We start from the raw sequence: 144,179 nt of genomic DNA, 5'->3' as shown, positions 1-144,179 counted from the left end.
AATTATATTCTTAAATGAAAAATGTACATTATACTGAAATATAAATATGGTTCATATTATAGTAGATATTGAGTAATATTGCATACTAGCGATTTTTAACACTTATTCTTGATGAAAGTTAATGCAGTGGCTGCACCTATTTTAAGGTAACCGATTTCTATATGCTGGGATTGATGCTTGTTTTTAATTTCAAATATAAATCATACTTGAGCTGTAACCGTAGCTAAAATTTATTTTTGATAAATATGATGCCTGATAATCCAATTTTTCCAACCAGGAAGAAAACGCATTTTTGAATTAAAAAAATGATTATAAGAATCATATTTATTATCCGATGATGAGTTTTCTAATAAATTTGTAGAGTGAAAAGACAGCTATCTTTTCATTCTATAAATTTTGCACCACCCCAACACGAGGCTACTGATTTGGAAGAGATTTATTTTCTCCAAATTCAAATACACAACATGTTTTCAATTGTATGAAGTCTCTATCACAACCATATTGCAAAGTAAAAGAAAAAACAATTGTTCAAGAATAGAGGAGAAAACGTGATGAAGGTTTGGACGGAGCACCTGGACTCTATGGTCCTACATCTCTAAGACCTGATAGTTATTTTTTTATTTAGACCTAGCTAAGGATATCTTTAAGCCTGGATATTATTGATGCCTTTGTTTTCTTTTTATCTGTAAGGGAATTATTATTTAGTGACATTGCATTCCTCATTTCGCTGAACATTCACACACGCATTCATATTTAATTCAAGAAAAAAATGGAAATTTTATAAAACTGAAATAGACAATGAATCATAGTAAATAATAATACTTTTAAAACAGTATTGATGAAGTTGCGAATGCAGTTTTTAAAACAAATGCTTCTTATTTCTTCCGCCATTAGGTGTTTTAAACTAGCAATTGCTGGTAATAAATGCTTTTTTCAGATTAATTTTGTAAGAAGCATGCCATTACGGGATTTATAACACACAAAATGCTTGCGATAGATAACCTAATCGCAACACAAAGAGGTTCTTTGTTTCCTCGAGTAATTAAACAGTTTACTTCCACGTTTTAAAGTGTGAACTTCCAGTTCATCTCACGGTGGGTGAAAATGCCACATTCGTCTTTGTTTTTTTTAATGTTTCATTTGAGTTGCATCAAGTGATCGGTGAATTTGATGTGACCTACAAATACGAGGCTAGAGTGCCGTAGTTGATGGAGGTTTTACAGTTCATTTACGAAGAAACCCTTAGGAAAGTATCAATGACTTGTAACACGATCTGAGGTAATCTATTTAATGAGGAAATTATCAAATCCGCTATCAAAGCTCAGAGGAAGATATTGACCTTAGCTGGATAGATTTCATTTCAAAATCGTTTTGAAATAGTTTGTACTGTATGTACTGTTGCACTTATAACGAGCTTCCACCCATAAATCAAAGGGCACTGTAAAAAAATGTTTATGATCTGCTAGGTCAACAATTCCCAACCTTTTTTTCCTCTTCCATACCCTTTGATTATAAATGTTCTAAATTTTTTTATCTCACTCTCTCTCTCTATATATATATAATTCCAAAGTTTTATCTTAATTTAACACATATTAAATTCATTCTAAAATGTTCTCATATTTCCTGATCCAAATCCACCTTTTTTATTTAAATAATTCAGCGTGAGCTCTAAAATTGCTGAATTCGACAAGTTCCCACACTCTGAGTGAAGGGATAGAAAAACTGTCAAGCCAAGCGAATTCTTTTTAAAAGATACCTAGATTTCCCTTTCCTAAATCGACACGTGTAAAAAAATCTCTGTCAGAATCTCATAGTATATAAACACTGGGAAAAATATTTTCTGACTTTACACTCTTTAGCTATAGCTCTTCTGGTATTATATCGCTGATGTATGGAAGCCAGTTCGTTCGCGTTTCTTGTACATAAATTAGGCCTCCCGGGATGGAATAAAGCGAAGTTTTAAAATTCAAAGTGTCTTCTCTCTCTTCGGCCACTGCTTAAAAAATTGTGTTTATATATGTGTGTGGGGGGAATGTGGGTGTGTAATGATATTTTTAAATCTAATTTAAATCCTAACTAATTTCCAAATTTTTATCTTAATTTAACCCATATTAGCGTCATTCTAAAATTTTCTCTTGTTTCCTGATTCAATTCCCATTTTTTTTTTTTTAAATTTAATTAATCCTGTCCGCTCTAGAAAACTGTATATTCAACAAGTTCTCGCGCCCTGAGTGAAGAAGGAATAAAAATCCTTAAACCTTAACGTATTCTTTTAAAGATATCTAAATGTCCCTATCCTAAATATACACGTGTCAAAGAAACTCCCATTATAAAATCGCCGAGGGAAAAATTTCTGTCTCTTTCGCTCTTGTATTGCGATGTTAACGGACGTCAGTTTCATTATCGATTATTTTACATAATATGCCTCCCGGATGATATTAATCGATGTTCACACACACACACACACACATACACACACAAACACATACATACATATATATAATAATTCAGTCGACGTATCCAAAGTTTAAATAAATTTATCTTTGATTGTTGGTGAAGCCAGTGTACCCCTTAACCCCGGTTCCGACGACCCATTTTCTTTACGAATATGGTCGTAAATATGCTAAATGATCCATTGTAGGACCACTCCAACCTGCGGATGTCGATCGGGAGCTTCCCGCAAACTGTCGGTAATATGAACAGACATCAAATAATCCTGGAAAACCACAAGAGGGGGAAAAGAGGGTAAACTGTGCCTGTCTGAAGACGCGCACGAGCAGTCAGAAAGGGACTTTAGACATATCGAAATACATACTACGTTATTTTTCGGTGAGGTGGTCCGTTATAGCCTTGCCCACAATGTCATATTAATCTGTCTTAAACAATAATCTTTTTACTTTCGCGTATACGAATTAGTATAGAAAAAATACAAAATCGTCAAAAAATCGAACTCAAGATTTTGACGAATCTCCATATTTTAGACACTCTTGAGTTCGAAAAACACATTTTTGGACAATGTCCGTCCGTATGTCTGTGACAATGATAACTCCAAAACGCTTTCAGCTAGAAGGATGAAATATGGTATGCGATCTTTACACTAAATTTATAGATTTCTGTCAAATTTCGAGCAAAACCCGTTCTGAGAAAGTCTGTCTGTACTGCTGTTCGAAAGTAATTTAACAAGATAACTACAGAACGAAGAGACCTAGGTTGATAAGATTCGGTACACAGATATATCTATAGTGTATACACCCATTAAATTTTGAATTAAGTGCAATCAGGGATTGACCGTTTGTCTGTCTGTACTTCCAGAAACATATAAAGGCGATAACACAAAAACGCAATGAGTTGGGTTAAAAATATTAAATTTTTATGGGATTTTTTAACTACAAGTGTAGTTTCTGGTACAATTTTTGTTTCAATCGTTTGGGAAAAACGCATCTAAATCACAAATTTGATTTTCGAATATTATTGACCGTATGACAGGATTAAGAGCCAATTAACTCGCCAAAGTTGAGAATATAGATTAAATAAAAATGCTAAATTCACGCCAAAGGTTAATGTTTCGCAACTATTGTAAGCCAGTGGCATACAAGGAGTTCTCGGTATATCACCTTTATTAGAGAGAATGCGAGAAAGTTTTAAGGAAACCACTTTCACTGGTTAGTTTTGAATACCACCTACAATCCTGGCCGAAATAGCCCTAGCGCACGTGTAAATCTGTCATGGTCACAGAGTCCTCCATGTCGAAAGTAATAACTTTGGGGGTACTGGTTCAGAATTGATCGTTCTCTGATTCATGTCTAAATTATGATATGTGGATGAGTGAATAAAATGTATGAATGAAGTCCACCCCGTAAAAAGGGTTGTGAAGTGTGAGTAGCTAAGTCGTACTTTTGGCTCTAGTTGGCGCTACTGAAAAAACAAGAGACTCTCACTCAGCTTAAATCGTTGACAGATAATTGTCAGCGGGCTTGTAAAGTGCCATAAGTCACAATAACAACAAATAAATGAACAATCCGATGCTTTTTTTCAATTTGTTCCAAGGAGCTGTAATTTAGCAAATTAAGTTTAGATAGAAACAAATTTAATTTTATACTTAAAGCTACATTAATCTTACATAGGTATATAGGTACATAGGTAGTTTTTATAGATGAAAGCATGAGTTTGTTCTTTTCGCATATTCTCTATCCAAGAAAGCGTTTCATAGTTCACTAAGTTCTTGATCCATTTCTTTCACTGCTACTCAGGAGGTTCCGAATGTGTATACATTTTACATTTCATATGGATTTGGGAAAACAAAACTCGATAATTTTTTTCATTTTAATCTCATGTTTCATGCTTTCCACTATCACCAACGCTACTTTTACATACCCACAAACTGTCCACCACGTATTCTTGGGGCACGTCTACCATAAGTTCGAAGTATCTGCTCCAAGGGAACAGGACGAGGGAAAGTCAAAAAGTAAAAGGACTTTTGCCGTTTTCTTTCCAGGATTTCCGAAACAATAAAGGAGTTGGGATTCGAAGTGCTTGGACACAAGCCATACAGTCCAGATCTAGCTCCAAGCGATTTTCATATGTTTGGACTATTGGAGAAAGCGCCAAGGGAATAAAATTTGCAACCAATAAAGCAGTAATTAATGCAAAATTGGTTACATATAATAGTGGTTATGCAGAAAAATAATGTATGTTTCAGTTTTCTATCATTTGAATAAATGCACCTTTTCTCAAATGTCTCTTTACTTTTTGACTCTCCCTCGTATGTAAAACAGAATATCCTGTTTTTCTATTCTCACACTTGAAAGTGGCTGCATGTTAAGCAATCTGTGTGATTTACTAGTAAAAATCCTTAATTCTGGTAAATTTTATCTAAAGAAAGTGAAATACAACAATTACTTGAAACATTTTTCACATATTTTTTCTTACCTTAGTTGAGGGGGAAAATAGTATGTTGAGTTTTTACCGACAGGAAATTTTATAAAAACATATTTATGTAACACCATATCCTTTTGAAAGGAAATGCAGTTAATTTTTCCGTTATTGAGTTATTCCTTTAGTCTAGAAGAAAAAGGAAATAATTACGATTTTCCACGTCTTTGCAAGTAATTCATAAGGATAGTAATGTGCTATTTCCCTTCAAAATTACTTTGAATTTGCTTCTACCCTTTGTTATTTAAATTATTTGAAATGCCACTAAATAACAAATGATATGAAGGTTATTTTTATTGAACCCATTTTTAACAGAAAGACACACAAAGGAAGGATTTCCGCAGCTAAAATAACGTATTTCTTAAATCCATAAAGAATATTTTAAATATGTAAGTGAAATATGCATGTGACTGAAGAATAATTTAAAATAAAAATTATTATTAGTATAAAATGAAAAAAAGTATATAAAGCATTTACATTTTCTTAAATTTGAAGATTAGAAAGAACAAAGAGACAGAACAAAAGAGTTTCCGCCTGAAGACATGTTTCTGATCAAGGATGGAATTTTTTTAAGTGTATTGACTCTCATTTCCTTTAAATATTTATAATTTCTAAGCAAACCTATAATTTTTTAAGATAGGATAAATTACTTAGCTGAAATAACTTCTCAGGGCCTCACTAGATGTCGCTGCGAATGCATCTAATGAGAGAGGGCATAAAAGGCAATTATTTTGCTTCGTTTGGAAACTTTTTCTATACAAACGTCAAATCGTCTTATTTAACTAAAAATCATGTTTTTATTGCTAAAAATTTATGTTTTTTTACGAAAATACAGCATTCTTTCCAAGAAAGTGGTCTCCAGTATTAAAAAAAGCCATCCTAGGTTTCTAAACAACAGATTTTATAAGAAATTTGAAAGTTTTGGTTATGTTCAAGCTGTTTTTGAGAAAAAGATGTCTTTGATAAGTTATTTTAATATTTCTAAAGTCTCAATTTGAAAGCATTATCCATCAAATTACTTATCCAAATTCTTTTCAATTAAAACGTGGTACTCTCTGTAACAATTCAAGAGTTATTTGAATTTTCAACTGTAGAACTGATTGCAAATTCATTCTATATTCGGATACTGGTATCATTTCTGGAATAATTCCTTGATTCGAATCTTGTCTTTATACCTATGCAGCAAAAAAAAGAAAAGAAAAATTGAGCTTTACAAAATGGTGTTATTTTATATATTTTTAATCCTCAAACTCAGATTTTTTTCAAAACAAAAATTTAGAATTTAGTACATTTGTCTTTAAAACGTTATACATTTTTAATCCAATTTTGTCAACACATTTTTTGCCCTTAACACGATTTCATTTCTACAGATTATCAGATCCTTATTTTTTTTATTCTATACAAAGCATTTCGAATAAAATGATCCTGAAAAAAAGGGATGTGACTTTACAACGTATCTATTATCTCAAGAGATGCAATTTTATAATCTCATTCCATCCTGACTACTTCATTTCGTTGGCTTTAATTATGCAGAATCAATATCAAGCTCCATAAATGCTCTTGCCAAGTTTCAGGGTATTTTTTTTTTATTACATGGAATGTTCTTCTTAATAAATAGTCAGAAGAGGAGAGTCTATAAATCACAGTTTTTTTTCTTTATCACTAGGCAAAATATTCATTCATCTTTTAAAATTTCTTTGTTTTAAACATCAGAAAGAAGAAGGGTAACAAACAGACAAACAAACAAAAACAGTAGCGTCCTCTCAATACAGCTTTTTCTAGCTAAACTGAGAGAATTTTCAGCTTTACTACTTTCCGGCCTGTGCCGATCCGCACCTTCTTAGACAATCTGGTTAATCCGAGCTCCCCCAGAAAAAAGAGATCGTAAGCCATAGATGAAGTGGTTAACGGAGCGCCTAGTCCCTGCAGGGGCACATCTCCGATAAATGATGAGATTGAGGAATGATCTGGTGCTCAATATGTTGCCATGATGGAATGCGTTAAGAGTATATATATGTTTTATTAAGAGGCTGTATCGAAATTCAGCTGAGTAAACATTTGATCCTCATTTAATACTGCAGATTAACTTTGGACTCACAAGTAACAGAAGTTAGTGATTAAAAAAATATTGCTTTAAAGAACATGGATAAATTGAATTTATTACATATATATTTCAAATTGGTATTTGCGCTTGGTTACTAAAAATTGCATTACACTGGATGTCGGAGAATTCTTGGACACATTACAAGATTATGTGAAACAATAATTAAAAATAATGTTATTTCTTCGACACTACATATTACTAACAGGGCTTAGAAAGTTTTATTTCACAACACCGTTATTTTTCAAAATCCGATAGATGGCGCTATGCATAGCGTGATGATGATTTAATGAGAAAATTTCGCTTAGTTGCCATATCATAATATTTTCAAAATTAAGTTCCTTAGGTTTTTTTTTTTTTCATGTGTGAGACACCTTGCAATAATTTGCTGGGTATAACTCTTCAAACGCTTGCAGATGAATACCATGATATTGAATATCGCTTGAATCTACTATATTTAGTCAGAATATCTAACGTAAAAATTTATTAAGTTTAGAAATGCTAATGTAAATAATTAATTGAATTTTTTTAACCCTTTAAAGGGCCATTTTTTTTCTAGTAACATTATGTTAAAATATTTTTAGGCTTAAAATTAGAATAAGAAAAGGGATTCATTTAGCTTATTAGAAAAATTTACTTAATTTGGTTAATTAATAATTAAGTAACAAATCAAGACACATCATTTTGTCTGAGATAAAGAACTGAAGCATCTAAGTTTCTGACCTACTAAAAATATTTGTCAGTACTTATGCCAACCTACATAATTTCATACAAAGATTGATAAATTTGGTGGGAAGCATACTTCCCACGGCCCTAGAAAGGGTTAAACCTGATAGTTTTTGTTTTACATAATTTTGCATCCAAGATTTCTCAGTCGCCCAGCGTATTGCGTCTTTATCTTTCTATTTGATTGATTTGGTTCAAGTATCATTTTTAGAAAAGAATTTTGATTATAATTAAATAAAAAAAAGTGTTTCCAAATATAAAATCGAACACATTTGCTTTCATGGGTAAGTCTCTTAAGAATTATGTAAACACATTCCACCTCTTAAGTTTTTAAAATAGCATTACTTTCAATTTTTAGAAAAAGGCAGTCTCGTACTTGTGTTAGAGGGCGTTTACATGGATTTAAAATGCCATCTGATTGAAATATATGTGTTTACGAGTTACGGAAAAATTTCTATATCGTTCAAAATTTTGAACAAATACAAGATTTTGGTATGCATGATTGAATTCGTACGCATCTTAAATTTTGAACAGACAAATAATAATAATAAAAAAGATGTCGTATTTTCGTCTTATCACTTGCGTTATGCTGTTGGAACCAGTTAACATGGATCGCTGGGTTTGTTTTGCTTTTGAAGAAATGGATTTTATCATCCTTCGGAAGGCAATTGAAGCTAAAAAGAAAGAAAGAAACCTCCACATTAGTTTCTGTCCATGCTTGAACGATTCACGGAAGATTGAAAGTACTTTGGCCACTAGTTACAGAATGTGGAGGGAGAATCCTGTTTTTATTGGTGGTCGGTTTAGTTGAGTCATGGCTATGATGCTCCAGTGGTTTGCCAATTGATGTATATGAGAGCTATCGGACAATGCCTTATATCTAGGCGCTGTGCAAATGGGAAAATTGTTTTCTTATCCAAAGTGTAGAACTGGCTTACTGTCAGTGCATAAGCTGATCACTTAGTGCCGTTTCAGTACTTTCAACCCTCATCATTTGAAGAAGATAGCTGGAAAACAGTAGCGTGGTTACGGCTCTGAAGAAAAGACACCTTCTCTCGAGACAGACAGAGAGAAAAACCCAGTCACGCATCTTCAGAACTGGATATGGAAGGCGCTTGTCAACGAGCACTTAAAAAGTGTAAATCGCGATCCACTTCATTAAGAAAGTGGTGTCTGGAAGATCATTGTCACTCAGCATAGCATTCCATTCCGCATTATGTAGCCACGTACATTTTTTCAGTGTTATTTAAGGTGTTTAAGTGTCAAAGAACGGATAGCGTTTTTTTTTATTTTTTTTATTTGCGTTTTTATTCACTGAAGCAAGCAGTGCTGAATATTGTAAGAACGCTAAACGAGGTATAGGTGCTGCTTATTAATAATGAGATGCAGATCCTTTCCCATTATGGTATTTAATAGACCTAAAAGTATATTGTATTTAAATTTAGCTTAGAGCTTATTCAGCAGTTTCATGCTAATTAACGCATAGTGGAATGTCCGGATTGAAGCACCAGATGAGTTTTGAATTAATTATTATAATTTTTCATAATTCTAAAGCTTGCTCTGTTTTAAAATTATATCAATCAGAAATCAAATATGAATGACAACAATGTTTCACAAATTCCTTTTAAGATACTATCATGCATATTTTTCTTAATTCATATGAGAGTTCATGATTTTTATGTAATTAAAAAAAATATTCTCTCAGTTTTATCCTTCATTTTTACATGAAATTTTAAACCAATTTTTCTTCTTCACAGGGTGACACTATTTTATGTAAATTCAATAAAAAAGGATGGTTCAGTTCTGTTCATTTCAATTATATTAACGTTCCTTTTAAAGCAACATTAGGGCTATTTTGGGACGGACCTCGTAATTTTGTTACCGTGGTCAAATGAAGAGGACGATACCTGAGCCGGTACCCCCTCTCTCCAAACTTCCCCACCACACCAGCGAGAGGACTCAAAAGAGGAAGGGAGTCATAATTACGAAGAGAATAACAATTAATGAATCTCCCAAAATTTCAGCGAATAAAGTGTTTTTTAGAAAAATATTTTACAATTCGGACGTTTTATTTCAGATTTTCTTCTCTTTTGAAGAATTTGTCCTGGTTTTAATCGCAATTAGTTTTAACATTGCGAGTTCTGCTGATGAATAAGTTGTATTTTACGAAAAATGTCAGTGATTGCACAAGCAAGCAGCTCTCAGCCTTTAAATAAATATTCCTCGTTCTGCTTTAGGTAGGTTAGGCAACTGCCTAGACCCATTGTGCTGAAGGGAAAAGCAGGTAGGCCGATTTACAAGACGTTATTAATCTTGATGCCAAATAAATAAGTTCCTCAAAAAAAATTCGAATTTTATGAATTACATAATATTATTATAGTACTAGCCGCCTTTGGCGACCAGCCGGTTCGCCAATCTTAATGTTCGTTAAAATTTTAATAATGAAATATTTTATGCAATTCCAACTTTAATAGATTCTTCAGCAAAATATTTTAAAACTTCAAATTTTGATAGTCATATAATTCACTCATAATATTATAAAGGCCTTCAGTTATAACGTGATATGTATCTCTCTCATTTTCTGTTACCTCTCGTAGAATTTATGCTTTAAATTAAAGTGTAAATGATTAATCTGCAATTAATATAATATTTTTTACTGAAACAAAGCATTTTTTTTAATAATATGATTACTGATAATAGAGTCACTGAGCGTTTAAACTTTATGGGCACTAAAGAATATCTTTCTTAATTTATGTAATATCTCAAGAATTTGTCAACAAAATTTTCTCAGATTCATCATGAACAGATCGATTAATGAACAATGTTTCATTTTAAATGCATTAAACACTATGAAATAAAATGAATCGTTTAAAATAATCGGTCTAAAACAGGTTTAAAAAAACTACTTAAAAAACGATGTACTTAAAACTATAAGCATATACAAAAAAATATATAACTAACATAAATACAATTTACTTACAAAAGCATGCAACTAACCTAAAAATAATTTAAATCATCCATTGAAAGCGGTTGTCATGACAACAATCAGAACAATGCGCATGCGTGAATTTTCTTCGCCAGTTAGGTAACGCAAATGCGTGAATTTTTCTACGCCAGTTGGGGTAACGCTAGGCAGATTATACATTTTTAATTTCCTTTATTCTGTGTTATTTTAATTCAAAAGTACTTCAGAATGAATCTGAAACATGGATTCATTATCAATGTTTAATTTTAAATGCATAAAACATTAAGAAAATAAACAGAATCGTTTAAAACAATCCGCCGAAAAATATTAACCCTAGCCTCATTACTGTTGGGAGAAAAAAGAGACGGAAGCATTTCTCATTTGGCGGTGGGGGAAATGGAAGATTTTTTTTGGCGGAAAGGTTGGCGGTGGGGAAAATGGAAGATTTTTTTAGCGGGAAAGTTAGTTTTTAATTAATAATTAAAATTCTAATTAAAATTTTAAAAAAAGGGACCCCAGGTGCACATTCCGGACCTCTAAGGTATACATGTACCAAATTTGATAGCTGTATGTCAATTGACCTGGCCTGTAGAGCGCCAACACACACACACACACACACACACACACACACATTGAGCTTTATTATAAGTATAGATATAGATTAAGTGTTTGCCAAGTATAATTAACAATGTATCTATCTGTTTCTGTTTTTCGATTAGCTATTACAGAATTAATAAACACCGACTGTCTACTTTTGTTTATCAAAGAGGGTTTCCCCCGGGGGGCGCCTCGAAATGAGGATGAGATACTTCCGGTATGTTGGTTAGATCGCCACCCTGGAGGGTGCACGAAAAGGTGAGGGTCTGACTCCTCTCATTGATGACCGGACGTACTTACTTAGGGGAGGGTTGAACCGTGGCCGGTGATGGCCCTTAGGACTCAAGCGCAGTTTCCACCAATGTTGCTGATACGGCAGTCCGATCATTCAGTATTTATTATCCGTGTGCCTTTGGGCCGGTCGGCGAGTCAGTGATATGACTTACCAAAGAGGGTGTCGTCTTGTCATGAGTCACAATAAATAAATAACATATATATTTTACTAAAAAGCAGCGATAGTAGTCTCCCTGAAACTTTCTCTTCTGTCCTCTAATAAAAATGTTATCTCCTTCTCCCTTCTGCAAAGTTGCGGACCTTGGGCTGGCCGTGAATTCGAATATATTTATTTTAAGGGTCCCACACATGAAAGTTGTGTTTTTTGTACTATAATGACGAAAACCAGTATTCCTGTATTTTAAACGTAAGCAGTAGTTTCAGAAGAGCCTATTGGCTTGTGATTTTTGGTGATAAATAGCTGAGACGCGATTAATACACAAGTATCAGAAAAACGAATATGAATTTTGGACGTTTTTTCCCGACCTATCAAAATTAGAATTTAGAGCAGAATTACAATTCTAGTCAGAAGATCACGCATACCAAATTTCATTAATTTAAGTCATTTTGTTTTTGAGTTATCGTGTTTACATGCCTTCAAAAGTACAGACTAATAGACGGTCAAACGTTTGAAGATGTGTTCAAAATTTGATATGGATTTACCGTTTGGATGTCAAAAGTGCGTCCTAAATGTTATTTATCTACAGATATTAGTTACCATAGTAACTTGTATTCAGACAACCGGGACGATAGACTTCTGTGTTGCGTTGTGACTTATGGCACTTTACACGCCAGCAGATAGTTATCTGTCAGCCAAGTGAGCGCCTCTTGTTTTTTCAGTAACGCCAACTAAGGGCCAAAAGCATGACTTAGCTACTTCATGCGCCACATTCGCCTGCACAATCCCTTTTTCACAAAGGTGCACATTCACAGACCCAACACAGAATAACAATCATGCCTGAACTGGGTCTCGAACTCAGAACGCCCAGATCACGGGGAAGACGCGCTACTCTTATGCCATGACGCTTCTTTAGAAAGATATCTTCTCAATGGATATCTTTCTAAATTTGATAGAAACCTACAAATATGGTTTTAAGACCATATACCAAATTTCATCCACCTAACTCAAAGTATTTTTGAGTTATCGTGTTCACAGACAGACAGACATTATTCCAGAAATGTGATTTTCGGACTCAGAGAGGTCTGAAATGTGGAGATTTAGTCAATATCTCGAATTCAAATTTTTTGACTATAATTGCTTTCAGTCTTCCTCTATCATTTTGAAAGACATTCTTCATAAAATTAATCATCCAATTCTTTTCACTTTCTTAAAAATGATCGGTTTTTACCATTTCATCTAATTAAAAATGGTTCAATTATAAGGGTTTTTTTTTAACCGTTTATATAAACATTGACAAATCATGACAAATACTAAGTTGTTTATGATTATATATTATTATTATGATTAGCTTATGATTATGTTTCAGTTTATAAACAATGTTTTAATCAATACCATACGTTTGGCGCAGCATAATCAAAAATGGTTTTTGCGCCACAAAACTCCACTAAATCAAATGAAACCCATCAAATTTGGAGCCAAATCCAACTGGGTATTAACCGTCTATTAGTCTGTAGCTTTACAAGCATATAAACGTGGCAATTCAAAAACGCAATGAATTATATGTATGAAATTTAATAAGTAATTTTATAACTACAATTATAATTCTGTGTGAAATTTCGGTTTCAATTGTTCGTTCGTAAAAAGATGTCCAAAATTCATATTCGGTTTTCTGTCACTTGTGTATTAACCATATTCTAGAGATTAATAGCCATAAATCGTACGCTAATAGTTTCTTTCGTCATTATTGTTCACCAATGGCATGCGGTTAATAATATACAAATACATTTATTCGAAGTAGAAAATGAGGTACCACTCATTTTCTATAAAATAATTGACTGGAAATAAAAAAAAAATCAGTTAGCTGATGTTAGTAAAAGTGCAGAGTCTTATATTGCGTGACGCAGACAATCAGGAAGCAAAGCATTCAAATGTTATCGATGTTTTTTAGATAATATCTAGATAATAGTGTGGAGAAAAGGTTTGTCACTAAAAATGCATTACTTTAGGAGGGCATATTAATCCCGAAGATTTTGTTTCGTTTTGTTTTCTTATTTCCTCAGACAGTTCTTTAATGGGATAGTAAAACTAAAGTTAGACCGTAGAGAACAATTTAAGTCATAAAACAACAATCGTTTGAGGTTGAACACAATTAACGAGTTATTACTATATGGTTAATTCGAACAGTTAACTCGGTTATTAAATTAATTAATTAATTTAGGAGTATGGTTAATTCGATGTAAACTCAATCACATTAAGAATTCGATTAATACAAATATTGGAATAAAAAAAAAGGACTAAAAGTAAGTATAGCAAGAAAAAAGAACAGTTTTTAACCTAAAAGGATCAATTAAGATTTATTTGTAATATTTAATATATTTAATGAATAAGTCATAATTAATAAATAAACAGCAAGTAATTTTCTTGTATGAAGCGATAATAACTATAATTAAGAAATTTAATAATTTTAAAATAATAATTTCAACAATTGAGTAAATAATTTTAATTAACGTTCATTACACTGTAGATTGAATGCAACAATTGAAAAATAAAAACATGAAAAGAATAATGATTGCAATTTATATCTAATATAATTAATCAAAGTTCTTTTCAAGAAGTGTGAATTTTTTTTAATTCATCCACTGTACCATTTTAACGTCTGAATTCATGACCTTAGAAATGATTCACTTATGTCAACTGAGGACACATGATACGTACACTTATGTTAACTGAGGACACATGATACGTACACTTATGTTAACTGATTCCCTTATGTTAACTGATTCACTTATGTTAACTGATTCACTTATGTTAACTGAGGACACATGATACGTACACTTATGTTAACTGATTCCCTTATGTTAACTGATTCACTTATGTTAACTGAGGACACATGATACGTACACTTATGTTAACTGATTCCCTTATGTTAACTGATTCCCTTATGTTAACTGATTCACTTATGTTAACTGAGGACACATGATACGTACACTTATGTTAACTGATTCACTTATGTTAACTGAGGACACATGATACGTACACTTATGTTAACTGATTCACTTATGTTAACTGAGGACACATGATACGTACACTTATGTTAACTGATTCACTTATGTTAACTGAGGACACATGATACGTACACTTATGTTAACTGATTCACTTATGTTAACTGATTCACTTATGTTAACTGAGGACACATGATACGTACACTTATGTTAACTGATTCACTTATGTTAACTGAGGACACATGATACGTACACTTATGTTAACTGATTCACTTATGTTAACTGAGGACACATGATACTTACATGTATAAAACTAGCGGAAAAAATTCAAATATGGCAATAAATTTTTTATAATTTTTAGATTTGACTTTGAAATGGTCAACGTTAATTCCAGTTATAGACGATATTTTATTATTATAATAAAAGGAAGTTCGGGGCATGAGAATAAAAAAACGAATTAATTAAGATCCATTTTGGTGCTTTATACATAATCAAATTGCTATTTTTCTATCAAATCACTTAACATCAAGAGATCATTCAATATAAATATAGTATACAATTGCACAACGAGGGTAAGTTTTACCAGGGGAAATTAATCAAAAAGGCAATCATTATGAAATTCAATTAAAAATAAATGTTTTCTGAACCAAACTAATAAAAGATGCATTTATTTAGAGAGCGCTAAGGCTGCAACCACTAAAACATAGATGAACTTAACGAAATTAGAAAAAAAAAATATTAAGTTTAATGCAAAAAGAAAGAAATGATGAATCCACTAAGATAAAATGGGGATTTTCGGGTCACGAGGGGTCAATATTTTTTGGATGAAAGTCAGACCCCTCACAGAAAAAAAAATCCCTAGTTTGAATCCCTGCCTGAGGGTGATCCTTGAGAAAGTCTTCAGGCCGGATTCATCATTTCTTTCTTTTTGATTCTTTTTGCATTAAACTTAATATTTTTTTTTCTAATTTTGTTACCAGGGGAAGATTTTCCCCCTACTTCGTTATATTTAGTTCTAAAAAGTTAAATTAGCGAAAAAAAGAATGGATTAAAAAGGTAAAAGAAATTAATTATGTTAAGTCTCAACTTCCTCAGGGATAGACTCCAGGATGATTTATACAATACTTATTCATTACTCTTAGGTTACTAAACACATACCATAGATTATAATCTTTAGAATGAATTTTGATAAGTATTATGAGTTAGAATCATTTGATAGACTTTACTATCCAGAAATTGAATATTTTTCATTATCACCTACCAATAATTATCCTCTAATCTTCGGTGAAAATGAGCGCTGTCAGAAGCAATGTGGTTGAGAAATTGAATATTCCATCATCCTCTAATCTACGATGAAAATGAACACAGCCAGAAATTTCAAAGTGGTTGAAACACAGTAAAGATTAAATTAAGATCAAGCAGTAAAACACCCCTGAAAATCTTTTTAACAGAACACCGAATGTCCTGGAACCTTATTATCTTTTTGTAGGTTGCTAAAACAAAACATATTTACTGCATTACTATTGTGTTTATTGCATATTATTTAGAGGTCATGGCTTGAACTTACATGCCATTACATACTATTCTTACAATAATCAAATTCCGAAGCATTAAATCTCGAAATTGCGTTCGCGTCATGGAAGGAATGCCTTCTCTTTAAATCAATGAAGAGAAAATAGCAATGGTGGGCCGTGGTTGCCTGGCGACTGAGTTTAGAATGAGGAATTCTAGACTCGATTGCAGCATAGATATCGAAGAATGAAGATCTTGAGCGCATGAGATATCGAAGTCTCGCTGGTGTATCTGAGAATTAGCAGAGGTATGTGCCGGTTTAGTTTGTAATCTTCATTATCTAACCAAGTTCAGAGGTTGGAGGTTCATCAAAGATAGCTCTCATGTAGCTTCAAAGCGAGACGTTAATTCAATTAAACTTAACTGAAATTTCAACCAGATAAGAATGAACAAATACGACAGTATCAAAAGCAATGATTCCAGTTTGTGGTCTTACCTCTTGAAGTCAAATGAAAACTTAAAGGGTCTCAGGACTCTTAAACTTCAAATGTTTCGATTTTTTTGGAGAAAAAATGCATGTTAGAGTCCTATTTTTTCTGAACATTTTGATACTAAATATACTATTGAAACTTCCAGAGTTATCGAGTAAAAACTATAATAACGCCGATTAATGTAAACAGAAACTTTCCCGGCGAAAATGTCACAAGACATACAACCGCATCATTCTTTGATGCACATAAGGACAATTGGTTTGGTTATATTAACGTCCCGTTTGAAGCAACACTAGGGCTATTTTGGGACGGACCTCGTAATTTCGAGCCGCGGTCAGATGACGAGGACAACACCTGAGCTGGCACCCCCCTCTCCACACCACGCCAGCGGGAGGACGTTTGGTCATGACGGATTTAACGTGCAACGGACCCCCTTACACGACGGTTCTTCGGTGGAATCGGGTCACGAACCTGAAACCCTTCGGTTCCGAAGCCGAGACCTTACCACCAGGCCACCGCGGCCCGCACATAGGGACAAATACAATAATTAAACTTCCCTATAAACAGCATCATACAACGCAAATGGGTGAACGGATTGCAACAAAATGTGGTGTATAGACTATACACGAGATGAGTTCATGGAATTTCAAAAAAAAAAAAAAAAAAAATCCAAAATGTCCACCAGAGAGAGCTTTTTCCGGAAAAACATTAGTTTTAACACGATAAATGACCAACGGAATGACCAAAACAGTATTAACAATCCAGAACAAGAATTATGAATAATAAAATGTAAAATCGGGGAAACTGTCAGTTCTAGGAAAAAAATGTCGAGATTTGCTTAAATTTGCTAAGAAGAGGAAGCTTTATGAAAACAGGTTAGGCTAAGAAACGTTTGCAGTCGTTGTCATGTTTTATGTCGCTGTTTCCGGCTGTAATGATGACGGTATCTTGTTGCAATGTTGAATGACTTAAAGAATTCCATAATACGTCATGTGCTGATCACAACTGATCAGTTATGATTTGCTGTTGAGGACACTGTCCACCGACTTGAAATTTTGCAGGTGAATGAGGGTGATCACACGGAGCATCTTTCCCTACATCATCCTGGACACGATTAACAACTGTTCCTCTTGTGGAATTTCGTCCTAATCTGTTCTTATTTCTGCAAACTGAACTCCTCCCCCTCAAATAGTGTATTGTTGTTTTTCTCTTACCTTAATATGGTTCGATGACAAGGTGAAGAGAAACTAGTCAATAAATGTTAAAATTGTTTCTGTATTCCGTTTTGGTCGTTTATTGTGTTAAAATTAATGTTTTTTCCGGAAATAGCGCCCTCTAGTGGACATTTTGGAACTAAAACATTTTTTCGAAATTTTCGGAGCGCATCTCGTGTCTCGTTTATATACCAAATTTCGTTGCAATCCGTTCGCCCGTTTGCGTTGCATGATGCTGTTTATAGGGGAAGTTAAATTATAACCACCCTGTAACTTAAAATTTCAAAAGAAATGGAACAGTTTAAGCTAACTAAGGGCAGTGTCTATGCATCTAGGATTTTAAAAATTTTTATTACTTTGTTCAAATTCTTTTTTTACTATTTTTTAACTGTAGCATCATTTTTCTCAAAACAAAAAATGAAGATTGTGCACAGGATTTCCCAAAAACTGCATATCCTATTAATCTAAAATTTCATGCACATACTCAAAATAAGTTTTTCTTTGACTTATACATCAATTTTTAAACAAATTATTCACAGAAAGGCTGTATAAATTTTAATTTCAAATTTTTTTAAAAAATAATTATACTAAAATAAGTTTTTTTTTTAAAAAAATTGATAAAAGTATGTATAATTTTCAAACGAATCATTTTTTTTGAAAGTTAATATTATTTTTGTATATTTTGACTCACTTTTAAATTCAGAATCATGCGGGCAGTAAAATATTGGTTTTTAAAATTTTGAAAAAAATATATTTCTTTATAATTTTTTTTTATTTTTTTCATGAAATTATGTGAAAACATGAGAAATGATACAACTGTGTATGAATATCCTATGTTTTAAATTTTCAAATTTCAGAAATATTTCATTTGTAAGTTAGATGGGTTGGAAAACGTTTTTTTTTTCCCTTTGTTTCCATGGGTAATTGTCAGCAGTGCTAAGACCCATTAAACAACAATAACAAAAAAAAAAAAAAAAAAAAAAAAAAAAATCCCTGAATTGATTGCTTGGAAATTTTTTCTCATGCTTTTCCCTCCCTCCCCAAGCACAAAATTGTTGAACTTAGGCAAAGGCCATGAACGCCTCGAGTGCTCAGATTTTCATTTTCCCATGCATGAGTCCGCGCTTCATGGAATAGAAAAAGAAACCATATATAAATTTTAGGCGCCTTTTTTTTTTTTTTTTTTACTGATACAAACCAACATTTGAGAAAAATTTCAATTTTAGTTCAAGATTACATGCCAAATTTTATTTATTTTAGTCATCGGATTTTTGAGTTTTAGCGTTCACATGCTTGCGAAAGTACAGACCAACAAATGGTCAAACTTTTGAAGGATTTGGTTCGAAATTTGATATGGATCCATACTTTAGATACTAAAATTATGTGTCAAACTTTATCCATCAAGCTCTTTACATTTTGTAGTTATCATGCTGTCTTGCATTCAAAAAGCTAGACAGACAGTTTTCCCATGCATAGATTTCGTTCAAAATTTGATAGAAATCTATAAATTTGCTGTAAAGATCACATACCAAATTTCATCCATTTAGCGCAATGAATTTTTAAATTATCGTGTCCAAAAACAGACATAATTCCAACAATGTGTTTTTCGGATTCATGGTGGTCTAATTAATCAAAATCTGGAGTTAATCAAATGAATCAAAATACGTAATTAATCAAACTAATCAAAATCTGGAGTTAATCAAATTAATCAACATTTGGAGTTAATCAAATGAATCAAAATCCGCAATTAATCAAACTAATCAAAATCTGGAGTTAATCAAATTAATCAACATCTGAAGTTCGAATTTCTTAATAATTACAATATTTTCTCTTTTTATCCTTGGTAATAAAGAAAAAAGGAAATAACTAATTACTGAAACCAGAGAAATAATGTATGTTTTCTTTTTATACAAGAATAAAAAAATCAAAATTAATTGGAAGAGTGTGAGCAAATTTCAGCAAAATGAGATGGAAAGAAAACGCGGTTGAAACTGATATGGAAACTTCTCTCTTAAGCGCTGAATGGATGAAAATAACTGATCTGATGAATTTAGCTGTCGGAAATAGAGTGCTGAAAATGAAAGAATCTTAACTTTTAAGGCTTCCGCGAATGCATTGCTGGCGATGTTCGCTTCTTAATTTGTGTTTTTCCTTCTTCCGTCCATTATAGTGCTTCACTACTTCTTGGGAAATAAAAAATATAATAAAAAAACAATCAGATTTACCAAATAATTCAAAGAGAACAAGATGTTTCTTAGAATATATTATTTACTTTTTGTGTGAGAATAGATGCAGTGAAAAGGCCTAAGATTGAAACAATATTATTAGATTTAACTCTGTGACATATTAATTATTTTCGATCTTTATAAACATTTGCATTAATGGAGTCAATTCTCGCGACAAATACAACTTTGCATGACATCCAGGTACTCGTTATCATACTGAATTCCTCCTGCTAAGTGCATAGTGCATTTCAAAATGAATTCAATGAGTCGCATTTGATGTAAAAATGCCAGTATGAAATAACTTCCGTGCATTATAGTGCCTCAATACTACTTGAAAAGTAGCAAACAGTCCGATTTAACAAATAATGTAAAGGGAACGGGATACTTCTTAGAATATATTATTTGATTTTTGTGTGAGAATAGATGCAGTGGAGATGCCTAAGATGAAAATGATATTGTTGGATGATATTGTTAGATTTAACTCTCTAATACGTTAATTAATTTCGATCTTAATCAGTGTCTAAATAATAGAGTCAACTCGCGTAACAAATATAGCATTTCAACCACTATTCGTTATCTTACGCAATTCCTCCGCGCAGTGCATTCCAAAATTAATTCAGCGAGACGCGTTTGACATAAAAAATGCCAGCATGAAGTAACTTTACTTGAAGCTTTATGCTTGGAGTTTTATAGTATTTTATGGTGCTTTTTTAAATAAAAAAACCACTCGAATTGATATCTATCATTTTATGTGCTTATATTGAAAATAAAAAAGTTATAATTAACAAGAAAAGGAGGGAGAAATATTACCTTTTTATGATTTTTTAAAAAATTATTAAGTATCAAAGTGTATCCTAAATAATTAATAGTTAACACTGTGCTCGATTTCCTTTGCAAAAACACTTCCTTCTTTTCCAAAAGTTTATTAATTTAAGTCAGATTTTATTTTATTTTACAGTAACATGCTGATAAAAATTCAAAAACTAATAAAAAGTTATCGACCATGAACCAATCTGTAAGTGAAAATGAATTCCCTAGTTTTTTTCTCTCCACATTTTCAAAGATTTTTATTGGTAGTAATTATAGTTAGAAAAAGCATTTTAATGCAACGATAGAAATCACTTAAGCTAAAAGTTATGCTGACATGTTTTTTTTTTTTTTTTTTTTTTGCAGTGATATGCAGAAATGGCAAATATCGTAATTTTTCAAAAAAAAAAGAAGTTTTAACACTTATTTTAAAAAGACATATAAACGAATAAAAAAATATTTTAAAAAGTGTATAACGCGTGTAACATTATCTTATACATACTATGTACTTTTCATATTTTTAATTAATTAAACTGTCTATTTGGATTTTGAGAAGCAAATCCACATTCTCAAAATTCTTTTTTGTAAAGGAATTATTCATTGCAATTGCTTCTATAAAATATTTTTAAGTATCAAAAGATATAATTAAAATTCTTCATGAACTATTTGGTAAATGAACTTTAATGTTATCTGAATACAGAAATTAGTTATTTAATTAAATAAAATAATTAATAAATTATTCAAAGGCAGAAATTTACTATACGTAAAAAATGATATGTGATTTTTTTCGCTAGGTAAAAAATATGGGTTTACATATCGTACTGTTAGAAGCACTACAAATTTCTTTTGAAATGATCTTTTGAACCCGTTTCCTACGCAAAACGCTGATTTTTTTTAATGCTTGAAGCTCCAAGTTTTAAATTTAATGAAAACAATCAATTTTAAGAAATTTTTAAAAGACTCAAGTACTTATTTTAATTACTTATTATTAATCTTCTTAAACTCATAATAAAATGCACTTTTTATATATATTATCTTAGATATCTAAATATACAATATTAAGTTAGAACTATTTATATTTATTTATTAACTTTAATTAAATAGTTAAATATCTTTGGTAAAAAGCTATTCTTAAAAATGTATTATACAAGAGTACAAATATTTAAAGCGAGAAATGAATTCAGTGAATTGGCAGCGATTGGTTTAATAGCTACCTCTTCTGGAAAAAATTCCAAATTTCAAGTCAGAATAAATTTTGGAAAAAAAAATCATGCCTTAGGAAGGATTTTTAACAATATTCATGGAAAAAAAATCAAGGACTATTGTTTTCACCAAAATAGATTTTATTTAAGGTTCTTTAACATTAAAATTCAAAGTGATATTATTCATAAAATGCTGGTTTTTATTTAAGTTATTGTTTGACTCCATTTTTCTCAAGGAATCATGAATTTCCTTCTATATTTGGGAAAAAAAGGCGTAAATCCAAGAATGATTTCAGATTCTGGCATTTAATAATAAAGATAAATTTATTTGAATTTTTTAAAAAATTGGCATCAGTTCCTTCTTTTGTTTTAATTAGGTTTAGAATTAAAGATATCATAATTAATTTTAACAAACTTTGTGAAATATATAGTTAAGTTACTGTTAGACTAAGGAGCTTTATACTTATCATCTTTTCTAACTCTATTTTGTTTCAAATAATAAAATATAATTTGAGGAACATTTTAACTTCAGTTTCTAATTTTATGAATATACTACCTTCGGTTTAAAGTAAACAGAATGGCGTATCAAGAAAAATCAACTGAAATGAAATAAAGAAAAATCTGCTTAAAATACAAATTTAGACAGATGCAACTAATTTATAATCTGTGGAGCAAGAACTCTTTATATTTTAATACAAAATACTAATTTCCTTATTATTACGAAAAACGCCGCTTTTAGAAAGGCAGGTGTGTCTGATGCAGGTGAAATCCGTGGAAGTAAATGTTCTCCCGCTAATGTAGCGCTGAAGATTAGAGAGGGGATGCCAGCTCAAGTGTTTTCCTCGTCATCTGACAGCAGTTCAGTATTACAAGATCCTTTCAATATATCCCTAAATTTTGCTTTAAAATGAAACGTTAACCTGACTAATTTATTTATTAAGCAAGGTGAAAAAATATTAGTGAATTTATACTCAATAGATAAATAGATAATTGGATTTTTCTCTGTTTTCTAACTAGTGTTTGATGAAGAATCATTTTTAATGTTATGGATACTAGAACTAAATTGATTGCCAAGACGTAATCAAATTATCATATATTTTTTTTCTGTTCGTAAAGCAGTGTTTAATGAAGAACCTTTTTTAAAATTATGAGGAGCTAAAAATCTTATTTGCACATGTAAAATGTTGACGTTGATCATAACTATCATTTTCCAAATTTTTATAATGCATGCTTAAGTAAAAATTTTGGTATCGTGACAGCTAAATTTCCTTAGAAATGAAATTCTTAAAAATATTATAACCCCAAGACCAAACGTTTTCTTTTTACTTCAATTAACTCTTTTTCTTCAATAGCATGCTTATTAAATGAGTGAACTTTTTTTCGTTTGTATCGTATTGCATGAAAGTTAAGTTCAATTTTAACTAGATCAAAATATAGATAATACTCTTTTTCTCTGTTAAAATGCCCTTTTCTTATCAAAAATATACGAATCTGTAATTGAATATTCTCAAATTTTATCCGATTTATTCTTGTATTATAGCCAATTGCATTTATTTCAGTATAAATTATTCCTTTTAAAATATACAAAAATGGATGGTATTTTTTCCTCTGTTGAAATGCTGTTTTCTTTTCAAATAAATGCGAACCTGGAATTAAAGATTCGCAAATCTTATTCGATTTATTGGACAGCTATTTTTGTATAACTATCATTACCATCTATTTCAATGTAAATTATTCCTTTTAAAAGAGTATACAAAAATTTGTTAAAAAAAAAGACTTTAAATTATTGACCTTTTTGAAATTTGTGTTTATAACTAAACAAAGACGATATAATAGCATTAAACTATTGACTATCACTGTTTTTTCCATTTATTTTAAACGAAATAAAATATTTAAAATCATATTTGAACAAGAAGGTTGGACACAAGCTCCGAACAATAGTTCAAAGTCAAATTAAAATAATAATATGTAACTCAAGAATTGAAATTACAGGATATTGCGCAGGAAAAGAATTTAATCTAAGGCTAAACATTCACACGTTTTGTTTCCGCTACTGAATCACGCATTTTTAATTATATTTGTGGTTTATAATTTCAATAGACAATGATCGGAAAATAACCCCACGAATCCAATGCAAACAGCAATTCAAGACTCTGTGTTTATTATGTGAGTGTTTATTCTATCAACTCCACCATTATTCAGTGTTGATTCAGTTGTTAATTTTCTCGCAGCTGTTTTCGTCTATGCATTTATTTACACAAGAGGAAGTTAAAATAATTTTTCATTTTTAGAAACTTTCTTTTTATTGATTTTGTGATTGAGAATAGCATCATTATATATTCGTGGAAAAGAATAATGACAGTAATTATAAAGGACAAGAATATCTGAGAATTTTATTTTAGGTGAACAAACACAAAATCTGCTTTAATTCATTCTTTCTAAGCTAGAATATTTTTAGTAAATATCGGTAATTGATAATGTTTTGAGAATGGCTATTATTGAATCATTTTTCTTGGAACGGCGTTTAGAGAAAAATGTAAATAAATTGAATGCACCACAATTCTTTTTTATCGCTTCAAAGAAAGAAGAAAATTATTTTTAAAGAAATTTTAGCATCGATGAGATAAGATTAACTTAAAAGTTATTGAAAATATTTATATAACTATTAGATAAAAAGTACTTAAAAAGTTCTATCAGTTTATTTTGAAGTGAATTATTTGAAGTAAGCTAAGACAATTAATATACATTCTCCAGAAGAATTATGCTTTTTTTCTGTTCCAAGTTGGAACAGAAAAAATAATATGAAAAGAAAACTGAACAAATATAGCCTTTATTACTATATGCAGTTTTAAATAGAAAGGCACAACACATAACATGGCCTGAAATACTTTTGTAAACCACATTATTACCTAGAAGTTACGAGATAGGTGGAAATAAGTGAAATTCAGGCAAATTAAGATTTAAATTTGCATATGGATATATGCAAATTTCATTTAATTAGAGAAAAGAATCCGCGGGAGTGGTCTCCCTAAAACTTCTTATATCTCTCTAATAAATTTGTCACGCCAGAGAACGTCTTACGTACAATAGTTACGAAATATTAACTTTTGTCGTGGATTTAGCATTTTAACTGAATCTATCGTATGATACTTGGCGAATTATTTGGCGACTAATCCCTAGTATGCATTAATAATATCCAAAAATCGAACTGTGTTTTAAACACGTTTTTCTCAATCGATCAAAACAAAGATCTGACACAAAACTGCATTTGCAGTCTCAAATTCTCTTACTGAATTTGATATATTTAAGTCATTGCGTTTTCGAATTATAGCGTTTACTTATTTCTGAATGTACGGACAGTCAACCCTTAATTGGATTTGTCTCAAAATTCGATAGGTGTTTACATTATAGATGTTAAATCTGTGTACTAAATCTTTTCCATCTAGCTTTCTTCGTTTTGTAGTTTTCGTGTTAATATATAGTCGAATAGCCGGATAGACGGACTTCCTCCGAACAAATTTTACTCAAAATTTGATAGAAATCAGCAAATTTGGTACAAAGACCGTATACCAATTTTTAACCGTCAAGCTCAAATCGTTTTTGATATATCTTTGTCACAGACAGACAGACAGGCGAACATTTTCCAAAAATGCATTTTTTTTTTTTTAACTCAGGGATGTCTAAAACGTGCAGTTCTGTCAAAATATCGAGTTCGAATTTTTTGGCGGTTGCTATACTTTTTCTATACTACGTATACGATAATGTAATAAGCAGCTTTTTGAAGACAGGTAGGAATAAAGACTGCACTTAAAATAAAAGTGTTAAACATACACTATTAAAATAAATCTCGTACAAAATTAATTATTTTAATTCATTGGTCACCTTAAATTCATAAAACTTATTTGGCAATTTAATTCAACAACTTTTTCTTTATCTCGCTAAACTTTCTCGCAAATAAATATATTTTTTCCTTCCCATTTTGCTGGAATTTTTAGCACGCTAGAGATAGTTGTATTCAAAATTTGTATCCCTTTTTTTCAACTAAACCAAACCCTTCTATTTAGCTTGCATAAGTCATTTGTTTTCTGGCGGAACTGGATCTGAAGTGTCGATATAGAGATTTCCTCACGTATCTGTATGAGCTCATCAATTGTCCAATCTTCACTACGTGAGTTCAACATCTCACTGACATCATTATTATCAACTGGCAAATCTTATTTCTAGACAAGATTAACAACTTTTTCTAATTACATGAGCGACTTGATCTTTTTCTGGTGTTGTTTCCGGTTCATTTTTGAAAAAAAATGCACAAATATCCTGTTCGTTTCTAAGATTCATTTCTATTTAAGAATTTTGTATTTGTATTATGTTTTAAAATTGGGAAAAATTGAAAACTGCTTAGTTTCGAATTCGATTAACTCGAGATATTACTACACTTACTTTCAGAAATTCAATTATTTCTAAAGAAAAACAAAAAAAACCCCGAAATATTACAAGTTACTAGCGTTGTATTAATTATGCAAATTCCATTGAGTTTACTCTGAGTTATTTTTTTTTATTGCACTGTGAGGATATGTTTAAAGGATGTAATTTCTATAACAGACGGAATTTTTGCTCTTGAAGATGAAATAACTTGTAATTTTTTTTTCTTTTTTACTTTGAAACATCATATGAAATATTTTTTAATCTTATTAATTCGCTATACATCATGTTCGCTGTTTTTTGCTTTATTTATTAAGAACAAAATAATTTTTAAGTGAATTTTAGCGAATCATTTTATAAATTTCTATTTGAAAAAAACAGAGAAAAAAAATGAATGCAGTCGGCTACAGATTCAGTTATTTTTTTTTTCTTTTTCTTAAATTCTTTTATTCCAAAATTTTAAGCAGGGCTGATAAAATTTACTGAATATGTTTTTCTTTTATCTGAATGCATTAACTTTTCTTTTTATGTAACTAATGTAATAAAGCTTCAATTTCTGCCTCGAAAAAATGGGGCAAACAACATTACGGTTACAGTTTTACTAACTTATTTATTGTTAATTCATTCTCAAAAAATTGCTTCTAATAAACGGATTATATTTGTTTAATGACGAAAACAAGTTTAAATTAAAATAATAATCAACGGCTTTTCACAGAAAATATGGATATTTTAATTAAACGCATTTTTTTTACATATTTTTGTAAACGTTGTAATCGAGTTCCCAATGAGATACATTTTGAAGGGTATTTGTTATAAATTTAGCAAAATATTGCTAAATTTTTTGTATACCTTTCATTCAAAATCAAAACTTTTATTTTGGGAATGTATTCTCATGTCCATCCATTCTTAGTAGAGATCCCATATAAAAGCAATGTCAGATAAACATGATGGGTAAAATCAAAATAAAAAAACTATAAAATATATAATTGAAATAGTACTGAATGTCTGGAAATTAAGCATTACTAAAGATGTACTTTAGTAATGCTTAAGTACATCTTTAGTAATGCTTCAAAGAAGTGAAAAAAAAATCTTTGTAAAAATAATAAAACTATATAAAATCATGCAAAAAGTATGATGATTTATTTATTTTTATTTTTCCAATATTATTCACAATTCCATATCGGTGTCAAAAATTTAATATCCCGGAAATAATTATTTCGAAGGAGCTGTAGATATTTTTGCAAAAGTGCGCCAAATGCTTTCATTCAAAAAAAGATTTGGAAAAATCCTGTTGTTCCTTTTTATAAGTTTTCAGCATAAATGAACACTTAAGGCTAATGAACTTAGATCATATTCCAAACAAACTCTATAAAATCAATAAATTTTTGAAATTTCCTTCCGATAAATGAAATTTTCCGATAAATGATTTGAATTTTCCCGCTGACGTAAATTCATTTCCGAAAAACCTAGTAACCTTTTTGTCGCCAATTCGAGGAGAAAAACTGACTGCCTGTCTGAAAACATCAGCCGCATAAAAGCGCCACCGAGCGGTTAGGTCAGAGCAGTGCATTCGAAGCTAACTCAGAGAAGGAAATGGCCGCTAAGCTTTCCCGCAATGTTGGATTACATGCGGCGATTGTTTTGTTTATGTGCTGGACCCACGCGCGTACCTGTTTAGGAATAAAAAAGGGTAAGTGTTCACTAATTATATTTTACATTAAATCCGTATCGAAGTCTAAAATCGGATATTTGTTGATATTTTTGTTGTGGATTGAGACAATTGTTGTCTTCCCTGCCAATCCACGCCTATACGTCTCTCTGACGTAACAGTCTTGTTTTTATAGATCGGGGTTACTATTAGGTCCTCTTCTTCTGTAACCTGAATATGCAGAAATATTTACCTGGATCCGGAATAATTTCAAGCGATCGTTTCTAGTATTTTGAAAAGCTAAATTTTACTTTTTCTGAAAGTATCAAATACCCTCGAAATGGGATCTAATTATGTGGGCTTCTGTTTTATTTTTCTTGGAAATCTGTAATATTTGTTCATGAACCGGATAAAAAAACAACTTTGACTTTTGTTCATATCACGGTATTCATATCGCTTTCCTAAACTGAGTTTAGATCTCGATTTCTAAGAGAAAATGCTGTTTTGTTATAAAGTAGTTAGGAATAAAATTGCTGATAAACAAAATATCGATTGTCAAAGTACTTAAACGCTCTGTTTTTACATTCAACAATCTTCTTTAAAAAACAAGTTTTCTGTTGCAGTTTTTGTTCAAGAAAGATTATAGGGAATTAATATATGATCCTGCATATGTTATTTGCATTTTTGATACTTAATTCTGATTTAAAAAAAAAATATTGTGCAGAATATTGAAGCCAGTTTCTGATTAATAAGAACTTTCTTTTCATTCAGTCATGAGATATAAAACGGCGATTGTAGAATGATAGATAATAGTTATAAAGGTTTTTCTTGAGCTCTTTTCCATCTCAGTATATAAAGTAATTGCATTGAATAAAATATGCCTTACAGTTTTGAATAGTTAGGAATAAAACCTGTTTTAGCTCTAGAGCTATTATTGTATCTTCCCTTAAATGTAGTGACTCGCTAGTCAGGTTTTTATTCTAATGATAATGGCTTTTTAGTCATTTTTGTATCTGTTTTATTTATGTGGAAAAAAAATAGTTTTTAAGAATTACTCTGTTTCCAAAGCTTTAATTTTAAATAACATTTAATTGCTAATTAAAAAACCAACATGGAATATAAATGAAATAGTGAAATTAGTCATTTTTATAATTAATTGATTTCAATAACATAAATTATCTTCTATTTTATCTTATGGAATTTTGATTTTTTTTTGGGTCGTATGTTTTTTCATTCATCATCCAAATAAATTAGTTGGTATAATTGTACAGTTCTGGTTGAATTGTTTGACTATATTTATATGTTAGATCTTTGCTAACATTTTTAAGATAGTAAAGCATTTTTGAATTCTGTGCTGCTGTTGAAAATTTTGGTGAAATATATTTTACTGTAATATTAAATTTCTCTAATTATTAATGATATTTCATACTATGGTAATTTTAATATGACTGAGATGTCAAGTTTATTTTCATTATGTATGTTACGTTTCAATATCTATTGTTATTACTGGTATTGAACGGATGTAAAAATTTTCATCATGTTTTCTTTTAAAGACAAATTTTACATATTTCTAGAGTAAATAGTATAGATGAAAAAGCTAGTAAATCTACTATATTTGACTAAACAAAAGTCTTTTGGTCAGTATATTTCAGCAGCATTCATTCTAAATCATGGGAATTTTGATATTGCTGCTTTGTATGTTATATAGAGGTTCATTGCCTTGTCTGGCCTAAAAACACTTAAAAAGATATTCTTCAAGAATGGCCACAAACTGCAGCATTTTTATTATAAAGAATTAAGATTTGTATTCTCTGTTTTTATCTTTGTAGTGTAACTTGAATAATATTCATGTGTCATTTTGAGTTATTTTTCTGCATTATCTGCAATTTCTTTGATCTAACTGCCTTTGACTCGGTCAACAAAACTATTCTCTATGCTAAAATTACATGCTAAATTCTATTAGAATAGCTAAAGTATTTTCAACCTTCTGAACGGAATATGGTCATTATGATACCAAATACACAAATGATATTCTGGATTGAGGATTCATTTGTTTACTTTTATTGAAACTAGCTTTCATCAATTTCTCACTTTGATATAAATTTGGCTTTTTTTTTTTTTTGCAGTTACTAGAGGAAAAAACAATTATTAAAAACAAATGTAAAGGTAATATATATATGTTTATAGCGGGAATAAGTAGGAGAGAAATTCTCATTAAATCTTAGTTTTATATGTTTCTTATTTTCTTCATAATTGGGCAAAAGGTTAAATGTTTTAGCAATTAAAAGAACTCTTCTGCAAATCATGGCCAGTACTAGTGGTATAGACTAATTATGATAAGATAGAAAGGAAAAAAAGAGATCTTGCAAAATCATTCACAGCTAATATATTTTCAAGAAGGGGATTTACTAAAATTTTACTGAACAAGCATTTATTTTATTTAAAATCTTAATTTATAATATATATAGATTTTAATATACAAATTTTCATATATAGTTGAGGGATTTTCAGCATATATTCCCATTAATGCTGTTCAGCATATTATTTTGAAATGTATTGTTTTATTCTTTTTTATTAAATTTTAAAAAGCCCCTCTGAGATTTTACAAACTTCAAGTTTATTTTTATCAGTTTGAAGTCGTTCATTTATGCATTTATTCAAAGTAAAACATTTCTTGAATGGGCCAATCAACAAAATAATAATTGTCTTCTGAGTGCTTTCAACAACAAATAGTCTATTTTAGATTTATAAATTGCTATAATAGCACAACTTAAAGTGTTTTACTTCTTTAAAAACCTATGCAAAAAAACTAAAAGAGTTTTGTTTTGATCGATATTTAATCATCAAATCAAATCGAATCTTTTTCATTCTAGTTTGTCATTAAGGAAGTTTATGCTACTTGTCAGCTGTAGGTTATCAAAGGTCTCTAGTTGCAATCTTTCTGGATAGAAATAATTATTTAGGTTTTGAGGTGATGTCAGTATCTCAGCCTCCTCTGTTACTGTGGATAAACTTAAAAATAAAAGTTTATTCAGTAATAAATTGATAAAGAAACGAGTCCTTCATTGATTTTTTGCTGTAATTGGTGACCTTCAGAACATTAAATTCTTTATCTAATATATATTCTTATTAATGAAATTTATTTTTTATGTATGTTTCTGGTTTTCATTTACTGTGGTATATTATTTTCATAATTTTATATTGAGTTTTTCGAATGCTGTTTATTGGAGAGAGAAGGAATCATTATTTATGGTATTAAAAAAAAACGAAATTATTTTTCCGATTTTGGAAAGACTTCAGTAGGTTGGGTTTGTTTGTTGGTATATTTTCGATATTAAATGAACGAAGTAAGTGTTGGATTAAAACCAAGGTGAAAAAAAAACAGGAATTATTATTAAAATAGCAGATATCGATCAGTCAACGCATTCGTATAGCTAGCTGTTTTTTGGGGGTGGGGGGGGAGGATGATACTGTATAAATTAAATTTATTTTTAAATTAAAATATGATTTTAAACAAAATAATACATATTTAATTACAAAACTGAAATTTTAATGGACCATTTTTAATATAATAATGTAAATCAAACCATACAAAACGTTCAAAATGGCCTAAACGATTATTTAATGCAAAATTTCGTATAGTAAATTGATTGAGAAAAGAATTGAGTCTTTCCAAGTTAAATTAGTCGGAGCATAGATCGTCTTTCTATAATCTAAACACAGGACGAATCTTTTTTTTTTTTTTTTGTAATCCCTGATTTTCTTTTGTGATACATTTTTAAAAAACGTAATTCCGCTGTCCGATATACTTATTTATTGAGATCGAATACAGATTATTTCTTTAAAAATTTTGCTTTAATTTATGGAAGTATGCATTTTTGAAGATTTTTTTTTGTGTGTGTGTGCGTGTGTTTCTTTTATTTTCTTACAATTAAAAGGGGGGGGGGAGAATACGCTTTCTTTCACAAAAATTGTAATCCCCCACTGGTTCGATTTTGCTGTTTTTTTAACGATCATTCAAAATATTTCTGAATAGAATTTTTAGTGTAAAGATATTTAAAAAAAGCAACCATTATTTCACCTTCAGTTCTTTTATATAAAGTTGTGTTTTTCTTGTAGAGCATTTTAATTTATCGAATCTATTGTATTTTTATAAGTATCATTTGAAGCGGACTGCTTTTAAATTGTATTTTCTAGTAATGCAAATAAATAATTATAAAATTATTAAGATATAATGTGTTAAGAAAAGATGTTATAACAAAGAATCTATTTTGTACCTCAAAACTGTTGGAAAATTTTTTCAAATGTTAGAATCAGAAAAAAATTCGTGAATAGTGTTTCTCCTGGTGATACTTTTTCATTTATTTGTTCAAAATTTCGTATATAGGTAAGAAAATAGCCGCATAATACGTTTGTTTCCATATCTGCTGAATACATTGTGTCACACTCATTTGGAAAATATTAAAGTGTAGAGGTTCCGAAATCATATTTCCGCGGATATGCGCTTCGAAAATTGTTTGTTTTGCTGGTAAATTACCGACAGTTGAAGCAATTGTAGTCTTCTCTGTTCAGTTCACTGACTGTTACGATACGGAAGAATATAATTCCTGCAAAGTAGGAAATAAATTTATTTATTTAATCCTATCTCGAATCCATTTCGTGCTCTCTTGTTTTTGTATGAAAATATCAATCGTTATTTGATCATATAGTGGCAAGTAAGCAAATCTAATGCGATTTGCATTTGAAGCTCTTCATGTTTGCTTTTTTATTAGAAAAATATATTTACTACCAGAAATCTCGCAAATTTGACATTAATGTAATGATGATGAAACATATGTTTTTTTTATTTTTATTAAGTATATTTATTATTTATACTTTATAGTCATTATTTTGTTTTTGTTGCAAATCTGTCACGAATACCGTTATCGATTTTATTACAGATCATCATTTATTTTTTATGCTTTTTTCACATTAATTCTCAATTGTTGTGAGATGTAAACCACTGTAAATTGCCCTCTAATACAGCTATCAACTTAGACGTTAGGCTTACTTTTTGAAAATTGGGAAATTGACATGAATATTTTATGTAATTAGTGAAACGAAATCTTGTAATTTCGCATGAAACAATAAAAATTAGTAAATTTATGCATGCTCCATTTTATTTATTTATTAATTGGTAATGTTGGAAATTGCTAGTAAAAAATAGTTAATAGATTTTAACAAATTGTATGAAGTTTAAGTAATAAATAATTTTATTACTTAAAATTAATTTTAAATAACGTTTATGAAAATATGATTTTCATATTGTATCTCTAATAGTCATATTTTATAATCCCAGTTCCTTAAAAAACTTAGGAATGAAGTTAAATATACTTTACTTTATAGAGGATCCTTTTATGCTTATTTTTCTGTGTTTATTTTTTTATGAAAGACAAGTGTTTGTAGTTTAATTGTATTTTTATGAAATCTATGAAGCTTTTATTGCTTTATACGAAATTACAAGATTTAATTTTTTTTTTGTTTAATTTAAGAGCTGTTTTTATGTTGCAAGTTAAAGATGGGTAAACAGTTGAATATAAAGACTGCTTGCTGATTTGAAAAATAAAAGTTTGTATTATATTTCAGATAAATTCAGTCCTAGGATTTTGCAATATGTAAAGGTTTTATCACATGAATTTGCTTACAATTTTATCGCACTTTCAGAAGAGTGCTTTCAGATATATTTTTTCACTTATCTGTTGGCGATTTTAAGAATTCAGGTGCAGTTTCTTTTGAATCGTTTCGATGTTCGGGGAAATCGTTGCCGTTCGAAGATTAGATTTTACCTTTCCTCTTAATGGCGGAGCTTATTTTGCGGAATAGTTGAAAGTTAGAAATGGCGTTTCAGTTCCCGTCGTCGCTTTGTTTATTTTTTATGAGGCAAGGAAAGGAGTTTATACCATTTTGTTATATTTTATTTTTAATTAAACTATTTTATCGAGTGACTGTTTTTCTATTTATTATCGGTACATTTCTTGAATTTGTAAGTTCCTTTATGGTATGGAATTTAGATTTTGTTTTGACTTTTATGTAACTTAATTTCATCCACTAGCAATGCAGATTAGATGCTTTACAAAGTTCTAAATCCATCTATTCAATTAAGGCTGTTAGTTTTTTTATATTTTGGACCTGGATTGAAAGGGGAAAACCTAACTTAGAGGGCAGATTAATATTTTTATTTAACAATGTACAAAATTTCTTCGAACCAAGAAAAAATATCAAATGTAAATGAGATTATTTTGATCTCTACTTGTTAAACATCATGCTATATTGGGGAATAGTCAGTGACAACTTAACTTGACAGTATGTAGGAAAAAAAAAAAAAATGACCGCTTTACTTATCAATGATGTAATAGGCATTTTCACATATCTTTGAACTGTAAATTATGCAACAACCGTTTTAAATATAATTTCATTACACAGAATATAGTTTATTGGTTTTTAAATCTGTAAATGCTGTAGAAGTGTATGGGTTTCTGTAAAATACATTTGAATCATATTGAACAACTGTTTTTTTTAATGCAATGATATGTAACTTTCCTCATACCCATCATCTTGAGCTGGCTCTGACCATAGTGCTGTATGTTGGAATTGATCTTTAACACATTTATGTAAAGCGTTTCTTACTTATCTTGCATGATTTATGAGACTGTTTTATCTAAAAATCTTATGGCATTTTCGAAAGTAAAAGTACAAGTTCATGCTTTCGAAAATCCAATCCGAATTTGACCTTGAAAATACTTAAATAAAATTCAAGTGTCTGATGCCTGGTCCTCGGTTCTGTAAATCCCTAATTTGCTGTAGTGATTCTTTGACGTGTAAAATCAAGTGAATAGATTTTCAATCCTTGTGAGTAGTGAACAAAAGGTTCTTGCAGGCTCGGGTGGGTCGCTACAATTTTTTTAACCCTTATCTTTGAAGTGGTTGTTTCCTGCGTGGATTTGAAAGACTTGATTGTGCAACACGAAGAAGCTGAAAATGTGTGTTGCACAGAAGGGAGAGATGCTTGCTTTTACCCAAAGAAATTGAAAATAAGTAACTATAAAAAACCAACAGTTTCCTGTGAATTAAAAAGAAAGGAAAGTGAATTTTTGAGGGTTATTCAAAACATAGAATTTTTCCATATTTTTGAATAATTTGTTTCTTTGTATGTTGGTTCATGGAAATGCTTGCAGAAGAGACTTTGCAAAATAAGCGAGATATAGTGAAACTGAGAAACAATTCCGGCAGATGCAAGTGAAATTTTTTGACAGATGGAAGACGTATCATGTTTCAAATCAAAAACGTTGCTATAAATAATAAGATGCAGTTAAAAAGTCGGTAATTCAAAATGTTATGTCTAAAGTCAATTAGATATTCATATCTTATTCCCTATTCTGGAATTAGCTAAATTCAAATTATAAGTGTCAGTCGACGATAGATTTTTTTGGATAAATTTAATTCAAAAACCCATAGAGATTTATTGTATAACTAATATATGTCTTGGGGCACATTCGCATAAATACAAACACTCTAGGTCAGGAATCAAAGCAAAGAACTCTGAATTAAGAATCTAGTCACGAATTTGACCTTGAAAAATATATTTTATTATCGGATGTAATAATATATAACAAGTACAAAGTTAAAAAGAAAATTATGACACTACTTACTAGATATGCATATATTACCATTCTATATTTTAATGACGGGATTTTATATTAGCGAAATTTACAAAAGAATTTAAAAATCAGAAATGTGACTTTGTACCTTAGTTTTATTATAAAATTGAATTGTACGAAAATCTGTTAATGTGTACAGAATTTCGTACAATTCAATAATTGTACGAAATTGAAAAATATTGAATAATTTTTGGAAAAAGATGTTTTTGCGATGTTTGCATCCTAGAAAATTTCTTCTTTTTTTATTTTTTATTTGTTTATTTTTGGTTTGGCTGTCTGAATTTCTAACACTTCATTGCAGCGAAGGAAGATTTTTGCAATAAATATCCTTCGCCAATAGGAAATTTAATGCGTTTTTTACAGCTGGTAAAAATTAATCTAAGGTTCTACAAAATTATGAGCTGTAATCTACGTGTTATTTCCTATCTAGGAGACGAAATTTTCTGGAATTCCTTCATTGTCGATTTCGGGTCATTTTAAGTTGATGGCATCTGTGGATAAAATTGCAATATCCTGTTCTATAAATTCAAATGGACATTCATTCACGTGTACATACCAAAAAGTCTAAGAAACGATTTCTCTTTCTCACTTGGGACATTTTTTCGTGGAATTTCAAAACTAGGCATGTTCCCATTTCCAGTGACCGATTACCGGCGAAGTTTTGCAATTTGGTCGATAGCGGCCGAAGAAATGGGCTCACGACTTAATGAAGACTGCTGGCTACTTGCGTTTTCTTTTTCTACCGAACGAAAGAAAAATGACAGAGGAAGTCTCGGTTGACATGTTGGGGGTCTTTGGAACACGTGCCGACACCATCTGCTCGACTGACCTTTAACCCTCACCACGTTCGCTGGAGCACTGAGTGGGAAATTTTAACTGTGCGAAGGTTATTCAGAAGACTTCATGCTAAAGATTTACTCTTAATTATTTCGTACAAAGCGATGAATTAATGTTCGGATTTATTATTTAGTTCATGTGCTATTATATCATCGAGAACACACACGATCTCATGAGTTGTATCCTGCTAGCTATTCTAGAAATCTTTCATTTTTCTGATGATGGACTCTTATGATATTTTAACAGATGCAATAATGCATATAATAATTTTGTCATAATTTTCCATATTCAGCGCCAGGATATGAGAATTTTCAATTCATTTTTTACCAACGACTGTATTTTTTTTAAAATGATATTTTATTGATTCCAATATTGTATTAACTTTTTTGTATTGTGTTGCCGTCGTTTCATCTTCAATATATATATATATATATATATATATATATATATATATATAATATTCTTATTAATTAGTAATGTGTTTCATATAGATTAATAGTTCAATAAATATAAATCGGGGTATTTTTTTAATGTAAAATATGGCCATAAAATTAGACTGGTTTGTAGCCCGACGGTGAAAGCACGAGGAAAAGAAAAAGGCTGAAAGAAAGAAATTCGCAATAAACAAATAAAAAATAATAAAATAAATAAATGTCACCGATAGAAAGGATTTTTTCACTGTTGGAACGAAAAACTAATCTCGAATTTCAACGTACCTATGGAAAATGGTTTCTGCGGAATTTTATTAATGTTCGAGTGACAAAAGTTGCACATACAGAAATGAATGACATGTAATATACTAGATGTTACTGGAAATGTTCTTTTATTAATTAGCATTAGAGTTGCATTTTCAATATGCAGATCTTACCTTTATTGTCTGCACTGGCATTGTTTTTTTCTTTTCATTCATTTCCCCATGCGTCTCCACAGTCAGCATATGAAATTTGATTTTATTTCTTTCATTAATTTTTATTACAGATGATTCCAAATAAGGAGGCCTGGCCTATTTTATGACTACTTTGTATAAAATTATTGAGAACAGCTTGAAAAGTCAGAATCGAGTTTAACTTTTTGTTAACGTTGTGAATATCTTTAGATATAAATAAGGTGATACATTGCTGACCTTGGACTTCATGCGTCTTGATTCTTTCGTATTCTTTAGAAAAATTGTCAACCATAGCGTCAGTTCTGGAAATTCTTTATTTGACTATGTATCTAAGACAGATTTTTCAGCGACAAGCTCAGAAAATCACAATGATTGTAGTTAGTTGACTTTTCGGCGTTTGCCCGTAAATCCTATTTAGTCAATATTGTTATAATGGTGAGGGCTCTTAAATAAAATTAAATATTACGCTTTTATTTATTATGTGCATTCTTTTAGCTCCTTTCTTTAAGATACCCCCCCCCCCTCCTGCCAATAATTCTTACACCATTTTGCTCAATTTGTAACAGTCCTATGTCTGTTTTACACATTCTTGTAGAATGCCCTCGGTTTTCTTTACAGCGTCTTACATTTTTTTCAGAAATCTTACCCCGATTTGGGCGAGTTGCTTTCCAAAAATCTGTATGTTAACCTTTTTATTTTTTTTTTAAATATTGGTTTTTATAATCATATATAAACATTTGCCACGCTTTTTAGTTCTGTACCTATCTTAATCATTGTTACGCTTTTTCATGACTCGCATTCCATCATTTTTACGCTTTAGACATTTGGATTTTGTAGACATTCCATTCGATTCGATTTGATTATAAATTGATACAAATATTTTAATTTCCTGAATGTGGCGCAGCTTAGCCAAAGATGGCTTTTGTACCATAAACAAACTTAAACCCAATAATTCGTAGCATTTAGAGGGCCGCGGTGACCTGGTGGTAAGGTCTCGGCTTCGGAACCGGAGGGTTTCAGGTTCGAGACCCGATTCCACCGAAGAACCGTCGTGTAAGGGGATCTGTTGCACGTTAAATCCGTCCTGACCAAACGTCCTCCCGCTGGTGTGGTGTGGTGTGGTATGGTGTGGTGTGGAGAGGGGGTGCCAGCTCACGTGTCATCCTCGTCATCTGACCGCGGTTCAAAATTACGAGGTCCGTCCTAAAATAGCCCTAGTGTTGCTTCAAACATAACTAACGTTAATATAACTAAACTAAACTCGTAGCATTTAGAAATATCTTTAAATATGGCATTGATATTCATCCAAAGTATTCATTTAAGTTCTTACAGCATATATTCAGGGATTTATTTGTAGAAAAAATAATTACATGTTTCAACATCGTATTTATTACTTCTGTTTTAATTAATAGTGTTAGTGTGATTAACTTAGAGAAATAACTATTCAAAATGTGATTATAAAGACTATTTTCATCGAGGAACGCTTTTTTATTCCCAAGGCAATATTCATGAGATCTTTAGAATGCGGAACAGTTTCTCAACTCTTGGAAAACTAGAGGTTGTATTTCATTGTATCTTTTTCATTTACTTCATTCTTCCGTTCCCTTTGTGTAATGTTAATCTGACACCGGTCTCTTTGTTTACCGGTGCTTCCCAACGTGGCCTTGACACAAAAGAGTAGCCACTGCGGCCTTCGGGCCGCTTCTCTTCAGTTCGGGGCGTTTTCAATTGTTTCGTTTTCTTGGTGGAAATAAGGCTGACACGCTTCCGTTCTGCCCCTCTGTCAATCGATATTCGCCGAATATCGTTAAAGAAATCCTTCATATCGATTTGTTAATGTCTTCTCATAATATGAAACTTAAAAATACATTACACTTTTATTGAAATGAAACTGCGTGTGATAATTGCGAGAAATGCCATCGAAAATATTTCTCTTGAAGTGTGTTTAATCTAAAGAAAAATGTTTTAGCAAGTTAATTATGCGCGGCTTTTTGCAGTACTTTAATTTGCTTGCGCATCGATAATCGATTTTAATTAACTATTTCTCCATTGAGTTTTCTTCTTTGTTTAATCATTGAACTCATCTATCAATCGCCAGATGGCATTCATTATCTGGAGCAGTTTGAAGTTAGTTTACCTTTACATTGCTGTCAAAAGTTTGTGATATATAGGGCGGAGCAGAATAGATGTCAGGAAGTTTACTGTGTTGACGTCATTTGTACATGACGAGTTCAGGAAACACTTGACCATCATGTCACACCGACCGACTCTTGAGTTCTTTGGGTGCGGTATGAAATAATTACCTCAGGATCCTGATAGACCTTTCAAGGACGAAGATCAATGGTATATTAGAAACATTTGCCTTGCTATCTAATTACGGAGTTACTCAGCGGAATCCTTGCCCAGAGCTATAAACCACCTGGTGTTTTCAAACTGTTTTTATAAGTTGATTTAAAGATAGAATGAATAGAACTGCTTTCTTAACACTCCCAGAAGTGAAGAGTTTCATTTCAATTGAAATTTCTCCATTTAACCAATTAACTGTTTTTGACGAGAATACTCGTCATGGTAAAAGTACAACATTTTACGTTATGACGAGTTTATTCGTCAGGAATAATAAGTAGTGACAATTTGCAGTTTGAATTGCAATTTTAGTGAAACCTCAAACATATTCGTAAATTTCAAGATGTTTGAAATATTTTGAGGCCACATCGAAATCAAAGGAACGAATTGGAGATTATTATGCGTTGTACCATGCTTTGCAAAAACCATTCTGTAATAGCACATTAAAATAATAAATGAATTTTTTGTTTCTTTTGGTTCATATGCAAAAAAAAAAAAATATGTTAGGTTAAGTAAATAAATAAATGCGATTATTGAAATAAAAAAATAAAAAGTCATTTCATTGCAACATAATTTCATATTAAACATACTCTGTGCTTGACGAGTATACTCGTCATTGCTAAATTTAGATTGCAATTTAGATACCCATTTTCCGAAGAGGTCGAAATAGTTAACTGGTTAAAACAATATTTGCATCATGTGATCATCGAATTAATTTAAACTTTAAATGTATGTGTGTCACCAAAACTAATGAAAAACGTTCCAATAAAACGAAATGTCTTCCCCTCCCCCTTTTTTTTGTTTTTCATTTCATTTTTTTAATTTAAATTATCTAGTACTATAAAAGGTCTGGGGACAAAAATGACTTGAGTAATCAATTATTTCATTGAATGTTTTTTGTTAAGTGATTTTCTCGTGGATGTCATTGGACTAAGTAAAACGACGAAAAAGCATATCTCGATTATTATAAATGCATATAAAGTTTATTAAAATGTGAAAAGTAAGAAACTAAAATTATTTCTCCCTTCCTGATATTTTCTTAATGTATGCTGCTTTAAAAGGCTACAATAAAATATATGATATCCCACTGTGTGAGGATTCTTGAATTTGAGTTTTCTATTTATCTATGATTCCATAAAAATTTGAATATTACATTGATTTTTACATTTTTTATACATTGTTTTTTATATTCATTTTCACAATATCCTAAATAGTCATGTAACCTTGCTTAATCAGTTAACTTTTTCGACCTCTTCGGAAAATGCGTATCTAAATTGTCATAAACATATATAATAAGTAATTAATTATAAATATAATAATTAAACAATTATAAATATATAAATATAATAATTGAATAAACTTATTATTGAATAAATTCGTCATAACGCAAAATGTTGTACTTTTTCCATGACGTGTATACTCGTCAAAAACTGTTGACTGGTCAATTTAAAAGTTCTTCTTATGGCTGAATCATAATAAAGATTGGAAAGGAGGGTCTGTATTTGATCTATATGTTCTCGTTTCTAAAAGATATTAGGAATTGGATTTGATTAATGCTTTCCATCTATTATAAAATTCATCGCTTCGCCGACGAAATTTCTTATCATGCGAGAAATTCTCACAGTTGATCACATAATTCTTTACACTGTCTGAATTTTGCTGACCTTTTTATTTAAGGAGCCTTTTATTTATTTCTAATTTTTTCCCAGTTAAATGTTATAATTACAGAGGAAAAATAATTTAAAAAAAAGGGGAAAGGAAAAACAAATAAAAAAACCGAAATGGATGCAGATGTTTATTGAACCGTCCTTTCTGACGTGAATGTAAATAAAAAATTGTCATTTTTCTGACATAAACTGTACTTAAGTCTTCAAAAGTAAGCATCAAACTTTCTACCACTTAGCATTCAATTATATTTTGGCTCCTAGAGGAAAGCTCTTATTAATTAAATGAATCTAAAAGAGTCGTCGCTCTTTTCCATTGTCATCACATCTGAAAAGTTTTGTTTCAAGGTCTCTGTCGGCATCGTCAAAAGTACGTCATTAAGAAGAAATAATTTGTCTCTGCTCAGAGAACGTTACTCGGTTTATTTTTTATCTTTTATCGAAGTTGTTAAGAGATCTGTAACTTTATAATGTGTTGCTAAACGGTGTAATTAAAAACAATAAAGATACTTCAGAGAAGTAGTTTAATAGTTAGTGTATTTAATTCTTTGTTGAAACCTAGTTATGGTTTTCTGATCGCTTGCATATTTTCATTTTATTTTGTGTTATACGTTTATAAATTTATGCATGACGCTTTTAAAAAAATATTTTTACCAAAAGTGTCAAACTTATGGCAAGCAACTATTATCTTTCCATCTCTGAATGCGTAGTAGTATGTAACAGAAATTACAATAAACATTTAGAATTTTAATTTTAAAAATTCTTATTTATTATTTAAGCCATTTTCCGCCAATATAATTATTTTTCGAATTCCTTAATTATTGTATTTTTATCATTTATTGTTTAATCATATTTTTAAAAATATTTTTTAGTTTTTCTTTTTTTTATTTCCTTTAATTTTTTCTTCTTAGATTAAAGCATATTCATTCCATTCTACACGCACATCAAATTCCATTTTATTTCACCATATTCCATTTTACAAGCACACATACACACAGAAGCACATTTCTCAATAGTATTTTATTTTTCTATGGCGCTGTTTGAAGTGGAGATGGTGTTAGTCATGTGACTGTTTCATTCTGAAATGTAGTAGAATTGGCTTTGAATGCATAGCAGTATGCAACAGAATTTATAATACACATTTCTTATTTTAATTTCTTAAATTCTTATTTATTATTTAAACCATTTTCTGCCAGTATAATTATTTTTCGAATTCCTAAGTTATTGTATTTTTATCATGTATTGGTTGATCATGATTAAAAAAAATATTTTTTAGATTTTTTCCATAGATTAATTGTATCACGTTCCATTTTACACATACACACGCACATTTCTCAATAATATTTTATTTTTCTATGACGCTGTTTGGAGTGGAAATGGCATTAGTCATGTGGTTTTGTTTTATTCTGAAATATAGTAGAATTGTATCGCAAAAGTAAATAAAATGAAATAGACCAGGTCGTTAAAAAAATTGTAAACAGTCGGCTGACTGTTTCGTTCGTTTTCTAGAAAAGCAAAGTCATTCCTGAGCATAATGTTTCTTTTATTTGTAGTTCTTTTGATTGGTGGAAGTATATGGAGCGGATGCGTTTTATTACAGGTGTTAACAATATTTATTGGAACGAATCACTCGAATCATCATTTCGAGACCTTCAAATTGGATGGCAATTCTAACGGATGTATATAAATTTTTACATCATTTCGATTGAACAGATGATATGTGAAGGAAAGTTTACTTTTTTGTGATTTTTCGCAGCTGTTTTTAAGTTGGTGGTCGGCTTGAGTGCAATCGTCATTTACAATGTGTAAATACGTGAATGGCTAGAAAAATATTAGATATATCATATGTAGGTCTGTAATGAAATATTTGAGTCAAGATAGAATTTTACGTTGCGTTATTTAATGGAAATTCTTTTTAATTCTGCGTAGTCTTATAATTTTATTGTAGTTTTTTTTTATACTCGCTGAATGTATCGAGCAATACTTTGTGAAAACCGGAAACTAAATCGTTAGGCAAAATATTATTTTGTCTTTTAAGTTTTCACATTTACTGTATAAAAAGAAACTAGATGTATTACAATGAATCTGACGGATATGGTATTTAAAACAAAATAAAAGTACCATTTATTTGTTAATATTTAACATCAATTTTGCTTTGGAATTTCCCATCGATATCGTCATACTATGAAAATAGTTACATTAAAAATGTAGTAATCTAACATCAAATAGGAATAAATTAGCTACCATTTTCCTTCATAAACGTTGTTTTTTTTCCCTTCCTTCGTTTCTCCTGTAACCTTCTTTGCATATTTGACCTAATTAATTATCTATTGTCTAAACAAAATTCTACAACAAACATATACATACCAATTTTTGTTTGTAAATTCTTTGAAATTTTCTTTTAAAACAAACTTTTAAAATTTTGTTTTGCAAGTGTCACGGAATGTATTAGAGCTGCCATTTTGTGTTGCTTTTAAAAGAGATGCGTAAATGAAGCCTTCATTCGTTTCATCTGTGTTTCATTTTAATTTTTTATTTTTCTTCCCATTTTATCTTCGTCCTATTTATCTTTTCTTCTTATTTTATGAAACGCTGCCAATGCTAATTCATCTTTTTAAGTACTTGAGTTATTTAAATTCGTAAATTTATGCTTACTGGAAAAATTACTGCCTTTTTTAAATTTCACTTAAATGCAACGCTCTGTTTAGAATTTTATGTTATCTCCTTACATTTCAAAAAAGCGTTTCTAATTTTATTTTATATGATTGTAACGTCATGATAAAAGTTTGATTAAGACATTCTCTGACTTTTAACAACAGTAATTCGTACTGTACGTACATAAAGTATAGGTTCTTTGTTTTGAATTCTCTTCAAAATTCATGATTGCATGGTTGCTTCGATATAGGCTGGAGGGTTATAAAGTGTAGACTTCTTGTTTTGAATCCTCTTTAAAATTCTTGATTATATGATCGCTAAGTCGGTATTGAATTAAAAAAAAAAACGGTGAAAAATATGACGTGAGGAAATAACATGAATGATTTTGAATGGAATAAATAAATAAAAATAAAAAAAAAATAAAAAAAAAAATACATAGCTGTTTTATAAATTTTTTCGATTTTTTTTTTTGTAAAAATATTTAAATTAAGATTCTGTATGTTTTATCACTTTTCTAAAAAATATTCCACCATTTGAAATTCGCATTGTCGGTATTTATTTTTGATAAGAACATTCAGCATCTGCTCATGACTAGATTGTATGAACAGGCAAAAGCAGCTGTACATAAGCTCTGTTTTCTTGTACTAAAACAAGCTGCTCCGTGTTAAGGATTGAATTACCGGCTTTGTCGCTTACATCGTGTGTCGAAAGAAATATACCATTATTTTCTTACAATAAGCTCACGCTGTGTTTATCATAATAATACATTTTGTGGTAATCGTGGACAACGTGAATATTTTCCATCTTCAAGGTTGGAATGATCATATCCTGACTCTACACAATTTCCGTGATTTATGATCGTGTTTGAGCTTTTTCATTAGAACAAAAATTGGTATTAATATTTAGAAGTGAACGAGTGAAATAATTAAACAAGTTTTAAATGAGGCAATATTCCCAAGTAAATAACACTAATGTAAGATAAAGGCTGCATTGGCAATGTCGATATGAATTTTGATGCCCTTTATCTCATAATACTATCTTCCAATTTTTTATCCCTTCGTTCTAGAATTACAGAAACATATCTGATAAGGATTTCAAAATTCTATTCTTACTTTGATAATAAAGTTTAATCAACCAGCTTGTCCGAAATTAAATTTCAAGATTTTCATTAAAATTTAATTTATTAAATGTTGCGATTTTTTTTTCTTTGATGTAAAGACTATCTTGAAAATCTGATATAAGATTTATTTCCAGTAATAACTTTAAAAAATATTTTTTTTATGATCGTCTAACTTTTTGTTGCAACTAAGGCAAGTAGAACAATGTTTTAATACTTATTTTTATTGAACATGGATATTCTCTTTGATGTTACGACAATTCTAAGTTTAAATTAATTGAATATTTAAGACCTTATTTTTTAGTTTCAGAGCATTTTTATTATTTTTCTGTTGGCGGTTTTTAAGAATTCTCAGTCTCTTGTACTTTTTTAATCGGGAAGGAAAAGCTGTCGTGATTCCAGAATTGAAAATAAAGAATTAATAAAAAATGAATTAAAAAATATATTAAAATAGATTCATCGCAACTTATGAAATTTGAGTTTTTAAATTATTTTCAGAAAGAAATTTCCCCTTTTCTAAAATTAAACGACCCTATTTTAAATTGCTCCGTATTACTGTTATTGCATTTTAATTACGTGTTTTGGTAATACTTTATCGTTATAAATTTGAGTTACGGTATTTTATTGCATTATTTTAATTTGTCATTAAAAAAACTTTCTACTGTATTAATTTTACTTCTTTCTTTTGTTTTGTTCATTTTTAATATTAAGATTTTAGGTAAACTAAAAATACAGTTTCGTAAAGTTTTAAGATTATTTTCTGAAAGGAATTTTCTCACCTTCAAAATTAAACGAACCCATTTTAAATCGCAATCCATAATTTAAAAATTCTGTGGATTGCTGTTAATTTATTTAATTATGTGTTTTAGTAATATTCTATCATAATTTTGTTTGAATTACGGTATATTATTGTATTATTTTAGCTTGCCATTAAAAAGAATTTTTTACTGTATTAATTTTACTGTTTTCTTTTATTTTGTTTACCTAAAATCTCAATATTAAACTATAAAAATATGGTTTTGTAAAGTTTTCCCATTAGCCTTATTTCCTTAAACCTATTCATGAACTTCCCGTGCGAATCTGAAACCCTAAAGCTTAAATGCTTAGCTTCGTAATGCTGCAGTTTGCCTCAATAAGTTTTCATTCGAGACGAGTTGGCGTTTTTTTTACGGCTTCGTAAAGCATAATTACAAGCTTGGTCTTGTGTACTCTTCAATCTAAAACTACTTAGTTTTTAGACCGCTGTTTTTATGAAAAAACTTACACGTTCGTTTGAATGTTTAACCACAGTCGAAATACTTGATTGATTTTGTGTAAAATAAGGGCGGTTGCTGAAAGAAATGCCTAAATATAATTTCTACACGCGCTTGTTTTTCTGCTGCAGGCGGTCGATTTAAGTGACGAACGCAACCTTATGCAATGAAGGCCATTCAGTTATATATTTATGCTCGAAAATTAACCTACACTTCATTTCAACGCTTTCGTGACTTCTATTGTGACGAGAATCGGCTTTTGTACGTTGGGTATTCATCTTTTTGTCGTGTACTAGCGAAATTTTCGTAACAAGTCTCATGTCTGGTGTCGTTGTTGTATTCTATTATTCGTGTGTTAAAATTATTGGTGGGTATAATTTGAAGTTGGGCTCATTGTTGTAGCAATAAAAAAACCCATAGAATCTTCAACGATTTTATAATCGGCTTTAATACAGTTAAGAGCTTTCGAGATTTTTTGTGGCATAAAATCGACCTTAGGCTGTAATAAAAATTACAAGGTAGAAATTGAGAAATGGAGTTTATGACCTAGAAAAAAATAACTTGGGAATAAAATTGATGTACCTGCAAAGTAAATGATAAAGGGAGTTGATAGCATTTGCCGGATCGTCATTGTTTTCGAGTTATTTTTATTGTCAAAAAGATGTTTCTATTAACCCATGGATTTCTAACATAAAGTATACTTCCAATAAAAGATAAAAGTAAAGAAGAGGAAGAATTACATGCTTGAGAAGAAAATATTGATAAAAATGAACTGATGGAATGTTTCCTTTATATAATGAAAGAAATATTTCTTTTAAATGATAAAATGTTGCAAAATGCTAAATTTATTGCTTATTACAAGCGAGGCATTTATATTTAATGCCAGCTTAGGAAAAAAAAAAAATTCTATTGAGGTTTATTATGTATATGTGAAAGATAAATGGAAGCGGAAAGTGCAAATAATTCGTCTATATGAGGTTTAAAGCTTATACATGTACTAACAGAAACATTTAACCAGTTAACTATTTCGACCTCTTCGGAAAATGCGTATCTAAATTGTGTCGCAAAAATTTGGCAATGACGAGTATACTCGTCAAACATAGAATATATGTAATATGAAATTATGTTGTAATGAAATGACTTTTATTTTTTTATTTCAATTATCACATTTTTTATTTACTTAAACTAATATACATTTTTTGCATATGAACTGAAAGAAACATAAAAAATTAATTTATTATTTTAATTTGCTGTTAGAGAATCGTATTGAGCAAAGCATTGTACAACGCATAATTATCTTTTATTTGTTCCTTTGATGTCGACTTGGCCTCAAAATATTTTTAACATTTTGAAATTTACAAATATGTTTGAGTTTTTATTAAAATCGTAATTCAATCAGCAAATTGTCACTACTTATCACTCCTGACGAATAAACTCGTCATAACGCAAAATGCTGTACTTTTACCATGACGAGTATTCTCGTCAAAAACAGTTAATTGGTTAAATGGAGAAATTTCACTTGAAATGAAACTCTTCACTTCTGGGAGTGTTAAGAAAGCAGTTCTATTCATTCTATCTTTAAATCAACTTAACCCTCGTCAAAATAGTTATTTGATTAACAAAAGTGTACCTAAAAATTAAAATAATATGTTAATATTGAATAATAAAATGTTAATATTGAAAAAATAAAATTGTTAATAATTTATCTAATATAATATCTGTAATTTTAAAATTACAGATATTTTTATAAAATATAATTTTATTTAATCCGCTTGATATCTGGACCCGAGATTCAAAAAAGAGGCACAAAGCTGAAGTAAAAGGTGGCATGCATTTGCATAACCAATTTATTTGGCAGGTGGTTTGTGGTTTTCACTCAATTGGGAAATAACTCGATTCGGATTAAGAAGAAACATTAGAACTCGGGGAGTCTTTTGATGTTGATTTTCACGGGAAATAATTAATTTTGATTTCTGATATAATTAGAGGGTTTCTTGAATATTCCATCAAAAGTTTTTTCTAAATGCTCGAAAATTGCCCGTTGATAGCATGCTATTAAGATATATTTGTCATTTTTCTAATCTTAAAGAGAAAGTCTTCTTTTTGAAAAATTGTCTCTAAGAAAATGACGCACACTCTATCATTTGTGACTTTTATTTTTTCTGTGATCACCTTTGGATGGTTACACAAATGGGATGTTCCATAGTTGAAATTATTCGAACGTATGTATGTTGAAAGTTCAATCGGATATATGTGAACATTTTTTTTTTTTTTTTTTTTTTGTTGTGTGTGTGTGTGTGTATGTATTCATTTTACCTGATCACAATGATTAAAAATTTATATCTCAAATGTTCAAAGGGGGGGGGGCACCCTTTTAACCTTGGCATTTTTAAAAAAAAATTTTTTTTTCATATTGTTTTGCATATTGCGCTTATTACTTTTTTTCATATTTTTCTTAATTGGTATTTTATATACAGAACTATCGAATAAGTTAAAATATCTTTAAATAAAATGAATTTCTAATTTGTACAATGATTAAAGAGCATTGCGATTTGATTTCAACGCTACCTGAAGCAACAGCATTAAGATACAATCTATCTGGCACTTGTCCATAATGTTTATCCTTGTGCAATAAATTCAAACTATGACTTCTGTCTAAGTGTTTATTTAAACAAAATATTTTAAAAACCAATAAATGTTTAATGCGAAACTTGAGCAAGAATGTTAAAAAAATAAGGAATAGAGTTTAAAAATTAAGATTATTAAAATCAAACTGTCGACTAGTTAATGTTGGAACGCGATAACCAGGTGGTAAGATCTCGGCTCAGGGACCTGATGGTTCCATTTTCAAAATCAGATTTCTCTGAAGAACATTCTTGTAAGTGTACCAGGTGCATGTTAAATCTCTGACGGTCAAAGGTCCTACCTGAGTTAAATTAACCGACTTGTTCTTGAAAATAATAATAATAATAATTTCTTTTGAAAATTTGGATTTTAGTGTGTATTCTGAGCAAATCTTACAGGGCGATCGCGATTTGGAAAGAAAAGAAAATAACATTGATAAAAATAGTGTATTTCAGTAAAATAAATATTAGCTTTCATTTTATTGTGTAAAACAGATTTTAGAATGATTTTAATAATTGAAATACCTGTGTACGGTGTGAACATGTTTTGTTGCAGTGCGTTTATTCAGATGTTTAAAGTATTTTCTTCCTAATATTTAATTTTGTATTTAGCATATGCCATATTTGGAACAATTTCATTATATTTTTGTCAATTTAATACGATTTTATTCGATATAAAACCAAGAATTTAATAATCTGTAGAGATACATTGGCATTTGTAATAAAATATTTTCATGTAATATTTTTTTTTGCTTTATATTTTTATGAGCAAAAGCGTTGATGAATTCTATTTTAATTTAACTACATTTAAATACAATAATATCCTTTGGATTACATATCTTTAAACTGCTTTTTTTATTGAATTTGAGAATATAAAAAGATTATATAGAATAAATGATATACCCATTTATTATTATTATTCCCGTTTCTAGGATTATATTTAAGAAGTATTTGATTCAATTCCCTGAAATCCCGATTATCCTTTAAGTGATGACTTGATTGTTTCTTAGAAATAATACGTTTCGAGGAACGCATTAGCATTTGACTCGCAACGTTCACCTGTTTACCTTGAATTTGACTTCACGGTGGGAATCAATCCATCATGGATCATTTTGCCTCGAAAGGATTACAATCAAGTCTTTTCGTGTCATTAAAATTCCAATGATTGAAGTGTAGAAGTCTGTACTGTCTGCTTTATGTCGTGTTTTGAGTTGGTTCAAGCAAGTAATAGCCGTCATCGCCATATACGGAATTATTTAAATTGCTTGTTCAGCGAAAGAAATATTTAATTTGATTTAAACAAAATGCTTTTCTTTGTGTTTATTTTGATCGTCACATTTAGGTAGTTTCCTGTAGGAAGACTGCCTATTGCAGTGGTTCTAATGACAAGACTTCAGGAAAAATTTCTACAGTTCTTTACCTATCAAGTGCCTAGAACCCGAAACCACCCTTCATTCAAAAGTTTACATATAATATGCGTATAACGCTTTGCCCATGTTATCTTGTGAACAGAATAGCTATAGTAATTTCGTTTGGATTTTAACTGGCCTAGAATATGTTGTTAGAAATGTAAAAATCTCGGACGAGTTCGTAAATGGCCCATCTAGTTGAAAAGGAGTGAAAATGGGAGGGGGGGGTATTTTTCATTTCGCTATAACTTTCTTAATATTGAAGATATAAAAATAAATCCAATTAGCCAAATTAGCGCCTCATTAAGACGAATAATATTTGTATTTAAAATTTTTCGATAACTGCAATATCTTAGAAATTAGGGGCTGAAAAATGATTTTCAAGCTCTAATTTTGACTGTTTCTAGCATCAATAATTAATGTTGCCAAATAGCAACTTAGATGTAAAAGAATCTATATTTGACTTCCAGCTTGTCGAGAAGAATTTTTTTTTTTTTTTTTTTTTTTTTCCCCGACCGTAAATGTCGAAAAACGTTGATAAAGCAAAACCATGCTTATAATTTTTTTTTTTTTTTTTTTATTTCTTTTGCTGCTGAAAATACTACATTATTGTCTGGTTGGTCTGACAAAGAAACGGATTTAATTTGCCGAGATACTGTGTACAATTTCAAAATTATACTTTAAATAATAAATAGAGCTCATATTCTTTTGCTCGTATCCTTTTAAATAAAAATAGCATCTAGGGAATAATTGAATTTGATGCGTTTTCATTTCTGACAGGTTTTCGCGAATAGGATTGAACTGGTTTAAGTTTAGTTCTGAATTTGAATTGAAAAAATCTATGTCAGATCAGATATCAAAAATAATAAATAATAAAACAGTTAAATATTTCAGTGCTTCTTCAAAATAGACAGGCGAATGCGCGCAAATGGTACTATAGGAACTTAATGTTTAGTTAATGTTTTTCACCAGAATAAGTAAACAAGTTAAAAGACTTGTAAGGCACTTCGCCAAAACAGTTTAGTTCGAAACTGCATTTTAATGGAATTGTTTCACAGGGACCCACAATGTCATTTATCTGATGCAATTTTTATGATCTTCGACATCTTGAATTCTGCAGCTGTAAGTGTTCTAACGTATACGGCCTTTCCTTAAATATGTTCCATGTAACTGAATAGTTTATATATGTAATGGGATTTTGAATGCTGAAATAAACGTGTATGAGGTTGAAAGCTGAAATAAACGTTTATCTTAGGTTGTATATGTTTGATACAACCTCAGAAGGTCATGAATCATGATTGATATTTGTTCCGATCGACAAAGTTTATTTTTAGCGTGTCAAACAAATCGCGAATTAGAATTTTATTTTTAGCACAAATCCTTTCCAAATATATCTTTTTTTTTTTTTTTTTTTTTACTGAAAATATATGAAATTCTGACGTTCTGTGGAACGTTTAGGCAGATTATAAGCTATCTATTTCCTTTAAATGATTTATATGTATTACACAATGCATTATGTAGAATAATACAATTGTACAGAATTGCTATTACTTTTTAGGTTAAACAGGAAAAAAGGCTTGTTTTGAAAAGATGCATTGGCAAATATCAAATGTTATGTGTAGGATTTTTCGGCAGGGTTTTAAAAAAAACACACTTCTGAACTTTTTGTTACTAAAGAGTTGACTTGTGAAAGTATTTTTTAGGCCACTTGTCATAGATATCCAAAGAGCTTACTGCCTGTGGTAAACACGAATATGGCCTGCCTAGGTTATCCTAACGTTCTTTCTCTTGCGTATATGAGATCTATTTATGATTTTTCGGTTTTTATTCTATATTGAATATATTCCTGTTGATTGCTTTTATTTTACATTTAGTTCTCTATTGATTTTGTTTTTTAGTCCCTCCCCCCACCATTTTATGCGCAGCCAAACATGACTGTTGTACAACAACCAGCCTGTTGTAAAAATACTTGGTTTTACAATATGTTGCTAACAGCTATTTCAGACATGCTGAAATAGTTATAATTTAATAGTTTACTTGTAACATCAGTAACCTACTTGCATTGCTTGTTGATTGAATTATTATTCAGTTTTCGCTTTTCCTCCTGAAGATGGAATTGGGTGGCAGCGTAAAACCACTAATTACGTCATACAACAACCAACCTGGTGTAAAATGGTTTTACAATAGGTTGCTAAATGCTGAAATAGTTGTTATAATTTAATACTTTGCCTGTAACATCAGTAATCTACCTGCATTGCTTGTGGATTGAATTATTATTCAGTTTTCACTTTTCCTCCTGAAGATGACTTAATGAAGATGGAACTGGGTGGCAGCGTAAAACCACTAATTACCTTCAATATATTGCTTTCTTTCCTTTTTTCCTCGAAAACTTAGAACTCGCAACTTTTTACTTGTTTCACTAGTGAATAATATTTCCTGTCTAATGTTTGAGTTTCAAGATTAGAAACCATACAGATAAATATCTATTCCACTTGATTTTAGTCTTATCATATGGTTTGAAATAACTTTATCTTCTCCCGCTGGTCGTGTTAAAAGAAGTACCAAAGAAAAATACAGAATCGTTATATTCTGGGTTGTTATCTCTTTTGGCGCTGTAAATGTTTAGCCCTTGGCTAGTCGATCAGTCATTGCATTACGGAACCTATTTCCTTTATTTCTTGCTAGAGGTGTGAGTAGATTACGTTGGTGACTTAATATCCGGATTGCTACTCTTCCCTAACTGTCTTGGGTTGTTTCACAATATTTGTTCAAGGAATGGGCGTTTTGTATTTATTCTCGAATTCTTGGAATTCCTAAAAGATTTTTGTCATTAGAGGAAGGATACATTAGCAAAAATCGTGAAGAAATCACGGTAACATATATTATATTTTGAATCCAAATTTGCAAGTTATTATTCGGTTTATTGCTTTTATTATTATTATTCGATAAAATTTTTACTCATTAACAGACGATGTCTATTAATAGGCAATAAGCTTTAAATAATGCCTATTATGATTTGATGAAAATTAATGGCAAAAAAAATAAGTGATTCAATATACTTAATAAAATCCTTTCAATCGCGACATTTTTTAATTGTGTTAATTATTCTCACCTTATATACTTTTGATATATCATGCCAATTAAATTTTGGTATCCACTGTATGTCTTGCAGGAAGAAAAAAAGACCTGATGTCGCTGCTAAGTATAAGACATCGTGCTGTTAAATGTTATGCATTATAAATAGGCTACCCCTCTTACACGAAAACGTAACATTGAACCAATATTAAATGTAGGTAGTAAGCGTAGTTACTTTTGTTGTGGGACTGTCGTGTTCAGTATATAAATTTCATTTTATTTATTTATTATTATTTTTTTTTTTTTTTACCTTTTACTAGCATTGAAGAGTATAGAAGGAAAGTGTTTGCGATCCAAAAGTAAAAGTTCTATTTCAGAATAATTTAATTAAATGGCTGGAAATACGTCGCTTTTAATTAATTTTTTTCATGTCATGAAGGAATATGATTTATGTAAAAATTGATACAAATCATATTTGTGTAATAATGAATATAGAAAAGTTTATAATATCTCCTGAATCCCACAGGAATTGTCTATAATTTTATATATATATTGTAATTTCAAAGATCCTTTCAAATTTACCAAAGCAATAATATTTTTTCAGAGCTTTTTTCGCTTTTGACTCGATATTAGAATGAAAACATCACCTCGACCTTAAAGTTGGAAATCAGATAAAATTTTAAACTTAAGAAATCGAGGAATTTGAAGCTTGTTGCCGCGCTTCTAACATAAATGATGACACTTTACTCGGTAACACGAGTTTGTTGCATATTATCGATTAATTGATACTATTTACATATGGGCAGTTTAATTCAATTTAAAGTCCTTTCTTGGAGTTCCCACAATTGTATCTTTCTCTTCATTTCATCTCTTTTGGTCATGGAGGGCGGAACAGCTACGTGGAGGTTAGTGGCATGACACGTGTTAAAATACAAAATATTACTGACTCTTCAACACTTCAGAGAGAATTAACGGATTTACTTGACGTTATAGACACTCAACAAGTGTATAACCTCGTGTGCCGCAAAAAATATTAATGATAACTAATAATTCAGTCAAAAACACCTAGTTAATAAAACATAATCACACTTTTTAGTCATGTTGATTTTCCCAATTATTTCTCACTTTTTATTGTTGCAGAATCTAAAAAGTCCCTTTCAGACCTAATATTATCAGAAGAAAAAAGGGCCTAATATTTTTTAAACGATTCCATTTAATGTCAGAGTTTAAGGTTAAGAATTTGTTATTCAGACAGCATAGACATGGCATTTCTGAAATCTTTCACATTGGAGATATACTAACTGAATGCAGTACCCTCGATACTTCTTTAGCCAGTTGAATAAAGACAGCTTTGGAACATGCGAATAAATATGTACAACTACTATTTCTATTATTTATTTTCTGTAAAAATAAATACTTCCTCTTAATATAAAATGTAAATTCATTCTTTTATTATATTTTTTTGTGTGGAATTTTCTGATGCCGTTTGGTCAACTGAACTCATTCTGTATGTGCTTTGTCATGACCTTCAAACTGGGAAAGACGGATTTTGTTTTCGAGACGATTTATCGTGTGTTAATTTGCAATGGTTCGATGCTTTTTAACTGCTCTTACTAACACCCATCTGTTGGATTATGGTACTTAACTCCCTGTTCCCGACTTTGGCACGGTTTTTGGCTGTTCCCTTCCCCACTGTGATTAACAAACATTCCATGTCAGTTAGTTGGAAATTCGGGAGACACACATAAAAATTTTACCGCTCCATTGAATTCTATTCTATTAGATTTCTGTTAGTCTTAAATTTGTGTATGTGCCTGTAAAATCTCGATTATTATTTTTGCCTTGTGATATTATATGTTATGCCTTTTTTTAAATATTTGGAACTAGTTTTTGTTCAAATCAAATGCCTTTCTTTATAGGGATTTTATGTCTGATTTCTTTCCCCTATTAGTTGTACAATCTGTCCATGATTCAAAATGAAAAGATCTGTCCCAATTACACTCGCTCAAGCTGTGCCCAATTACTCTCAAAACAAGATGCCAGCGCAATAAATCAATCCTTTACAGTAATTCATTCATTAAAACGCTGAAGATCGGATCATGGCAGATGTTCACTGTATTGGTTTTCAGTTTTGTATTTTATGTAAAATGAGCTTATCTTGCTATAAAAACTCTCTGAAGTTCCAAGGTCGTTGCCTAGCGTATTAGTCTTCAAAAAGGATATAATTGGATGATAATCATATTTATATGCCTGTTTAATTTTTTTTTTGACTAAATCACTCATTTGAGATTTGATGTGTGTTTCTTAGCAGCTGACAACACACGAAGGAAATTAATGATATGTTTGATGCTATTGATAAGTTTTGTTTGCCCCTGAATTCAAAAGTTTGCGACTTTCTTTCTAGATTCGGCTCTTCCTGTTCTCGTGCTTTCCACCCCATAAATCATTCTACTGCTGGTTAGCGCCATAAACGTCTGATTTATTTATAGAAAGCGCTAAAGAGACCCGCGGCGAGTTTGTGTTGAAAAAACTCCACACGATAACTGTGAAAGGAGAAACAGACGTGGATTTTAAAATTGAAAACTTTAAAGCATAAACTTATGTATATTTTTTGAGCTAGAATCTGATTCTGAATCCGTGCAGCGGATCCATAGTCGCTGTGTCGATCTGCAAAGTTTTTTTTTTTTAACGTCATTTGAAATTTTTTTAGAATATTGTAATATTTTTAAATCAATCTGGAATTATTCGTTGTCCATAATTCACCCATTCTAATATATACATATATAACGGATGGTTACAATTATTTATAAAAGAATTTATTAACTTAACGAACAAAAATTTATTTCGTATTTAGAATTAAACGAATTTATGGCAATTCATTTTCTTTGTTTAATGCATTTATGAAAATAATTGGAACTAAAAATATTAGTGATAATAAATTGTTAAATTACTTCCATTTCCTCTCTTAATGCATTGTTAACTAAGTACTAAATTATGAGAAGAAAATCAATACTTTATCTAAAATGATAGGTTTTTTTAGTTTGCGTACAACGCCCTCTTGCGGTCAAATTGTATGAAATATTTAGGTACTTTTTTTTCGCGCGGATCAAATATTTGTATAAGTACACATATTGCAATAGTTATTTTACTTGCTTCGAGAGTACAGCGAACTCGGTTGCTACGCAACTAGTTAAGCCAGTTGAATACATTCAACGCTTTCAACAATATTTAAATGCCATGAATAATAGGTGATTGTTTGTCTGGAAGATAGCCGGCTCATTTACTTCTATATTCATGACGTAAGAAACTGAATGTTGATTTTGGATTCGATGTCTCTTTAATGTTCAGGTTAATGCGAAAATGAGATGGTTATTAAAGTGGAATGGACCTTAATGTATAAAAGTTTTTGTTTATAAAGGAAATTTTGTTTGAAAAGGTTTCCAACAAAAATTTAAAGGAGAGAATTTATAAATAGCGTTTTTTATTCTGTTATTATTATTTTTTTTTTAACGAACTTGGTGATTTTCTTACTAATTTCGAAATATTTCTCTTGCATAGTGTGGAATCTTAGTTCGCAATTTTGTTGACATTCTAAATTTCAACATATTATGTCGAAATCCATCGAGATGAATGTCTCTTTATATTGCTGTAGATGTTTCGATAGACTAGCTAGTTTTATCAGACATCATTAATTTTTCGAAACCTCGAAAAAATAAGAAACTTCTTAGTTACGACTCTTAAAGTTATTCTTTTTGCATTATTTTAAGGTGCGTACTGGTTTCAAAAAATTGGGCACTTTACTTTCGAATTCCTTTTTCCGATATTAATTTGCAGTTAGGTATGCTTTTAACTACATGATGACGTAACTATTTGCCGTTTCAGAACTAGAAAATTCGAAAATTTTGCCCTTTTTTTAAAAAAAATCTAGATATGGATCTATTGTTCTCTATCAAAGCTAATGTGGCGAATACTGATTCATAAGACATTCAGTTTCTTTGTGTCTATCAAGAGATCTCTCACCTCCATGAAGCCTGCACGTATCTGTTTCCATAGAAAAAGGCCTAATCCATTTGTTTATTTCGAAAAATTGCATTCTTTAATGTCGTATATAAATATTTTTTTTCAAAAAATTATTTATCATTGTTTAATTAGTTGTATATCTATGTCTGTTCTCGCAGCATAACAAATCTATATAAAATAATATATAAATAATATGTTTATTAATATATGTTATTACATTTTGTGCAGTCAGCAATAAAATATTTTCTTTGACTGCGCATAAAGAAAATTTTAAAAATTTTGCTGCTTGAATTTTTATTTAATTTTTAATGAGTTTTTAAACAAAGTGTAAGAGAAGTATCGCATTGAAGTTAAATGTATGCATGAGATGCAAAATAACTTCAGAATCCACTGTTGCATGTTAGTGATTTATGCTATTGTTTATTCTGGTAAAACTCGCCAAAAAAACTCCCGAGTCTTTTCATAAAATCTCCCACTTTTTGAACTTCTTGGGCTGGCACGTCCGCTCGTTGATCATGTCATATTTTGAAGCTTTTTCCATTCAAATGTGCGTGGGTTGAATTTTCCTCTCGTAGTGGAAGGTGCGTTCATCCACTGTATGGTAATGGAGTCAGTCATTTCTTCGGCTGAAGAATTGTCCTCACACCTAAACGAAGCCCCTGAGCCCTCCATTGTGTCTCGCTCTGCGTTTGTCTCCGGCGTAGACTAAATTTAGAGCTGCCTTTTTTCACAAAAAGCAACTCGAACCTCAGCTTTGGGAGGCGTCGCTTCTTTAAGCCTTTTTTTCTCCGTCTTTCCGCGGATTTTTCAATGTACTTTTGAGAACAGGAATTGGGTCATTGATTCGGAACGAAAGGGGTGGCGATGTGGTGAGGAAAGGGACCTAATGACATGTTTGATGGGAAAAGTGGGCGACACCCTTGCTACAATGGGGAGCGGAAATGTTAGTATGAAGCTTTTCGATGAGTGTGTCCCCGCTTCAAAATGGTTTTCGCCTAGCAGCTGCACGATATTCAAAACCAATCGGTTAGTCAGTTAATGTGTCTGTTTTTCCAGACATACTATGTCCACAGAAGCGTAACCGAGTGCCTCTATCGTAAACACGAATATCTGAAAAGGGAGTTCAATAAGTTATCAGTGGTGATAAGATAAAGGCTTTGAGATCCATTCAAAATACATCAACGTATCTTATTTAAAAACACGCTGATAAGATTACCATTAAAACACTGAACAGCATATAAAATTGCAAAGCTCCTCATTTTTTTTTTTTTTTTTTAGAATTTCTTTTGAAATTGTGCATCATTAATCCTTTATATCAATGGAAATCGGTGACATTATACGAAACAACATAATATATTATTTCTTCTGAATGAATATAGTGATATCATATTGAATCTATTTTTCTGACGCACTTTTTCCAATAATGTATGTTGATTACAAGTTGACCAAATATGAAAATCATTTAGCCTCATTGAGTGATTAATTGTTAATTTTCACAATTCATTTCGATAATTCATACAACTTTCAATTAACCATCACCTTAAATTGTTTCTAAATTAAATTTTCCTTTTGGTATTCTGTTATAAAATTCTAATTATTGTTTGTTTATTCCAATTTTCTTTTATTTAAGTTGTTTGTATGCTTGAATTCTATAGTATCTGAAGTAAAACGCCGTAATGAAATATTCTTGAACTACTGAATGACGAAAAATTTATTTAAAGTTAAATCTCTACCATGAAAATTTTCTGTAAATTGACATTTACTTACATTGAACTCAAAAATGTGAAAAGACTTTATATGTTTTTCGTAATCTTTTCATGATACTGGCATGTTGGTATTGCATTTTTTTTTTTTTTTTATGTAATGTTATAAGAACCGTTTAGTTCTTTCTTTCAAAATTTTGTTTCATCATTTATGATTATAGAGGACTTTATCATTTATTTGCATCATCTTTCGTATTAGCAGTAACAAATTATTGATAACTGAGTTATGATTGTCGAAAGATTTAGATTTATTGACAAAAAAATGCTCATTTCCTAAAGTTCTCACAGCCACTGATGGGTTGAATGTATGAGACACTGAAAGCGTCACGTCTTATGTGAATTTCATTTTTATGAAATAACCTAGATTTAATCAAGCATACAGCAATTTAATTTTAGGGCTTCCTGCACCTGTAGGAAATGGCTAAGTTCTCTGCCGAGCTTAAGGCTAATTTATAAGTTCACGCGGAATTATTCTTTCATTTTCGTAATCTTTTCAATAATTTCGCAGATCTGGAGTTTTCCCAATACTTTAGTCGTGAATGTTGTAAAACCACACGCTATAAATGGGCGTTATGAAAAATGATAATTTCTTATAGTTCTTTCTGAGAATCTTGGGATTTCAGATTTTCACCCTAGACATTTTTTTAAAGAAAAATTTGCCTTATTTGACATTATTTAAGATTAAATCGCTGATACTGGTATGGCATTAGTATGATTATTGTTTGAGGTAGATTCCTATAGGAAGACTACCTATTGCCATTGTTCTCATGACAAGACTTCAAATTCTGAAGAAAATTTCTTCAGTTCTTTACCGATCATGGTCCCTAGAACCCAAAACTACTCTTCGTTTAAGTTATGTACCCATAATTAGTTGTACCCATAATTAGTTGTACCCATAATTAGTTATACCCATTAAGTTATTTACCCATGTTATCTTGTGAATAGGATAACTAGAATAATTTTGTTTGGATTTTAACTGGCTTGGAATATGTTGTTAGAAATGTAAAAATCTCGGACGAGTTCGTAAATGGCTCATCTAGCTCAAAGCGGGGTGGAAATGGTGGGAGGTTGAAATTTTCATTTCGCTATAATTTTCTTAATATAGAAAAATAAATCCAATTAACCAAATTAGCACCTCATTAAGACGAACAACTTTTGTATTTAAAGTTTTTCGGTAACTGCAATATCTTGGAAGTTAGGGGCTGAAAAGTGATTTTCACGTCCTAATTTTGACTGTTTCTAACATCAACAATTTATGTTGCCAGTTAGTAACTCAGATGTAAAGGAAACTACATTTGCCTTCCAGCTTACCGAGAGGAATTTATTTGTATTAATAATTCTCTGAATAAATATAGTTTAATTCTGACACTCATTAGCGAATATTATCGTTGAGTATTTCGGCTTCATTTGTGGGTTAGTTATAAAGATAAAAGCTCATTTTTCAAAATGAAAATTGGTGCAGTAAATGTATTTTTCCCACCTGAATGATTCGCTGAATCTCTCATGTGGCACTACGTGAAATAAATAATGCTCTTGGAAATAAATGTCACTCCCAATTTCTTCTTTCCTCTAATTTCATCATCTTATACTTTCTCGGTGAGTCCATTTGTCTTGGTTTGCTTACGGAAGGGGGCCGGCTCCTCTTTCCCTAGAGGAAAGATCTGGAATTACTTTTTTTTCCTATTGAGCTTTTCTGTCGCTTTCGCTTATTCACGATATTAAATGAGAGTGAATTTTCCTGTTGTGTCGTCCTTATGCGATTTATATCGTTTTTCGTTTTATCTTACCCATTTGTCACTCTGTTGATATCTTGTATAGGACGTAAACCAAGACGGTTTGTCCTACTTTGCCTTTCGTAGAAGAGAGCCTGTTGTAGTCGTATGTCTTCTATCCCCTGAATTGCATTTCATCATTGCTTTAGCTGAAGCTCTCTGGAATCGCAATTTATTCCCATTATTAGCTGAATTTTCTTTTTTTTCCGACACCGGAGATATTCGTTAAAAATGCCGTCGTATTTTTTATGTAATAAATTGGGTGTGCCGTAAAGATAAAACTGTTGTGATAATGATTAGGCGTGTATCATTTTTATTTTACGTCGTTTCGTCCAAACTGACAGTGTATGGTTGGATCCTGGAATTTTTATCGTATCATTTTGATAGGTCGTTAATTTCAGCATTCGCTTTTATATCAGTATTATTATCTTCACTAACTACTTGTTATTCTTTATTAATGGACTGCTTAGAACGGATGAATTTTTGATAAATATGTGTTTTCATCTTATTAATCATCCGAAAGAATAAACAAATACATACGCTTTTGTTTTTCTTAAGTATTTAATGAAATAATCGCAAGTACTTTCATAATTAATTTTATTAAAATTAAAATGATTGGTTTTTTTTAAAAAAATAATTTACATTATCACCAATTTCTGTCATTCATTTAAAAATGTTATGTTTTTATCGATTTTGATATTTTTCATAAAATATATAACTATTAGTTTTATTTTAATAAAAGAGTATTAATTTTCGAACTTTGCATATAATTAATGTCATTAAATTCTCTATTCTTGTCCTAATTTCTGAACTTTTACTGCTTTTATTGTATTTTATGAGAAAACTACATCAAAATGGTCAAGGAAATGATGATAATAATGAACATGCAACTTATAAATATTCGTATTCTTTTTATTTTAGAAGATTTTATGATAGATATTTGAAGTAAGGAAAATTTTTGAAATTCACCCTTACGATACTAATTTTTAAGCGATTTCAAAATATAAGAGTAAATGTCTTTTCCTTGCAGTATACAGACTATTTAAAATACTTAAAAATAAAACCTTTCTTCTATCGAAATATTATCAAATGTTTTGAAAACCAAAACCAGTCGGACATTGTTCCTTCTGATTATCATTTATTCGCTGTCATTTGGACGGAAAGAAATATAAATTTTATAGACGAAGTTAAGATAAAAATGGAGGGATATTTTTCGTTACGGGCAAGTGAATTTTGGATGATGGTTTCTTGAACGAGAGTATATTTTTGAATAAAAAAAAAATATATTTCTTTAAATTTTGCAAAATAAAAACTATTAAAGAACTCTGTATTATTTTATAAGACGACTCGGTTCCTTAATCTATATGAAAATGCGTTTGTAATAGTTTATTTTTTTTATTTATGAGACGACTCAGTATATTAATCTATCTGAAAATGAATTTATAATGGTTATTTTTTAAGCGTTTTTTTTTCTTCTTTCTGAAAAAAAAAGTTTTTTGTAGAGTTACAAACTCATTTTTTGAATTCATTCTAAAATTTGAATTTGTCCTACTATGATATCTTGATATTAATGGTTTGTATTTCTCGAATACATTTCTTATTCATGAATTGAAGATTATGGTTTGCATTTTATTGTTTTACATACACTCTGCAGTTTTATTGAATTTAGATTTAGTTGTTTGCAAATGCGATTTCCAGTTTCACAGTAACTTTCTAAAACTTAAAACTTTCTCCAATACAATAATATGAATCATAAACTATAAGAAAAATAAACATATGTTCGATCCAATCACTTTTTATTTTCCAATCCAATTAATGACTTACAAGCGTACACTCCTTTTTCCATTTTGCTCAATGAATGTTCTTTTAACAAGCTATGTGCCTTTTATTTTTTTAGTTTTTATTAATTAAAAAGGAGGTCCTCATAGTTTCAAGTGAAGGCTAAAATTGACGTCTGTTTTTGCGGAAGTTACCGGGTGTACGCCTGACCGGAATACCAAAGTAGAATCCATCCTCAAGTACATCCTCACCTTCGAGGATTTTCATCCAACTCTTAGCTGCGATATCAGTTCTTTCTTCCGATATGAATTAATTAATATATCTCACTCGACTGGTTCGCGTGTGTTTAGGTCAAGTTTTATTTTTGTTCCAGAACGTGTTTCATCTCATTCTTAGTGACGTCTCCAGTGGTCATGGGATATACCGATTCATTCGCGATTTCTTATTCGAATAGTTTCAGTGTGAAATATAATTTATGGATCATCCAAGTGGTTAACTCTTATGACATCACCGGCGTATAGAGAAGACTTCATCAATTGTACTAATATTGTACTTGCATGTTTCTAGATGGATACAAATTGAATAATTTGTAATTAATTAATCTGAATGAAAAGAATATCTTTAAACAAAAATTATTTCTAAATTGTATGTTTTTATATTTAATTTTTTGATTCGTAAATAATAATTTGGATTGCTGGAGGTTAAAAATGCTGAAACAGTGGGATGGGGCTCTTAACCAATCAAGTCACTACATTTTAATAAATGCTGTTACCATGGCAACGGGAATTGAATGTCAGTGTATATTTATTATTTCGTAATGAATGTTGTTAACCATGGTAACGTGAATCGACCGCCAATGTACATATATTACAATGCTCATAACAAATTGATTAATAAATTTTTTTCTGGAAGGCAATCTGAAAATTGTTTTGATAAGCTTTTTAATTAAATCGTTTGTAGTTAAAAAAAAAAGAAAAAGTTAAATGCATTTTAAACTGGTTAAAGCATATTTTTTTTATTTTTAACATTGTTAATAAACCTTGAAATCCTCATACAGTATGTTTGTTTTAAATATATTATATCTACTTTAAATAACATAATCCATGTTTATATTCTTTTCCTTCTATGATTGATAACCTTGTCTTTTTTTGTTTTTGTTTGCTGGTCTCTAACACTGAATTTCTCGTACTCGTGTTTATGTAATTTTGTAGTAAATGTACACCTGCTCTTACTCCAACATCCCGTAATATTGACGTTTAAAAGGGAATTTTCCATTGTTAGGAACTGTTTTTATTTAGAGTTCTTTGTTTAAAGAGATGAAGGAATGTAATGCTCCACTGAAGCGTAAGAACTGATGCTTTATTAATTATAAGGAATGTAACTAAAAATATATAGAGAAGTCGCTTAATCTGAGGTTCAAAAAAGTACCTGAAGCATAAAATAATGAATGTTTGAGTTTAAGGATGTTCAATTTTTGTTAATGGGAAAAAAAACTAAAAACAGATCAATCAGAAGTGCCATTCAATGCTCATTTGTTGAATTACTTTCCTGCCTAATATCTCATTTAATTCTTTTTTTACCGCTTTTATCGTCATTCATTCGCAAAATTTCCCATTTTTTCAGAACAGGAACTTTTATCAATGGATTTTTCTTTTTGCTATACATTACATATAAATTTTTTACATTATCTCCAGAACTTTTTCCATTGCTGTTAGCTTCGTAACATCCTGATGACTCACAAGTGGCATCCGAATCCTTTTGAACGTCAGACGTCCTAGAGAGTGTCTTCACACTTAATAGACTTCAAGGAGAGTAAATGACCGTACGTTAATAAAATGAACAGTCTCTGCTTGTGAAAAACATTGACAAATTACAGAGACAGCTCCTCATTTTTTTGGAGGGGGGGGGATTGAAACGTGACAAAAAATGCTTATTAAGTCACATCTTGGCTCGGAATGGGAGACAGAAATTTAAAGAAAAGGTACTTTTGTAATCATCATATTTTGGTAGTATTTTTTACATGTTGCATTTCTTGCGTATTGCAGTGAGTATTTACATTTTAGAACTGAATAATGCTCAGATTGAAATGATACACAATTGAATTATGCTCGGATTCTAAAATGCTATTTATTTTTTTTATCGAGATATTGCATTTCTTATTTTTGCTTGTAATTTGAGAAGTACGTCATAGACTCCACTCCAGTCCACCCACTCCTTTTTTCAGACGCATTATTATTATTACATCATTTTTTAGTGAAGATTATTACTATTAAGAGTATTTAATTTTATTAATATTAAATACGAATTGTATCCGCCTTTTGTTGCTATTTTATTAAATTTAAAAGATTCAATGTACAATTGTAAATAAAAATATGTAAACCTGCACGAAAACGAGCTAAATTTCTGGAACAGAATTCAGGATACATATTCATCTCCGAGAAAAACTGATAAGCTAGAACTTAGACTTTTTTTCCCCTCTTCCTTCGTATAATTAGCTGGATTTTTTTTTTTAAATCTCTGTTTTGGAAGTAAGCATAGAATCTGTGGAAAAGCAATAACTAATTAAAAACAGCTGCTGCTAACTTTTCTTTTTTAAAGTTACTCATTCCGATTACAATTTTTCAGTTATCATAAATCTCTGTTCTTGTCTCATTTTCACTACTGTCATATTGAAACGATACGCAGTTCAATCAACCCTAACTGTTGTTGACTTTTCTTTCCTATCGAATGACTTTTGAAACGTAAGCTGCTCTGCGAATGTCGCGTCTTTTTTTTCCCTCGTGGTCCAGGAAACTTGGTTATGGTTATTCAGTGATCTGACTCACATCCTCTGTCATCTAATCACCCATAAAACTTCCTGATCACCCCTTGGAAACAATGTCGCCGAATAAGAACAGACGAATGATATGTCTTAGAAATGTCTTCCAATTAAAAGTCCTGTACGGACGAATTATGTCGAATTGTTTCGCTATTTACTTTAAGAGTTCAGACTGCTTTTTGTGGAAGAAAAGGAGTAGACTGGATGTCGAGAATATTTGCTTTTCTTTCCTGAACATTAGGTACATCTTACATTATAACAAGGGCCGATCGAATATCTCGTTGTATTATTTCTTGGCAGCTTTTGAAATTTTTATTTTATGTTTCAGAAAACAGAACATTTTAGAAGAACATTTCTTCTAGAATGTTCTGTTGCAGCCTTGTAGAAACTTTTTTTCATCCGTTATCCCGTTTGGGATGAGAGAAAAAAAATTTCGCGGTGCTCCACTTCTACCCGAGCCACTTGGTGTCGTAGCTTGCTGTTGAAATTAATTTGACTTGTGAAATTGCAATAATGATCTCCCCTTAACTATTGATTATAAATCGGTCAATTTACTGTAGCTTAACTGCTTATTTTATACTTTTAAATACTCGTGATAGAAGTATAATTTGGATCAAATAATACAATTATTCTAGGTACTGTGCACATTAGTTATAAAGCGATCTTACCATTGCGATTAAAGCAATGTTATTGGTCGTAAACTTAGGTTATCCTGATCAATAATCACGTCAATGAATAGTTGTTCCTAACGGTGATCAATTTCTCTTTATTTTGGATATGGAACCAATTCGTCATTTCGTAATTTTCCCCCACCATCTTAAGTAATTTGAAACTGAAGTTAATGGAACGATCATGCCTATAATAATAAGAAAAACAATGTTCATTTTTGTATTATTAATTAGTATTTATTTTCAAGTTACCTTTTTTTTTTCTTCTGAAAGTGGAAATGTTTCAAAAAAATTTTTAAGTATTCCTAAATTAGCCAAAAAATGTTCGATAACTACATTCATTTCTTATTTCAGAATGTTGATAATTATAGTTGACTGTAGAATTTAAAAATTATTGCATGAAGATTTTTTTTATATAAGTAGCTGTTTTAATACTTTTATTAGTTAAATGAGAAATATAGTTTCATGAGAAAAATTAACAGCAAAAGAGAGCGCCACAAAAGAAAAAAAAAATTACAATTAAACCGAACAGAATTATAAAAAGTCATTTATTTTTTTGATATTTTCTTCCTTTTTTTGTGATATTTTTATTAATTCTGTGACATTATTAGTAACAGAAAATTAGCGAATAGAATTCTATTATTTACTCGAATGTTAGAATTTTTTTTATTATTATTATTTTAACATTCTATTTTAAAAGTATACGCAAAAAATTATTTTACTTTATGAAGGTCATTGCATTTCCTTGATTTATCAAAGCGTAAACTCTTGGGTGTGCCAACTTTTTTAAAAGGGAGGAAAAATGGAGGGGTTTGGCCAATATAATTTATCATAAAACCCAGTAAAGATTCAAAAATTTATTTAAAAAATTGAAGCCATGGCGTATTTCTAAAATTTCGTTATAACCATTATATATCGGTTAAATGTTTTAACAATTAATTGAAAATCTACGGCGGACCGGACAGAATATCTACGGCACTGAATAGATCCTATCTGGCTTGTGAGTGATAATTTGCTGATCACTGCACTAACTAAATATATTTTGTTAATTATAATAGTTTTGCTCCCTTTTGGTAAAATAATTTTTCTCTGTTTATTCTAATGCTCTTTCGGCTGACGTTACACAACATTGCCCCGTAATATTTAATTAATAGAAGAAATTGTCCTTTTTTTCTGAGAAAAAATGATCATGAATTCTTCCATTGTGTCATTTATTCCTCCTATTCCCAACAACAAAAACGTTTTGTTTATGGTTCTAAATGCTCGACAGCAGCTGAATAGTGTAATTATAACTATCTTTCTCGTTATCTCCATGTCAAGGGACGATTGAGTGCGGATGAATCATCACGTCCATTACGAAGAAACTGTATTCCTCTTCCATACGCCCTTTTATTTATTGTATTTTATTGTTTTTCAAAACCTCCCAAGAAATCTTTGATTTAAAAAGAAATCTTCTGTCTTTCGATGTCGTGTCAATTTACTCTGCATTAAATGTCTTTACTCTTTTGAAAATTCAATGGTTGTTCTTTTTCTTGAAGTAATCGACCCTGAAATGAAAGGCCAAGACTAAAGTTTACTTAAAAACCACACCATGGGTGTGGGAAAGGATTTTTTTTTTTTTTTTTGTGTGTGTGTGTGTGTGTGTGTGTGTGTGTGTGTATTTTGAGATAATTTTAGATTCCTTACAGTTTTCGTATATTTTATTTAATTATTACCCTTCCGTTCATTTTGAATAGCTTGATTTTTTTTTCTCTATTTCCTCTCTGAAATTTGAAAGTTCTGCTTTCAGAAAATCGATTAATTCATCACTTAATTATTTCGAAAAAAACATAAAAATTGAATTCATCGGTGTTATTTTGCACATTAAGCTTAATAAACAGTAATTGGCATTTATCAGCAATAGTTTTATTTGAACCATTTTACTAGATTAGTAAACAATATTTGGCGTATACCGGCGATACTTTTAATTGTACCATCTTGAACACATTTTAAAATCTAATATTTGTGATGTTCTTCTAGAATTTTTTTTTCTCATCAATTCGCTTATATTTTTATTAGCTTTCATTTTGGATATTTTAAAACACTATTCTTAATTAATCAAAAATTAATGTTTTAATTGAAGTTTGCACAAGGAACATTAAAGAAGATTTTCCTACAGTAAATGACAAATCAAATTTAATGTATGTCTACTTAATTTGAAATTTTTAACTGACAAAATGGTTGTTCTACATCCATTCATTGAATGATGATGCATAATCAACTATCTAAATCAAATTTTTCATATAATTTTTTTTTTTTTCAAAAAGAACTTGGGAGGAAAAGAAATAGTTAGTGAGTATTATATATTTCGATATTAAACTGGAAATGTGTCTGTAAAATTCTATTAATGTCTTGGTCTTTGAATATATCTTTAAAAAGGATGGCATATTTATTTCCCTGGAATTTTTATTTTCATTGAAATCATGGCTTTTTAAACTTTTTCACTTGTTATCCTTTGCTAGGTGAAAAATTTTGTTACCTCTGGACTATTAGATAAGTAAATGCCTGGATTGATTTAATAAATACGAGTAATTTTGATTACGAGTGCTTAAAAAGCTATTTGATTTAATTCTTAAATGCCGAGTGTAAGCATTTATTAAACTTTATGACGAATTTTGATTTTTAAAAATATGAGAATATGATTGAAACTCTAATGCTTGCTGTTGCCAATAGGATATATTCTTAAAATGTTGTTAAATAAAAAAAATATCATATGCGTGGCTGTACGAATGCTGATGGGGGGGGGTAATAAGTTTTACTTATTGCACATACCCCCCCTTTTTTTTTGTACTATTGAAATAAGTATAGTTTATTCTGCAGTGTTGAATTAAGAGTTTGCGATTGCACATTGAAAAGTAAATCTATATTTGTCACTGTTCAGATTTTTTTTTTTTTTTTTTTTTTTTTACTCAACTAATATCTAGTGTTGCCCATTGGCACCAAGCTATTGCGTGGCAAAACAAAATCTTATTTTTTAAAAGAATTTTTTTCTATTCATCAATAAGAGTGATAAAAAAAAGAGCATTTTTAAATCAGTTTTTAAATAATTTTTTGTGATAAATTTATCATGATTTTCTCAACTGCTTTTGCTTACAAAAAAAAAAAAAAAAAAAAAAAAAAAAAACGTAAATTATAAAATTTTTTAAGAACCAAGTACTAATGGACTGGCTACCGCCAGTTGTAGTTGCCTTGGTCTAAAAGATGCCGCATTGTGAGACAAGCCTATTTTTTATCTACATTCCTTTTTGAAAAATCTCGAGAATCCCATACTCGTAGAATCCACCTTCAAGCAAGATTATTAATGATGCCTGAAATTCCCTACACTAGTGACACATAAGAATGTTCTAGAAACAAGCTAGATCAGCTTGTGGCACTAATCTTTGATTCAAAGAGAATAAATCATGAATTTAATTTTCAGAACACGCGCAGGAATACTTCGTCTTGTAATATATTAGCATATTATTTTCAATGAAATCTTTGATTATTATCAGTAGTTATATGAATTTCGTAAGAAAGAAAATATCTTAACTTAAACTTAAATTTTCTTGAATTCCCCCCCTTTCTTTTAATTACTCATCATGGGAGGTCCTCCTTCCAGGTTCGAAAATAAACAGCGCAAACATATTTAACTGAAAAATGGTTATTTATTTATTCTTGTGTATGAAAATAAATATCAGTAGAAACAACTCAAATTGTTGTGCTCGTCATTTACATTCTGGAAATTCACAATTTTTCAGAAAAATCCATAATTCAAAGAAGAGGGAATGGTTAAAAATGGAATTGTTACAAATATGTTATATCACTTTTTTCCCTTCTTATTTTTTTAAATCGACCAGACTTTCACGAAAAGAATGTATGTATCCGCTGTCCGTGGGGTCAGGACATGTGCATAACATCAACAACATTATTCATTACGTTATTTGACACATTCTTTAAATTTTTTTTGAAACAAGATAAGACGCCTTTGTCATCTTAAACGGATTAAAGAGTAACATTGATTTTTACCATTGTAGAAGATACGATACTGATCTAAAAGCACACCTTAGAGTTTTTATTGTTATTTATTTCTATTTTTCTTATTTTATTTTTTAGAAGTGGGAAAACAACTTCTATTGATCTACAAACGCTTTCTTAAAAGCTTACAACTGTTAATGATGCTACATAATGTGTATCATTTAGATTCTAAAGTTCAGAGTACTTACTGAAGAGCATAAAAATCATTTGTACTACTCAATAAAAAAATAAATAAATTAATAAAACCTTCCAGTGTTATCCGCGAAAAGTCATTAACGTAATTAGCGCTAATCAAAGTGTTGAAGATGCTCGCCTGAGTGAACTGTGTCCTTATTATAGCCGCATGTCAGATATGTAACAGAGCATGACTGCATATGACGTCACAATGTGGAAGCGTGGTTTCGAATACTTGACAAGAATGTTGTTTATATCCACGCTGAAGGGAAAAAACGCTTACACATGGGTCTGAACAAGCATCTGAAGATTTCTCATTCTTTTTTCGCTTCTTATTTCAGTGCCCAACAAATCATAAGGACAAGGTCAACCTTGCAAATGGTGTCTCTTAGTTTGCGAAAAGATTCTTAATTTTTTTCCTCTTCTGGCGGTAGAGAAAAAGTAAGAAAAGAACTTTGTTAAAGGAGATCGAATAGAGCATTTACCTGTTGTTTGAGCATGGTTGGAGGTTGAAATTACTATAACTTGTAATCCCAGTTCCAAATTAAAAAAATAAAATGATTATACCGATTTACCTTTGAATTCTATGTCAGAGTGGGAAATTGCGATTTTCTAAATTGAAACTATGGCAAATAAAAAAAATGATAAAAAGAAATTTTTTACTGCTAACATAATTCGTTTTAATAGTGAAGTTGTCAGTGATCTGTTTTGGGTAAATTATTCTTTACTTTCAGTGCATTCATTAAAAATCGTCATAATTGTATCTTTTTATTAGAAATTACTAGATATTGGAGAGAAGACCGAAAAATAAAAATGATAATCAAACTATTGTGTGTTTCCTTTTTATTTTATGTCTTTCGTTAAAGTTATAAAAGATATAAAACTGAAAATGTGTTAAAATAATAAAAATTGCTTTCGGTTTAGATGTAAAGGTTATTTAAAAATGCATTGTTTTGAAACATTGTGTAAATTTAGCATATTTTATATAAATAAGAATGTTTCTTTTGTATTCCTCTGCCCAATGCAGATTTGCAGTTTTTAAATTTACTGGCCTGAGCTTCGAATCGAATATATGGTGTTCAAGGAAGAATTATACAACAATAGTAACATCATTTAAAGTTGGCCTTCTATTATTGTTTGTTCATTTTTTATCTTAAACTTAAGCTTATTATTTTTTTCATTTAAAGCAGTAATGAGCTGATGTATAACATTTTTGAAATGACACGACTCATTTCTTTCGTATGACTTCGTATAACTTATGAACGAATTTATTCAATAGTAGGTCAAAAATAAAAATATGGTCTCTTGTAACTTAATTTTAACCTCAAAGGGTATCCATATAGCATATTTATCTGGGAAATGCCCTCCCCCTTTTTTAACTAGTTCTGTTAGGATTCCCCCCCCCCCAATATATTGCTTTAAATGTCTAATAAATTGCTTTTTCAAAGCGAAAGGTTTAATAAAAACATTAATTGTTATGAATTGTTGAAACCATTTTTCTGTCATTAAATTTCATTCCTAATTTTCAGCAAATACAATTCTCTTTTAAATTGTAGACTTACTGAAAGTTGTATCAACAGTTAAATTTTTCTTCTTCTTTTTATTATTATTATTTTCTTTCGCCTGCTGATGAATGTTTACGATACTTTATATTAGTTTATTGAGAACAGCTGTTCCATCTCGTCTTGGATTGTGATCACGAGTTTCAGCATTTGATAGCAGCTGAAAACGAAACGGTGGAAAAATAATGCAGTGATAAACGTATTTTCTTATGTAATATTCTAGAGTGGAAATGCCTTCTCTTCACTTAACTTACGTGAAAAATTTATTTTTTCTTCAACTTTTTAATTAGATATCGTTCTAAATTTTGGAAGAATGCCAAAGTGCTGAAGTTTTATCTTTGTTTAAAAATCAGACCCCCCCCCGTTTTTTTTAGAGTAAGATAGTTTTTATTTTGTTTACAGTGTATTTTAAAACAAGGTATGTAAAGCGCACTGGCATCCAGTCTTGACGAAATTGTTAATTATTATTGCAAGTACTGCAAAAAAAAAAAAAAAAAAAAAAAGAAACATTTTGCTTGAAGGCAAAATTGTTTTTCATATGTTTAATCAAATTCATAATCTTGGAATTGCTGCTAATTTTCTTGAAGGTTTGCAGATTGTGGAACTGCATGTCAAATACTAACTTTTTTAAAATCCAACCAAATTTGAATCATCATAATAATATAAACTCTGCAAAGTTATGCTTTTACAAGATACCATCTTAAAAATAATATATATGAATTGATTTTATAACTAAATGCCATAATTGTTATGACTAAATAACTAAATGTCGTAATTGTTAAGTCATTTGAGTGGAATAAGTAATTAAAATTTACTGGATTTTTAAATAAGCATTTATTTTTAGTTGTGCATGAAAGAAATAACATACTTACTTTATCTTTTGAAAATTTTAAATTAAAAAATATTTGCGATTAATTTCAACATTGTTGATCACGAAGAATCGTAAAAAAATGATTTAGTTCTGTTTTAATATTTATTTAGTTCTATTTACGAGGAAATTAATGAAAGAAAAACTTTCGTTCTATTTAAAATCTTTGATTCTGAAGAAAAAAGAAGCACAAAAATTTATCACTTGATGAAATAAATAAAAAAATTAAAATCATTTTATATATTTTAGGCAGTAGTAACGCAATTCTAAAGGTTAAGAGTTGAAAATAAGCCTGGATTGAAGGCCAATCCTTTTAGCAGTAGTATTTAAATGGTTCATTTATTTATAATCTTTTACTATAATATTGAATGCTTTATTTTTCCCAATGCCAACTTCTTTTTAAAAATTAGCAGAATCGGTTATTTAAAACAAACAATTTTTTAATATTCATTTGTTTTAAATATCTGATTTGTTAATGTTTCATCACATTTTTGAATTTAGTAATATATCACCTGCTCAAAAAGCATTATACGATTTGTGTAAAACTCGGTCATTGATTGAAATTGAATTTTTCATTCTCCTTGGTGTTTACGAGAAACTTGCTGCTTTTCGCACGAGGTCAAATTTGGAAGCAAGCGTTTCAGTTTTGACAAACAGCATGCTTTCCGCGTTTACTTACCACCCGCTTTGATTTGCGCGCTTAAAGCACTTCGGTTTTTTTCCTCATCAAAACTGGGAGGCGAGGGGAGGGAGGTTTTTCTCCCCGTCAGAATGACCTCTGGTGAACTTGACGAGGTCATCGTCTAAGCTTCGTCCAATTTGAAGGTGAAGTCGAGCGGGGAAAAGGAAATCAAAGTCGTGGTTTTTCCCCAGTCGACCTACAGTCCGCTAAATGACGGGTTCCATTGCAAAGAAGTCGAATTGACGCGCGCTTTGAACTTGGAGCTTAAATCATTTCGAGCAAGATTGCATTTTATCATCTAACTCGCTGAACCCATTCTCTAAATTGGAATTAACGAAGTGTGGGAGAGAAAAAAATAAAGTTTGGCCGATAAAATGGTCGAAGGTCTTCTGCGTTACTTGGGCTAGGCTTAAACGACTCCAACTTGATGCAGTCTGCGAGTGTGAATCTGCGGTTTGGTACAGCCACTAAACACTTCATTTTACAAAAATGAGGATTCTGATGTATGCTCTTGAAATAGCTTTTCATGGGAATCTTTTTAATCAAAGATTTGCGGCTTGTATGTTAAGTTCATGAATCGCTTCGGGTTCATAAGATTTATTCTCAAATTTTCATTATGATTCTTAACATATCGTCGTTGCTATGTCAAAATGTCGTAAGTCTAAGTTGCTTCTGTCTACAGATTCTTATACTTGATTAGCTTAGAACTCGAGTTGTAGATTAAAAGCAAAATACTATGTATCACTAGTATTCCAGCTGTCATACCAAAATGTCCTATGTGTTATAAGTGCAATTTTTTAAATAATGCATTTTAATATAACAGCGACGATATGTGTTACTAAACAGAAGCTGTATCTCCCCATTTCTTTTCTCCCATGGGGATCAAGAGGATTTCCTGATTTCGCTTTTAGTCTCTTGATTTGTGGGTAATTCACAATAAAAGACCTAAGCCATTCTTTGTCTATTAAAACTTTTTCTGCTATACTGTGAAAATCTTTCGTATTTCAATGAATGAATTGTGTCTGCAGTATTAACATTTTGAATTTAACATTTTTTCAGAAATGATCTTTTTTCAAGTACATCATATTTTTTTATATCCATGATCAGAAGTGTAATCACAAATATGCTAGTTACAATAGCTAAACTAATAGACAAGAAAAGGAACTGCGAAAGCAAGAGAGGGGGGGGGGAATTGACGTCCATAAGCTACGTCCATTGTGAGTCACCTTGGATTTTTAAATTTTTTTCACTCTTTTTAAAATCTTAAATTCTTTTAACTTTTTTCTAGTAGACATATGCATGTGTAAACTAACTTACTTCATTTGTAAGCAGATCTCAGACTAGTATTACTCATCAAGTCATTTCCAAAAAGCACATTCCCTTGATGGATGAGTCAGCGCAGACTAGAAAAGAATAGATATTAACGCGAAGCTGTAGTAAATCGTGACTGTAACATGTTGAATTGTTGTTTTCATGAGCATATACTCCATATTGTTTTCATGAATATATATTTTACGAATTATCTCAAAATATGTGCGTGTTTTTGACTCGAATAATAGTCGCTTGTTTTCTAGGTGATTTTTTTTTTTTTTTTTTTTTTTTTTTTTTTTTTGCCTTGTGAAATTTACGTCCTGTTTTGAAATTTTACGAGAAATGAGTATCCATTCCAGTTGATAGCTTACAAATTTAACGCTTTTCTTTGTTCTTACAGAATTCATGTTTATATAACCTCTCTTTTAATCATATCAATTTTTAAATTTCAAAAAATTAAAATTTTATCTTGTTCTTTTTATATTTTTTTGTTTCTAGAAAATAATATTTATAAGTTTGATAGATGAATTGAAAACTTGATGAAATTTACTCAAACATTGATTGAGAATATTTTAGAATTGTATCTGTAATCCATATTGTTTCTAAAAATAAAAATAGAGAAAACTGCACTTTTATTAATTTTAAATAATCAATCGAATCTTTGAATTTATCTGGATGTCAGACTAAAACTGCAGAATCAGTTTTAATTTCTTATCCATTTGTAAATAAGAATTTGATTTTTTTTCTTACTTGCATCTTTTAATATTTCTGTAGTATTCTTAAAAATGTGTCGTCAATCGCAATCAACTTCTTAAACCATTGATAACTGCCCAAAATAGAAGCATTGAACTTAAATTGAAAATCACGTGAAATTTTGTAGCATACACGAAAGCTGTCATCTGAAACTGATGTGTCACCTCTTTCAGTATTAAAAATCTATCTTTATCTGGTTAGAATGAAAATTAACTTTCGACATTATATTTGCGATCATGAAAGGATAAATATTAAAGAACTTCTATAAATTTACTGTTCTCTAAATATACATCTATAAATATACTGGGAGCTATAAAATATACTATTCGTCGACTCATATTAAATTTATTATTAATTGGTGCTTTTTATTGCTTATTAGGTTTGTTCTAGATATTACAGAATGTTTTTATTGTTTCAAAAGGGTCACTATTAGATAAAATTTAGGAAATGTTATTTTTAATAAATTACTGAGAAAACATTCTATTGCATAAATTAAGAGATATGCCAGATAAATTTGATATTTTTAACATTCTATTTCGGAGAATCTTGATGTAGGAAATTCCGTGTAATCCTCTGAAATGACAATGTTTTAAAACCATCTAAACTATCACGAGACTTTTGTTTGCAATACAGAGATAATTTAAAAGTCTTTTATTTCGTAATGAGTCATAACTAGTCATGAATCGTCCATTACCACTGTGGTTTCTCTTAAACAATCGCATTAGTATGACGCATCGTCATGGATACAAGACCACAGGTGTACCTGTATTTATATGTTGAAACCCTTTTAATTTCTGTTGTTCCAGCTCTATATTTTTAGAGAAATATGAATTTTCGTTTTGAATGAAAAATTTCTGAAGTCATTCGTGGAAACTTTATGTATATAATGAGCTGTTCATTTGTACCTGATTTATTGCTTTAAGAAACGAATGTCACGAACCGCAGTCAACCTATTAAAACTAGGTTATCAATGTGATATATTTATCGATATTTCTGATAATGCACTTAACTTTAAGACAGATGATTAAGTAAAGAAGCAAAACCGTCCCATCGCCTTTGATTAACTGAAAGGATGGTTTTCGTGATCCTATGTTCTGCCTTGGAGGAAATGGGTTTTTGCCGCTTAGGGCATTCTAAGCAACTAAACCACTAACGTCATCTTATTTTTTTTTAAAGCAGATGTCTTGATCGCTGCCGTTAGAAATAAATGTTAACTTCCTCTTCGCAAGAAAGAACTGAAAACTCATTAAGCTTGGACACGCTAAACTTCGTTTGTTATAAAGATCACTCATGCACAAGAAGAGTTCTGAAGATGGTTTTTACAAAGTTCATGTTGAAATAAATTTCATTCTTGACTTTGTTCGATGGCTTTCATTCATTCATTTATATTTTTTCTTCCCTGAAAGAATAATAAATTCATCATTTTTGAATAACATTTCAGATTTAAAATATGTGTTCCTTTGTTCGAATTTTTAAGTTTTATTGAGAACAATAAAAGGAAATGTCTAAATTCTTGCGAAGAGTATTGAAACTTTTAAGTAAGTCGTAGCAAGTCGTGTTATTGTTCTATATGATATTCCAAATGATTTACAGTTTCATTCTTTTTTTGTGAAATTCGTGAATTATTGCATGCATCTATAAAGTAATTCTATTCTGGAATACTTCAAAGAAGTTTTTCTAGGAAAATGGAAATAATTTTTATCATATCCAGAAATGCTTTGGAAATATCGTTTCATTTAATATCTTTAAAAAGAAAGAGATATGGAGAAGAAATCACTAAGTTTCTTGCATTTTTATGTGCGAACTAAGTGCTTTAAAGATTTAAAAAAACAACAACACGCTATACCACTAAGTTATTATGTAATTTTCAAATTAAGAAAGATTGCTTCCTATATTTTGTTTAAGATTATATTTGTTATAAAATATTTTAATTAATTCCATAACAGCAATTGTTAACAATTTTCTTCATTTGTAATAACGAGAGACGTTAGTGATGCCTGAGCTTACGGTAGAAATTATTGAATCCTGATCTTTCAAAGTTATCGCAAATATACCGTGAAAACCAATAAAAATTCCATCCCCACTTGAAGTTTTGACTATTTTTCAAGAATATTTGTCAATAAATGTCAGAGAAATCCGCTTCTTTGATTTATGTCTTGTCTTTTCATATGACTTTACCAATACTTTCAAAAGTTTTTAGATGAAAATTAATTTAATTAAAGGATAATCGTTAAAAGGTATATTGATAATTTAAAGCGCTATTTACATTTTATAGTTGACATTATTATCGGCAAAACTAATATTTCTGATTTTTATTCAGATTTCCTGTAAGAAAAAAAACATCAACAATTAGAAAAATAATGAATATAAAAATTTTGTTTGCATGTTTAATTAGAATTGCATTTCTTTTTCTGCATGTCTTGAAGTTCATTGCTGATATGTCAATATTTCAGTTGGCATCACAGTGGCAAATTCCATATTTTATGAATGTTATGTAACTCAAATAGAGTGACGAATTCTGTTCTTCAAACTCGGAAGCCGTTCATTTGTTTGAAAAGGTCTCTCGCTGGAGTGTCTTTGAGTTGAATTGATTCTTAATGTAGCTCTTACAACACTTGACTACCGACCTCAAAAGGCTTCAACAGAAGTACTTGCAAATTAATCCTTAATGTCATAACAGTGAACCCTGGTGTTTCGCGTTCCAAGGAAGCAAAAAATTAACCAAAGAAGAAAATTCTACAATGATGTGTCTGCCTTTTAAATGAATTTTTTTTGCCAATTGCAATTGTGGCTTTTTGTAAAATTTTGTGCATGCAATTTCCGTAAGAGCACAGAATTTTCGATCATCATGCCCATTGAATAAAACAATAAAAGCTGCAGATTACCTTTTTTCTGCAATGTATAGCTTAAAAGAGAAAAAAATATAATGATTTGAGATTGATGATTTTGTGTGAATGTTCGAAAAACAGATGGTAAATCTTATATGGTGTATTATATATACGAAGAGGCTTTGAAATATGAGCATATTTCATTGCAAATCTGTCTGTAGAACCATTAACGTGTTATCCTTAGAAAACGATATTTAAATGTGCGAATCTTATGAAATCCACATTAAGTGCTGCCACATTTAAAAGTTTTAAGACTTAAATAAATTGCGGCGAAATCCAAAAATAGGTTTTGTTGCCGCTTTTCTTGAAAGTCTGAAGAGAAATGCACTAAGCAACTGAGAATTGAAAATCCTCCAGTAGAATTTAATCCAAAAACATAGACGAAGTTAATTTTACAGAAGATTGAAAAGCTAGAACAGAACCACCAAATAAAAAGACGCTTGATTGTCGCATCGTTTAAAACAGAGGGTGGCAATGAAGACGCAGCTGCAATCGAGTAAATGTCGCGCTGATTTTATGAATCTGATTTGGCACTTTTTTAATACTTCATCTTTCCGCGAATGTAGCAATCTTTCTTTTGATTTCCGTCCGATGTTTATGCAGCTGCTTCAATATTTGCTGACTGAGGCCATTGCCTTATGTTTCATATCAAACTATACAAATGCAAACAATGCGCGCATTTAAAGACGATTCAGATGCTCCTTGTTAGTTGCCGAAAACGAAATTCACACAAAACATCTGTTGTTCCATATACCCTACTGTTAAGCGATCTTTTCAGTATTGAATGGTTCTAAGCCATTAAATTAAGAAGTTTCTTTCATTGTTGAGCAATATAAATATAAGATTTAGTGTCTTTTAAGTTTGTTTTATTTAGATAAAAAAGAAAATGGATCTTTAATGTCTATTAATTTTTTATTTTTATTTTCATGAGATTTTGGAACATATGCGCGCATGCATTTATGTTAGCATTGATAAGTGGTTGTTAATAGATGAATTTCAAAATTCTACTGATAAAATCTATTGAGTTTCAATTATCTCTTTTCGTAACAGATATTGGCGGGTGAACTCCCATTTTCGAATATATTTCATATGAGATTCTATTTTCTCACTACTTTTAGAAATCAACTTTTTAAATCTCCTTCTCTCAGAGGTGAAATATCTTCATAAAGTGGGGGTGGTGTGGTTGGTTGTCGGTTTTAATGGCGCAAGAGCCAGACATGGGGTGGGGGGGGAGAGAAAAAATGCCAGTTTACAGTTGTGTTGCATACCGGATGGCACTTGCGAATTAAAGAAACAGCTGTAGTGAAATTCCGATGAATGTATGGAATCCAAAAGCTAATTATTCGTTTCTCCTCTCTTCGGAACAAAAAAAGAAATTCACGAAACTAATTTTACCACCCCCGATTTTTGCTTAATTTTAGATGCAGATTTTTATGAATAACGCAATTTTTAACACAGCTGTGCGCGTGAGATTTTGCATCGTATTTAATTGGCGAATAGCTTTAAAAAAATGTAGCCGCAAGCTACAAAAGGGTTTAAGCAATGACTAGTTGTAAACGACCCCCCCCCTTCTCAATTTACTTAATATGTGATTCTGATAATTAGTTTATGAAACGTATTCTGAAAAACCAAAATGAGATACTAATAAACTTACCTTTTTGTCGAGGTTGAACAGGTGGAAAACAGAAAAATAAAAGACAATAATATTTGATCCGACAACCCTTAGTGGTCACATTACTCTTGTTTGTTTTGATAAGACCTGTCTAGTTTTGACTCGGTTGTTTCCTGTTTCTTTGCAATACAAAACAAAAATGATGTATTATAGCCTTTTCTAAAGCATTGTTTAAAAGATCTGCGTAGTCTGGAATTCCTGTTCAATCTAGAGGTCATGGTTGATGATCCAAAATAAGTACTCTAGTTTGTTCAGTTCCTCCCTGTGTTTTAAAATCGTTTGGAAATATCTAAAAAATTTTTAGGTCACTGACGTGCATAAACAAATGACATTCTTTTAGCATGGCATGTTTATAACCGATAACTTCAGATTTTTATTTTGTATACATAAAATGTGCCTTCTAGGTTGGTTATTACCGCTTCTTGATTCGAAATTAAGAAATGAATATGAGAATTTTGACATTGAACTAATAAAATTTTAAAGATTATGTATCGCACATTTATATGTACTATCTATTTTTATTTCTTAATCTAAAGCCCTTTGTAGCAAATACTACTTTCCGAATTTCTTTCACTGAAATATTTTTATTTTTTCCGTTGATTTTTTAAAAAAATGAATTCAATTATAAAAGTAGTTCTTCCTTCTTTATTTATTTATTTATTTGTTCCACTGTGTCACAAATTACTAGCAATTTCCCTATTATATTTACAACGTAGCTATTGCAAATATAATTTTTGATGTTGCCATATAAACTGTTGTAAAAGATGTCATTCGATTTCTGGAATTCGATGTCTATGCAACATTTCAGTTCTACTACGCTATTTATTAAATGTAACAAAAGTTTCTTTTTTCCTTAAATATTTAAAAAAAAAAAAAAAATAGAAAAAGTTCATTGCTCTTGGGAAAGAATTTTTTTATGTAGATTTTGAGCGGAAAATAAAGCACGATTCATTCATATTGCTTTGTAAAATGTTTCTTTTTTATTAAATAATATTGTTGTAGCTATTTGTTCTGTTAAATTAACACTATTATCTGTGATTCATTTATTATTAATGATAGACAAGTTTTAAACTGGGTCCAGTTATCTAATCTTTGGTATCATATGAATTTTGAAGAAAAAAAATCAATGACATTAGATGCTATTCTGCTTCCGTATTTGTAGTCTATTCATAAAAATAAGATAGTAAGCGAAGTGTTGCATTCTTCATGCTGTATACATTCAAAAAGATGTTTTTTCGCGCTATTCAGTTTTCCAAAATAGACGAGGCATGAAATATACGTGGTTGGATTTGAAATAACGATTTGATTATTTTTATTATCGTTTATTTGTTTTTGTTCTTTTTTCTGAGTGAATTCTTGAACCCACTCTCGATGTCTTCTACGTGAGCCGAATTTGATTTAAGTTATTTTGATTCTCCGATCAGTTAGTGAAAAGAATCTTTCTTTATAATATTTGTAAAATGTTTGTTTTGTATTTTTCTCAATATACATGCATATTATCAGGAACTTTTCTCGATTGACTAAAATAGAACTTTTCAGCTTGAAAAGGATATTTTCTTTTTGATAAACTAGGCCTCGTACATTAGCTATTTGTTCTTATATTCTGTGAAAAGGGCTCGACTCTTCGTGTGAGCTTTAGAATATTTTATTATGAGTAGATTCCTAATAACATTACATGAAAACAATACCTTTAAAATGGACTTTCTTGTAAAAGTGTTCCAATTTAATTTAGATGAAAAATTCACTAATCAGTCACTAAGAAATAAAGCTTTTAAGCATCTCTTCTGGGTGAGATCTGCACCTCTTCTTTGAGAACTTTTCCCAAGGTTTCTAATTCTTGGTTGAGTCCCAAAAAGAATTAAAGAATTAAAAAAAAAAAAAAAAAAAAAAAAAAAAAACAGACAGATTAGCGGTTCTCAACGGATTCGTGTGTGGGAAGTATTACAGATTATTTCTGCTTGAAAAGTTATTAATAATTATATAGAAACATTTGTTTCAAGAATATTACTAAATTTATTTTTGCATTATGAGCTGGATTTATGAAAGTTTCTTTTATACTTTTGCGCAGCAAGAAATCGCGTTGAATAACATTGGAGATGATTCTTTAGGTATTGACGATTTGCGCTACTTTATATTAAATGGAGTGTACTCACTAAGTAATCTGAAACATGTAGTAAATTTATTATGTTATTGAGAACACCATTTACTACGAATTATAATCCAATGTTTGTCCCCCCCCCTTAACCTATAAACACTTATTCTGTTTTCATGATGATGAACGAAAGGCTTGGAAAGCGATTAAAAGAACAGTAGACTAATAACTGCATTAACTTTTTTCTGTATGTGATAATGTCTTTGGTTTTTTTACTTATATAACTGATTATTCGCCACTATATATTTCTCTCCAAGAGTAACGTCTATAATTTTTCTAAAAGGCAACTGATAAATTCCTTGACAGTAGGTTCTTTTTATTTATATTTTTCCTGTGCACTTTTTATTATCTTCGGTACTTGCCTTTTATAGATCCTGAAATCTATAAAATACAGTTTTGATTATTTTGCTTTGTTTTTAGAATTTTTTTTTTAAATCCAGAGGCCGAGGGTGGGTGTATTTTAGACCTGAAACACAAACAACAATTCACCAAATTTAATTTGTGCAGAATGTCTTAGGTTCCATAAATAAGTTAGTGGATATTTTATTTCCTTGGCCCGGGTTTATTTGGTATCTACATGCTTAAATATGCAAAGTTGCACAAGTTTCTTTTGGGTAGTTGTATAATATTTAAAAGTCTGTTACATCAGTCTGTTCAGTATAACGTCTGTTTTCCGTTTCTGGGATATTATAACAAATCCACGCTATATTTAAATTAAAAGAAAACATCTTACAAACGGCAAGTATTAAGTAAATATTACTTATTTGTACTCTTTTAATTTTCAGTAATTCGAATCTATTACTGGAGAGGAATGTTTTTCAGAGTTCTGTACAGTATCAGATGATATCCCCTCCCGTCTTTCAATAAACCCTCTGTTGAGGGAAACTTCCTGAAACCTGATCTACTCTTAGATATTCCTGATGGCATCTGTCAGTGAAACGCCTCTTCCTCTCTGCTGTGAGATTGGAATCGATGACTAATCGACCTCAAAAATCACACTCGCTACTCGATAGGAAAAGAAGATGGCTAGATCTCAACACTTCTGTTTACAAAATTGTTTACAAATGACAGATATATAAAAAAGGAAGTAAACACAGAGATCCCATTTCTTCATTTCTCTAAAAAGATTTTATTAGGGTGGTTGCTTTGGTTGCATAAATAGATTTGTCGAGTCGTTTCCTTTTTGAAAGCGTATTCCCGCGTGTGTTCCATGCACTCAACATGATTTTATCAACTTGATCAACCTAATGGGAATACTTCGTGATCCTTTCGTGAGATAGAAAGATTTTGATGCATTGCTGACTTTCTTCTGGTTTGTTGTTTACACGCTTCTTCGGATTTATCAATTTCGGAATATATTTTTGCGATCTTTTCTCACTTGAAACTTTTGTTTTTCGTGATTTTTGCACTTTTTAGTCAGTAATTCTCAAGTATCTGCTTTTACAATTTATATTAAAATTTATTTAGAATTTCGTTCTCTTGAATAAATAAATCTGTCGTTAGAAATCTATTAAAAAGGGACGCTGACCAGCAGGCAGAAATTAGTATTGTTTTTTAAAAATACTATCGGCAAATTGGAATTTTAATCAAATTTTTGATGTATTTGATTTTTAATGAATGCTTAAGAATTTGATTTATGTTGTGTCTTCATTATGCTGTTTATTAATCGCCTGGCATTTTTACGTCTTTATATTGAATTGGATTGTTTTGATATTGGTTATTATTTTTTTTTTTACTGTATTGATAAGAATTTATTTAAAAAACTTTATTTTGACTTTTTTATATATTTCATAATTTATTATTATAAATATTATGCCGTCTTAAAGTAAATTTCTTTCTCTCAAATTTAGTACCAGATGGCTCTACAAATGAAATTAAAATTAACTAATGATTATGCTCTGAAAATTTTCAGATATTCTATTGCCGTTGGTAATTGAGTTCGTGAAATATTAAAATATTGTTTGTCAGCTGCACAAAATTTCGCATCAAAAATTAAATGAAAAACCAACATTAAAATTCTGTCTTTTATACTCATGAAACAAGTCGATAAAAGCTTGCTTTGATTTAAGTCAAGAAGTGGAACGATTTCTGAAGATTCAATTCACAAACATTTCACAAATTTATTTAGTTTATGTTATGCATTTCCAAGGGTTTTTATTTTTAAGATTGTTATGTTTTTACTATGCGGTTTTATACAGTTTTGAAAAAAATGTCTGAATTAAAAAGACATTACAATCTGCCTTGACTTACAGACAAATGGGTAACAAAAAAGACAACAAGTAGAAGGCATTTTGTTGGAGGATTTTGGCAAATGTTTCGGTAGATTTTTGGCAGTGCTTAGCGTTTGATAAATCATTCGTTGAAAGATTTTTTGTGCAGAAGTTAATGTTTTTGTTTCCACAATGTATCATTTACTATTCCCTTGTCTCACTAAAATAATTTTTGTTTCAGAATTTGTAAGATCTACTTGAGTAGAAGGAATTACGCTTTGATAAGATGCATTTATTTTGATAAGTCCAGTTTTTATTAATTGTAGGAAATATGGCCGCTTTCTTTAAAAATAAAGAGGAGAATTGTTAAAGACTCCTTCTAATATTATTTTTATAAGTTATACTTTAATAAAGAAGGAACGAATTAAAATTTTAATGAAGAATTCTGTCGGGGGTATTTTTACTTCGCAGTTGTCGGAAGTCTAGTTTTCCTAACTCAAGGATTATGTGTTCTGGAACAGTTTTTTTATAATGGAATTGGCGGTAGGCCAATTTCCATTAAAAAAAACTGTTCCGAGTTACAAGTTCATTAAAAAACTGTTAACCTAAGTTACTTTCTCCACTTAGAATTCTTCACGGAATCCTGTGTAAGATATATGTGAAACAAACTGAATTATTTATGTGACGCGATTCATTTTTGGTGATTCATATGAAAATTCGAGGACTGTATTGGCCACAATCATGGCAGATGTTATTTTTTTATAAATTTTTAATACGCAGTTAGTAAATGTGGCCGTTACTAATTTATTATTAAATTACCTCCTCGTCTGTGACATCAAAATAAAAACTAAAATCTTTTGCATGCAACGGAAAGAGAAACAGTAAAGAGGGTAAATCTAAAGCTACTTAAACGTGTTTTCCAACCACTCATCCTACAGTTTCATTTCCTTTACTAACGCTAATTACGTTTTAGTTCGAAAATAACATATTATTTCGAACCTGAGAAACATTTAAAAATGAATACCTGAAATGAAATGAAAATGTATTTTCTGATGATAAATTTTATTTGCATGAATTTCTTCAGATCGCCTTCATTAAAAAAAATAATGTAAGAAATTTTATGTACTCTTAAAAAAAAACAAGATTGATTTTTGCCTATGTGATTTTCATTGAACAGTTATGAAAAAACTATTTCCAACAATTTAAGAACTTAAGCAAATTGTAATAATACCATTTTCAAATTGTTCATTTGTCCTTCAGTTTGCACCTATTAAATTATTTTAGAGAATGTATTTATTTGCGTAGTACTTGTTTCATTCCGAAACTCTATACTAAGCATTTCAAGCATGAGTTGCTTCAACAATGCCCGGCTTTGAGGGTCCTTCGAAATATGTTGAAAGACCATTTTCCGGAGCTTCTAACTGCATGTTTCTACATTTTCATGACCTTGCATCCAATGCATTGGGTAGAGTATTTCGTTTAAAAGTTGAATTTTTTTGGTGCAGGAAAATCTCTTGCATCCGAACAGCCTCAGCGTTACTAACATTATTTATTTTCGCAGTATGACATCAGAGAAAAGTAGTTATTCTTTTCTCTCAGCCTTCATGCTTTCTTTTTCTTTATCGATTTTTTTAAGGTCATCACTTCATCCCTCCCTTTATTTTTGATGGACTCCTGTTACACTTTCGAAAAGTGCAATCATTTCATTTAGTCGTTTCGGAAGAGCTTTGTTCAGGGACCATCTATATATCAAACATTTCTCCTTTGCTGCATTTTTTTTTTAAGAAAATGCATTTGAAAATTGTATGATATTCTAAAAACCTCCGTGATAGCAGGTTCGTTAAATCGTGAATTGTGTTACGAACAGTATTTAAAGGACGATGTTACATTTGATAACGCAGACTATTTAATGTTCATATTCTATTAGTGGCTTTGATAATGCTGACTATTTAGTGTTCATATTCTATTAGTGGCTTTGATAATGCTGACTATTTAGTGTTCATATTCTATTAGTGGCTTTGATAATGCAGACTATTTAGTGTTCATATTCTATTAGTGGCTTTGATAATGCAGACTATTTAGTGTTCATATTCTATTAGTGGCTTTGATAATGCAGACTATTTAGTGTTCATATTCTATTAGTGGCTTTGATAATGCAGACTATTTAGTGTTCATATTCTATTAGTGGCTTTGATAATGCAGACTATTTAGTGTTCATATTCTATTAGTGGCTTTGTTAATGCAGACTATTTAGTGTTCATATTCTATTAGTGGCTTTGTTAATGCAGACTATTTAGTGTTCATATTCTATTAGTGGCTTTGTTAATGCAGACTATTTAGTGTTCATATTATATCAGTGACAAAAAAAAAAAAAAAAAAAGAAAAAAAAAAAAAAACCTTTAAAACTATTAGGAGAGTGAGAAAACACCCCTTTTGAAACATCATTCTCTCTTTTAAATCGAGAGTTTATTGTTTATGCAAAAAATAACAATAATATAAATAAATAAAAATAACAATGATAATAAAATATGGCAACTCGGTATTTGATTATTTGCTGAAATTAGAAAAAAAAAAAAAAAAAAAAACTTTGCTATTTCATTTATCTCGTATTTGATAATTTTGCTTAAACATTTTTATATTACTAAAGTAACAAATTTTATTTTATATTTTAAATTCTGCATGTTATGAACATTATAAAACTGATTATTAATAGATAATATATCTTCCTTTACAGATCCACGAAGTCAATTTTACGGCCATGCAGTAATTCGACCTGCTATTTATACGGAAGCCAGAGAAAAGAGAGATTTACATTCAGTTAAGGTAATTTACTCTTTCAAAAATGTTATTTGTGTAAAATGGCATTTCTTTGATTACTACAAATAATAATGTCAGAAAAATGTTGTTCGTTAAATAATAACTATTCGAGTTATAAGTACTAAGAGTGCAGGAGTATTAAAAAAAAACTTATGATGCATCAAACCTAATAGTATTGCATATAAAACTCCCAATAGTTTATGGAATTGGTGTGAACTTCTTGTATAATCCTCAAAATGACCGAAAAAAATATAAAAATCAACACGAAAATGTTAATTACAGTAAAGGCCTTACATATACAGTTATTACATAATAAACTGTAGATTTTTTACTTACAAATTGTTGGTGTCGTTTTTTATAAAATAAATCGATCGTTTGTTTTTAAAACGCTTTTTTTGAAATTTGTGAGCTAAGTTTTTCTTTTAACAGTATTTTGAGATTAAGAATTGCGAATAAGCGAGAGTTTATTGCTTATTCTTATAATGATATGAAAAAAAGGAATCTTTGTTTTAAAATTAAGTTAATATTTTGAACATTTCCTTGAAATGGGGACAGCATACTATGATTTTAAAGTTATGAAATTAAATTATTTGTATTTGATTTTAAATCGAAACTCAGATATAAATAATTATGAAGAAACTAATATTAATTATTATTTTTTTTAACATGATGCATGTTAGGGTGCATTTTGTCATGATCGTTTCCCCCTCAATACTTTATGGTATCATTATATATGTATTATTTTCGCCAGTTATTATATTCAAATAATAAATGCCTCGTCAGTTGAGATATTTTTTCTTAATTTAAATACGTGGTTTCGGACATTATTATTATTTTTTTATAATAAGGCGATTCTGTTAAAAAAAAAATCTGTGTAAAAACCTTGCACGATATATCAGATCATGTTTTGTCAGTAATTATGATAATAGCAGAATATTCAGAGCGCATGCGTAATTCAGGGAATTCATTTCCAATAATTGCTTCTCGCATCATGCAGCTGATGTTCTCATAAATATGTCACTGTTAGGCATATAAAAATTTTAAATCTCCCCTCCCTATAAAAAATATTTGAACAACAATGGGAGAAGATTCATATTTAATCATAAAGGCGGCTCACTAGCTACACTTTCGTTCCCCTTTTAAAACGATTTATTTCTCTGGTAGAATAATAATACATTTTCTGGCTTGGTTGTGTAACACTAATCCTGAAGCCTTTTTCACGTTAATAAGCAAATACATATGATCCATTTGAACCAACATAATAGTTTTATGTTCTTCATTCTTTTGTTTCACTTTACTTTCGCAGCAAGAAAACAGCTGCCTTTAAATTAAGTTGTTTTTCATCGGTTTGAAAACAAATTTTTCCCCAGATATATCCATAACTATGGAACTTTTTCGAAATGTATTTTTGTAATGCTATAAGAAGTTTACTGACTTCTCCTAAAATTATTCAGGTTTCACTTTAACTGAATTGCATATATTAAAGGAATCATCACTTGATTCCGATTTAGCATTTTGTAAGCAATGATTTGTTAGTAAAGTACAGCTTTAACACTATGTATCATAAGGTACATGGCATGTGCAATTCGATCGAACAATTACAGGACAATTTCTCACGGTGTTTAAAAATAACAATCGAATCAACTGGTTCTTCCATAACTCTGGTCAAATGTGCCGGTCAATGTAATTTTGAAATCCATTGTTCGTGTTGCAGAAGGGAACGGGACCTATCTTTAGACAATATGTGTTCAGATTCTAGATGACATTACATTATTTACATTTGTCGCAGTTGCATTTGTCTTGTGATTGTGACGCCACATAAATTTACACAATTACATTTCGTCTTTTATTTCATTTGAAATTTTATTATCCGAAAATTATTTGCAATGTAACTTTCGTGTCAAAGTATGGTTTATTATTTGTAATGTAACTTTCTTGTCAAAGTATGGTTTATTTAAAATAAAAAACGAACATTAAGGCATTTATGTTCAATGTTTTTATTTAATTCATTTAATTTTTATTCTTTTTAGGTTCGCAATGAAGAAAAATTGACTTTAGGATTTGTAGCCTTTGAAAAAAACTTTGTACTTGATCTACAAATGAATAAAAATTTATTTCCTAGTCATTATTTTGAAAAACACCATGAAAATGGAAGTTCTGTAACGCATTTGCCAATGAAAAATGTAAGTACTTTTTTATTAATGTTGATATGGCTTTTTCTCCTGGAAAAGACATTGAAAGAATTCTTTTCTGTTTTCCCAAAATGTAGGAAAAACATCTTATATTTTAAATGTTATTACATCATTGTATAATTTGCATTGTTATACTGTTTACTTCATTATAAAGCAATAATAAGCCTGAAAATTATTTAGATGATGAAGCGTTTTAGGTTACATCAAAATTTGTATTTTATTTTACTTTAGAAGATCCCTTAGTAGGATTCATTTTATTTATTTTGTTCCTAGCAGCTATAAAATATTGCATAATTTACATCATAGTTCTATTGATATTTGCTATGTGTTACCATTTAATTGTTTCATACATATTATTTCCAGTTTGTATTTTCATAGGAAATACAAAGAATGGATGTTTGAATGCCTTTTTATTAAGAATAAATTGTTAATAAACAGATTTTGTATATGAATTTTTGTACAAGATGAATAATGTAGTTATGAATATATATTGATTTCATGAGTTATTTTGATGCTTAGTGTGAAAGAGATTGATTTTTTAATATGGTTATGGAATGTTATATAATCATTGCTGTTAATTAATCTCTTATATCCTTAAATTCCTTATTTTCAGTTCTTATGTATTTCTGTTAGTAGAATTAAGTTTTCATTTGTTGCATTGTGTTAATTTTTCAATCATTGTCATTATTGTAGAGATAGGTACAAAACACTTTGTATTCTGTGTATGTTTTAGAGTGTTAAATGAAGTTATGTGGATTTAACATTTCATTTCAATCTTTGTTAATCTTATTGTAAATTTAATAATATTGTGTCTATTTAAAGGATCCAAGTCATTGTCATTATCAAGGACATGTTCGAGGAATGAACCATTCGTGGGCAGCTATAAGCACATGTAATGGAATAAGGTAAAGTATAACCAGTTTAAAATGCCATTTAATCATCTTTCCATACACAAGCTATTGGGATTGTAATTTTTCATTTAATTTTTCTGTCTGTTTTCTTTTCAGTGAAATTAAATACGTCATTTCAAAATTTACAAATAATACAAGTACAAAAATACATTTGTAAATAATACTTCATTAAATATGTGGAAATATATTTTGTTTTGAACTAAATTACCTTAGTAAATATGAATAAATAAAGTTTATTATTCAAATAAAAAACATCAAAAGTTTATGCATTTCTGCAAATTAGAAACAAATTTTTCTTCACAGTACACTTAAAAATTCGAAAGATAATTAATACTCTTGTGACTATTGCATTTGGGAAATTTTTTCGTTACTGAAATTTAATGCATATCAGCAAACTATCGCTACAGTATCAAACAATTGTTGGAAAACAGAATGGAGTTTAAAAATTAAAACATGTTTTATATATAACAGCATCACAATAAACCAAGTTCATAATTTAAAAAATGGTTATTGTGTGCTTCACAAATGTGTGCCATAGATATCGGAAATTTTGAAATATTGTTTTACACCATCTTGTGTGTTTTTAAAGGTTTTGCAAATAATTTTTATTTCAGTGTTGATATATATGTAGTATTAAATAATTATTATTAGTATTCTTAAAATGCAAATAACTAATCTAAGTTTAAAGATGAAAGCTGATCTGCCAAATTAGTCTAATGAAAATCAATCTTTCCTAAGTTGAACTCTATAGTTCAGGGTTGAAGTATTTATACTTTTTTAAAAGACTGAAATAAAAGATGTCTAAATAGTGTCTATTTTTTCACTTACAGATAATATTCCATTTGGAATGGATTTTTGTTTATATCGTATGAATATTATGTTTATCGTATTTCACGGAACTAAATAATCAATTAACAGCTAAGATTTGGAATTTCTTACATCCCTTTAAGATAATTTTTCCTGAATTTAAATTGCATTACCTGTCTTTTTGTATTATATTTGAAACGGAAACGAAACAGAATTTTATTTAATAAAATATATATAATTATTTTTAATATTCTTAAAATTTTCATTTCAACAAATTAATAGAAAATGTTTTCTATTGGTATTTATGTGAATTATCAGGTATAACTGTATATCTTGATAAAGCTCTTGCATCTTATTATACTGAATGAATTAATTGGAAATCAATTTTTCAGTGGTGTTATTTATGATGGGGAAGATTTGCATTATATCCAGCCAGACAGTGAATCAGATGATGGCCATTTTCTCTTTAAAGCTTCTGATTTGAAACCACAAAATCTGACTTGTGGTAAGTTTTACTAAAGAAGCAGTTTCATTTGCAATTTTATTTCTTAAATTGATGTTGCTTAAAGTGGTTACTTTAGTATCATATTTTTTTTATATTTCATAGCAATTTACAATCGTGTTTGTATTATCTGTGTTATTGCTGTCTTTAGGAATCTACGAACTTCAATTTTGGATGTTCAAAATTGAACGTTCTCAAATTTGATTTAAATGTATTATTAAGGTCGATCAATCACTTATAGGTTTTTATATTTTTATTTGAGTTAAAATACATTTTGATTCTTTAAATAAACAAATTATGTTTTTGAGAAAGCTCGCGATAATTCATTTAAAAGATTGTAATGATACACTAATTGATAGAAGCAGCATGAGGAACGATGGAAGTTAGGGTATTCAAAGGGGGCAGCTGTAGCCCCTTTTCTCTCTTTTATGATGTTATACTTCCTGTTGGGACGGGTGGAAAATGTTAAAGAAGCGGTAAAAGAGACCAAAATAGTCCCTTTGTTTTGGTCTTTTCTTGCCTTGGAAAGTGTACCTGAAATGACGCGCTTAAGCGCTCGATATATGATATCCTAAACCCCTGCATGCAAATGGTACATTTATTTCCAGTTAATTCTGACTGCCATAACTTATACTATCTACTAGTGCTTAAACTGTCATTCTTGGATACACATTCTATTACAAAATTCCTTATTTTGCAAGAATTTTTCATTCCGCCTGATCACACGACTGGCTTGGCTAAAAAAATGTTAGGCAGGTTATTCTCCTAATTCTTAAATATGGTTTGATTTTGAAATTAAACACTAAAAAGACTCTACTAGTTTTCAAGCAGATGCGTTACCTAGCCATCTGGTTTCTTGTCATCTTCAACATTTATCTTATTTACTTGATATTAATGAAATCAAAACTCCATAAAAGAAAGTTTTCTAAAAAGCCACCAGGATATAGTTTGTTTGGCAATGAAATTTCTTCAGAATTTCGACTCCACCAAACCTGTCTTAGTTCAGGTTACTGCGTTCTTGCTTATTCAATCCAGCCGACTTTTTGTAAAACATTTCTTCATTTAAAGAGAAGCAGGCATGGAGTTCTTTAAGAATAATTTTTATTCCTTATGATGGTGTGGAAAAAAAAATTCAATTTTTATATATTATCAAGATTGATTTGCTGCATCTATGGCCAGGCGGAAAACGCAATCCGCAGAGTAAGATAGGAAGCAGGGAAAGAGAAGGCCTTGAAATAGTATTTTGAGCTTATATAATTTCACAATTGAATCTGCTGATATGACGTTTTAGTTGGGCACATGTTAAGAGTCACTGTAGGAAAATAAACGCTCGTGAACTCGGACGTTTGTGGAAGCGAAATTCGAATAGATAGAAAACAATTATTTTTAGAGCGTAGATAAATTGAAATTATTGTACATATATATTCTGAGGGAAAATTTTTTCTTAAAACTGGAGTTTTTACAATTTTCCTTTATTTCGTTTGAGACATTACGAAATTAAAACTGTGCGTGCACGGATATTCACACATAGACGCTGTTAGGCACAAATGTCTTGGTATCCTAGTCATCAGTTTTGAAGACAGAAGATATAATTGTTTTTGGTTATTTGTACTGCAGCTAATCCAAAGATTTAAAATCAAACTGGAGAGTGTGTGTCGTGTTTTTGAAAGGCAATGAGGTGAATTTGAACCGAAAGCATTATTGCGATTACAGCAGTACATTTCTCTAGTTGCATGTGCATTTTTAAAAATGAATCGATTAATAAAAATTACATGCATTCTACGAGTATCAGCATGTTCATGCGAAAGAAATTGCTGTACATTGCGAATTGTTAAAAATTATGGACACTCTGTCATATTTCAGAATAAGTTAAAAAGTCTCATGATTTTAGAAATGCTTCTTAAGAAAAATTTGATGAATGGCATTAGTACCTACTATCACTATGAGCTGGTATATTATATTGTCCAATAAAACATAGCAATTTCTCCCTTTTTTGGATTATGTCTATTTTTTTAATATATTTGTATATAAAATTTTAAGTCTTTTTTTTTTTTTTTTTTTTTTTTTTTTTGTAATGTAAAATGTATTATTGGATATCTGGAAGTAGGCATGGGAACTGGGCTGTCCAGTTTTAAATTCTTCAAATTATGAGGGTTTTTTTATGTTTAAATATATTGCATTTGATATACTATTCTTAGATATAAAACCTCTTTAATGGATGTATTTAGAAAAATGTTGTTTGAAAAAGTTTCTGAGGTATACAAATAACACATATGTTATTGAATTCAAGGATTTAATTGACTATTGGATCTTATTTTTCTGTGCTTTGTTTGAGCCTGAGTTAATTGTTGCTCTGATGAAAGATAATTGCATGATTTGAAGTTAAATTTATCAATGTTGAGGGTAATTAGTTCTTTATTATTGTGGCTGTGCACTTTTCAAGTTTACACAGAAAAAGAAATTCTCTACAGATATTTTAAAACCCAAGCATTCAATGGTTTATTCAACAAGAAGATTAAGACTCGGCAACAATTTGGGAGGGTAAATCATTAAACCCCTGCTCCAGTATAGCAAATAATGTCCTTCCTTTGGACTTATCCTGATCCTCCTCCCTCCTTTGAACGAATCCTCCTCCACTGGTGGATATCGTATTTTAACTTCATGGCATGCAAATAATTTTTCAAACTTATTTTAAGTAGCGAATTAAGTTCTATTATTGAAAATGTTATTTATTGGCTGAATTTGTGTACTATGAGCAATTTGCTTTGAAATCTGAATACAAATTTTTCTTCCAAGAAATAGTTTACAATGGATAAAAGTGTTTGAAATATTTTTTTTTCTTTGAAGGATTCCATGATACAGGAGGCTTTGAAATTCAATCTCAAGTTTTAGAAGAACTTAAAAGGGTAAATATATATTGAATATATATATATGTAATGATATTTTAAACTCTTAATTTCAATTTAATTAATTTCCAAGATTTTATCTTAATTTATAGTCCATAGTAAGTTCATTCTCTTATTTCTTGATCCAATTCCACTGTCTCTACTTAATTAATTCAAGAGAAGCTAAGTAAAATTGCTGAATCGGCCAAACGCCGACACTTTCACACGCTCGGCGTGAAGGGGTAATAAAATGTCCAGTAAGCACATTCTTTTTAAAAGATCCCTGTGTTTCCTTTACATGTGATTGACATGAGTCAGAAATCCCTATCAGAATCTTAATAATATATTAGCACTGTAAAATAATATTTTCCTTATCCATATCCCATGTTATATAAGACGAGGGATAATTTATTTCACTCTTCTTCCCCACCTTCTGCTTTTGTGATGCGCTGTGGCGGACGTCCAGTGTCCGCGTCTCTGCTTGTAAATAATTATGCTTTCCCGATGGATTAAAAAGAATTTAAAAATGTAAAAAGTATCTTCAAAACTGCATCCTGCTTCACATAAAATAATGTTTACATATTAAAGAGCCGACACGATTGGAAATCTGTTACATATATATAATATGGCAGTAGATTTTATCTGTAATTCCTTTATACATGCAGCATACTTAACATTTGATTTCATGTCTCTACTCCTGTGGTTTTGACTGCAACATTGAAGAAGATTAATTTCTTTCAGAATAGGCGTTCTGCAGTTCTCCAGGATCCTTATAAAAGTAACAGGAAATCTAGATATGTGGAATTAATCATTGTAAATGATAATAAAGAAGTAAGTTTTTAAAAAAATTATGTAGGCTTTTTTATATGTGAGGTTTTTAAATACAATTGGCAATAAATAATTTTTATTTTACTTCGATTTATTTGGAGTATTATCAATCTGTTTTTGTATTAATGTCCAAAATATTTATAGTATATGCTAAATATATCAAGAAATATCAAGAAAATATATCAAGAAATATCAAGAAAATATATCAAGAAGAAATTATCTTAATAGTTATTGTCGGTTGCATGTGTTGTGTTAACCTTTTACATTGTAGAAAAGAATTATCAACAATTCCCAACTGAAATTAAAATTGTTTAAATTTTTAGTTCCATTAACTGTTAATGTCCCATTTCATTCTTGTTATTAAAAAAGAAACTGTTTACAAAAGTACTATGAAACGCGTCATCTGGCAAAATTCCTGAGTGTTAATTTAATAGCATTTCATTTCCGTAAAAAACAATACAATAGTGCAGGAGATTTGGATAAAAAAAATATTTAAAATAATCGGTTATTAATATTATGAAAACTTTATCAATCGGTAAAGAATTTTTATTATTTAGTCAAAGATTTGGAAATTTTCAGTCTAGTAAAATTATCAATAAGAAAAATATTTAGTGCAGAAAAAACTTTTGTTAAAAATAAATATTGTGTACAATATGTATTTTAAGCGTCTACTTCTATGACATTCGTTTATAATTCAATTATATTGAATGAACTTTATTGAATAAATATTCATTTCCTTTAAAAATTACTAAAAGATGATTTGCTACTTTCCCCTCCCCTATAATAAAAAGTTATTATATAGGAAATTCTTTCATTTACCAGGAAAAAATTGCATCTGAATTTTTCTTTTGTTTTCAATGTTTGAATGATAAAGCATATTTGCTTTTTTTAAGTTACTGTTCTTTTCAATGTCTTTTTAAATTTTATTTTTCAGTTTAAAGAATTTAATCAAGATAAGAATGCAGTTTTTCAGAGAAGTAAAGAAATAGCGAATATCGTAAATGGAGTAAGTTTCAAAAGAATGATTCCTTTTCACTATTTTTAGAATTACACTGTGTGTTATTCTACTTTTGATAGAATGACAGAATCAAAAAAATTGCTATCTTATTATCTTATAACATCTGTTACATATTTATATAAATAAGTAATCATAAACAATTTCCAAAGTTTTTTTGGTTCTAAATATCGTGTGTACACATGCATATAATATCTTATTCTAAACATAGAATAATTCATATATTTATTTATTCTGTAATCGATATAATTATTTTGCTCTTAATGGTATATTTAATTCTTTGAAAAAATTCATATTGATTTGATTAACCCTTTATTTATAAAATTATTTTACCATCAGTTTTTCAATTTTGTTTTTGCATCATTAGATTAGTTTTGGGGCATAATAACACCAAGGAAGAGACAAAAATCACTTGATAATTTAATTAATAATGATTTTTCATTTCTGGAAAAATTGTTGATATCTGCTGCTTACTGTTTTTTACCGTACCCTTCATGTTGTTTTGAATATCACTAGAAAAAATAGTCATATTAAAATATAAGTATAATGTAAACGCAGTTTTTAAGTATCATCGGAATATAAGGAGTTAAGTGCATTTTACAGAATATTATTTTATTTATTTATTTTTGTTGTTGTTGTTTACTTCTTTTTTGCTTGTAACTGTTGAAGAGGAGAAACTGGTGTAAGTTAGTTCCAATCTTTATACAATTAATTTAAAAAGTAACCTCTTGTCTTTTAACAATTGAAGTGAATAGCAGCATGTTGTATAAAAGTGTTGCATAGAACGTCATAAAAACCGCTTCCTATTTGATATTTGGGAACTATTGATATTGATTAGATAATCAAAAACCAACGTGTATTTTCCAGAATATACTTTTATAGAAGGGGTCATTTAATAAATATCTCGGAGTTAGTTCTTAAATTAGGCAATGTATAATAAATGATGCACTTGTGCTTCATATCTGTGTACTTTTTAAAATTTAATCACAAAAAATTGAATTTATTTTCAAATTAGTTTTACCTAACTATTTTGCTTTTCTAATGTTTTGTTTCTCGAATGAAATGATTTTAATATAACCTTCTCTAAGGATGCTATTTTTAAACTCTTCTAATGCACGTATTTTCAATAATATATCTTTTTAAACGACGCAGATGTAGGGATAAATCACAGCATATTAATTTGAATAAAATAGGTTTCGAGAGCGATAATGAAAGAAGAACCGAGTTATTAGAAATAATTCTTTTATTAGCAGCAAATAAAGTGTAGTATCAATAAAAATTGTTGCATTTCCAGTTGTGATTTCATATACAGTCGATTTTTTGAATTTAAGTCTAGATAATTTAATACTTAAGTTACTCCCATATCTATCTTTTTTGAAATTGCAATCGAATGAGGGATTGATTCTTGTACAGTAAATGACTTTTTTTTCTATCTAGTCTCTGTTAATAATAATAATAATAATAATAACATAACAGGACTTAAAGCTTACAAAAACATCCATATTTTATTTAAGAAAACAACTCTGTTTGTTATTCCAAAAGTAAATTAGTAAAGTTGTATTGAAAGGAATTAAAAATATGCTCAGTTTGCTTCTGTCTGTGTCATGTATATCTATTCAATTCTAAGGCGACTCTCTAATTTGTGATCATATTTTCAATTCTTTCTGTAGAGATAAGTGTCGTTCTAAAGTTCACATCTCCTTTAAATGTGATTATTAAATTTTTTTTTCTCAGAATTCGTGAAGAAAATCTGTGTTTCTTTGACTTTTTTTAAATATTTTTTTTTCTTTTTATTATTTTCCTGGAATAATTTAGAATATATTTACAGCAAGAAAATGTTTTTATTTAATATACTAATAATTTTATTTTTAGTTGTATTCTCCCTTGAATATCTTCATTGCGCTTGTGGGTGTTATTGTATGGTCTGATCATGATGAAATTAAGTTATCGCCGGATGGGGATGCTACTCTGACGAATTTCTTGCACTACAGAAGAGAAAGATTAGCACAAGATCATCCAAATGATAATGCCCAATTAATAACGTAAGCAGTTTATTACCAATTTGTTAGATTTTTTTCTATATTGACTGATATTTATACTATAATGAATATAAAAAAAAATTCCAGCAAAAAATACAAGCTGTAAAAAAAAAAAAAAATCTTGTTTTCAGAATTTATGTAAAATGAGACGTTGTTTAAAACAAGTTAAAACTTTTTTCATTCGTAATCCTTTCAAATAAAGAAATTTTTTAAAGATTTTGCTAATTATTTCTTATATTTATGTCCTTACGATTTCGGTCGAAACTGATGATAACTATTTTTTTTTTTTTACATTTGTACTTGTTAACGTTATTAAATAACAGAAATCGTTTTCAAATTTTCCTTTTATTGCCATTAAATTTACTTAATTTTTGTATAAAGCGTTGCTAAGATTATCGTTTGTCTAGTTCTTTAATGCATCCTTATTTCAATACAAGCTTTTTGTTATTGAAAATTGTACTTAGCAAAGATAAAAATTTCCTACGTTTTTTATTATTTTTCTCTAGATTAATGCAAATTTTATACACATTAGTTTACAATTAAAAACATTCAAAACTTTTAAAGATTAATTTCTTCTAATTTTTTTTAAGTTCTTATTCTTGTTTTTAAGTAAAATACTCATAAAACAGTTGAAAGAAACCAAAGCACATTTTGCTCATTAGTCAACATTCTTTTGAAAGTCAAAATTTAAGTTCCACTATAGTGCATATTAATTTCTTTGAATGATATTTGGTAATATATTTTTAAAGATTTGTATTTGTGAAATTAAATTCTGTGAAATTGAATCACTTTACTTATGCATTTAGAGCTATGACATTTGATGGTGGCGTTGTTGGGAAAGCTCTTAAAGGTCCAATATGCACATATGAATATTCTGGAGGTGTTAATATGGTAAAGTAATTTCTTGCCTCTATATTCTCTATCTTAATTGATATAATTATTTATTTTTGAAGAAAAAATATCATGTGGTTTTCAAATGGAGCGATGTTTATGCAAGCAAGATTATGTTTAACTCTCCACATCTACTATACATTTATGAAATATATGCCACTTCATAGGTGAAATATATGCCTCTTTCCCTCACTCTGCTTTTTTACTTCGTGGTAATTTTTAGACATGCTTTCAGAAAGAAAAGTTTCTCTTAATTTTTTTTCTCTGTTTATATAGAAGTTGGATAAATTATGAGGTGAAGGTACTAAGTTTGAAATATTGGAATGAATTCCTAAATGAATATTGCTTGATTTTCAAAATGTAGCTGCATGAAATTAATTGAGATAAATTCCTTTAATTGTGAGACAAGATCTGTAATTTACAGTGTACTTGACTATAGTAAGAAATTTCATTTTTTAAAATGCTCTTTTGTATGGTTTTACAAAATTATGAGGAAAAATATTTAATTTCAAACATGCTGTATAAAAATATTTTAAATTTATTTGCAGCCGGGAAATATTATTTATTAGTTTTCTATCGTTAACTTTTCGGAAATATTATTTAGTAGTTTTCTATCGTTAACTTTTCGGAAATATTATTTATTAGTTTTCTGTCGTTAACTTTTCTGAAGAGTTAACTTTGTTGGTTATGTCTATTGTCTGTCTGAAATCGTTATAAAATAATTCTGTCTAGAAACTCACGAATTGTTTACAGTTGAAAATAATTTATATTCATTAATAAGATTTCAGATTTTTGCTCTCCAGTAGAATAGCAGGGTATTTTAGCACCCGACAAAATTATTTATGATCGTATATTTGTAATTTTACTTTATATATAATGAGTTGCACTTGCACCCTTCCACACTAATTGCAGATTTAATAAATTTTTTAAATCATTATGAATAAATATGTGATATTATGTTGAAATTTTCAAACATGGTAAACCAAACAATACTTCATTGGTGTAATTTAATTGCGATATTCCCATCCTAGGATCACAGCCATGTTGTAGGATTAGTTGCCAACACCGTTGCTCATGAATTAGGTCACAACTTCGGAATGGAGCATGATACTGACGAATGCCAGTGCCCTGATGATAAATGCATCATGGCTCCATCATCAAGGTAAAAATATTTGCAATTAAAAACATTGTACTACTAATACACAGTACTGAAAAAAGCAGTAAATTTTATACTATATCATTATTATTCTGCTTAAGTAATTAAAGAATTTTTTAATGAATGTTAATCTAAAACATTATTAAGCATTTTTTAAAAAATTACATCTATCTACATGAAATGTTTTCAGAAGTTTTATTTTCATTTGAGATTGAAATCTTTATCATTATTTGAATACCTACTACAGTTACTAGTTACATTAATTTCATTATTTGAAATAGTCAGTAGGTGAAGGAAATATCCCTTCATTTACCTTCTTTTGTCATCAGTATTAAGAGTAATGTTCTGTAATTGTTTCGGAAATTCTAATTTCATCATGAAAATATTTATATTAACATTCCCTTTTATTTATTTGGTTTCATTAGTTCAACAAGTCCTCGGCATTGGTCTTCTTGCTCGTTAGAGTACTTAGATTTAGCTTACTCTCAAGGTATGGACTATTGCTTAAAGAATCGTCCAACTGCTATTATTGGCCCAGTTTGTGGAAATGGCTTTCTTGAGGAAGGCGAAGAATGTGATTGTGGTTTAAAAGAAGTAAGAAATGTATTTTTTATACAAATTATATATATTTGAAATTGAACAAATCCGTTGAATTGTAATGGTAACAAAATTTTTATGGTTTCATACTTCATTGAAATATGAAAGATTGTCTTTTTAGTTTTCAGTTGTGTCATGACTGTTTTAATACATATACTCCAGTCCATTTAATAAAATGTTTCATAAAAATTATTCCATATATGTTTTTATGCATTTCAGAAATGCTTCATATATTTTAAAATGAAGAATAGGTTCATAAAAATTTAAAATAAGATTAAAACAATAATCCAAAGTGTACAATTCTATTAGTAATAGAATCGTAAAGCTTTTAAGAAATTTTCAATGTTATAATTGAAAATATTTGTTAGAGTTCATATATGCTTTTTTTTTTTTTTTTTTTACAGTTCTGTGATAATAAATGTTGTAATGCAACTTCATGTCAATTATATGAAAATGCAACCTGTGCAACTGGTGCATGCTGCGATATTGATACTTGTCAGGTATTTATCAAATTAAATTATAAATATTTATTTCTAAATCGATTGTTTTTCATTGAAAGTATTTCATTAATTAACTTTATAATATGCTACAATTGTAACTTCTGTTACATTCTTTCTCTAGCTTTGCTATTTTCAACATGTGAAATATTTTTGAAATGTTTATTTTTAATGTTTATTTTTTAAATATACGTGATGTATTGAAATTTTTACTAAAATGTTATATCGAAGCTGTCGTAATTGAGGTTATGTATTTTTTTTTCTTTAGGTAAAAAAAGTTGCTACTGTTTGTAGAGAATCTGAATCTGAATGTGATCTACCAGAATACTGTGATGGTAGCTCTGAATTTTGCCCATCTGACACTTTCCTTCAAAATGGCGAAGAATGTGGTAATGGGAAGGTTTGTAGCTTTTTCCTTCTAATTCCTGTAATTCTTTTTTTAAGCTGATCATTAAATGCAATCTTTATTTATTGCTTTGCAATTATTTATTGCTTTATTTGTTTTAGGCATACTGCTTTGATGCTCAGTGTCAGTCACATGCTGATCAATGTAAGCTTCTTTGGGGCCAAACTGGAAAGATGTCGGACTTAAGATGCTTTGAACAAAATTATAAAGGAAATGTGAATGGAAATTGTGGATACAATAGAATCAACCAAACATACAAAGCTTGTCGAAAAGAGTATGTTATTTGAATTCAGTTTCTAAGATGTTTATAATGCAGATGTAATTTCAAATTTCGCAAGTTTAATTTAAAATTTGTTTTTGAGTTATAAGTGAAGCGTATTTTCCTTTTATGTTCTCTTTACTAAATATTCTGACCCTTCCTTAGATTACTGAAATCAATCGGATAAATTGTTTTTAAAAAGGACTTTATTCATGTTTAGAGAATTTGAATAAAACTTAAAAAAAGGATTTCTGTTAAGCTTTCAAAATCAGTTATTCTGTTAAAAAGTGTTTAGTTGGCATTTTGTATTGTAGACATTACTTCGCTGCTGATCCATTTTGAATTATTGGTGTTTATAATAAACTTCTTTGTATGTTTACTTCCTACTATTGGTTTAGTGAACTTACTGATCCTACTCTTGGGTCGGTAGCGTAAATTGGATGAGGTAGATTAGACATGTGGTCTGGATGCCTTTGCAAGAGGCTCCAAACTATAAAGAATTAGGAAAAAAATATTTTCCTCTTCTTAAAACTCGGAGAATCTTTGTACCGTTTTTATCTCTAATTTTTACCTTACTAAACTTGGAAAAAATTAAAACATACAGACCTTTCTACAGCTGGATCGTATGTCCTGGTTTGATCTTGGGTTCTGGCTAGATTATCTTTCAAAAAAAAAAAAATTCGATACAAATTTATTTTTGCAATGATAATAGAAAAAGACGAAATTCTGTACAGACAGATTTCTCTAAAATTAAAGCAATAAAAATGTCGGATATCATTTAAAAATGTAGTTTTAAAAGTTAAAGAAATTTTGAATCCTCATTTTTTTCTTCTTTTTTATTCCAAATTTGCGTTGTTTTCTTTAATTTTGTTAGAAAATTCGGAAAGAAAGGCTTACCTTAAATTCGGAACGAAGGACTTTCTAGGGCTTTCCTGCCCGTAACTGTTTTGATAAATTGGTGATCCAGGGGCATAATTTCTTATTAAATGTAATTTTTAACTCTCATAAGCTTTTATTATTCGGAAATTGACTATTGGCGTAGATTGAAAAGTAGATTACCTAATCCAAATTCATGGGTGCTAAGAGATGATGCAATGTAGTTTTAGTAGTAGATGCTTTATGACACACTTTTCATCCATCTTTGAGTCTGAAGTATACTCAAGTTACTAAAGAAATAACATTTATTGCGAAGCTGCCTAAATCTTACGAGATCTCTTACTTCGATGTGACCTAGTCTTTGACGGCAACTTCATTTGTGATTGCTTTGAACACATGTAGCGCTGTTGAGAAATACGATTCACTAGGAAAACTGGTTCTTTTTGCAAACTTGGAAAACTGGTACAGGGTGAGGAAATAAATTGGCCATTTATTGTTCACACTTTCACTCTTTTCTTAATCTCTTGATTTCCTTACCACAGCCCCATTTTTCCGAGCGATGTGCTTCTGCAACTTAATACTCTTTGTTATTTTATTTTGAGAAACTTAGATTCAGTAAGTTCCCAGGTTATGAAAAAAGTCTATATTCTTTATGCTTACCCAGACTTAATTGAATTGCAATTGTTTTATATTTTAAAAATTTGAGAGTAGAGGTGAGTGGAATCGTCTTTTCTCTGAAATGCAGTTAACTGATTTTTCAGTTTTTTATCTCCTGTAAAGGCACCTTCGACACTTACTCAGCTTATGCAATTTTAATTGCCCCACTGCACATCACAAAAATGACAGGCAAGAGTGGAATTATTTTACATTTTCGAATTCTATTAGCTGAACGTACATGCCTTCAACTTGTGTTTGAAAGGAAATGTATTTTCTCAGTTTTAGTGAATAAATGGGAAAAAAAAAAAAAAAACCAGGATGCAAAACTCAGTGCCTTTAAAATTCTTTGCTGTCCCAAGTATCTCATGAAAGATTTAATTATTGGTTTGTTTAGAAAGTGACAACATAAACTCGGACTGTTAATGGTGCATTTTAGTATTAATAAAAGTGGTTAAATTAATTAATTTGTTGAAAATAGTTTTACATGAATACTGAATGCACAAACTGTCAGTAGAAGACAGATGGAAATTATGTGTATTTTCAGCTTTAAATAATGCATAATTGCAATTCTTGGTGAATATATTCTTCATTTTCATTAAAATATTATCAGATTTTTTCTTTAATTGAATGTTTCCAACATTAAGTGATCCAATTTAATGCATATACTGTATTCAGATATACAATGTTAAATATTTCCACTTCCTAACAGTAATGGTGAAGCAATTAAAGATTTCGGAACTGTTGTATATTTAATTACTCTGAGATGTGGCATTTTGTTATCTTGTGAATACTCTGTTGCTATCTTCCTTGATTTAAATCTGTTTTCTCCTTTTTTATAGGGATATTTTATGTGGTATGCTTCACTGCACACATTTAAATGAAAAATTGGAATTTGGAATGGAATCGGCAGCTATTCTTGCTCGTTCCTTTATTAACGTTAAAGGAAAAGTATATACTTGTAGATCTGCTATTGTTGATCTTGGGTTATTTAACACTGATCCAGGCTTGGCTCCAAATGGTGCTAAATGTGGAGATGGAAAGGTAATAATTCTAAATATATCATCATTAATTGTTATACATATATGAACATTTATATCATAACTGCTTTAAAATTAACTTAGTCAATGTTATACAAAAATTAATAAATAAGAAACATTTCATTGGCTTCGTGAACAGATAAATGATCATATTCCGCTTTAATAGCACTTGCATTCAGATTCTAAAAGTTTTCTTTTTACACTTCAGTAGTATGGCTTTGTTTCATATTGTATTTCTAAACACCTTTCTAGATTTTAAATGAACATTTTAGAATCCGCAGTACTCAATGGATCTAAATATTAATAAATTCTGCTTTGAAGTGTTGATTGACATGAATTTTAAGAACTAACCAAAGAATCGCAGTACCTTTTGATTAGTTCTTAAAATTTTGTTCCTATATATAACTAGTTAATAAATTCATAATATCGATACTATGAACTCGAAACAAATGAAACAGTCTCGAATTAAATTCAATATATTTATTTAATTGTATATTTAAGGAATACATTATATAAAATTAGTCCTTTTTAAATGATTTCTTAATAAATTATTTTACTGCATTATCTTATACTATCTTCTTAATTTGAAGGCATGTTTAAATCAAAAGTGTTTGCCTTTGAGTGCCATTAAGAAAACGGAATGTCCTTATGATTGTAGTGGCAATGGGGTAAGTAAAATATACATTTTTAATTCAATAATATGTCGATATGTAATGTATATACAAATCATTGTTCTTACATTATGCTCTTATTTTTATAGTCTTTTTAAGATTGAGTAAAAATTTATATAAAAGAACTTTTTCAGATAGAATAATTGTGATTCACTACCACGAGTTACTTAACTCCTTGCATCATATCAGTGAATGTAGATCTAATGTTTTATGTATTGCTCATTAATATAGGTGCATTGTGATTACCTCATATTTTATCAAATTCAGATTGATTTTCTATTTATGTTGGATTCATTGATTATTGAAAGTAACAATAAATATTATACACTGAATATTATTAAAAGGAAATAAAACGCATTAATTTATTTTTGTATTTGAGTTAAAAAAATTATTAAATAATTGCATTTGTTAAAAAAATATATTGTTGTGTTTCCCTTAAAATATTACGACAATGAATTTTTTTTATTAACTAAGGAATTTAGTTTCCTGATATTTTCCCAATATTTTTTGCCATGAAATTTACTTAATTATCATTCTGAGATAACAGGGTTTTTTTTTTTTTTTTTTTTCATATAGGTATGCAATAACAGAGGTAGTTGCCACTGCGATCTTGGTTATGCTCCTCCATATTGCGATTCTCCTGGACCTGGAGGTAGCATACATAGTGGACCTGCATCAGATCCTAGCAGTAAGTTAATTTTTTAAAAATAATTTCTTGAATAACATATTAATGGTTTTTCTATGAATAATATGTAATATATCTTCAGTAATTGTATACAATTTTTATGTCCTAAATTCAGAAAAAAATGAGCTAGTACTTATTACTATAGATTAGAGTTCTGCAAAATATTTATTTCTGCAGAAAGGCACATGTTTGATTCCCCCCCCCCCTTCACCTTATCTTATTTTGCTGTAAAAGCCAAGTAGTGCTATCGTTATTATGATCTTAATAAATAATTTATTTTTAAATCTGTTCCAAGAAACTTCAACATTCCTTTTTTTTCTTCCAAGAATTGCTTTTCAGTTGGTAATATATTTAGTTTATTGTTATTGTTAAATCTTTGGACCCATTCTCTTTACACACATTACTTTCTGTGCTGCTGCAATAAAAAAGTGATATAGTATCATTTTGGCAACTTCGTCTTTCAAAATTTAAAGAAAAAAAATAATATTTTGTAGCGATTTGAATATTTTCGGTACGCCAGTGTGAAATTATCACCTGATGTGTTACATATAATTGTACTTTCAGAATAATGTCTGTTACAAGTTAATTCAAACCAGTTACACTTTGCTATTATAACTAGTTTTTTTTCGTTATTATATATTTATGCATGCAAGGTATTTTTGTTACTTATAGGAAATAAGCTTTCTCGCATATCGTTTTATTTATTAAAAACTTTCATTTTATTTTTAGGCTATTTTGTAATGGTGATCATGTACATCATTTTCCTTGGTTTATTACCACTGATAGTTCTGGCAGCTGCTGCAATATATTATTATCGCAGTCATCTGAAAACTTGGTGGTCCAAAAAGGCTCATAAAGCTAATATAAAGTAAGTCTGGTTCTTTTTCGCTAAGTACTATTTTGGCTTATAATTTTTTTTTTATTGAAAATTTCTTTCTCATGGTCTCCCTCTCCAAATTACTAATTTTTGTGTGGTTTCAATGGAATAAGAATAAATCTTGCAAAGTTTACCAGTTTTCATTCAATCTATAATATAAGATATATTTGATTTCATTGATGAGATATAATTTTTTCAGATTTAATAACTCCTTAGATAAATTTTTAATTATGACAGTTTTAAGCAATGTCTTCTGGATTTCAGAGAAAGAATAAATGCATTAGTTTTCTCTTTGACTGCCTGTTAGTTAGGAGAGTCTTTGTTCAAAATTCATTTATTTATTTATTCATTTTTTTCATTTATTTATTTATTTATTCATTTTTTCATTCATTTATTTATTTTTATTTAGTAATGGCGCTAAAAAGTAAAAAAAAAAAAAAAATCTATGAAAGCAGTTGATTTTTTTTTTTTTTTTTTTTTTTTTTGTAATATATCAGGTCTTCTATATGTCATACAACTTTAAAAAATTCAGTTGTTCGACATTTTTTCAATGCTGTTTATATATAGAAATTTAAGATTTAATGTTTAACTATAGCTGCCTAATGTAAGTGGATAAAGTTTTTAAAAATATTTTATTCAAAATGCTATGCCGGCCTATTTCATAATATAAGTATATTTTATAAGTATTAATAAACCATGAATTATTCATTATTTATGCAAGAAACATGTTCAGTGGCTTGTTATTGACCCATTCTCTTCAGGATATTTCGTTAAATTCTATTTATTTATTATTTAGCTTGAATTTTATTTCAAAATTGTTTATCCTGAGTCTGTTGATTACTATGTGATGTTTGGTTTACGAACACTATTATTTTTATCAAGGGTAATAATAATAATTCCATAAAGCTTGAACCACTGATTTGATGCATATGAATGCAGCAAAATATGTACTGTGCATGAAAATGAAATAAAAGAAAAGTTAAATTTTGAATGAACAAGGAGTGTGTAATTTGTTTAGTGACTTAAGTAAAAAACGTTTTGATTTGAGAAACTGTTTTAAGTTACTTTGATATTCTCATCTATTACAAAAATTAGTAGGATTTTTTTTATGTGCCTATAAAAATAAGTAAAAGGCATATTTTGACAACTTTTACTTAATACAGATTTATCAGGAAATATTTTAAAATGAGATATCTTTAATCCGAACTCATTAACTTTTACCTGTCTAACTTGAAATTTTTATTTCAGGTCAAGAACAAAAACTACAACTCAAAGGAAAGCACAACCACCTTCAAAATTTAACTTTGATAGGAACAGTCTGCGTACTCTTGAAATATCTGGGCCAATACAAATTCCTCCGCCTGCATCAGCTAATGCTGCTTCAACACTGCCTAATCGAACAAATAAAAATACTCATGATACATCTAATTTATGTCAAGTTCAAATATCTCCTCCCATTCCTCAGAGCTCTTCTAACAACATGCAAGCTAATAAATTTATTCCTTTAAGACCTGCTCCACCAAGACCAAATAACGCTCCTAAGAGAATACCATCGTGGACTCCAGCTACAGCTGTTGTTCCTCCGACTATTTCGCGAACATCGAGCCTTAGAAGTCCATCTGAAAGTTCTGGTGGAAACAGGCCTCTAAGTGCATCTACCTTTAGACCTAATTGTCCTCCACCGCGCCCACCACCTCCCAAAACAAACTCACCATCATTGTTACAACAAGATTCTTCAGCTAACTATGAAGATTTGTCTAAATCGAATGAAAACGAGCGTTCTGTTACTCCTAATTCATCTTATTACGACGATTGTCAAACTTTAGATTTTTCTGATACACCTTTGGCATTTGTAAATAAACCAGTTGAAAACAATTCGAAGGAGAATAATAACTGTGATGTAGTGTATCGTAAGTCGAACAATAACCTGACTACAGAAAAGTCAAGTTTTCTTCATAAACCTGGTACTAGAACAAATAATTCCATAACAGCGAATACACAAAAAGATAACGTCTGCAAAGTGTTACCTCAAGGTGTAAGGACAAATGAAAATTCAAACTCTGTTGTTGCTTCATTAGCACAAAAGTTTGAAAAGCAGGGCAACTTAAAACCCAACCCTTCTTTAAATTCCTCTCTGAGGCCTCCATTTAAATCCCGACCTTTGCCTCCTAGGCCTGATAATCCTTAAGTTCAAAATACTGGTGTATTTTGAGTTTATTTATTATGTATTATGGTTCATTTCATTTACTATCATTGATTCTCATTTTATTTTATTCTTTTTTCATTCATATGAAATGTATTTTACTGTGTTTTCATCAGTGAACTGTGGACAGTTCACACTGACCAAGTGCAGTTTTTGGGTTTGTCATTAAATGAGCTTGATTAATTTCTCCAAAACATTGTATGTACCATTGTATTCAAGCAATTATTTTGTTCCTATTGTTCATTGTGACATTTGTAGTGTTCTTATGCAGGTTAGTAATTTTTTTGTGTGTGGATTTGAAGATTTAAACCTGGAAAAATCTTAGCAACTATTTACTGTGGAAGAATATGCATATTTATATGTAATACTCGTGGAAGTTAGAATTCCAGATTCCTCATTTTTAAGCATACAGTATTTCCCCACACATTTTAAACTGTGAAATTATCATTTTGCAATTATTAAGAATATAACATGGAAAAAAAATTGATCTTTTTGCTGAATTCCAGCATAGTAAATGATAAAGTGTCTGATATAATTTGTTGCATTGAAAACAAAATACACTAAAATGTTATATAAATTAATCTATTGTCATTGTTTGTTTAGTTTTTGAAAAAAGTTTTCTAAACATATACAAATCTGCATTGATCATATTTATCAGTAAAAGGGAATTAATAATAGTCCAAAATAATGAAATATTATTCATACTAATTTTTCTGTTCACATTCTCTCTCTCTTTTTTTTAAATATTAGAAATTAAAGAATTTCACCCAGAAAGGGAATATCCACTGATTTCTATAAATAGCTTACATAAAATTTGGCAGTTAAGAAATTACCATCCTTTAAATGGTGGAAATTGATTATGTGAAATATTCGCAATTTTTTCAGCTGATAAACGTATATTTAATATTAAAGGGAAGTGCACAATATTAAACAAATCTTGGGTACTTTTTTTTTTTTTTGCTTGAAAAAATAGATCTGTAAACTAAATTTTTGTTTTAAAAAGTTAGAATGATTTGTAAATAATTTTTTATTATTTTATAAAGATGAGTTTTTTTGTTTACTCTTAATTATTGTATATTTGGAAATTTCCTTAATATTTGCAATCAGATATATATCCTTTTTTTCAAGCAAAAAAGCTAAGTAGGAAACAAATTTTTTCACATGTGTAGATAAGAAATATAAAAAGATACTAAATGAAAAAAAAAAAAAAATTAAGATTACACAAAGTTAATTTTAAAAACATTAATCTTATTTCTTTTTTTTTTTTTTCAATATTAACTGACAAGAATACAGTTTCTGCTTAAATCTAAAATAAAATTGATGAGAGAGAGATATATAAACATTTTGATAGAAATAGCGAGAACGGACATCAGATTTTAGGCATGTTTTAATTTTTAACACATTACTGCAGACTTTTTTAGAAATCACATAAAGCAAAATATTAATGTTACCACTTGAAATCAGAGTATAAAGTTATTGATTTGTTAAATTGACAAAACAACATTTTCCAGTCAAGCATTACCTTACAGAATGAAACAAATACATTTAATTTTGCAGGCATTATATTGATTATCTACAGACTTATAAAAGAGAGTGGGAGAGAGTGAAAAGAGGACTAAATCATGGGGGATTTTGTAACAAATTAATAAATGTGAGCATTGCCCATGTACAGTACCATAAATCAATCTCATGCATATGTAACCTATATTTTCCTTTATTCTCCTTGTTTTTTTTTTTGTTTTTTTCAATTGTTTGGAATAACAAGGAAAATAGTATTCACCATTTCATTTAAAGTATTATTTGAAGAGAAATCTTAAATTGTATTCGAATTTCGAGTCGAAAGTTATTAGTGTTATTCATTTCTGGGAGAAAAAAAAAATTAAAAAAATCGGAAATTATTTGTTGAATAGAAAATGCAATTTTCTTGTTTTTGTTTTCAATGCATTATTTATCTTTTTAATGTTGCTCGTTCTTTATGGAAAATAAAAATTTAAATATTAAGTTGTTAGATGCTTATTTCAATTTCACATGGATATAAAAAAATTTTTAGAGTTAATTTTTGCTCATCAATGAAGTGAAAAAAATTCTTTTATGTATGTTAATTTTAATTTTTCAAAATTATAGTGAATGATAGTGACAATTTTTTTGTTCCTTTCATTATTCAACATTTTCCTCAAAACGGATTATTTATTAAAGTGAAGTATGCTGTTGAATTATAAATGGCAGCAAAACTGCTCTAGTCAAATTTAGGTGTGCATGCTTTTGTATGTTCATGGCTAAAATATTTTCCAATTTCTAGATATTTATTTAGGCGATTATGTTAATACTACTTATTGTTTCCTCGTTTTTAGTGCAATTATATATGCTTTTATGTCTGTAACAATGACTGTACAGATTTTTGCTTTGTGGTAATTATATGTTGAGTGCATTGGAAAAGTGTTGGAATTTTTTTATATTATTTAACTTTTGAAAGCCATTTATCATTGTTTTTGTATAGATTAAAGTCATGTGACAAAGTTCATCGACTTGAATCAGTCATGAAATTTCACTTGAAGTATGGGTTTACTTCATATAATATAATGTTATTTATGTCTGTGATGTTTGAAATATATTTGGAGGCTTGTGATATGATGTATTATAAATAAATATTTATGAATTCAAATTCATTGAAAAAAATTTGTTTTGTCTTATTTACTACAATGAACTTGGTCAGTAGTCAACTAATACATATCTTTTGTTGGGTTTGCAATCTTGAAGTTTTTTGTTGATTGTGAACTTGACTAATGAGATTGCTTGTTAATTTGTAAAAATATTTATTTTGGAAATAAGGAACACATTATTTTTATTGAAAGTTATACATCTGGTAGGTCCCTATGAATTCTATTTGCATGTAATGAGGGCTTCTAGGTTTTTTTTCCCCTTCTTTTCTGCTATTATTTAATGCAAGTATAAAACATACCTATCTAATTTAATGAACAAACATTTTAAATCTTTCTCATTTTCTCAAGAAAGACACCAGGAAACAAGAATAGCATAGCATGTTTCATTTGTTTCCAATATAGTAGAGACAATTCATATAGAAGGAGCTGCTTAAAAGATTGTAATGTCAAAAATTGATCAATCAAGCTTTACTTGTTTACTTAGTCTATTATCAGTATCATATAACTTGGCTATGATTTGTATTTTGGAGTGAAGAAAAACTGTTTACTAATTAATCACATGCTGTTTTATCTTTCCTGAATATAATGATGTAAAACAGAATATTACACTTAGATGATTATATATACTTACTTTTATATATGTAAAATTATTGATTATCAAAATTTCACTGTAATCTTAATGGATGATATAATTGATCTTTATTGCTTAATTTGTGAATATATTTATTCCCTAAACATTTCTAAATAGTAACATTCTGAGATGAATTATTCCATGTTATTGATAACCTGGCTATAATGAATGATATAAAGCTTAGATTTTATTTCTTATCAAGAAATTTTTACATAAGGTAAAGCTAAATGATCATAGCCGAAGACTGGGCATTGACTTCCTCTTACTGAATCGAATTATACTTCTAAATTATTATAAATAAATTAAAACAATTTTTTTGCTGTGAAAAGAGACCATTAAGATAGTTAATATCTGTTTACATGCATGTGTGTATGGAATGCAAACAAAACTTCATCCACTTATTAGGAATTAATAGTATAGAAATTACAATTTACATGGCCTTAAAGAATATTGCAGTAAAATTTTCTACATTGATTCTTTTTGAGTTAGTAATGAAGTTTAGTCAATGAACAGTTGACATCCGAAATCACCAATTACTACTGCTTGCCTCTCCAAACTGTTCAGTATGCATTTAGTAATGAAAAATCCAGTATGAAGTTTGAAGCATTTGGAATAGTTTATGAATTAATTGAACCAATTATTTTTGTATAAGGAAGATTAATTTCGATTCTCTTTTACAGAATAAAATTTTTACTTTATACTATACACAGAAAGGTATTGGTATAAGATCCTTAATTTAAATGTAGAAAATGTTTGATTACATTTAAAAGAACAAAAATTACTTCCAAAACTATGGGACTCGCTTTAATATAAGCAAAAACGACACCATTTTTCAAAAAAAATTCTGGACTGTCTTTCAAGAAAAACTTTGAAATCATCTTATTTGGTCTTAATAACAAATAAGATTTCTCTAATTAATTTAATTGAGGGGGAAGGGAAGAAATACAACAACACTTTAAATCAGTTTCAACAGATAAAAATTTAAGAAGCCTATTAAATTTATGATCAGCATGCTTATGATCTTGGAGAAAGTAAAATAAACATTTTGAAAGGTGTTTTTATTAAAAACTAAATACTGATACACTATCTTTAAAGTGTAAATTATTGTCTCCTTCCATAAAAATTGAATTTTTCTAATAATTATATTTAAAGTTCCTTGCCTCATAGTAATATTTTTTTGAAAAGTAATAAGATTTTGAAATTTACAGACACAAGGAGCATAAAGACAAAGTACTTAGACACTTTGAAATCAGTAAGTTTGTTAATATTTATCAATTATTTTCATTTTTGAATAGTTTGATTTGAATCTTGGTGTGAATACTTAGTTTCTTTAAAATATTCTTGTTCATAAATAATAAAGTTTTCAATTTTTTTGCATTTGGTTTAGTCCATCTCATAAATATGAACGATTCATGCTGTTTCACTTACATTTTAATTTTCTTTTCCCACTGCCTAAAATCTTTTTGTATAAAAATTTTGCACTTGCCCTATCTATTTTTAAGTCATCGTAAATGTAATTCCTGACATCAACATGGTAACACTCTTTTCTGTTATTTGTTTCATTCTCACAAGGTTGGAATGTTGCAATGTATTTTTCATTTACTTATTAATGTGCTAGTTTTGAAATTTCTAGTCGTATGTTCAAGGAATCAATACACGGTTTTAATATTTTCGGAACTTAATTACCATATGGTTTATATATATTTTGATTGGCACCACGTGATTGATAGAAATCGATTACAAGCTTCCATAATAGTTATAATGTAATATAAATTGAAGAATAAATGTAGAGGGCAATTAAAATAAAAATATTTATATTTTTAGTGCACTAATAAAAGTGTTTTTTAGAATTTTTTTTATTAAACTTACATACAAATTCTAATAAATTACAAAATTCTTTTATAGTAGCAAACTTATTTTATGCAAGCAAATGTCAATTGATATAGACATTACAAATAATCCACAAGCAGCATATGATTCTTATCTTTCTTGAGTTTACATAACTCATTATGAGATCAGAATATTTAATTAATTGTTAATAAATTTATGATTAGTTTAAAACTGGATTTTGCATGCATAAATTAAATCTAAATCCTCTAATGATAATGAAGATTTATAAAATTAAATCGAAGAGAAAATTCTTATTAAATTGGTCTTGTTGTGAAATGGAATATTCATGACTTGTTAATTTAACCCTTTAAACAGACCATCTTTTTTCTAATAATTTTTCAACTGTTAGAGTAAGTATATATTTTTAATTGGAAAAATGCTTTAAAGCGTGTTAAGTCTATAATTTATGTTTGACTCAATAAATATACACCTGAAACAATTCTGAAGTTTAAATTTTTATACAGTCTTACGTCTCTGTTAGGCATATTTAGTTAAATATTTTTTACATACTAACATATGTAAGAAAAGTTTCACTTTTCTAGTATGAAAAATGATTTGATTACGAAGCTTTGAATTTCATAATTTTAAGTTAATTAACCGCCATCTTGACAAAAGTGGCGTCTGTTGATTGACTGATCTTTATAGAGGCAGATCTTATACTCATCCAATATAGTCATATTCAAAGATTCATAACTCAGTTTTTCATCAAAGAATATTTGTGTTTTTTTCTTTGATTAAAATTTTACTGTGTGGAGAAAAATATTTTACTAAATATGAGCTGTATAAAAATTTAGACTCTTGAAATTTTTACAGAAGAACATTTATTTATAAGCAAAATAATTCGTTAGGTCGTTTAGAGCATTTTTTTCAGTTCGAAGTATATACTTATCTCTAATGATTTTGAAATTAATTATTGGGCATCATTGGGCTGGGACAACTTGTATATTAAAAATAATTAAGATTAATTTAAGAAATTCATTAGCTTATCAGATAAAATCAATTAATAGTTAATTAAAAAAAAGACACTTCATTACACTTTGAGAAAGACAGGTAATTGAAATATCAGTGAATTGCTGTTTCATCGGAAAAGTAAGCGAGAACTTCAGTATCAGGCGTTGACAAATTACTAGCTCAAATAATTGATAATGAATTTGTTTGTTAATATTAATTAAAATATATGGTCAATTCATTTATTAATATTTTTTTTCAATTCCTACTATTAGTTCACACTCTCTCTCTCTATATTTATATATCTTGTTCAAATTTTCAATCGTTAATAAAATACTTTTTATTCATCCACTCAAGTTCAAATACATTTTTTAAAACTTGTAGTGGGTGACACTTGATGTTAATACAGTTTTTTTCAAATATTAATTCATTAATTGAATGTAATTAATTTTTAATACTTTAAATAGAGTTTTAGCAGTTTGTAATGAAAATTGAAATCAACAGGCAGTAGCTCAATCGGTAAAATGCAAGGATTTCAGTATTTTTCACGTGAAGGTGAAGAATGCGAGTTCGATTCTTGCAAAAATCAATAATTTTTTGATACTTAATAATTTTTATGATAATTATTTAATAAAAAGTAACTAAAATAAAATTTTTCTTTGCTGACCTAAGTAGGAATTGAATTAAAATGTTTTTTTTTAATATTACTTGTTTTTTGCACCTTCTGAAGCTACGAGATAGCAACAGTAATTCAAAGCAGTTAAATAATCCTACAATGGACATCTAAAAATTAAATATCAAATAATTAATCACTATTTAAATTTATAAAATAAAATTAATTATAATTGAAGAATTTAAAATTATATACCGAATTTCATGGTTAGTATACTAAGAAAGTATTTAATTTGGAGGGCGAGTTGAAGGCCTGATATATAATGGCTTTTATTCAACTAGAAACACGCATACACCGATATTAAGTTTCGATGTCGCTGAAAAAGGTTTGAAAGTGAGTCGTTATTGAGAGAGACTGTTGATCCGCACAAGAAGATGCCAGAGAAAGAGGTGTGTCTTACTGTATGGTTGCCACATAATGTTTCTGTCAACAGGCGAAAAGTTAGGCGCCAAGTCTAGGATTGTATACCTGATAAAGCTAGTAGACTGATTTTTTAAACTTAATTTTTTAGAAGTACACTTTTTCTGTACTTTTTTTCTTTTGTAAAAGTAAAATTTTAGAGTTATGGCATATAATGGATTAACACGATTCCAACAAATTATATTGTTTTTGCATCGAAAGATTTATTTCATTAATCATATTTTGTAACAATATTCGTAATAATGCTCTGAAAACTTACGGATTGGTGTTTAATTTTTTGCTATGCTTAATTTATGAAAATGATCCAAACGTTGCAGATTTTTTTTTTTTTTTTTTTTGTGATAAAGACATTTTTCTTGCAGTTTTTTTCCCCCCCTTTGCATCATGTCTGTGATGCGATTTATTTATTGCAAGGGATGTTATGAAATAATGATAAAATCCGAGAGAAATATCTTCTGCTTCGATGGAATGCAATGAAGTCAGAATCATGTGAAATAAATCAGATACGCCGCACCAATTTAATTTTTGAATCCATTGCTCGTTTTGTAAAGGATAAACATCACAGGATATTTATTGTAAGGCGATGTTATGGCATTCATTCTCTGCTTATCTATCTGCATTCTATGCTTATCATGTGACTGTGTCATCGCATGAAATGACTTCGATTTATATATTTTTTAAATGTAAGTAGAACAAGCAATGTCATATTTTCATTTTCTGGATTGAAATGACTTTAAAAAAATATTTATAGAACAATATCTAGTGGGTGTGACAATTAAAAAGGCACATTTTTGTAATTTTCTTTTTATTTAAGTAAAGCCGTCATTTATATTTACCAACGTAATAAACATTTGATTATCATAATCATATTGTCCATGAATGTGTTAGACTGAAATTCAACCCCAAAAATATAATTCTCATTTAAAAGCTGCCATTTCTTAAATCAACACTTTATGCATTCCCACGGTAAAGATTAATATTTTTTTTTCCTTATTTTTTTATATTTTGCTGGAGGCGATATTCAGTCTTGAGGGTTTTATTTTTTAGATTATATACTAGAAAGACTTCAAAATGACGAAGTAAAAGAAAATTCAAGTTGTATTTTATGATGAGGCGCAACGCTGGACTCGTAAGAATCTCTTGAAAGACAAGAAATTGTTATGCTCATAAAAAGAATTTCATATTTTATCAGAAATATCTCTATTTTGTAAAAAAGTTCTTTTATTACAGCAGTGGAAAGGACATCTATTTTGATATTTTATTGCGTTATTTTTTTTTCTTTTTAAAAAATATGTATATTTTTAAAAGAATAAAAAAATCAGGCTGCTCCTGATTTCTATAAGTTTCATCTGGTTTTACAAATGAGGCGTTAATTTTTATTTTTATTTATTTATTTATTCCTTCCCACATAGGCGTATAAAATGTACTTCATTTTTATGCTAAAATTTAATTCTTATTTTGAATTTTTTTCAATCATACCCAACTAAAAAAAACAAAAACAAAAAAAAAAAAGAACTTTTCTGCGCATGCTTATTAAACTCTTTAATTCATGGTAGTTGATTTGTTGTATTTACAAACAGCAAAACTTTATTAGGCTGTTTTTTTTCGAACAGCTTGTGCAAACACCTTCAAATCATAAGTAAATAGCCCAACACTTTATTTGAAAAACAAAACAAAACATATTTTTCAATTAAATTGAAAGAATATTTTAAAAAATTGCAGACTTATTTTACTTATATTATTTAAAATTCAGTAATCAATTTTTGTCCTGCGTCTTACGTGTTACAATTTCTTTGTAACAAAGATAGTCTTACAGATTCTTCAATGTTATGTAATTTATATACATTAATACATTAAAATACATTTATACTTTTTTTACATTTATATAAATGCAATTATACATTAATGTATAAATTCTTCAATAATATGTATTTATTACATACATTCTGATTGTAATAAACTAATCATCTACTTTTTGTTAAGCTAGATTCTTTCTAAAGTAGATTCAAATTCAGCATCCGATGGATCAAGTAAAAATTAAAGCATATAATAACTAAAAATAAAACTGTCAGAGATGTGTAGTGGAATTTCTAATTAATCTTTAACTATAAAACTATTAAAATTATCAGAAAACTAAGAAAGTAAGCTGCAAAATTTTTTAAAAAGAAATAAAGCAAAGTAGATTACAATAAAATAGAAAAAATATACGAAACTAAGGTGAAATTTTTCTACTTATTCCTGCAGAAAAAAAAAAATCATTTAGAGAAAGAATATTGAAAATTACTAAAAATAATTTTAAAAAAAATTGGTGCAGTAATTTAGTGCAAATAAATTTCAATGTTTTACTCAGATTTCTATTATTAAATATATTCTGATAGACTTTATTAACCACTATTAACCACTTGACATAACCCAGAGTAAGTCGTTCTATGCTCAAATGTATATCTGCGACAATAAAGAATAATTCGGTTTTTTAGCGGTTAAGATAATAATTGTAATGAAAGTGAAGAAAAGCGAATGAAATCCAAAATTTTTACTGCAAATCCTCACTGATCTCAGAGATACATATCATCAATATATTTATATTTATTTAATGAAAATGTTTAATGCATAAATATATTAATTTCCATAAAATGAATTTCTGATGTAAAAATTGATGTCCATTTAAAGTGAAAACAATATATGAATTATCTATGCCTGAAAAAATATAATAAGTTTGTTTCAGAGAAAATTTATTTAAACATCCTCTCTCGAAATCAATGTTTTTAGAAAACGTAACAGCGTTTACTTCGTTTGCTAGAACCGCAGAAAGCGGGTTGAGAAAAGATGCAGCAGGTGAAATTCCTTCTGAAAAGAACAAAAAGTAAGATATAAGCGCCAAATCTAGCAACAATATTTTCAGATATCCGTGACGTCATATTTCTTAGCCAATGAGCGGCTTAAGTCCAACGGTTTCCCCCTCCCTTTAAGCCACGCCTAGTGCTGAAAGAAAGCAGATCGAAGCATTTACTGGCGCTAACGTCATTCATCCTTGTTTGTATTTGTAAAAAGTAAACAGAATTTACTTCGGTTCAAATTTTCAATTAGTTTCTCTATTTCAATAAATAAATCACACAATTAGAATGATTTAAAACAAACTTTTATCTCAGATGTTGTTTATTTTAACTTCATCAATTTTTTCTAAACATTTAAAATGTTTCTTACAACATTTATCATAAGGGTTCAAATGCAATAATATTAGAACATATGTGATTTATTGAAACACGAGAAAAGCATTTAATTAAAATATTTACAGATAGTTAAATTTTTCGTCCATTCTCAAATATCCAATGTTATATTTCGCATTAAAAAATACAACTTTTAAGTGGCAGTAAATATATTTATTACAAAACAAGTATAAGCACAAAAGACAAATTAATTATACTTTATTGGAAAACATGATAAACAAACTCAGAGCGACAATCTATCTTACTGGCATTAGAGCAAATGAATTCAGCACTGTGGATATAATTTATCAAACTTTTTTACTATATGATACAAATCTGTTTTTTTTTTTTTTTTTTTTTTCCCCTCCCTGCCAAAGCACGCTCCTACGATCATGAGGCTTTGAAGTCTATTCTGAACAATGATAGACCGCATATAATTTTTAACAACTCGCAATGAATTATCAATTTTTTCTCATTCACATGTTGATGCCAGTACAGAGCATGCAATTTTTTATCAATCTATTCATTTTGTAAAATTCGTCAGAAATTCGAGAAATGTAATGTTGTACTTGTAATAACGAATAAGATTTATATGCATCTTACTTCCTTGCAAAAATACAAGGAATATTCTCCAGTTTGACTTTAAAATCTTGTTATTTACTGCTGTATATATGACAAAAAATAACGATATTTTCTGTCTTCAAAAATGTTTATAACAGCAAGTTTTTTTTTTTTTTTTTTTTTTTTGCATTAGAACGTCCGGCACTCCGCTATTTATGTACACAGAGTAATTCTTATAATGATTTTGGTACAGTAAAGAAAAATTCCAATAGGGAAAAAGTCGCAGAATTCTTCTAAATGAAATTTTACCGACTAATTACTTTTTTTGTTCAGACGTGGGAAGGGCACGGTATTCTTGACAGGAGGGTCAGGATCCGCCATTGGTGTCACTCCTGTAAGCAAGGCAACCATATTTGTCCATCATGAAAAATAATGCGTGTAAAGATAAAGCGGCGGTCCCACGACCGGAGAAATATTCAGACGGACACGCGTTCCCCTTTCGACCCCTCTTGCGGGTACCGAATTTGTCGGTAAAATAGACAGGCATCAAAGCACCCCAGAAAACCCTCAAGCAGGGTCGAAAGGGGAACGCGTGGCCCGTCTGAAGATTTCTCCGGTCGTGGGACCGCCAATTTAGTCATATCACTGACTCTCCGACCCTCCTGAAGACACACGGATAACGAATACTCAATGACCGGACCGCCGCAACAGCAACACTGGCGGGAACTGTGGTTGAGTCCTAAGGGCCCTCATCGGCCACGGTACAACCCTTCTCGATGGAAGTACGTCCCGTCATCGATGGAAGGAGCCAGATCCCCCACCTTTTTGTGTACCCTCCAGAGTGGCGAGGTCCAACCATCATACCGGAAGCATCTCATCCTCATTTCGAGGTGACCCCCCCCGGGGGTTAGTGCGTAAAGGTAAGTCAACCATCTAACTCTCCGACCCGCCCTAAGGCACACGGATTTAAACCATAAAACTGAATGACCGGACCGCCGCAACAGCAATTGGCGGGAACTGTGGTTGAGTCCTAAGGGTCGTCACCGGCCACGGTACAACCCTCCCCGAAGGAAGTACGTCCCGTCATCGATGGGAGGAACCAGATCCCCCACCTATTAGTGTACCCTCCAGGGTGGCGAGATCCAACCACCATGCCGGAAGCATCTCATCCTCATTTCGAGGTGCCCCCCCCGAGGGTCAGTGCGTAAAGGTAAATCTTTTTTGTATAAAAGAAGAAATGTCTTGTATTTAATAACTATTCTTAAATGCCCACAATTGGACGCAATTATATATTTGGGGGTCAATTTGGAATTTCACATTTTGAAAACATTACTGGACTCATACATTCTGAAAAGTACTGTGATTTTTTTTTTTTTTTTTAATTCTGCATTTTTCCGTAACTGTTCATTCTCCTAAACTGCATCGTGGAGTTAGTTCAGTTTTACATAACAAATTTCATACGAAGTTTTTATTTAGCATTATTGCTGTAATTTGTGGCACAAATGGAATTAAAAGTATTTGCCTATAATTTCTATTATTTCTTGCTTAAATCTCTTGCTAGACATTTTGTAGCATACAAAGTGTCACAATAGCACCAATAATAGCTATGCGATATTGAAAGCCTTACAATCTTGTCGAAGTGGTCTCTAAAACCTGTTATTTGAAGCAGTCTCAGTGAAAGAAATCTAATGGAACGAGGTCCAGTCTGCGTAGCGGTTGGGATTATTTAAGTTTAGTTACATTAACGTCCCATTTGAAAGCAAAACTTGGGCGGCTATTTTGGAACGAATTTTGTAATTTTGAATCCCACTCAGATGACTCTTAAGCTGGCACCTCCCTCTAAGTTTCCACACCAACGGGAGGACGTTTGACCCGTGATGTCAGATTTTATGAGCTCCAAACTTGCATGTACGACGGAGTTTTAGTAGAATCGGGTTTCGAACCTGAAGTCCCCCAGTCCGAGGCCGAGATTTTATTGCAAGGCCACCGCGGCTCTTTTGGGGTTTTTGATGAATTAATGCCATAAGTGCTCAAAGTAATTGATTTCAGACTCCCACACAAGACAGTCGTGTGCTTCATATATGTTTGTAAAGTACTTAATTGTATGCACTGGCTAACAATAATTACGAATTATCGATATTTTGCACAAATTTAGCGTTTTTACTGAATCTAACGTGCATATTAGACGCATACCAGCGATTTATCACCAAAGTTCTAGAGAATCGAACATGTATTTCGGACCTCTTGTTTCTGTTCAGTTGAAACTTAATTTGACAAGGAACTACAAATATAGTCACAAGATCGCGTACCAAATTTCAGTTATTTAAGTCATTGCATTTGCATGTTCTGAAAGAACAGAAGGTCAATTCCTTGACAGATTTTATTCCAAATTTGAAATGACTCTACATTTTAGATGCTTAATCTGTGAACTAAATTTTATTAATATTGCTCTTTTCTTTTTCTAGTTATCGTTTTTAATAATAATCAAAAAGCCAGCCCGACAAACTTCCTTCAGATGAATTTCGTTCAAAATTTGATAGATATGTACAAATATGCTGTTAAATTCATATACCAAATTTCATCCATCTACGTCAAAGCTTTTTTGAGTTACCATGATCACAGACTCCGAGACAGACAGATGTAATTCCGAAAATGTGTCTTTCGAATTAAGGGAGATTTGAAACCTACTCCTGAAAATCTCGATTACGAATTTTTTGACGTTTTCAATACTTTTTCTCTGTATACTTGGTCTATGAGAAAGTAAAATGTGTTGACTTACGAGTTGGAAATAAGAACCACATCTTTGGGGGGGGGGGTAAAACAGATTTTTCATCCATAGAAAAGGTTATCGGATTAACACAATTAGGCATGCTGCTGTAGCATCTTATTAATTTCCATTTGAAGGCTGCGGTTGGCCTGGTAGTAAGGTCTTGGGTGAGGGACAGGAGGTCTCTAGGTTCGAGACCTTGTGGCGAATTGATATGCGTGAGGATAGAACCTGGGACCTTGTGGTCCGCAGCCCAGTAACATGACCACTATACAAAAGCAATTGCTTGGGTAGCATAGCCGTTAACTTGCTTATAAGCTTTCACCACAGGCTCTCCCTCCAGTGAGTCGGAGGTGAGACGAACGATATGGCTGTTGAGTGGTGATGTATTAACCGTTGAATCTAATGCGTCTGTGCCCATTTGAGTAGCGCCAAGAGTTATGGCGAGCGTGTGTGGGTGAGTGGTTGCTGTTGCTGCGTCAAGTGAGTCTGACGGCTTTGTGTTGCTGCGTCAAGTGAGTCTGACGACTTTGGTTTGCTGCGTCAGGTGAATCTGGTTTGCTGTGGGTAGATGGCGCCACAACAGCTCTACGAAGGTTGAAGGTTCATCGTCCGAGGTCACCAATGTGGCGGTTTGGGATGAGCGAGAATACCTGGGACCTTGTGGTTTGCAGCCCAGTAACATGAACACGATACTAAAGCAATTGTTCGGGTAGCGTAGCTGTTAACTGGCTTATAAGCTTTCACCACAACCTGATTCTACCGAAGAACCCCCGTGTAAGTGCATCTAGCGCACATTAAATTTATCCGAACAAAATGCCTTCACAGGTGTGTTGCGGAAGTTTGAAGATAGGGTACCAACTTAGGTACCGTTTTCGTCATCCAAAAGGGGCTCAAAACTAAGAGCTCTAGTACTGCATTAAAACATGATGTAAATATGACCAAACTAACGAGCTAGTTTTCTTTTCAAGAGAACAGTCTTTTTTCGGCAAAAATTTAAACTAAAGCTGAAATTGCCACATGGATGTCTTAAAAGCACTGGTCATATTACTTTCAAATACCTTAGATCATGGTCTCTTAAATTCTAGGTTACGACTTTATTTTAGATAATGTTCAAGATTTAATGTTGATTTTCTGCACTAAAGGCAGTTAAAGGGGAGAACTCATATTTCAGGTCACGCTTTTACCAAAACTGTTTACTAGATGAATGAAAGTATTATAGATCATTCAAGAATTTGAAAACAGAAAAAAAAAAAAAAAAAAGCTTTGCTGCCGACGGCAACTACTATGAATGTACACTTCAACTATGTACTGATATAAGTAATACGCAAATTCTTTCTACTGAATTCTATCAATTTAAAATTTAGATTTGTCTGAAAGTTAACACTAATAACCACAATAAAAGAAACCCTTCAAAATAATAATTTGGAATAAACTAATTTGGAAATAATTCAATAATTTAGAAATATATTGTTAAAAATGGAATCAAGAACAAAAACTACTTTTTCTTTTAATTCGCAAGGTGAGTATCCAGGTTTAAAACCGTAAAATTTGATAATAAATGTAAATCTTAAACTATTTCCAGGTGAGATGATGTTTTTGTGCGTTTGATCTAACAGACATTGATATGATAAAAAATTGAGAAAGTTTATTCTTTAATTAAATTTAAACTTTGGGCCAAAGTTCATCATTTCATTATTACGTATCCACAAAAAGAAAATTCGAATCAAAATCATATGCAATAGTATTGGCAGTTTTCTGTTTTTATCCCTATCCTATCAAGAAGAGGAGACATATCGAAAATAATAATACCAAATCAGTTGCTTTAGGTTAATTTATAGATTAATAAGAGGCACTTGAAGAACGGGTACCTTGTGTGATATCGGGCAACAACACCCCCGTCTACTACCATTGCAATAAATTGTAGGATGGTTCTAGAATGTGTCTGGTTAGCTTCATTGGGCAAGCTTTGTTGGAGGGGGGTATTTTATCATTTAACAATGCTTCCCCCATGGACGCTATTTCTGGTGCTAACACCAGCAACTTATCTGTATAGTGGTTATCGCTTGGTGTGGACCTAAGTAAATTACAAATTAACCAGAAAATTACAAATTAACTGTAAATTTTCGTCTCAAGAAATCGCTATGACAGTAAGAAACTCAAATTTAGTTTAATTATATTACCGTCCCATTTTAAAGCAACACTAGGGATATTTTGTGGCGGACCTCGTAGTTTTGAACGCGGTCAAATGACGAGGACAACACTGAGCTGGCACCCCCTCTCCAAACTTCCACACCACACCAGTGGGAGGATGGGTGGCCCGATGGATTTAACATGCACCAGACCTGCTTACACGAATGTTCTTCGGTGAAATCGTGTCTCGAACTTGAAACCGTCCGGTTCCGAAGACGAGATCTTATCACCAGGCCACCGTGGCTCGGTAAGAGTCTCAAGAATTAACGCTGATTATCTAATCAAATGAATAGAATTCATACCATTAAATAAACCCAAAGATTCGTTTCTGTAAGCATGCTACTTGCTGTAAACGGAAGGGCTTTTAAATAATAGCTTAGGTAATTCGAGAGTATTTCCTATTATTTCCAGAATATCATCTTATTATAACAGAAAGTAATTGTTAAACAACTCCATTACTTTCTTATTACTAATTGAAACATCTTTTGTTTCGCAAAACCACTTCTCTAATTTAAAATAAGTTACATTAACAATACAAGCCGATTTAATTAGAATGTAAGTAGACTCCTTCTAAGTTCATTTTTTATTTAAAAAGTAATACCCCGGGAAGAAAAAGTCTTAATTCTTTTGGGAAAACAGTTGGAGAGAAGTACACGAACAAACACTACAAAAAGTTTCTCCCGTGAGACCAAAAGTAATTAAAATATTCCAAAATGTTCACGAGCTGAAACATTTCAATTTATTTTGAAAGCAAATCTTCAACAAAAACACGAAAGGAAAAAAAAAAAAAATCTTAAAAGAAAGGATTAATCGAATTAATGTAAGTAACTCAGAATTTCTTTCTAATACGGTAAGCAAAAGTTTACATTAAAAACTTCACTATATTGAAAATTTAATTTTAATTAATACGGTGATAAACAGAGAAATAATGAAATATGCGACTTACAATCTAATTTACGAAAGTAGCAAGACAAAATTAAAAATTTATTACTAAAAGGTCAGAATTTTTTTAATTTTTCATGATTCAATTTTTGAAGAGACAAAACCGACTCTTCGCCCCCTTCTCCTTAAAAGTCATTATAGATATTAACCAGTTAACAACATGGAAAAAGTACAACATTTTGCGTTATGACGAGTTTATTCAATGACAATTATTATATTTATATAATAATTGTTTAATTATTATATTTATATAATATATATATGTTTATGACAATTTAAACACGCATTTTCCGAAGAGGTCGAAACAGTTAACTGGTTAAAGTTATTTTAGAAGTCATCGTATTTTATTGTCATGAATAAAATGGTACTCTATAATGAAAATTATTTTCGAATTTCGATAAAAAAATATATAATAATATAAAATAGTATAATAATATAAAACGCTTGAAATTTTTATTCACACAAAAAAAAAAAATAGTGTAGCATATTAATATAAAACACTTAAAATATTCATAAAAAAATCAAATTTATCAAAACATTTTATTGATGCAAAACATTTGTATACATTAAATACAACTGTTCTTATGGAATTATGTTATCACAAAATGCGAAATACAGCTAATATTACAAAATTTCGTTTTGTATTTGGTGTGTGTCATTTCTGGCATACGACATTTTGTTATTACAGTGACGAAAAGTGAAGTCAAATTAAGTTTCCGTAATGTGGTTACAAAAGAATCTGTATTTAATAAAGATTTTTCAGTGCATTGTTAACTTTACCCTGCTCAATTCTTTCACTTTTCAATAAAAATTGTAAAATTCTACTTAAACGAGTAAGGATTATAAAAAAAATTACTTTTTAAAATAAATTTTATGTTTATCGACACATTTCTCTCTCACACACACTCTGTATACATATATATATACAGGGTCATAAATAAAGCCTGGAACAAATACAAAAAAAAAAAAAAAAAAAGTGTGGAACAAATTTCGGTTTGCGCGAAATCGATCAGAGACACTGGAATTTTTTCCCGTGTATAATAAATGATTTCAAAAGTAAACGGAAGAGGGCGCTCATACATCATACCGAGACGTTTTATGCAAATCGGCAAACACAAACAGATCACAATAACATGACACTCTGTATTTATTTTAACACCAGAAAGACTTAAATTTAGTAAGAATAACCAATGCATGAAGTAATGTATTTAAAATTAATTTTTAATTTTATTGTATATTATAGAGAAAATTTATTTAGAAAATAAAAAAAGATACTTTATTCAGTATTATTTATACAATTTTATTTGCAAATAAATCTGGAAATTCTTTTTCATGTGCGTTTTCCTCAAAAATACATTTTCTATTCTTCACTAATATTATTTATTTTGTTATTATGGCAAAATCGTAATTGGCAAATAATATGTTGGTTAGGCTGGCCTGCATTCCTGTCGTTTTTTTATATAGTATGTAAGATCCAATCATTTACTGTAATCAAATCTAAAACATTGTAAAATATTTGGAGCGGCCATATACGAAAAGAAGCTTTCACCGTGCATTTTCTGGCCATTTGAGCAGTCATATCAACTTCAAATTTTAAGGTATTATAAAAATTAACAAATTCTATAAAAGTTTTTTTTTTATCACTTTTATCAATTTTCGGAAATTTATGTTTAGAATTAGAACTTTTATATATTGTAGGAACACAATTTATATAGTAGAGTGGAAAAAAGAGGGAAGTTACCTTTTTTTTTTTTTTTGACTGCTTTCATTAATTCCTTTTTGTTGCTTTTAATAGTTTTAAATAGAATTGTTTTTAAGTTAATAATTTTGACTTTAGCGACGTAATAATGAGGAAGTTATGGGTCGTAATATTTCTTTCACGCGATGCGCGATGTTTGCGCACATGATGGAAAACAATAAAGTGAACATAAAAGCAGAAACAAGTGAATATTTTCTCGAAAATATAACTGCTAAATTCTGTTATTTCTATATAAAATTTAAGAAAATCAATAATAAAATTCATTTAATTAAATTAGATTTCCCAAGCAGTCAAAAAAATTGCTTTGGGGAAATATAGGTATAACACTTACATATACCAGAATCTAAGAGGGGGGGGGGGCGTAATACAATTTTTAATAAATGCACTTACATTTTGTATAGGAAGTCCCAAAATCTAAAAAAATCGTACCATTCACATGTAATTTTTTTCTAACCGAAATTAACAAGCAATCAAAATGACTTCTTTGGACAATTTAGTGTTAAAGTCGAACAACATGACAACAACCACAAGATGTTAGGAAAGTGAATGCATTAATACGCTTATGACAGCTGAGTGTAATATGTCGGCGTCGAATGATATCTTTCAATTCCACCAAAACGGCAGGGGAGCTACGGTGCACACAAAACTTATCCCTACAAAAATCCATATACACACGTGAGTATCTCCCATCCAAAAAAAAAAAAAAAAAAAGAATCCCGAGGTTAAGTATGGTGATTGTGAAAACAATTTAAACCTCGACTTATAACTCGGTCTTCAGTACAAATGTTTAACAGGAGCGTCTTGACAACGCTTGCAAAGTGAGGCGAGGCATCATCCCGTATGAAAGTGACAGGTAATGCATGCATGCATATTATATATATTGTTACGAATCTGTAATGCTGCTTCCCAGCATAGTTGGTTCCACCATCGGAAAGAATGTTTTACAGTCATCGTTATTGGACGGAGTCCGGTGTCACGTCGGAGGGTCCCGGAGCTTGGCGACAAACTTGGCGACGAATTTGGCGACTTTGGCGCCAAAATGGATTATACCCGAAACATCAAGAATTTTCCCGATAAGTCCAGTAGGAACGGAGATACACCTCGAACGTTCCTGATTGGTTGAGAGGCGTCTAGCCCCGCCTCCTGAGACCTATAAAAGGAAGCGGCCGCAGCTGCTAGGAAAGAGTAGTCGGAATCGACAAAAAGAATTGGCCTTCCAGAGATTAGCGGAGCAGCGACGGAGTCAAGCGAGTGCTGAATTAAGTTGTGCCCTACGGTCTGCATTAGAGTCTGTTGTGTGCTGTTGTCTGCACGTCTCGTCGGCTGAAGATAATTCTGTGCTGTATATAGTTGTCGTCTTTGTGCTGTCCTGTGTGTCTTCGTGTAAATAAACGTCGTTGTTTCATTTTCTACTGCCGCCTGCTGATTGAGTGTTCTCCACACCATATAACTCCCACTATCCAAACGAACCCCGGAAATTCCGTAACAATATATATACTGCACATTCATGGATACGAAACTCCTCCGCGCTTTTGCGCATGCGTCACAATATCCATTTATTTAGTCAAAATAGGGGGTGAGAGGAAGATGAAAAGAGACGTTTATATTAAACGATAAAGTGAACTTTCTAATACGCAGAATTAGAAAGTGAAAAAATTGCAGATAACACGTAATATTATAGGAAATGATTCTAAAACACATTAAAATACTTTAGAACTTTTTTTATTTACGGTAATAAGTTTAAATATTAAATTGTGATAAATAAATGAAAGATTTCTGTTCTTAAAATTTGATGATTCGCTTTTTTACAAAATCATAATAACTTTTTTTTTTTGCCGTAAAGCAATGCTTTTTTTCATTTGTTATTAAAATTTTTGATAAAATTTTAAAATTAACAACGGTAGATAATCTCGGTCCCATTTAATGATGTTATATAAAATATTTTCTGTGCCACTCCTGAAAGCTATTTGCCACTTGAACTAGCCATATAATCAATACATAAATTTGAGTTAAAACAGTAAGAACCAGAAACGATACGACACTCACATGCATGTGGGAAAAAAAAAAAAAAAAAACTGAACGAAAAAGTATCTAATGGGGTGGAAATCAAGGTCAAAGAATGACGAAGAATTCCGGAAATGCATTCATTCTTCCGTGTCTCATCCCTCAACGAGGCAGAATCATTGAAAAGTGAAATGAACAGTACACACGCACGTTTTTTTTTCTTTTTTCTTTTTGCAATGAATTGAAAGAATTTTTTTTACATCCTTTGACAACTTAACCATTTGCTTTTCTCTGTTATTCCATTAGATTATCTGTTTCCTACTCTTCAGTTTCTGGAATTTACTGCCCTACTGATTCAATTTAGAATCTATAAAATATTTGAATTTTGTGTGAATTATGTGTGAATTTTATATATCGAATTATAGCGTATTCGAATGATTTAGTCTTAGCTTATAAATTCGAGAAGTGATAATTCGATGCCCTGTCACGCACAGGCGTGACGGTTAAGGGGTTAACCATTTTACAATTTCAAGATTTTTTAATAAACAGCGCAAGCTCGATCTTAAGATTTTGACATCATAATTCGGATCATTCCCTATTGAACCTACCTGGAATATTCTCCCTACTACTTTTTCATATATTTCTACCATTTACCCCTTTTGGCGTTTAGCTTTCATGAATTATGAAAAGAATCGTGTATGCACTTTGGAATTATTTTTTCACAATGATAGTTTTGGTATACAACAGTATATACTAAATTTCACTTACATACCTCATTGCTTTTTTGAGTTCAAGTTTTTACACACTCTCGGTTGGTCAGAGATTATTCTTTGTTATGTTTGATGAAATTTTAAACAGATCAAAAAATCGAAATTCTTTCCTTCAGGTTGTTGCGCACAAGTGAAGATTCGCACAAAATTTCATTTGTTTAGCCATTTTCAGCCGTTATGAGCTAACATGCTCACATACAAGCGCTTTTTGATGATTGCGATATTTTCTAAACTTTGTATATAAGAAATTAACCAGTATGAGTGATCTCAATAAAACTTTCTCGCATATTCTCTAATTAAGATGGTATCCCAGAAAACGCCTTGCATGACAATGACATACAATAGTTACAAAATATTAACATTTGGCATGAATTTAGCATTTTTACTGAACCTACAGTAGGATCCATTTCGATTTTTTTGCGATTAACTTCAGACACGCGTTTAATAGTATCCGAAAGTCGAACTCGTATTTAAACTCATTTTTTTCAATCGATCGAAACAGAAATTTGGCACAAAACTGTACTTGTAGTCACAAAATCCCATAGCAAAGTTGATTTTTTAATTCATTGCGTTTTTGAGTTACCGCGTTTACATGTTTCTGAAAGTATAGACCGACAGACAGACAATATCTTGCTGGATTTGGCCCAAAATTTGAAAGGTGCCTACACTATAGAGATTAATTCTACTGAATTTTATCTATCTAGGTTTCTCCGTTTTGTAGATCTCATCTGAAATTATATTCGAACAGCCGGATAGAAGACTTTTTCTGAACGGATTTTGCTAAATATTTGATAGTGTTACGAACCTGCGATGCTGCTTCCCAGCATAGCTGGCTCCATAGGAGGTCCCAGAGCTTGGCGACAAACTTGGCGAGTTTGGCGCCAAATTCGTCGCCAAGTCGGGTGTAATCTATTTGGCGACTTTGGCGCCAAAATAGATTATACCCGAAACATCGAGAATTTTCCCTATCCATCCAGTAGGAACGGAGATACGCCTCGAATGTTCCTGATTGGTTGAGAAGCTTCTAACCCCACCTCCTGAGACCTATAAAAGGATGCAGCCGCAGCCTCCGGGCAGTCGCGAACCAGACGGTGAGTCGAGTGGTGAACCAGTGGTGAATTGAGTAGTCGGAAGCGACAGAGAAGAGTGGTCGGGGACCAGTGGAGTCGAAGAGTAGTCGGAAGCGACGGTGAAGAACTCGTCTTCCAGGGACTAGCGGAGTAGAGCTGCTGTGTATACTGTTGTATGCTGCACGTCTCGGCTGAAGATAATCGCCTTCTGTGCTGTATATAGTTGTCGTTTTTGTGCTCTCCTGTGTGTCTTCGTGTAAATAAACGTAGTTGTTTTATTTTCTACTGCCGCCTGGTGATTGAGCGTTCTCCACACCATATAACTCCCACTATCCAAATGAACCCGGAAATTTCGTAACAATAGGAATATGCAAATTTGGTATCAAGACCGTATACCAAATTTCATCCCTCTAGCTCAAAGCGTTTCTGAATTATCTTTGCCACAGACAGACAGACGAACATTTTCTCAAAGTGTGTTTTTCCAACTCAGGGTGGTCCAAAATGCGGAGATGCGTGAAAATTTCGAGTTAAAAGTTTTTGAATATTACAATACTTTATATTACATATACAAGAAAGTAAAAAAGATGTACATTTAATATTCATACATCCTGGAAATGCTATGGAGATTTTTATTTAAAATTTACTATTTACTGCAATCCTGAAAGATAGTCTCGTTTTGTATTTGTGGATATGCCGATAAAACATATTTGTGCCTATTTTATCAGGCACGAATATCAAAAAGCTTTTCTATTCTATATTTGCAAAAGTGACACAGGAGCTAATCATTTAAGTCCAATTCAACAAGAACCATGTAATATTTATAAGATCCCATTTTTATTTTATCTGCCAGTTTTACACTTTCGCAACTACCAACATATGACAATTTATGGCGCGACCATGGTTAGATCAAGAATTTATATCATTCCCTCCTTTTTTTTTTCTTTTTTTTTTGCTGTATCTGTTTTACTAAGTTTACAAACTGTTACTATCTACTAAGGTTACAAAATCTAAGCAAACAAAAGAAAATAAATTCTTACCAGTTTATTCTTTATCCCGAAGATATAACCGATAATCTACTTCATCATAACTAGAAACAAATTCTTGCCACACTGCTCTTTCTAATATTCTTCCAGTAACATCTGTTGGAGATCAATAAGACAGAATTCAGTTTCTGATGATTATTACAAGACAATGTATACCACGTTCTTTTGTAATAATCAGCTAACTATATTGCAGTAACTAACTATAATCAAAGACTGCGATAACTATCAAAATACAATTTGTGGAAACTATTGGTAATCAAAAGAAGATGCTACTTCTAGCTGTTTGAGGAATTAACCAACTATATCAATTTCTTTTTCCATATATATTTCAAATTTTTAGCAAACGACAATTTAAACAAATATAAAACAACAAAGAGAATTAATGATTTTCATTCCAATTTATGTGGACTTCAGAAATAAGCATTCTTTTTATTCTTTGAGATTGGTTTCAGAGTTCTGTTCACTGATTGATAGCACCATAGAAATCGAAAAATATTTTGATATTGAATATATAACTGCTCGAAATTTATTCAATATACAGTGCATTCCATATAAATAATTGAACATACCTTAATGATTACCGAATAAATACTAAAAATATCTACAATTTAAAATTATTCATGAAACAAAGCATATTGACTTACCAAAAAAGGCAACACAAGAATAACCGCATCAAATCAAATACCGCAAGATAAATAATAAATACCTTTTGATAATATCAATAAGAGGAAAAACAAATGAATTTATAAATTAAAGTTCAATGTTTTCTCTACAGCCTTGTACATTTTAAATTATGAATTAAAAATGTGAGCGATAAAAATGCTCGTTACTGAGTAGTACACGATTAAAGAACGCCGTAACCAGCTGCCTTCCTTTCAGCTGCTCAGACGAAATAATAAAGCACGATCGAAAATATGAAGAGGGTAGATGTATTTTTCTAATTTCAGATCAGGCTTCCTGTTATAATTTTATTAGGGAAAGTTCAAAATAAGGAATTATGAATTGTTTTACCATTTGCCAAGTACATGGAATTGACATATTCACAATAGGTAGTGTTCTGATAATTCTTGGTTTATTATAATAAATAGAATTTTTTGACTATTGCATTTCACTGACGGAAAAGAAACGCATAATTTAACGATAAATTTATTTTATAAAGGATGTTAAGTTTATTAATATTTTCATTAAGGAGTGAGATTGCGAAACTAAATCATTAGTTTAACCTTCTAAATATAATAACGCTGTGAAGCATTGAAATTTAATACATATTCTTTTATTGCAAAATTATGTAACGCTTTTATTACGCTAATTTCATGTTGGAGTTCTGTCAAAATTAATATTCTGTTAAGCGAAAGAGTAGTTAACCATATTACAGATTATGGACATAAAAAATTCCCGTAATATAAGAAACTTTTAGTAGTTAGAGAAAAATAAAGAGAATCACCGATCACTGAAAACATAATTACATTTTAATGGATCATTTATTACATATATTACTTAAAATCATCAGGCCGTTACTTTTTTTATAACCTTTTTGATCTAAAATTCCCGTATAACCTCACGAAGGAATTTAATATTGATAATGTTACTACTGTAGTGTACTAAAAAAATATGTTCCGATTTTTTTTCTCTTACAAACGTTCTATGTCGGTTCTTCCATTTTTCAAATTGCCATTTCAACAATCAATATATAATATATAATCCCCAGAAAAAACCCGATTGAATTTTCTTTTAAGTTCATCACGTTCGGAAGATTATTATTTTCTATAAGTTAATTCACTACTTCGGAAAATAAACTTCCATTATTTTGATCATTCATTAAATGTTTCATTAAGTTTTAGTCAAGCTGAAATGTCATGCTTCTCCCTACCTTTTTTTTTTTCTGTCATTGGAACAAAAAATGGAACAAATACAAAAAAAAAAAGTTGAGTAGTCTCAATAGTTTTTTTTTTTTTTTTTTTTTTTTTTTTTTGTACGTGCCCAAACTGTTAAGAGCAAGACAAAAGAAAGAGATTTGAACAACTTTTTTTTAAAAATTTATTTTCATTCCTTGATAGTTTTACTGACAAGGTCACATTAGTGTGACATGAATCTGGACGTTAGTTTTGTGCCATTCGGCTTAAAAAATTGCTTTTACTTTTTGGATCCTGTCTTTTTAAGTTGATAAGTGTCAATAAATATAGATTAAAAATGTGCGGTAGGAAAATCTGTTAAAGAAAGTCTGAAAAATATTAAAGAGGAGACATGAAATTAATTTACTAGAAGACAAGTATAAAAAAACAATGAAAATGATATCATAAACAAGATATTCATTTAAATTTACGTCTTTAACAGATCTTTCTAGAATTCATCATTGACTTGACTTCTTAATTCGATGACACATCCTATTTGGGATATTTATTTTAATTTTAATTCCTATAATAATAAAAGGGCATTTGAGATATCGAAGCATTTTTAAATGATTTTTGCATTTTAAATTAATAGTTTCATTGAGTTACAGATTTAAAAGTAAAAATTCAGTAATTCGATGCGCGATTCAGACTCGTCTTTGTATGCGAAGGGGTTAATTTCTTGCTATATTTTGACAAGTCTGAAACTGATCAGAATTTTCAATCAAACATGAATATCACGAGGCAAATTGTTTTGCCCTAATTGACTCATTAAAAGACATTTTGGAAGCGAGTTTTAGATTGAGATTTGACTTGCATAGAAATAATAGAAGCGACAAGAAAATAAGCGAGGTTGTTTCACAGGAGACATACATATTTAGTTGAAACCTTCGTTTCTCACTATAGAGGGTTTATTACCAAGTATTTTAATGAAACAAGTCATCCAAACTTTTTTTTTGGAATGAATTTTACAAAACGGGTTAAATAAGTACAGTAACTTCATCATCTAATCGTTTCTCAAAGTTATTGTAGTATACTGAGAGGTTGATATTTTCCTTGGACTGTGTAAATTTCACGTCCAGATTTTTCCATACAATTTCGTTGGTTTATGTTGTTTTAGATCAATTTTAACCCCATAACTATTCTTTTTTCACTACTATCTAACTAGATGGCACCTTCCGCTTCGGGAATGCCTTACTAATAATCCTCGGAATACTTGAAGTGTTTGAATTGTATGCAATTTTTATATCGAAATGCAGCATCTTTGAATAATTTTAGATAATTAGTTTAAGAAGCGATTATTCGATGCAAGTATGACATACAGGCACGATCATTGAGAGGATAAATTTCAGTGTTACAAATTTGCACACGAATAGCAATTCACTTCCTAGCAACTGTTATATATTAAAAATGATTAAAAGCAACACTGAGTTGGAAAATTTAAAATTAAATGAGCTATTTTCTTTCAAGGATTTGTCAACTGAAAGAAAGAGGAAATAGCAACAAATATTTGAAACATGTTTTGTGAATTTTTTTCAATATGTACTAGTTGTTTTATTAAATTGCTCAGATAATCTTAAACCACAAGCTCTAATTTTAGTTTTGCAGTCCAATTCAGCACTATAGTCTAAAATCACGAAATAAAGCCCAGAATATTAATATGAAGTCACGCATTTTTGTGAGAGTTAGAATATATTATAAAATCTTACATTATATTTCCAATCTCTGGAAACGTTATTACGTATTGATAAACGCATGCGAGAGAAATATTTGATGAAAAAAAAAATTTGATTTGAATTTTATTATGTCAATAAGAAGCTTTGTTACAAATTATGTCTAAAATTAAATTCGAAAAATTTATTGAAATTAAAGAATAAGTTGAACGAAAACAATTTTCTTTCAATTTATCCTTTATGCATGCCCGCTTAAAAACATTATCTTACAAAAACAAACGAATGTTTCACTAGAACTTTTATGATACGTTGAAAAGAAAAAAAAAATGTCAAAAATTGTTTTAATGTTGCAATTTTACAATATGTTAAAAAATCAATACTATCTACAAATAGACGGAACCAAGATAAAAGATAAAAACCATTGTATTATTCAATTTGCATTGAATAATCCGCTCCATTTAATCCAAAACAAGAGTACAAGCACGATTCTTTTTCCGATATTTTTCGGAACTAGAGAGAGAAACTGAGTTGATTTGTACTGTTGATCAGTTCGAAATCGTTTGGCGAGATACGACTGGTTGAGCTTTGAGCAAGAACAGCTGTCGTTTCATCTGTTTCTTTTAGAACATAATTTATTATGCTGTCAGCGTGGATGTTTGGATCACTGAAGTCACAGGACAAATCGGTTGTAGACAAAGATTCAGAGTTCAAATGATTCGGGAAAAGTGGTCTTGCGTCTTTTATGTACTGGTGTATTTACGGGACTCCTGCAGACATATATACATCAAGCACTGTTCCAGAAATTCAATACATCGTGAAATGCTACATCATTTCGAGACCTGCAGTTCAAGTCACAGAATGGTTATTCTGACTTTTTTGTCTTATGCAACAGACGATTCAGTAAATGTACCAACTAATCCCATTAGATAAAATGGAACAAACATGTCTGTTGAATCGGACCATTATGCAAATATACCAACAAATCCCATTAGATGAAGGAACAAATATTTATCAAACTAATAATGCACAGAAGTATCTAAAATCTGGATATCTTTTTTCGCAAAATACGGTAAGGGTGAAAGCTTCCCATTTAAAAATAAATTAAAAAGTGTTATTTAAAAATTAATTTACTTAATTAAAACTGATTATTTTTTTACTATTTTCGTTTTGAACTTTTTATTTTATTTATATTTTAGGTTGATTGTACATGTTTATAAAAAAGGAAACTCTTTTGGATAACCATTGGTAGTTCTTTAACTCGATGTCCTCGTAACTTCTACAATATGTAGCGTTTTGCGTTTTGTTTCATAGTGAAGAGAGTCGAATATATATTTTTATTTCAAAAAGTGATAGAGATATATATTTTTGGTACAAAGACTGCATTCTAAGCATTATTTATCTAGCAACTTGCGTTTCAAAACTGTAAGGTTAATAGTATATACACTGGGAGATAAAAAGTTGGATGGTCCATCCTTCTCAATCTAGTCCAAAATTAAACGCAATTCTGTTCTAATTTGTTGTATTTTTGAGCTATTGCGTTCCCATGTACATAAACAGATAAATCGACAGACTGTCAACCAGATTAGGGATTTTGTGGGTGGCAATTCCGATGATAAAAAAATCTGAACATCTTCACAAATAGCCAGGAACAATAACAAAGATGATTTTTAACTCAGAAAAGTCTGTAATGTAAAAATTTATCAAAATTTCGAAATGGAATTTTGTGATGATTATAACGTTTTTTCTCTTGGTATTTTTTGTAAAGAAGAAGGTAAAAAGACGAGAAAGCATATCAACATGAAATACTGAATATACGATTGTATGCATTCAGAAAATAACTTTGTAGCATATCAATCCCTTGTTGCACCATATTGAGCATGAATCCTAATCGGAATTTTGAACAAAACGTAAACAATAAAAATCTGTTTCTCTAGACAAATTTAAATATCAGGAATATTATTTGTCAAAAGATGTTGAGATTAAAATATTATTTTTACTTCTAAAACAGCAATATTGCATGCAACGAATAAGCTATTCCATAGATATTCAATTTGTAGATTATGGATATGTTAGGATCATGTTAGTATAGAAAGGATCATGTTAGTATATGAAATATTTCTACAATTTGCAAGAAAGTGATATGGGTTTAAAATCTTCATTAAGCCAAACATTAGAATTATTTTTGTAAAGTTATATTTAATAATATATGATTTAAAAATATACGATTTAATAATATACGATTAATAATATACGTCATATACGATATTAATAATATACGATTTTCGACGCTAAAGTTCCTTTTGGTCTCATAAAACTTTTTCTAGAAAGAATATGGACTGGTTATCCCTGGAAAAATTCAATGGAAAATCTTAGATTCGGTTACTAAAAAGTAGGGTCACAGTGTTTAAAAGTTTGGAAACACCTGAGCTAAATGATTTCACCAAATAGTAATAAAATAATAATTGCTTCTAATTGTGATCCTATTTCAGCATTTCATGGGTTTTATTTTTCTGAATTTTAGTACGTAGTTTTAGTTCGGGATGCTTCAGACTACATTGTATAAGAAAGTCTTTAGTCTTTGATAAAATACAGCCATACAGATCTAGTCAAGTGTTTTAATATTGTATTCTCTGCGACGTTCTTTTTATGCATTTCTTTAAATCCCTCCGGGGGGGACTTCGAATAAAGGATGAGATGCTTCTGGCATGGTGGTTGGATCTCACTACCCTGGATGGTACATAAATAGGTGGGGGTCTGGATCCTCCCATCGATGACGGGGCGTACTTCTTAGGGAAAGGTGATGGCCCTTAGGACTCATCCACAGTTCCTGCCAATGTTGCTGTTGCAGCGGTCCGATCATTCAGTTTTCTTAATCCGTGTGCCTTCGGGCGGGTCGGAGAGTCAGTGATAGGACTTGTGCATTTTCTTAAACAATGAACGGACATTCGAATATAATGAACGGCTCTTCGAAATATAAAAATACAAAAAAAAAAAAAAAACGGTAAATAATCAAAAGGAATGAGAAAGCGAGTTTAAGGTATATGTACACACTTGAAACTTCGAAAATAGTTCAAAATAGGGAATATTTTTTTATTGTTTAATAATGCTCTCTGATCCTTTAGCTTTCAAACGATACTAAGATGTTGTCAATATTCGAAGTATTTCTCGAGTTATAATTATTTTTCTTGAGGTGCTTTCATTAAAAACTCTAGATACGGTGTTTTTAAAACTCATTTTATGAAGAATGATATTTTTGCACTATGTTGCTTCATTCAAGCAATCATAACAAGAAATTAACCAAATACAGTTTTTTATATATCAAAATAATCTGTATGAAATAGCGGATGTTTTTTGCCCCAATCAAAGTTATATATTACAGAAATAAATTTTTAATAGCTATTTAAAAGTTAAAATGACAGAAAAAATCTCGCCTTTTCTGTTCATCATTGATGAAAAAATTGTTTACAAAAGACTATATATTTTTATAACTTGATTGAGGCAGACAACATGAAGACTAATATTAGGCATTATTTCCAACTAGAATTGTGTGTCTGTACAAATTAGAATTTAAGATATCATGTTTCAAAAAATAGACTAATAAGCTCATTAAATATTAATTAATTAATTAATAATTAATGTAATATGGTTTTTTCTCACTGAAATGAGTTTAAACATATATTAATGACCTACTGTAAAAAAACTGGATTTTTAAAGTTAAAATTTAAAAAAAAAATCTTCTAGTGTGTACGTACACCTTAAAACATTGGTTATTGAAGCAAACACTAAAACAGTTCAAGTAGTTACATCAGATCACCAAAGGACGGTGCACAGAAAACACGAGTAATCTTGTAATTCGTCCATAACAGTTGGAGGGGAGCAAAATACGAGAAAACTCGACAGCAATGTATTAGGGTACCTAATGTCAATTTAACAGCCCTCTAACCTTATTAGTTATGATTACAGAATGTCTTGGTCACTCGTAAACTTAAGAAGATCTCAGTTAAATTCCGATATAAATTGAAACAACGATGAATGTCTCCAATAAGATCTTCATATAATTAAGAGTTGGGATAAATTATAGGACAAAGAATTAAGTAGAGTCACGAGGAGTAATTGGGATAGGTGATTTAAATGAGCACTGGTAAGGTCTTGGGTAATTAGATAGGCAGTTCTTTGATTAAGATTAAGGCAGAGGAAAAAAAAAAATACTTTCCCATTTTTTGCAGTTTATAGCATTTGTTTACTTTATTTGTAACTGTGCTCCAAAAAAAGTGAAATCAAAACCTTCATAAGTTTAATTGTTTGTCTACACCGGTTATATGCAAGAGAAGTTGTTACGTCATATATATGTATATATACTTTTTATCTGCAGGATACAATTTTTAGCTCCTTCTCAGGCCCGTATTGCTTATTTGGGTTCAAGAAGAATACAGTATTAATCGCATACAGATTTGAAAAATTTAATAATAAACTAAGAATTATTATTTTATAAAATTTTTTGTGACATACAAATACAAATATAATAATTTCGTTGGTATTCATTTCTACACATTAAGGAAGTTGAATCAATGTTTCAAAATTTCAAAATAAAATTGAAAATTGAAAATAGTGAATTTGTACTACACAACTAAATTTAAATATTCAAAACACTGGAAACAAATTACTGGCAATGGAAACTTTTCACGATTTATCCTTTTTAAATACTTTATCCTTTACAAATTAATTAATGGCATTTTTAGTTAATTATCCGTTTTTCCGGCGATACCTACTTCTTGCGCATAGCTTTTATAAATTCTAACCTTTATTCTTAATGAAATTCTCCCATTGATAAAGTCTGTTGCACGCTAAATCCGTCAGGGCCAAACGTCCTCCCGCCGATGTGATGTGGAGAGGGGGATGCCAGCTCAGGTGTCGTCCTCGTCATCTGACTGCGGTTCAAAATGACGAGGCCCGTCCCAAAATAGCCCTATTGTTGCTTTTTAACGGGACGTTAATATAACTAAATTAAATTAAACCCATTGATAAATTGAGTGGGTATAAAGAAAATTTTTATAAAAGAAAATGAAAATTAACCCACTCGACACTAAAAAATGAAGCAAAATCTCTCTATTTAAGTTATTGATAATGAAGGAAAGTCCTTGAATAAATATTTATAGCAACAACAAAACTGTCTTCCTATTTATTAAAAAATGTTATAAAAATATCTAAAACTATTTAAAAGATTTATTAAAATGGGAAGGGAAAAATCAGCAGGAGCTGATACCTATAAAAAGAATTCATTTTGTGAATTTTCAAATAAATTTTGAATTTTCATCTTATATTATTTTTTGAATTTTTTTCATAATCGATATTATGAAAATAATCGATTGATATCTATAATAATTATAATCGATTGATATCTATCAGTTATTAGCCTTCTTTGGTCGCCATCTTGTGAGTTTTTTGGTTCTTAAACTATGAATGCCTAACTATGTCATCCATGTAAATTAATAAAAGTGAAAAAAAATTGAAATTTTTGGATTATGTTAAATAGTGTGTTGCGCTTTGCTTGCACTGAATTATCTTTAACTCATTAACGACAGACAAAATCAAACGGTAAAATCTGAAGATAGCTGAAATTTCATTTTCGTGCCCAAAGTCGTTACATTCCATTGTTTCTTTTTTGCTTTATCTCGCAAGTCCCTAATTTATGGGCGAAATTGAACTGATATATACTTCTAATTAGCCAGATTTTGAAGTCGAAATATCATCTGTTTTCAAGTTTATTTTTTTGCATCGATTTACTCTCGAAGTATTGCCGGGAACTCAAAGGTAATCTTTTTTTGATATTTTATTATATTGTAAAAATTTCTGAAAAACTTTTTAAATAACTTAACGATTGTTCAATAATTTTTCTAAAAAAAATTTAAGTATCTTAATCTTGGTGCTTATTTAACATTATTTACAACCCAATTGAGTATTCACGAGTAAATATTCAGTTATGAAATATTTATTGCAATTTATGACATACTTTTATTATTTATGCATCGTTTTAAAATTTTATGTTTTGTTACAACATGAAAAAAATTAAGAAGTTATTATTAATATTTTTCTCTAAAAATAAGAGAATTGACTTTTTAATGAAACGCACTGCTAAAATCATGGTAACCACCTAAATTATTCATTCACACACAAAAGATAGAACTGTGAAACACGCAAAAGTATTTATAAGTAGAAAAATTTGTTGAAATATAATGCTTCTATAATCACAGACGTACAAAAGCGAACATTCTGTTTGGAATTGATAGAAATTTATATAAATTATATTTGTTCCCCCAATTTCAAAAATAATAATTATTATTTTTGAACAAAAGATTATTACGAAAGTTTTTTTTTTATAATTCCGGCTTCAAAAAAATTCGAATGTAAGACATTAAAAAAAAAAAAACTTGTATAACAATTTGCAAACATTCATCTATTTTAATAAAGTTTACTTGCTAAAAAATTCTTGAAAAATGAAATAACTGATAATCGAGATATATATATTACTCCCATAAGAAATAATACATTTTGTGCACCCATCTTATGGAGTTAATTATATGGATTAATGTTTACAAGTGTAAAATAACGAGAACATAATAACATCTATAAATTATAATGAAAACAAAATTATCTTGATTATCACTGTGCCACACATAAAAAATACAAGAAATAATTTTTGTCAAAATAAAATAGCATTGAACAATAATACAAAAAATTAAAACAATAATAATAAAGTTTTTACTTAATGTATTCAGTTAAAGAATTTTCATGAGCTGCCATTGGACAGTATCTCAGTAATGAACCCTTTGCAATTGGAAAAGTAATTCGATGCATAATTATTCGCAAAGACTTGGTTATTTGTTCCGAAAAATAAATATAATTGTTTTAAGTTGAATTCAGCCGTTTAATTTATTTGCATCTTCTTACTACTCTGCAGGTATTTTTAACAATCAAAATTAAATAAATAAATAAAAGGTCAAAATGATGCACCGTTTTGAATGGGGAGTCACCATTCGAGTACAAAGGGTTAAAATACGAGTTGAGTAATTCCCGTATAGTTTTTCAAGCTTTGTTTCTTTAAGACTGTGACCAAAAATATCTTGAATGCATTACAATTCAGTTATTTTTTTTTTATCTCCATCGACTAAGAATAACCTCACCAATTACTTCCTTTTCTTCGGATAAACCTCTGAAGAAAACAAACTTTTGATGGAGTCTTACTTAAACAGTTGCGCAGAGCAGAAGAAA

The 144,179-nt window shown here is 30.0% G+C and overlaps 1 protein-coding gene and 1 long non-coding RNA gene across 2 annotated transcripts; one reads left to right on the top strand and one right to left on the bottom strand.

Annotated features, from left to right (window-relative positions):
• The first annotated feature begins 28,189 nt into the window (after nt 1-28,189).
• On the top strand, nt 28,190-112,435 carry LOC129958583 (zinc metalloproteinase-disintegrin-like MTP8). Its single transcript, XM_056071162.1, has 20 exons — nt 28,190-28,340; nt 87,738-87,826; nt 89,851-90,003; nt 90,835-90,917; nt 92,123-92,235; nt 95,080-95,138; nt 95,859-95,948; nt 96,880-96,951; nt 98,833-99,002; nt 99,806-99,890; nt 100,922-101,052; nt 101,472-101,640; nt 102,048-102,143; nt 102,409-102,540; nt 102,648-102,820; nt 105,178-105,379; nt 105,966-106,043; nt 106,623-106,734; nt 107,461-107,599; nt 108,857-112,435. Exons 1-20 carry the CDS (start codon nt 28,244-28,246, stop codon nt 109,794-109,796), a joined length of 3,183 nt encoding a protein of 1,060 aa, XP_055927137.1. The 5' UTR covers nt 28,190-28,243; the 3' UTR covers nt 109,797-112,435.
• Nucleotides 112,436-119,813: 7,378 nt separating this feature from the next.
• LOC129958124 (uncharacterized) lies at nt 119,814-134,161 on the bottom strand. The gene is made up of 3 exons (XR_008783154.1): nt 133,993-134,161; nt 133,343-133,444; nt 119,814-119,880 (listed from the first exon to the last, which is right to left on the bottom strand). It is a non-coding gene; the product is annotated as an uncharacterized LOC129958124 (long non-coding RNA).
• Nucleotides 134,162-144,179: the final 10,018 nt, after the last annotated feature.

This window comes from Argiope bruennichi, chromosome X1 (genome assembly GCF_947563725.1).
Source record: "Argiope bruennichi chromosome X1, qqArgBrue1.1, whole genome shotgun sequence".
Lineage (NCBI taxonomy): Eukaryota > Metazoa > Arthropoda > Arachnida > Araneae > Araneidae > Argiope > Argiope bruennichi.
This window is presented reverse-complemented; position numbering and strand designations above follow the sequence as displayed.

Bases quoted from the DNA above. Each gene is read 5' to 3' on its own strand.
- LOC129958583 (XM_056071162.1), top strand. From the start codon at position 28,244: ATGGCCGCTAAGCTTTCCCGCAATGTTGGATTACATGCGGCGATTGTT. The intron at 99,891-100,921 runs GTAAAGTAATTT...TTCCCATCCTAG, and splicing joins ATTCTGGAGGTGTTAATATG to GATCACAGCCATGTTGTAGG. The intron at 105,380-105,965 runs GTAATAATTCTA...CTTAATTTGAAG, and splicing joins CTAAATGTGGAGATGGAAAG to GCATGTTTAAATCAAAAGTG.